The sequence below is a fragment of the Anticarsia gemmatalis genome, chromosome 5, assembly GCF_050436995.1.
Source record: "Anticarsia gemmatalis isolate Benzon Research Colony breed Stoneville strain chromosome 5, ilAntGemm2 primary, whole genome shotgun sequence".
NCBI classification, from domain to species: Eukaryota; Metazoa; Arthropoda; class Insecta; order Lepidoptera; family Erebidae; genus Anticarsia; species Anticarsia gemmatalis.
The window spans coordinates 9,378,006-9,484,191 of record NC_134749.1 but is presented as its reverse complement, the minus strand read 5'-3'; the positions used below and the strand labels follow the sequence as shown (position 1 = coordinate 9,484,191).

The 106,186-nt window shown below is 34.8% G+C and overlaps 10 protein-coding genes across 12 annotated transcripts; 3 read left to right on the top strand and 7 right to left on the bottom strand.

The window, feature by feature from the left end:
* Nucleotides 1-25,763: 25,763 nt before the first annotated feature.
* Nucleotides 25,764-27,214, bottom strand: LOC142973290 (endocuticle structural glycoprotein SgAbd-8-like; the record flags this gene model as incomplete). The annotated part of the gene is made up of 2 exons (XM_076114928.1): nucleotides 25,764-25,985; nucleotides 27,088-27,214. Coding segments are annotated over 2 exons (318 nt in total), but the record flags the coding sequence as incomplete, so codon positions are not given.
* Nucleotides 27,215-38,317: 11,103 nt separating this feature from the next.
* On the top strand, nucleotides 38,318-39,365 carry LOC142973386 (protein FAM32A). Its single transcript, XM_076115053.1, has 2 exons — nucleotides 38,318-38,657; nucleotides 39,056-39,365. The coding sequence occupies exons 1-2, from the start codon at nucleotides 38,451-38,453 to the stop codon at nucleotides 39,176-39,178; spliced, it is 330 nt and encodes a 109-aa protein (XP_075971168.1). The 5' UTR covers nucleotides 38,318-38,450; the 3' UTR covers nucleotides 39,179-39,365.
* Nucleotides 39,366-39,479: 114 nt separating this feature from the next.
* On the bottom strand, nucleotides 39,480-47,736 carry udt (protein undicht). The gene is made up of 9 exons (XM_076114698.1): nucleotides 47,570-47,736; nucleotides 47,374-47,488; nucleotides 46,847-47,081; nucleotides 45,863-46,079; nucleotides 45,228-45,421; nucleotides 41,890-42,050; nucleotides 41,610-41,714; nucleotides 41,057-41,530; nucleotides 39,480-40,729 (listed from the first exon to the last, which is right to left on the bottom strand). Exons 1-9 carry the CDS (start codon nucleotides 47,619-47,621, stop codon nucleotides 40,447-40,449), a joined length of 1,836 nt encoding a protein of 611 aa, XP_075970813.1. The 5' UTR covers nucleotides 47,622-47,736; the 3' UTR covers nucleotides 39,480-40,446.
* A 411-nt stretch (nucleotides 47,737-48,147) lies between these two features.
* LOC142973132 (transcription elongation factor 1 homolog) lies at nucleotides 48,148-48,760 on the top strand. The gene is made up of 3 exons (XM_076114701.1): nucleotides 48,148-48,259; nucleotides 48,378-48,495; nucleotides 48,572-48,760. Exons 2-3 carry the CDS (start codon nucleotides 48,380-48,382, stop codon nucleotides 48,702-48,704), a joined length of 249 nt encoding a protein of 82 aa, XP_075970816.1. The 5' UTR covers nucleotides 48,148-48,259; nucleotides 48,378-48,379; the 3' UTR covers nucleotides 48,705-48,760.
* A 166-nt stretch (nucleotides 48,761-48,926) lies between these two features.
* LOC142973131 (uncharacterized) lies at nucleotides 48,927-51,393 on the bottom strand. The gene has a single exon (XM_076114700.1). The coding sequence runs from the start codon at nucleotides 51,344-51,346 to the stop codon at nucleotides 50,576-50,578; it is 771 nt and encodes a 256-aa protein (XP_075970815.1). The 5' UTR covers nucleotides 51,347-51,393; the 3' UTR covers nucleotides 48,927-50,575.
* A 160-nt stretch (nucleotides 51,394-51,553) lies between these two features.
* Nucleotides 51,554-61,698, bottom strand: LOC142973128 (vesicle-fusing ATPase 1-like). The gene is made up of 15 exons (XM_076114697.1): nucleotides 61,517-61,698; nucleotides 60,686-60,774; nucleotides 60,415-60,544; nucleotides 60,088-60,173; nucleotides 57,960-58,105; nucleotides 57,304-57,442; nucleotides 56,940-57,082; nucleotides 56,378-56,577; nucleotides 55,641-55,773; nucleotides 55,038-55,240; nucleotides 54,339-54,660; nucleotides 53,903-54,060; nucleotides 53,402-53,586; nucleotides 52,775-52,933; nucleotides 51,554-51,695 (listed from the first exon to the last, which is right to left on the bottom strand). The coding sequence occupies exons 1-15, from the start codon at nucleotides 61,526-61,528 to the stop codon at nucleotides 51,560-51,562; spliced, it is 2,241 nt and encodes a 746-aa protein (XP_075970812.1). The 5' UTR covers nucleotides 61,529-61,698; the 3' UTR covers nucleotides 51,554-51,559.
* A 270-nt stretch (nucleotides 61,699-61,968) lies between these two features.
* Nucleotides 61,969-67,282, top strand: scaf6 (SR-related CTD associated factor 6). 2 transcript variants are annotated; one of them, XM_076114694.1, is made up of 14 exons: nucleotides 61,969-62,221; nucleotides 62,305-62,475; nucleotides 62,577-62,866; nucleotides 63,286-63,448; nucleotides 63,732-63,879; nucleotides 64,321-64,397; nucleotides 64,573-64,771; nucleotides 64,839-65,400; nucleotides 65,475-65,608; nucleotides 65,828-65,995; nucleotides 66,156-66,286; nucleotides 66,533-66,662; nucleotides 66,780-66,949; nucleotides 67,076-67,282. In XM_076114694.1, exons 1-14 carry the CDS (start codon nucleotides 62,197-62,199, stop codon nucleotides 67,177-67,179), a joined length of 2,472 nt encoding a protein of 823 aa, XP_075970809.1. In that variant the 5' UTR covers nucleotides 61,969-62,196; the 3' UTR covers nucleotides 67,180-67,282. The 2 variants fall into 2 exon arrangements, with proteins under 2 accessions (XP_075970809.1, XP_075970811.1); XM_076114696.1 differs by lacking the exon at nucleotides 61,969-62,221 and having other exon boundaries at nucleotides 62,337-62,475; nucleotides 62,666-62,866.
* A 180-nt stretch (nucleotides 67,283-67,462) lies between these two features.
* On the bottom strand, nucleotides 67,463-69,473 carry mst (misato mitochondrial distribution and morphology regulator). Its single transcript, XM_076114699.1, has 2 exons — nucleotides 68,838-69,473; nucleotides 67,463-68,715 (listed from the first exon to the last, which is right to left on the bottom strand). The coding sequence occupies exons 1-2, from the start codon at nucleotides 69,309-69,311 to the stop codon at nucleotides 67,555-67,557; spliced, it is 1,635 nt and encodes a 544-aa protein (XP_075970814.1). The 5' UTR covers nucleotides 69,312-69,473; the 3' UTR covers nucleotides 67,463-67,554.
* A 471-nt stretch (nucleotides 69,474-69,944) lies between these two features.
* jumu (Forkhead box protein N4 jumeau) lies at nucleotides 69,945-85,914 on the bottom strand. Its single transcript, XM_076114693.1, has 9 exons — nucleotides 85,754-85,914; nucleotides 76,140-76,247; nucleotides 74,801-75,711; nucleotides 74,595-74,719; nucleotides 74,374-74,481; nucleotides 74,124-74,293; nucleotides 73,386-73,535; nucleotides 73,066-73,150; nucleotides 69,945-72,872 (listed from the first exon to the last, which is right to left on the bottom strand). Exons 1-9 carry the CDS (start codon nucleotides 85,811-85,813, stop codon nucleotides 72,763-72,765), a joined length of 1,827 nt encoding a protein of 608 aa, XP_075970808.1. The 5' UTR covers nucleotides 85,814-85,914; the 3' UTR covers nucleotides 69,945-72,762.
* Nucleotides 85,915-86,267: 353 nt separating this feature from the next.
* Nucleotides 86,268-98,473, bottom strand: LOC142973125 (uncharacterized). 2 transcript variants are annotated; one of them, XM_076114691.1, is made up of 15 exons: nucleotides 98,315-98,473; nucleotides 97,414-97,545; nucleotides 95,606-95,884; nucleotides 95,106-95,189; nucleotides 91,171-94,980; nucleotides 90,760-90,861; nucleotides 90,180-90,338; nucleotides 89,640-89,843; nucleotides 89,294-89,404; nucleotides 89,026-89,136; nucleotides 88,670-88,759; nucleotides 88,452-88,562; nucleotides 88,163-88,273; nucleotides 87,700-87,764; nucleotides 86,268-87,613 (listed from the first exon to the last, which is right to left on the bottom strand). In XM_076114691.1, the coding sequence occupies exons 1-15, from the start codon at nucleotides 98,337-98,339 to the stop codon at nucleotides 87,155-87,157; spliced, it is 5,853 nt and encodes a 1,950-aa protein (XP_075970806.1). In that variant the 5' UTR covers nucleotides 98,340-98,473; the 3' UTR covers nucleotides 86,268-87,154. The 2 variants fall into 2 exon arrangements, with proteins under 2 accessions (XP_075970806.1, XP_075970807.1); XM_076114692.1 differs by having other exon boundaries at nucleotides 88,163-88,270.
* Nucleotides 98,474-106,186: the final 7,713 nt, after the last annotated feature.

Genomic DNA, 106,186 nt, shown 5'->3' with positions numbered 1-106,186 from the left:
CACGTCTATCTCTTGGCCATATTAAGGCCTATTTATCAATACCTATATAACTATGTTCTGAACTGAGGTGTTTAATCAATATCCGATGTGAGCTGCACAATCACTGAGGTAATCTGCTCGTATAATAATATTATATGTATGTATTTATGTTGAACGTCGAGCTTGTCAATTATATTACTACTAACCCTCGGTTTCTGAGGTACATTTAGCGGTAGTTTATCTATTCGAACTGTCATTTTTATGTGAGCTTAGACGCTATTGAATAGATAAACTACCGCTAAATGTACTTCAGAAACTGGGTGTGAATTGAACAATGTTAAATGATTTAAACCACTTTTACTTCCAGAGTTCAATATCCACAAATAGTCGTTTCGTGTCTGGATATACCTTGTATCCATTGTTTTCATTTTTGTTAAAGTCCCCGCGGCACAAGAGTAGTAAAAAATATAAATATTTTATTAAATTACAAAAAAATCAACCATTACCTGAATGAGGTAGAGCTCAGACATGGAGTCTACCGCTCTGGCCAAATGTGAATTAAGGACTTAAATCGCGTAAAAAAACTGATCACAAAATGTAACTATAATACAAAATAGTGGGTTTTAATTCGTCAAAGCCCTCCTTAGCCGTTCGCGTAAAAAAAACAAATACATAATTACGCTAATCGAAAATTATAAATGACTTGCAGACTCGACACAACTGCTTGTGTATTTAACCTTATGTTACTATACTAGCAGATAACATAGCAACGAGTCCCAATCATCAGTTTACATAGATCTGTTTCCAAAGAAACTAACGAGATGAATTTCAAGAAATAGCCTAAACTCGATTTCAAATCCAGATCAGAAGTAGTACTTTTTAAAATAGCCAATCTAATCACGAATTGATTTGATTTCTATTCCTATAATTGATTTCCTTTTTTATAATTTCTTGTGCACGACAGCGTTGATAGTATCTGTATAATTAATTAAAGAAAAAAATCTATTTCGTTTTAAATCTATTTTTGTCTTGACGAATTCAAGTCAAAACAAAAGAACGACAAATACAGAGTGAAATCGTAATGTTTGAATCCGAGATAAACCCTCCAAATGTTTATGTTGTGTTATGTTTATGCTGTAATACCTAGTTAGGTACGCCCAAACAGTACAGAGCCGTTTCCAAGGCCCCACGACACCCACACATTTTCTAAGCGGGCAGCCAGTCTGAATAACATTTAACCCCTTTGAAATGTAAAAGCATTACGGAATGAAAAAACAGCACTTATGTACCCCGCGACTCAGATAAACCATCTCCCGTACAAAGAGCACAAAGATACAATGCCTCTGAAAGGGTTCAAGAACGCACTTTTAAATTAACCGCTATGAATTCGAAAATGACTTAAATCATTCCCGAACTACAAGCCATTTTCCTCCTTAATGACAACGTCAGACCAACATCATAAATCATAATCGAATGCACACAAAATACGATATAAAATATTAGTCGTCGCAATACGCCTATTTTAAATAGGTCCGTTTACATTTTTCCTTTTCATGTCATTGTCTCTGGTTGGAGAGCGCTTGCAACCGTCACGTTCCAATTTTGAAAAGTGTCGGAACAAAATGGTAGTCGCTTTGTGTAGTGCCCCCGCTTCTGACTCGAGTTTGGTAATTTAGCAGATGTTCTGTGCCCCGACTACCTTTGAAGTCGACTACAGTTGGCATCTAACTAAAGAAAATGGACTTTCAACGTTTATTTATCCGAATGTAGAGTTGGTCTGTAGGTGTTTCTGAGAAATTACATCGGCAAGCCGGTGTTTTGGAACATTCGAAACATGATTCGTAATTATTCAGACCGCATACCGTCGTCAAAAATATCATGCGATACACACGAGGAGTCATAGATCCAAGCACCCATCAGTGAAGTCTGGTAACCAAATTGGAACATCACCGTGCCGTGTTTACAACTCGACAAAAAAATAATAATAACAAAGGAGCCGAATTTAAATTCCAATCGAACTTTGACACATGTCTGCCACCATAAACAATGGAAATTCAAATCATCGTTGCATCGGGCCGGGCGGCGCGGCGGCGGCGCGCGGGCTAATGCGATTGTGGCGTGAGCGAGTCTATTGCTCTTCATCTATAAATAGGAGCCTTTTCTCTCGCTTTTTCTTCACAGAATCTGAGTCGAGATCGGCCGATAAGCTATCTCGTGTGAGACGGTCTCAATATCCACAGATGGCCTTGCTCTCTAGTAATCTCTGCTCTCGACGTGGATATTTTTGACATTTTTTGCTTGTGATTCTTTGAAAAATCTCGCTTTGTACTCTAATAGGGACATTATTTTGACGTGGAGCACGCCGCTGTAATATTGTAAACACTGATTGAGTACAGATAAGTAAGACAATCCGAGTTTTGTCCTCGGTTGTTAGGTTTTTTGTGACGCGAATTTAAGCCTTAGATTGAGTGGTGGCTTGATGTTACCGAGAAATGTTTAGCAGCTGCGCTCTGCGGGTACATGTAGCAAGTTTCATGTAAATAACAATATTATAATAATTATTATGCCAACCAGATATTACATGCAAGTCACGTGTACCTACTCCTTATTCAAATATTTTTTTTTACCAGATACTACATGTCAATATATAATAAGTACCAAAGTAACATAAGCCAACAAAAAAAATAAGTGGTTTAAAACAATTACCGGACATTATTCAGTGTAAACGGTAAAAAACAAGATAAGCTATAGGTACTTACATAAAACTGAAAAGAAACAAAACAGTATCGAATAAAAACATTTTTTATTCCAATTACATGCACCTGCACATGAATAATCGCGAACATGAAAGTGAATCCGGTCATAATTTCAATTAAAATTTCTTCTAAGTTGGCAATGAATAAAATATCGCGGTTGAACACTTTACAACACTTAGTAGCCGGGGAATTGTTGTTAAACAAGTTATTTTACACAAAGTCAACGACAGACGCAATGTTATCGAGTAGGGGTATAAACTGTAGTGTTTATGAAAATGTCCATCGTAAGGCTCGGACGGAGTAAATCCAGACACGCCGTAGTCTCGGTCACGATTCGTTCACAGTTCGCACGCGTTTTCTAAATAATAATACAGATTTTTCATAGCAAACTTTTAAGTTTAATTCCTTTTTTATAATTAAGTATATGAAGTGTATAAACGTAATTGGTCCCGAAGTCAGACCAAAAAATAGGTGATTTTTCAAAGCTGAAACTCTACATTCCAGTATTGTGTGAAGTTTAAGGCCTATAACATTTTTAGTTTTTATATTTGTCAAATTAAAGTATACAGGTCCGATCTCTAGAATAGAAAGTTCTTTTAAGCATATTAGCTATACAATAATAACAAAAGTTTGTAATTCCATTGTAATTAATTTGCAATATTTATTAAGAATCGTGTCCCGTTAACTTCACTACCGATCTTTAGATCTTTATAATAAAATGGCCAGTATCCTGGCAATTTTTTAACAGCCCTATGTTTGACCAGACAGGAATGCCGAACTCTAAAAAACATACCAATTTCCTTTTAGAATATATATTATGTATTTGTATTAAATAATAATAACTTAATAATATGAGTATTGATTCTGAGGTTTCGCAGGAGGTGAAACGGGCCATAAGTTATATCAAGTACAGGAAAAATCCAATTATTTTGTTATAAAGTCTCGGTTACTTGATGGACTCAAAGACTTGTTCAATACGCCTTGTTTATGAATCCGCTCCGTGTTAATCTGATAACTTTTTAATTTTCACGTCAAAGTTCGTTAGCTTACTCAAATATTTGGACTTAATCGCGTACCTATTTCACTTCTTTTCTTATTACATTTCTGTACAAATAGCATTTTTTCTACATACAAAAATAAATTATTGTGACCAAACTAAAATACTCCACATTCTCAACTCGTATTTCTTTGTCGTCCAACTTGCATTTAATAAGTTTGAACGTAAGACATTCGGATTAAATACCAACGAGTACATAAATCTCAGGTACTTAAATCAACATAGAAAAAAGAACATTGCATGAAGCGGTGTTAAGTGAAAGTGCGATAACCGTCTGACTGGTAGGTAATGCTAGGTTCTGTTCCACGGCTGGTCATTTAAACAGTTTCATGACTTTCCTCACGTGCGCGAACTCACCCCGTGATGGATTGTTTATAAATGAATAATTAATTTTATTTCTTTCAGTCGACACAAAGCCCTAGCACGTAATAAAACAATGACGAATCAGAATAAAACGAGTAGGTACTTGACAAAAATACGGTGGCGTGGCTCACGTCGTCCGGCCGAGCAGACAATCTCCGTACCTATCCCTTATCTGTGCAACTTAGCAAACAAAACATCGCAACCGGCAATAAGCATAAAACAAAATCGTTTCGACCCCACACACGCCGTCGCCCGAACACTTGGAAAAATCCCTATGGATTTTCCGCGCGGGGTGACGAGGGCGAGCGGCGGCGCGCGGGCGGCAGGGGGAAGGAACGTAAAAGAGAAAAGCTGCGAGTTTTTATCTCGGCGCCATAAATTTTATTCGTAGCGTGATTTAGTGCGCAGATTGCCCCCCGCGCGTCGCCCGCCCCGCGCCTACGCCTCGCCCGGGTAAGGCTGCTAGTCATTGTCAAAATTATTGCACCCCTATCTACTGAAGCTTTAAATATATGTCCCCGACACGTAGTTATGCCTACAACCCGTTCCTACGTTGAATACGACGCTTTGATGTAAATTTTATAAGATGTTCCACATAAAGAATTGCTTTTACGCGATTATGTACCTAACAGTTTCAGCAAAAGTGAAAATAAAGAAAGTGTATGATCGAACAAAGGAAACACACTCGCTAACAATGCAAATATATCGTTAAGTACAAAATCCATTTGAATTAAGCCTATTCTTTGCTATTGTATCAAGTTTGTTTATTCTACTGAATAGTTACGCAAACTTCGCTTTCCTTAGCTCTCAATTGCATCGAAGTTTCCACTTGATTTGTTTAGAATATTGCTGCCAACACTGCATAAGCATCGAACCGGCTGTAGAATAATGCAATATTGGACCAAGCAATGGCGCCATGGATTTCGAGAGAAAGCATTGGAAAAAAATAGTGCGCCGTCCTAATCCTTCATTCTTGCTTTAAGAGTAAATCTTACTTATTTGTCAATACCGAGCCACAAAGGCGTCCAAATACCCTTACACTGGATGAAAAGCATAATACACGCCTCATAATAGTGTAGCAATTCAGAAACTGTTAAAATCATAATGCGCTTTTGTTGCCCTCTTGACAGCTTGGTTTTTTCAATCGGTGGTTTCGTGTTGCCGGCCAGTGCGTCGCGAAAGTGACGTTCACGATTTCTAGCGAATCGATCGCTATCGGGGGCGTATTTTATGTAAACACGACAAATTTCGTGATGTAAAATCGTAGGTGCAGATGCGGCCGCGTTATTTTTATTGTCTGCGCGAGTGGTTGCGGGCTGCGGGATCGGAGGCTCGCATTTGATCCGGGACGCTCACTCCACACTGTGTCTTATCTCGGATCTGGTTTTATGAAACCCTAAATTTACGACTGCGGCGAGGGGTGGGGGCTGTATTAAGCCGACTCTCGACGCTCGCTGCGACAGACACTTTTGTCACCAGCAATTCATGGCCGAAGCACGTTCGGCAAAAATTTTGCGTGTCAAATTACAGCGCAGCCAACAGTCGATTGATGATGAGATTAGGCAATACGAGTGTCGTTATGGAACGTACTTCTGTGTTTACGATTATTACTTATGTAAATGATGGCATAAAAGTTTCTTTTGTCGCGGATAAATAGACGTTTGCTTAAGTAATTTTATTGTTCTGCTTAGATCGATGTGATGCTAGATTACAATTGTATTCACGCAAACAACTGAACTTGATTTTGATGAATTGTTAACATCTTATGCGAATGTAACTTTAGCATTACCTTAATCATAAAAGTACTTACAGCGTACCTGGGTCTTCTTCATTTTAGAATCTTGCTATAGAGATGTTTCGGTCCTTATTATGCCAGCGTTTCATACTGTTTAGTTAAGGACTTTATCGCCGCAGCTATTTCAGATTCATGTGACGTTATAACAACTGTCATTACTAACATTTTGCATATAATTCAAAATCTATCGATCGCACAATAAATGATTAACAAACTTACGAGTGACCTCACACCGTAGTACTGTTAAATTATTATATTATAGATTATTTTAGCGTCTTAATTAGAGAAGGAGGTTAGTCTTAATTACGGCCGGTTGGCCGGGGCGGTGGGTTAGCCCAGATACAGGCCGATCCTCTATAAATTACGGGAATAAATCCCGGGGAAGAAAAATTGCCCTCTGGAGCACATAATTCTTGCCTTGTCACAAGCCCTCCTTATCTATAGCCAATACCGGATTACAATGCGATTTTTATTTCATGCTATATTCGTTGTTACTTCCAACCTACTTTACGTCTTCCTTTATGTTAACTTATTTATTTTACCTATGTATTGTGGAAGTACCTATTTATTTACTTTCACAATAAAATACCCATATAGGTACCTTTTATTTACTTGCTCATTGCACTTTCGTGTAGTGTGTCAGTCACAATATAGGTCTATTCTGTTGTTCTTTGCACTTACAAGCGTTTAATGCAACACCATTTATTTGCAATGAAAACGCATAATATGAATAGCTGTAGCTTTACCTAACTTCTACAATTTTATATACTGCTGTAAAAACATTTTAGGTACAAACAGCCCATAAGCCCTTCCTAACTAACAAATTGCATATAACGCAGCATTCCAGTGTTAATTAAGACGCAGTTCAAATTTCATATCATCCTTGTACCAAATAAGTAGTTTTAAAGTAAATTCTCATGTAACTATCAGAACGTAACTACTGTCTTCAAAAAGGTAGTTTACAGATTTAACCAAAAGTGACAATATTATACAAGTGACGATAACTACCTCTTCACAAAACGACGTACTTACTTGGAAAATAAAGACACTCGGATTTCCAATAACATAAATACGTATGAAATTATGATTGGGTCAAAAACAGCCGCACCGTAATATTTTTTGCAACTTCATCGGTTCCCAACAAATGGTGTGAGTGAAGTTCCGTAATCGATGGAGACGACATTATATTATATTTTGTCTGAAATTATAATGTGCCATAAAATTTACAAATTTCTGTAAGACCTGAAAAAAGTCATAGAACAGAGATAAACAGATTATACAAAAGGATTATCATTTGACGTTGTATGTAGGAAACTGTGCAAGACTTTCATAAAAAAATGATATATTAATCGCGATTTTCTACAATATATTTTTTTACTTTCCAAAGACATCCCTTAGGCCAATAAAGCAAAACACTCAAAGAAAGCAATTCAACTCAAAATTTGTATCGAAAGTGTAAACATACAAACGCAATAGAATCAAAATAAACAGGAGAGCCAACATAGCTAAGTACAATACTTGAGCTAATATTTTATAATGTTGGCCAACAATATCTTCTAATGGACAATGACAAATGATTCCCTTTGTCAAGAATTGAGATGTCACGGTGGTGCCATTGTAAACTAACAAACGGGCGAATTCACGAAATATAAAGAAAAAAAAATCTCAAAATTTCAACGAAATATTTTGACAAGATAATGTATGGGCAGGTACGAGGGAATGACGGGCTAATGATCTTTTAATAGTGATCTAAATGTGGGCGAATTTTGTGGATTGTGGCTTTTTGCTGGTTGCATATTTGTCTCACCTTCGATGACATAAATATGTTAATTGAAACTTTGAAGTCAACATTCAATTGATATGTAATAATATGCAAAGAACCCGGTTCGATAGACTACACATTTCATTATATTAGTTTTAAGATGACCTTATTCCCGTGGATCTAAAAAAATCTTAACACAATATAATTTTACCACATTAAAAAGTGAATGCATAATACATGTTCTAAAACATGCAAAGAATTCCCATAAAATAACAAGATCACGAGACTGTTGAGCATTGAGCAACTACGCGATCCATCTTCCACAATCACTACACAGAACAAGAAAGCTTATTAAAAAAACATCGTACATAAACAACGAATTCGAACAATTTTTTCAAGTTGGTAATTATTTCACATATTACGTATGTATTATAACAGCAAAAAAACATTCGTTAGTAAATTCTTACCGTATCATCTCGTTCGATCTCCAAAATCAAGCGTTTTGATCTCAAACAGTGCTCTCGCTCGCAGCTACTTATTCCTAACTCGTTTTTAACATTACTATTTTAATATTAATTAATGTAAACATTTCTACGTAATAACAAGTCTTGTTTGTTTTTGTAATTCTGTTTTATGAAAGTAGGTTGATATAATAATTATTATTAATAGATCATTTGAATTTAATTAGTTTCATATTTTGTCGCTTAATAACTGATTTATTTTTCCGCTAGGATACTTGGTATTTCTATAAAGGTCAGTTTTATAACTAAAATAAGTATTATTTCAAAGCTAAAACGGGCAAAGTCCTACATGCTTTCTAACAGGTCTTATCCTCAGCAATAGTAAACGATACCTCGCTGTTTTCGGTTTAATCCTGAATTCCTACAATTTGTTGTTAGAACCGAACTTATTATCTCTCAATCAGCAGTTACCAGGATGTGTACAGACTAACGTAGAATATTTTTTATCCAAACATATATTGCAAAACATAATAAGGCAGTAACATTTAACAGATCAATATTCAATCACGAACTCATCACGCCTATTCACATACATACCCGCTCAATAATTGCATAACAAATGCGGTGACACAGCATTGTATTAGAATTTATTATTTTCTTTTGTTAGCAACACCAAGCCCAGTGGGTCGCGGTTGGCAACACAGACCGATAATGGCGATATTTATTTGTGTAGAGGAGATTATTTATTTATTTTGTTCGTACATTGTTGATGTTTTGTTGTCGCTTCAGTGGCTCCACAAATGATTTCCATTGCTCCTGTATTCAATAAACATATAATAAACACTTCGAGTGCTTTTTGTTGGCTGAAGTCTATAGCATTAAATAAATTGTGTTTGCGTAGAGAGAGTCGTTCCCAAGGTATTTTGGGATATTGTAGAGTTAATTACAGTTTAATGGCAAACTGTCAAGGTTTTATTGACCAAATAGAAGACAGCAATTTAACATTACAACGAATAAATTAAATTATTATTAAAATCTAAAGAGATCATTATTTAGTTTTAAGATAACTTTTTGATGCCCAGACACACGCAGAAGACTAACTGTTACTCCATTCTTTTTCTGAAGATAAAATTGGCCGAAATATTTAAAAAACTTACTATATATGCTAACATTGTTTGAGAAAAATCTTACGTTTTACTTTCAAAAACTGCAACGATCCATACAGATTTGTTAATTACGTGCAAATTTTTTCTGCTTCTTTTTTCTTTGAGCTCAACCACTATTATTTGTTACTTTTACAATCCATCAATACTATTTAATAAACAAAACTTTAGCTACCATAACAATTCGCGCCACAACTTTGTCCAATAGTATCATCGATCCCATTTTTTCTCAATGTACTATAGGACAAAGGACAAAAAACAAACAGCCATCGTTTATCTGGCGCGTGGTTTGATGCCTTTGTCTCGGTACTTCAGACTGAGCTAAATGCTCTGTTAAGCACCACACAACAAAGGATTTACAGATTATACCACTGTTTTTATATACGAGTCCATGTAAAAGCTACTGTAACCAGGTTTTACGTAGCGCCCTTGTTTTTAACTACGTGCAATTGAATGTAAAGATAGATTAAAAGTTTAGCAGGGATGGTTAGACTACTAACTAAGATAGTACAGATATTTTAATCAGATATTAGATGTATCGGATTTATTATAACGTTTATCAAGTAAGAAAGATTTGTATATATTAGGTATTTTGAAAGTGATGATAATAATGAAGAACTTTACTATAATTATTTTGTGTTTCGGTTTCACTTTTTCTACCTATGGTTTTCTAACTAAACAATATTTTTTTCGATTTACCATTCATCATAACATTTTAGTACAGAACAATTTTCTGTTTTGTTTCACAACACGGAAGGTATCATTGCAAAAATCGGACAATTCAATCATGCAGTGACAAGGCAATTTCGCATCCCAAATATTTGCACGAACAATTTTACACTTACAACTAAACAATAAATCAAGTAGGAACAAGGTTGAAATTACGCAAAAAACAACGACCACCGGGACTGACGGCTTCGGACCAAACCCCACGATTGCACGGTCTATTACTTCTAATACAATTCGGTACGGCCCGCCTTGTTTCCAAACATTCCAGACATATTTATTGCAATATTAGAATTAACGATGTGAATACAACATATCCCCCTAAATAAGAAGATAATTCGGTCAGACTTTAATTCGTTGACAAAGATCGGCCAAGTTCGTAATCGTTCGGGCGTGTTGTCGAAGCCCAGATTTCAATTTAATGTCTCGTTTAATTGTGAGAAAGTTCGCGATGTACGATGAATTTGCAGTTAAATTAATGAAGGAGAAAACGTGGCAGCCTCGTGACAGGAAAAAAATAACTGTAAAAGATCTAGAGATAAAGTTATAGATAAGGCTTATTCTAAATCGATTTGTCTATCCAGGAACTAAAACTTGAAAAACAGCTTAACAATAATATAATTAGAAACGTGCATTTGTATGTTTACAAGAAGTAATATAGGCTTCTGAGAAAGAACTGGCAACTCGTGTGCTAACAAGAGCTTGTTTGCCATAAGTGCCTCAACGGGAATGCCCACATACCTACATGTACTTTTGAAAGATATTAAGATTATATAGATAAAATTGTGTTGGTCGTCAGCTGCTGGTGGACCACCCCTATCTAGTCCCCCGGGTGTTGTATGATGGTACAAGATATGAGGTGTATGGATCGCTTCGTCCACCTGCTTGCCAAAAGACAATCAATTTGCCAATGATGATTTTATCCTGTCATATTCACATAACATCCTTTATTATACCTATTATATTATACACGAGCGAAGCGGGTCTTTAGTCTACTCTACTAGTTAGCGATAAAATTATAAAATACAGAATATCTTAAACCACATCCACCGGATACGATCCATTTCCTCAAATATTTTTCCCTAAACTGGCTCTATTTATCTATATTCCCAAATACATCGGTAAAACATCAAATAAAATCTAATAGTTTTAGGTAAAATGAAAGAAAAATGTAGTAAATAATATGAATAATCTACATATAGAATCAGTATAGCGACTCGTATCTTACACCTACACGATTTATCAAAACATGTTATCGGCTCGTCGGTGCTTTGATATCAGATATTTTATGGCGCCTATCACGTTTCTCTTCTCCCTGATTCATATAAAATACTGATGGTCATGTATTTTTGTTGACTGGGATTTGCATGCTTTATAAATGTACTAAGATTTTCTGAATAAAGCTCCTAACTTTAGTGAAGGATTTAATTAATGTACTTCTAAAAAGATGCAAAATTTTTTTCGTAACAATGTTTGTCTCATAAATATCAATACTCTCTGCCAGTACTTAGCCTTCTCACGATCCCTAAATTTCTAAGTAAATCCTGTCGTACCATTCCCTCCAGCATTGAAATAAATATCAGTCTTGTTGAAGTATTACATAATATAAATTTTCAAGTTACGCCGAGACGCTCCCCGGAAACCAATAAGATATAAACTTTTAAGGTAACCCTCTTCTTTGAGGTAAAGTAACTAGAAAATACACCCTTTTCATTACATTAAAAGGTTCTCCGTAGAACGCAGTGATATTTCTATTTTACGTTATTTAATACATTATATAAGCGTTTATTTTAACTATACAAACAGTGCGTATAGGCTGATTTATTATTAAGGAAACTAAACGTAGATCAACAAATGCTATTTAGAAAAAGTTGTATGTTAAATAATAGTTTTCTTCTTGATTAGTCATCAACACAATAAGATCTCCAACGTCATAATAGAGACAGGATGAAAAGTAGAGAACGCCCATTAGGCCACAGGGTCACAAGCTCCTACATTCTTAACGCAAACCTTCCCGAGAATTGGATGACCATCCCATTAATGTACAACACTATTATCCCATACCTGATACCCTCGCTTGCTTTCTGGGAACCTTTCAACCTTTTCAAAAAGTTCCATGACATTTATATTATTCCCACATAACTTATGAACTTAATCAGAGGAAGAAATAAAACATTGCAACTGTATTGATCTTTTATTTTAATGGCCACATAACACCATATACGCTTTATTTAATCGCGCAAACTAATAAATTCAAACAATTTAGCAAACACGGCAAGGTCGAGTACCACCGGTACAGTTTAAAATCGGTTTGCTCAACTTAATTTTGCATAATACCCCATATTTCTGGTTGTAAAATACGTAACGGCAATAAAACGCGAATTACGACTATGTTTAGGGTCCGTGATTAGGCACGGTCCATCAGCGATTTGGCATGGCGGTGATAAACGCAGGGGTGGTCCGCGTAAGCAAATTATCTATTTTGTATACCAACCGCGGATGATGATCAAATTAGACACAATATCCAACGAACACATCATAAAGTGACAGTTATTAAAACCGATATTATCGCTAACAACGTGTCACTTTAATTATATTGGCTAAGACAAATTAATTATCGCGTTAAAACCAGGTTTTTATGCCAACTAGTCTCTGAGGAAATGACATCATAAAGATAAAGACAAACATGCGAAGTGCTATAAAATATTTCTTATATCTCAACTGCGTATAAAAGTATCAACATTAACTCAATTATCTAATGGGGTGTATTACAAAATATTATCAATAATATTAAGTTCTTACGATCGTGTCGATTCTTATTGACTTTAAAAAGTTATTGCAATAGCCGTCTTGTTTCCTAATTTCATCGTCGAACATAATGTTAAACAGGTTTCGACGTCATTACATGTCTATTATTTAATGACAATGTCTACTAATTAGTTAGCCGGCAAGTGAGTAGCATAAGTTACCTTACGAATTATTAATATTCATATTTTATTGCCACGTAATCCTTGCTCAGAAGGCAATTGAGATAAGGATCGACTTCCGAACGCATCTCGATTTCTTTCATTATATCTAATTAGTCTAATTATATTTTTCTCTGAGAAGGCCGGTAGCCGGGTTGTAAATTAATGTAACGATTGGGCAATGTAATATAAAATTCACATTTCGAAGCCGTTATGACAAGGTTAGGTCGAGTTTGTACATTCCGGATGTGAAAATGAGTGGTCGGCCATCTCACCGTCGCCATAAGTTATATTTACATCATAAATATGGTTTAAAACTCTTAAATGTATATTTTTGTCAGGTTTTGAATTAATTTTGTTTATTTACTTGAAGCACTCTGCGAAATTTATAGGTTCGTGAGCTTTTTTATGTAAATGTGTGCTCCACTGAACGCGGTAGGATGATCTCTAAATGCAGTACTTAGTGCCGCTATCTTTGCCTGTTACTGTTTAAATTATGCGTTAGTAGAAGTTTCTGCTCGAATAAAACACACATTACTGTACTTTAGAGTTTAAGAACTGTTTTTTTTTTGATAATATAAAGGTAGGAAAAAGTTTCAAAATAGAAATAGAAGCTTGCAAAAGCCAAGGTGTTTCTGTTTTTGCAAATGATTCCGTCAGATTATGGTTGTTTTCTTAAAAATATATTTAGGATATTTGACCGTGCATCCGAGTCCATAGTAAAATGCTACTGGTCCAGTCACCCTCTCACATGCTTCAATCAATTCAATCAAAATTCAAGGAATTCTGTTTAAAAAACAGTGTAACATAACAATAGAGCAGATTTTTACCATGTCCAGAAAATGACAATATACTCACCTCTAATACATTACATAGCTTATTTAACCCACCCCGGGCATCCCTTAACACTTCGCTAGCAGATCTATACTTACATTACAAATAGGCATACGATGCTTACACCAGATCTAATAATCCCTTAGAGTCAAAAAATACTTCTTAGACTGAAAATTACAAAATTTTACGAAAATAGGTCCTGGCATAACTAGTATAGGACCTAAAGGGGCTAAAATAAAGGCTAGCGAGTCCTCCGCCACGTGGACCACATACCCATACGGCACAGAGTCAATGCAGGTAAATGCATTAAAATTAATTAAGGGGGAGCGGACCGCCCGCGCGCTACCGTCCCGACGGGGCGCCCGCGTGACGACTTCATGCAGCTTCCAAGAAGGGATTTAGAGGAACTAGTACCTGAACGTGACACGAATACAACTTGTTACGTCATAGGTCACTAGTTTAAACTCTCCTTTTAGTTTTTGAATGCTGGAATTTTGAGCTCATGGGAATGTGGTCTTAAAGGAACGATACTGTTTTCAACGGTCACTCAATTACGGATTTGGTTTACTTTATCACGTTCCATGTTTTTCATCAATTTCGTTTATTGTTATGAGCAGTTATATATTTTATGTACCTATTCAAATGTAACGTTCTAAATTGTTGCTGATTGTGCACTCAAATAGGAAAATAGTATTTTTTCTACAAAATGAGCAACTTGCATTTTTTCATGAACTGTTTTTAGTTCGAAATAATGTTTTTTAATGTATACCTTAAAACTTAAAATTATACTTAGTTGCTAACGCGATTATAAAAGGCACGAATATATAAAATAATGGTCATATGACTGTCATTTAATGCCATTTTTTCAGAAGTCAACAAAATATAAATTAATTACTAGTTACCTGCTCTATTCTGTAAATAAATTATAATTTCACAAGGACCGACTACTTATACACAACCGGCTACTTTACGATAATAATATTACACTATGTTCTAGATTACATTTATTTAATGTATTAAATAATCAGGATCAATATTTTCAGAGATATCTCATATTGGTGACGTATATTTCGGGACTTCTAGAAACCCCATATTTTTTAATATTGGATGCATTAGTCGCACATCTCAACTGATGGTTAGTGACCATGAAGAATTGTATGTTACATGTCTCTTTCTCAATATTACATTAATTTAATAAATGAACAATTTAAAAAAGTAAATAAATAAAATAAAAAATAATGATTTTATAATAATAATGCTTTATGATTAAAGGCGAAAATTACTAACCGAATAAATAATTTACTATGAAACTGTGACTTTCCGTCGGCTATAAAGTATGTATAGACAACTGAATACTGTAAATTACCCTTAGCTATTTACTTTTAATAAATCCCACACCACTATCGAAAACATTGTAAACAAACACTTGTACCCATAATTCTGAAACGGTATCCACGTAGTCATTTGTATGCTAATCAAACAATTAAAATTTCACAAGTACAGGGATGTCATGAATCTCAGGAGTTGTGTTATCGGCTGCCCACTGCGCGGCTACCTGTGCTAACACTGTCACAATAGGTGCTGGCCCTTAACTCGCCCACTATGAGTTATTGCGACTGCCCCTTAAATATTTCATCGATTTTATTGTGGCTCCAATGTCAACCCCGTCTCGACGATAGCTATAAAGACTGTCGTTAATTTTTTGCGCAATAACGCAAATCGTGTTTCACGCCGAAATTTTATGTTAATCAAAACTTTGTTCAAGATTTATAACGACGGATAGATAACGGACTGTCATCTAAACTACTTCGGAGAAACTACGGAGATTAGCTCACTTACTCTAGTTTGCTGATTTTTTTCATCAGAAATTGGAATCGGAACGGCTACTGTTTAAACCGACCTACAAACTTTTCAGTACCCTGATACGTAGAAGAGTAATGAGCGAAGAACCTTAAAGGTGAGGTCTATCAAATATGAAATATAAGGCCCACCTATGGACATTATACATGTGAACTAACAACAATGCTTCTAACACAGAAATATAATAGGATGTATAGAAGAAGGCTGTATGGAGTTAACCCGTGCTCACCTGGCGTCACCCGCACTCGCTCTCCCACAGATAAAAAACTCTTATAAAGAGATAAATTATTGCGTTATGGCTTTTTGAAAGAGTCCACTGCTGCTGAGAAATGACAATATTATTAAAAAGTACGCGTCTTTGTCACAATATCTTTTTGTGTTCGATATATTGTCGCCATAATAAATGCTGCCCCTTTATGGGTCGAGCATTGTGCTCCGTACCTTTGTGGACATTATTAAATATATTTTAAAGAGTTTTATTAATGGTGGGCGTCGTAAAGAGAATGTATGATTTATTTTTTCGACGCGTGTGCTCGATGTTAGTTTGATATCCTTCAATCACGAGAATAAATTGTAGAAGAAACGAGCGTTTCTAGCGGGATAATGTCGTGTGCATATTGCAGAGAAATTATACGCAAGATGTCCGCAAGTTGTATCGATGTTCGATAAACTAAAGTAACGTCCAATCGCTTCATTTTATTGCAAGTACACCGATAATGCAATAGCCATAATATAACCTCAAAAAAGTTTCCCGCGCTGTCAATAAACATAAAGCTTGCAAAAAAATCGTCATATCAAATTCGTTGTTTTGAAATACGATTCTTACCTCCTTCGAGTAACTTCACGCCTTCAAAGCTTTTATAAAAACATTTTATTGAGTTGATTCTGTTTATCTGTTTGTATTTTGTATAGACGAGATCTTGAGAACAGGTATGTGACCACAATTAAAGTTTTTGCCTCAACTTGTAATAAGATAAGGCGGGGTTGTATGCATTATTATGATGTGCGTAACACCTGCGACCTATGGGACAGAAAAAGCTTATAATACAATATTTTGATATGCAAATGTTCTTATTAAATAATGGTTTTGTATCATTTTTCAGAGGAATTCTTATCGTTGCGTAGTATTTACGATCTGCGGGGGTCTATGGAAGTTATTTATTTTTTTAATAAAATGAGTAATGCTTTAGCCATTTAAAAGATGTTCTATAAGTTATATAAAGATTCGCAATAATGTATGTTTAACTGTAAACCATTTCTCTTGTATTAATCACTGTCTCATTATGAACTTAAGTTCCGATGTGCTACAATCCTTGTAATATTACCCACCTGCGTAACAATCGGCCCTGTCATTATGAAGGATCACCTGCCGTTAAATACACTACAGAAATTACTTAAGTACAATGTAAAAAATCATGTTTTATGCAACACTTATAATAACTCAATACTTAGGTACTTGAAATGCTAAGGTTAAAGGTTGTAGTGGATGGTCGAAATATAAAACAATAGGAATACAGAATAGAGCAAAGCGATTAGATATACAGGGTGTGGCGTAAATAATGGATAATCCTTTACCAGCGGATGGGCGACCACCCAACTGATCTAAATATCAAAATTTACCTCTGGCACAAGTATCATAGTTTTTGAGATTTTGGCCATTTTGTGTGTTTTTTAAAAAAGCGATTTACGCTCGTTCTTTTTATTGCTGTGATCACAATTTAAGGTTTTTTTTAAATCCGTTTTTTGCAAATAAATCCTGAATAGATGTGCTATTGAATCTACAATCTTTTTTTGCTTTAACTACTTGTTTTTTATTTATATTATGCATTCAAAGTTAAATTTTATAATCTTTCACAACTTTTGTGCAACTTTGAGCACTTGTGGTGAGAAAAAAATGTATGGTGGCTTTACTGCCCACGCCATAAATAATTTCTAAATTTTATTAGAATTCTAAATTGGTATAAAATTTAGCATTAATACCGATTATTGTCAAAATATTACAAAGAACTTAAATTATTAACACTTTTGCCGGTCGACTAATTTTATTTTTGCACGCTAAGCGCGTTCTAGATTCAATAGCATATCTATTCAGGTTTTAATTGCAAAAAACGGATTTAAAAAAAGTCTTAATTTGTGATCGCAGCATCAAAAAGTACGAGCGTAAATCGCTTTTCTTAAACACACATAATGGCCAAATTTATTTGCAAATAAATCCTGAATTGATGTGCTATTGAACCTAATATCTTGTTTTGTTATTACTACTTGTCTTTTATTTAAACTATGCATTCAAAGTTAAATTTTATAATTTTTCAACACTTTTTTGCAACTTTGAGCACACTTGTGTGCAGTGTTGAAAAGAAAGAAAAAAAAAGAAATAAAAAACATAAATAATATTCAACATGCAGCATTAATACTGATTATTGTCAAAATATTACAAAGAACTTAAATTATTAACACTTTTGCCGGTCGACTAATTTTATTTTATCAGCGCGTTTAAGCTAAGTTTGCTTTCAAATATTCATGTTTATAGGGTTATTACACTATTAAAGATTATTTACATGATAAAAAAGCTTGGAACTGTGCTGCTTCTACCAAGTCTATTTCAAAGTAATGTATTACAATTTGATGAAAAATTATTTTTTTGTCAACAGAGTAGTTTTCTTTAGATTTCTAATTATCTTTATTATTTGAATAGTATTTATGTTTTGTATTTCTTTTTTTTTTCAACACTGCACACAAGTGCTCATGATTGCACAAAAGTGTTGAAAAATTATAAAATTTAACTTTGAATGCATAGTTTAAATAAAAAACAAGTAGTAATAACAAAACAAGATATTAGGTTCAATAGCACATCAATTTAGGATTTATTTGCAAAAAAAATTGACCATTATGTGTGTTTAAGAAAGCGATTTACGCTCGTACTTTTTGGTGCTGTGATCACAAATTAAGACTTTTTTTAAATCCGTGTTTTGCAATTAAATCCTGAATAGATGTGCTATTGAATCTAGAACGCGCTTAGCGTGAAAAAATTAAATTAGTCGACCGGCAAAAGTGTTAATAATTTAAGTTCTTTGTAATATTTTGACAATAATCGGTATTAATGCTGCATGTTATACCAATTTAGAATTCTAATAAAATTTAGAAATTATTTATGGCGTGGGCAGTAAAGCCACCATACATTTTTTTTTCACCACAAGTGCTCAAAGTTGCACAAATGTTGTGAAAGATTATAAAATTCAACTTTGAATGCATAATTTAAATAAAAAACAAGTAGTAATAACAAAACAAGATTCTAGATTCAATAGCACATCTATTCAGGATTTATTTGCAAAAAACGGATTTAAAAAAAGCCTTAAATTGTGATCACAGCATTAAAAAGAACGAGCTTAAATCGCTTTCTTAAAAAACACACAAAATGGCCAAAATCTCAAAAACTATGATACTTGTGCCAGAGGTAAATATTGATATTTAGATCAGTTGGGTTGTCGCCCATCCGCTGGTAAAGGATTATCCATTATTTACGCCACACCCTGTATATGACTTGAGTTTTTTTTAGGATTTCATTCTGAATAAAAAAGCTACTTTTATAAAATGCATCTCATTCTCATGGAATACCAACGCCAAACAATGCATTTTAAACTTTTATAGATATAATTTTGTTTACATATCTAGATTGTAGTTTAGCACCTTTTCTACCATGAGCAAAGATATTTATTTTTTAACTTATTTTGTACAAACAAACATTACAGTTAGTGTTCATTGCAAGTAAATCGAAATCAAAATGTTTTGGTGCTGGCCGAAAATTGACTCCATTACAACCGCTCGTGTAATCTTTGCCGAAATATCAAGTAAAAAACTGTATAATTACTCGCATACAATGTCATCAATAGACGTACACCGCGAAAGTTTATAATGAATAATAGAATACGGGAATTAACGGGAACACAGATTTTACATTAAAATGCCTAATTTTAAGGTAAAAGGCGTATTCGCGTTAAATTCCATATTCTATTATACATAAAACATGCAAAGCGAGAGTTGAAAAGTTATGAAAGTTTATAAGCCACAAAAAAGTAAATATTAAATGCTAGAAATATTTCACAATAAAATACCAGATAGTCAAGTAATTGTAGTAATGTATCCTTGAGTGTGGATGTAGTAATGTCGCAGAGAACTGCCCATACCGCATCGGAAGTCGTGAAGGTTAATAAATAATGTTCTACTATCACGTGGCGCTTAACAAATGGCCGATTCGTGCTTTGCCACTGGTGCACTTGACTCTATATTAAGATTATGTAACTAACAGAATCGTCATTGAGTTTTTACCCTATTTCCATACGACAGACTAATGTATAACATAATGTGTAACAATAGTATTGATACACGACTTTTTAACTCTTGTTCAATCCATTACAAGATCAATCTTAAAGTAGATCAACATTTTCTAATTAGACAAGTTTTGAGAACATAGAGCCTACTATGAAAAATACACTTCTGGACAAGGATCTTCACATTTTGAAGAAGAGTGATCATATGAATCACATACCACACCATCATTAACCAATTTAATGATCGGCAGACTTAACATAATTTTATTATTAGAAACCTTTAAAAGGCTTACTTCGCTTTTAGACGCAAGATTCTCTCTCATTCTAATACAGTTTTTGCTCACGCATTCTAATATTAGAGAACTTCAAAAACTCAACTTAAAGAATGATACAACTAGGCACGAACCTAATTTATCAAATCACCTTCTACACAAATATGTGTTCTTAGTAAGGACCCCCGGGAGCCAACGGCAGCTGGTGCGTCTCGCCTGCTCAATACTATCATTAATATCGTCCATACTAACATTAAATTGATTTTAAAATACATTCCCCTTTCCCATAAGTATTCGTTGTTATTATAAACGCAACTTTGTATGTGATTCTTGTATTTTGTAATTTCTCATGTCGTAAAAATTTTAAACGGACGTGTGTACATTATAAACTAATATGATTTGCAAAAACTTCTTGAGATTTCATCTACAGACTTCGCAATATCTTACTAGTTCTTGAGGGTTTTTCAAATCTGATGAAAAGATTTAATGGCTACGGAAACTGCAGTTCTATATATTTAATGAAGCATACGATCAACAGAAAATCACATGAAGGAAGGACCCGAATTCGTAAGAAAATATGTTGTAAAAAATATGTACCATATTAACGTATTGCAATGTCTACATGAATAGATCTCCGTAAAATTATTCTAGTACAAACTTACAAGATAATAGAAACAAACGTTGGCAGTAACAATATCGTCTAAGCACCAAGAACGGTTAGACAATTTCAAACAAGAACTCATAATTAGATTACGATATGACGACGCAATTTTGTCCTCCAACACGATCGCCGCTAACATATAAAAACCGTCTCTAGAATTCCCACGGCTCTCCAATAAGATTTTAAAGTCTATTTGGGGCTGTTATCTTTACTGTTATGTGCTATATAAACGTTATAGACTCGTTATATTTTAGACAAAAGATGCAACGACCCTAGATCTAGTATTAGAAATAAGGAGATATTTTGCAGATCGAAATCTTTATTATGTGTCAAATTTATTAAAAGCTGTTCGTATCTTTTGTTCTAAATTGGTGTATAGTGTCGTCTGTGGTAAGCACTATTGCCTGTGCTCTACAAACTTTAATATTGTTTATATACTTTTCCTTTTAGGGGGAGTTATGTCTGGTTTCTGACGCACATTTAGCAGTAGTTTACCTATCCAAACTGACAAGTTTATATGAGCTTAAACGCTATTAATTAGATACACTACCGCTAAATGTACCTCAGAAACCGGGGGTAAGTGGTATAACGATATTAGAAACTAAACTAGGTAGAGTTGCGTATACAAGATTTTAATAACTATAGCTACATAGTTTTCAAGGTGCACTAAAAGGTGAAATTGTATTATGCACCTTGCTTATTTTCTCCAGCAAGGTTCACCTTATAAATGGTTTAAAAATAAACTGTTATTGATATCCGTATTCTGTAGTGTCAATGTACAACATCCCTCATATCGGCCGGTGGTCGGCCACCGCGCGAGCACGTGCCACAGTTTGCACACTCCACGATATTACACTTTAGAACAATGAGGACTTTATATGAGGGACCCATTTAGTTAATACTAATACTGGAGTATTGTGTTTGATACTTAGTGCATCCGCAATAAATGTATTTATATTTTGATTTCATCTTACGCAACTAATAACAACTTGAGACAATGATCCATCACTGAAAAATACATATATTTGGAATAGTGAGTATGAGACAACAGTAAACCTATATTATAGCCAGAAGATACATATCTAAATGAAAAACATACTTAAGGCCTAAACCTGTTCCTATAATATAATTTGGAACATAGACTGCGGAAGTACACATTCAATACCTACTTGGTTGATTAAAATGTTTTTTGTTAATTTGGGGTGAAAATTCTGGTCTCCGTCGGTGGTCCGGCCACCGGGTGACAGCGCGTGTCTCTGTTTGCCCACTTCACAGAACTTCCGGAACAATAGATGAAGGGGTTGGGTTCTGCCAGCGGCTTCCCCCGCAAATAATTCGGTTTCCCTCTAAATTACTCCTTTAGCACTGTACAAAACTGCAAAATCGATAATAGGTACCACGGCTTGGTGATCTTTTGATCCCATTATCGGGAATACTTGCAATCGCCAGTAGATTTCTGATAAATTACCAATCGCCACATAATCTACCAACCATATTATTAACCGAACTGTCATCGAGAAATTTTGTATGAAAATCTGATCAGCGCCTCTGACGGGTGTCGTAGGAAACATTGGCAGTACATTCTAAATGTCAAATGTCGATAGCTAGCCGGTTGTCGGTAGTCGATAGTGGTAGAGAATCGAGGTACTGTTCCTCAACACCAATTAGAAGCCAAGAAAGAAAAAGCCACCTTTTACCACAAATCCTCTCTTGGAAGGAAATAAGTAACCCCCGGGTTTCTGAGGTACATTTAGCGGTAGTTTATCTATTCAATAGCGTTTAAACTCATATGAAAAAAACGCTATTGAACAGATAAACTACCGCTAAATGTACTCAGAAACCGGGGGTAAGAGATTTTAAGTAGTCATCTCTCTTTCTTCCGACAAGCACCCATTAGTTCCGTTCATCACCGGTGGTCTGGCCACCGTCAGCGCGTGCCGCAGTGTACCCACTCTTAGCCACTCGAACAAAACTGCCGCAACAATAGCAAGTGTTAAACACCGCCACTACCAGCTGCGCACGCGCACAATGACGTCATTGTTTACTGTCAAGTGTTTGCCAATACGGTGGTCTTGTACTAACATGTTGATTGCCACTTCATGATTTCCCTGTACCCAATTGAATTTTGGCTTGCTTTTTAGCTAGTTTATAACGGGAGATTAAGTCGAAAATCTATAGAGTCCAATATTTGAGACCTATAGTCTAACAACTTAGTAGAGAGTCTTGTATGCAAAGTTCGCTGCTGGCGGAGGTTAACAAAATATAGGAGGAGACAGAGGACAGAACATCAATGCCTCACATGCGCATGCAGCTGACGATGACCTGTATGAACACGCTGTTTTAATTTGAAAATAAAATAATTATTCATTTTGAATCTGGATAAATCGTGCAGGCCAAGGCTATCTACTAAGTTGTCGGACTATAGGAACAATTTTTATTAGAATTTATATAAATGCAATGAGAATCATGTTTCTTTTTCTAAGCTGCGTTTAAAAAAACTTTGTCGATTTGTCACAACTTTTTTACTCATTCAGACACTCTCAAGTCATGTGAACATTATAAAAACCGCTTTCAGATTATGAAGTAGTTCTACAAATCTATTTGTTAACAATTCATTTATCAGAGCTCGTCTTAATTACTGAAATATAAACTTCAGATTACTTTACCAGTTATTCCAATTGGAATGTCGTCCACGAATTCTCGGATCACATTCTAATACAACCCCTAAACTGCAAACGGCAGTTGAACATGTTGATAAGTTAAAATAAAATTTTGCCCGTTATGTCTTTGTAAATAAGCAAGGGCGGATCGTTTGAAGCGGGTACAAAAGGGACCGGGGGTGGTTGAGATCCTATCGGCGTGTCCAAACTGCCACAGACAGATAACTGCGCATGTGAGGGTTGAATTTTAATACACCTTATATTAGTTGCGGTACAAATGCTTAATTGAAACTTATTTAATGTTATGACGGGTCTCTACCGTATGATGGTACGTTTGTTTTAAGCACTTACGAGGGTTTCAGAGATCTAACTTTCGTATGCAAATGTTTTGTGTCCTAGAAGGGTTTTGTTTGTCAAATTATATTGTGGACTTCTGTGAATTAATTTCAATCATGTTTTATAATTTTTCGTTGGGATAGCGTCAACTGGCATTTGCAGATTTATTACTATCCCAGCTTTGAGGCGATGATTCCTCTTAAGTTTACAAACATAGAGATAAGAGGAACTGCAAGGGACATCTCACTTAATTTATACCAAATATTCAAAGTATAACATCTAGAGTAATAATTATAATTTTACTACCTTACTACTACTAAGACCTCTCGCTTTCTTGATCTATATGGGGTTTCCTTCAGCGTGCTGGTAACGAGCCTTGCTCCACAGTGCCTTTTCGTACAAATATTTGACATATACATTATTATTTCTAAGTCAAAAGTGTAAAAATAAAAATAGGTACTTAATAATATAAGCATGAAAAAATCAACTAAACATTTTCAAGTTTACCCTGAAAAATGTGCAGGGACGGCATCGGGTCGATACTGAAGCCCCCGCGCCCCGCAGGTGCGACGAGATAATCCAAGATGGCCGCCGAGATAGGACGTGACGTCACAGCGCAGCCCGCGTCCGCCCCCCGCGCGCCGCCCGCCCCCGGCGCATCCTCGAAGCCTCTCGCCACCCTCCTTAGATCCTTTCAGAAATCCGCCGAGTACCGTCACCATACAAACTTTCATGCGTAATGTTTTCTTCAGTTCAAATAAATTGAAATACGATGCTTTGTAAAAGATAATTTAAAGAATATTTTAAATCAGACACATAAGATTATGTGATAAAAATATATGAATAAAACCTATTGCTGCTAATATAAGTCGGTAACATAATATTTTTCAAATAAGGATTTACTTTTACTTTCTACGGCCATTTAATTTTTGCGATACGAGCCATAATAGTTGATTGCGGAAATCAGTCATAATTATATTGCTCTAACAATTAATTAAATAAACGTTTAATATTAATTACAAACTTGAAAGCATTCAGAAAACGTTAATGAGAACATAATTGACTAGATTCTATTTTTTTAGAATTATATGAGAGGTTTACTAAGTTATAGCGGATATCGTTGAATAACATGACCAAACTAGAATAAAACAGGTTTGTTATTCTAGACAAACATATCCGAAAACCATTATCTAAAGTATATACTTAAAACACAGGTTTAAATTGTGATTTTAAGTTATCTAAAAATTATAATAGTATTGCATATTCAGCAGTGCGTATCGTGTGAAGAAGTTAAAATGTCAAATCTTAATTAGTTTTAGATCAGACAGTTAGTTAACATATTATTGTTTTAATTTTATCTTAACAATCTTCTGCGATAAGATTCTTATCTTATATTGCGTCGCGGAAGATTTGACTAACACATATGCATTCATTAACTGGTGGTTATCTAAAACGCAAAAGACATCTCTAACAAGGTGCTTTTTATTTCATCAAGTTGTTCTCTAGTTGGAAAGGTTAACAGAACGGTGTACACTAGCAGCGACTGTGTAAATTATCATTTAATTTTTATTCACAAAGTTTCGTTCCCATGGTAATCTATTTATTTCTGACTCTTCACTAACAAAACATATCTACACATAATAAGACTTTAAAATTGCCTAAACAAAGTTATACTAGACCCAAAAGTACAAAGTCCAATGGATCACACAAACGTTATTTTATAAAGTGGAGAAGAGAATTTGTTTGCTTGCTAGTAGTAAAAGAACAACCAAAAATGAGAAAGATTCAATCAAAGATACATTTTTAGGTCTTTATTTAAACAGCAGGTATGGGTACAGGCGATGGTAAATGGTTGGCAAGAACATGGAACCCGTCAGGTCCTCCCCTGTACTCCGTCACGTAGAGCACGCCATCGTCCCCAATGAACTGGTATTTGCCTTCGATCTCCATCACGTAGCCACCGTTAGGACTTGGGACGAGACGACCTCGCTCTGATACTACTGTATCTGAAAGAAATAAAGATATTTTATTATAAACTAGCTGACTCGCGCAACTTCGCTTGCGCCACATCAGAGAGAATGGGTAAAAATCTTCCCCGTTTTTGTAACATTTTTTATTGGTTCTCTGCTCCTATTGGTCGTAGCGTGATGATATATAGCCTTCGCTAGCTAGCTAGCCTATATAACCTTCCTCGATAAATAGACTATCTTACACTGAATTTTTATATCGGACCTGTAGTTCCTGAGATTAGCGCGTTCAAACAAACTCTTCAGCATTGTAATATTAGTATAGATGAAAAGGAGACTGCTTTAATAAATAAATGCGTGTAGTGTGCAGTAGTTAGACAAATATTGTCTTATAGGATGAGTATGAAATGTGTGAAGTATGAAAATTCTGGAATGCGGAATTACTTATTCGCCGAGCTGGTGGTTTCCATAAAATTAAGTTTTAATAAGCCTTATTATGATTCTAATAAATTCATACATCAAAGATTCTAGTTAACTGTTTGTGATTTTTATCTTTTTAGATTATGTAAAGACTTAAGATTTAAGATAAGATCAAGCAGATCGAATTAGCAAAACATACAACTTTGACGTCAACGAGGTAACGCATACATGGTTTGACGTCTACGGATGCGGATGCAAGTGCTTTTCTAATTAACATGTTTTTATGCTGCTGAATTAAGGAAATGAGGTCTAACTAGAAATATCAGTATCGTCCCAGATGTAGAAAACATCTTTGTTTTATAACCCTAGCTCGGTAGCCTGATTTTCTACTACTATCGCCTACCGACAACCGACTATCTATTGAGTAATTTTACAGGAAAATCTGTTTAGCTCCTCTAGCGGGCTCCGTAAGAACTATTTTGGCAGTACTTTTTAGTACTCGACAGTACAGCCTGTACATAATTGTGCTGCATTAACCCGATTCTCTACTACTATCGATCACCGGCACAAAAATCTAATCAACGCCTCTAGCGGGCTCCGTAAGATCTATTTTGGCAGTACAAGTACAGTTTTAAACATCAAACTCTCGATACTCGACAGTACCGATGGTAGAGGATTGCAATACAGCTGAAGGATTAATTAATTTGAAGATACCACTTACTTTCAGCTGTAACGAACCGCAGAGCATATTGTCCATATTCATCATGTACTTCCTCATGTCTTAATGCTGGCAGTTTTCGTAATTCTATAGGCAGAAGTCCAAGCTCTGGTGGGTAGACTGGTTCAGGTTGAGGAACAACAGGGTCTTCGTCTTTGGCAATTTCTGGTTGCTGTGTTTCTTCTTTAAGAATGCTTGGTTCCTTATTGTGAGTCAGTTCTTTGTCAGCTGGCGCTACAGTTGTGTGGTGTGGATGTCGCCTGATGTGATGTCTGCGATGTGTGTCGTGTGCCAGTGGTATCCCTGCTGCTAAGGCTGCTATGCAACTTAGAAGTATGAACTGGAAAAGTAGAAAAAAAATGCGTTTCAATTATAAGTTGTGTAGTCTGATCTTGTTAGATGGTGAGCGGTTTGGCTAGCAGATACTAAGTCCAACTTTCTTGAAGAAAACAGTTTGTCATACAAAATTTTATTATGTATGTATTTAACAAGTAATTTGTTATCTTGTATGATATAAATAAGTGATATTTATGAAAGTTTATACTAAGCTACTAAATTATTACAATGAATTAAGACTTACCGCTCTCATAGTGAAGTATAAAATTTCACTCACAAAACTCGAGTAATAAATACTTTCGTAAGGTCACAAGTTTATATATGAAGTACGTCGTCGACAAACAAGCTTATTAATTACTTATACTGGTGTAATTAATAACTAGATATTTTTGCACTAGACGCCATTTAAAGAAACCAATGTATTATGCAATTTTAATTTTATTGCTTGTTTTATAATAAACATTTATGAATTCGTGTCTAATTACGTGTAAAATATTTTAGCAAATGATGGTTTTAAATAATGATGTAGCCTATTTAACAAAACTTTGTGTGCAATTAAACTTAACTTATTTTTATTCCTTGCAAGAACTTTGTTTTAGAAAGTAGAAAAATCTCAAATCTTTTATAACCCATCCTCCTAAAACATATTTTAAAGACAAGTAATAATAATATCGTGGATAACCCAAATTAAGTTTGTTTTGATTGTTTTTAAGTGACGTTTTCTCCACTTCAGAACCTCTAGTCTCTAAACGATTCAAAGATTAAAATAAAAAAAAAACAATTCGTCTTAAATATATTTGCTTCTCAAAATTTATTTTTGCTCCTAGCTAAAAGTTCAAAAATGCAGTGTTAAACACAGACGAGTGTATTTGTTATCGTGTCAACGGTACACCGGGGTGGGCAGGCGCTATGTGCTCTGAGCTATGTAAGGGGTTATCTCCGCAGCCGGCGTTCTATCTAAATCTGTATTATCGCAACACGCCGCCGAATAATTATTACTAACTACATGTACAACAAGTATACTTGTGGAATACATTAACCGATGAAACTCCATAGAATGTCTCTCTATTCAACTTTGATGAATTGCTATGAAGTTTTTGAAGGACTTACATGACTTTTGTGGTGGATGCTGAACTGGCGTTAGTATAGCAATGACTCTACTAATAGTATGGGATCATAAATAATCTTACTATAAAGCCGTAAGAGTTCTAGAACTATCAAACAATTTTCATTGAAACCTAAACTGACTACAGATATCTTCATAAAGGAAAGAATCCACATATACTAGTACCAAATTGTCAACACTCTTGAAAGCAATAATATTCTTAGGCATGTTAAGATTCTCTCAATGTATTAAACTAATGGAAAATTTTTGTCACTACGATTAACATTTTCGAGGACAGTATGCATCGGATACTATTATTTTAAACATTTTATTACCATTAAAGAAACTAAGTTAATAATCCAGCTAAATCAATCAGTCGTATACGCCTATACTGTCCCTGCACATATAAACAATAATTTACGGCCTAAATCACCAAAATTTTAGGCGACACTTAGTCTATAGACAGGCACGTACCCGTACATTATATACTTACTGCTCAAACTCAAACGGGTCCCGTAAGCATACTCACGGACAGACACCTCCAATACCTCTCGATCCGCACTCAGACTGAAAAATCACATAAAAGCTTAATCCTCCGAGAACAATCCTGTTTCCCTCTCGAGGAACAAAGAGGGGCGAAGAGGGGCAAAGAGTAACAAAGGAGGGACCATGGGCCGAAGAGTAGAGCTCGTCTGCTTTATCGATGTCATCGGAGTGCGTACTCTACATCGATTTCCATTTGGTATATTAACGAGTTTGATTGATGGCTTTACTTCATAATAATGTTATTACTCGTCGTGTAACGAATTATGGTTCAAACGGGAAGGTTAGGTATTAAATATGGGGTAATGTTAGGTCACGTGTAATTAGGGCGAGCTAATGACATGTCTCTTATAATATTGGGGCTGTTACTAAGTTTATGACTGTATTCTAGTACAAGACATCTCAATTGTTATTTAAATTATTTATTTTAACTTCAATAATATATCATTGTATAGTACATCTTCAAATAAGTATTATATTATTATAACCTATCAAAACTTATGTCCAACGACGAGTTTATTTACAAAATTAAATAGTATAATAAATAAAACAAAAAGACTAATTTGGACTCTACATCTAAATGCAATTTTAGTATTTATAAAGCCTGTGACAAAGGGTTCCTATTGTTTGTTTTGAAAAATGCAGTCTACCTCCAAATTGCAGGTATTTCGTACTTCATAATGTCATATCTGCAATGAACTAACAGTTCGCTGTCGGCTGTAAGTTCAGAGCTAAATTCTGATGAGTGTTCTCCACAATGTCAGTGAAAAAAAGTGCAATAACAGACCAAGCCATTTTTTTCAGCTCTGCATTTTTTAGGGACTTCAACAGATTTTGTTTCATAGGAGAAGTAAATCTGTCGTAGCAGAAAGTTTGCAATATTGGAATGACTAAAAAGCTACTTGAAGGATAAAAATATACAATACTGTTTGAAATAAATCCAGTTTAGTTCACTTTAACAAATAGTAATTGTATTCTTACCGCTTTTTATTACCAAAAAGCCCTTCAAATAGGCTACCGCTAAACTAACTTGCAAGCATAAACTATTAACATCATCAAATCAACCCATCATGGCAACACCGCTACATTTCAAACTTGAAATCCCAATACCATAAACAGAAGCTCGTTACGTAAATTCCCGAATCACCAATACGAAATCAGAGTATCTATCAGTGAGCGAGGAGGCTAAAGGCATCCACACACGCTCGTCGTCTCGCGGCGGAAATGGCGTCTAACCGGATATTGTATCGCGCCTTCATCTCCGGCGCGCTTCCGGTTCCGGCGCCCACCTCCCACCGGCTCGTGCGTCGCCTAATTACTACCACACATACATGTATAGTCGTAGTGTTATTATATTTACTTTGTAAGAAAATATAGTATTCGTTGGGGGTTGTAGCTAAGGGGTCGACAATTCTTGGTCACTACTTAACTTTAACGATGTTTTAATTCTCACAGATCAATCACTATCTTTGGAGGCACTGCAATGTATAAATACTTTTTTACGATGACATAATCATAGACTTTTTTTTACTAATTTAGGTCAATTTCTTTATTTTATTACTATCTTTAGAGAGCCTCACTGCAACGGTCTGAAAACAAAAGTTAATATTCTACATACCTTCTTCCCTTTAAAAGACTGCTTGACTCTATTCATCCGTACAGTAATGCAATACTTTATACATAAATAAGACAGCTGCAGACAATCAAACCAAAACACAATCAAACAGCATTAAAACGAAATAACAATGGTCGCAACACTTTATTGCTATCCCAAATCATACCCTAGTCGATACCATGTGTGATGCAAGTGCGAACATACCGAACAAATGTCTTAGTACAGCCCTAGCGAAGGGATGGAGCGGTCTAACCGCGGGACAATTAAACCAACACCTTATGTAATGGATGTCAACAGACCCCGTACACCATTAATGGGAGCGTCAATGTGTTGTACAATGTTTTGGGGAGAGTATAGGGTCAATGAACTATAGTACTACATTCATTGTGAAACTATAAAGTACGGTAAAGTTTATAATTCTAGAGCTGGATGAACCAGCTCTAGAATTATAAACCTGTATTATATTTACTTAGCGTGTCAGTACTCTGTAAGCATTTAATATCAGTACATCACAATGATCTGCAATCATTGCAATTATTTTAACTATGACCACGGCAAATACAAAAAAAGAAAAACCTAGGTAGTCTCGATGGAAAAAATGCCTTTACCGAAATATTTTTTCTGTAATCCAAGATCTCTGTAAAAACGACTGTAGGAACAATTTTAATGAAATAGTGAAAAATCAATCAAACATTATATGCTCACTACTTTAATCGGCCTTTTATAAAAGAGCACAGTTTATCTTCATCGTAAACCCCTTCAGAACTCATCATTTGGCGTGCTTTATCTACCATGCTCCAGTGTATCCGTTGTTCAGGAAGTGTGAATTAGCTGTGGTTGCGCCGGCGCCGGGACGCGTGCCTCCTTTTGTCTATGGACGTGCGCAATGCGCGGGAGACAACCATTTCCCCTAACTGTCAAATGTTAAAGTTGTTAGTAACCATTGTTTAAATATTACAATTGGTTTTTATGTGTTTTAAATATTGGACTGTCTCATTTATTTGCTATTTAAAAGTATGGTTGGAAGACCCAATTAGTTTGTTTGGTTAAAGACTGCATATATTGTCGAAATTGTAACCACTATCTTTAATTAAAACTTAAATCAGGCCTCATCAACGTTTGAAGGAAAGGATATTATTTGTCTATTTTAAGAAACACGTGTTCCATAATTTACAATCATCATACAAAACAACAAAAAAAATAGCATCAGTAATTCTCAAATTAAGTAATAAATATTCTTTTGGTATTAATTAAAGCACTATTAATCATGTTGGTAATAAATAATTGATTCACTTAATATAAATAGCAGTCTAATTTCTTAATGTTTTACAATCATAACTCTTCACTATGACAGATGGTTAGTTTTTAAATAGCTTATAGGCATCGAAATAATTTCTTAATGAAGTGCAGATGCAAAACAAACATTGTTCGTCTTTAGTAGATCTTTGATCCTTATCTTGTTTTTAGAAACACTTTTTTAACTTTGCTTGGTTAGACCACTAAAATTCTTAGTGTCGTTCAAGACCAGCTGAACGGCAGACCTCAGTGGTATGCCTCATATAATTTATTGATAAATTCTTTCACTTTAAAGAATGTTTTAATTAATATTCACAACGGTGTCCAATGACTGCTTGCTAAGAATTTCAACAAGTTCTATTTTAGTAAAAAGTACATATTAGTCTTTAAACATAACTTAATATTGAACACCCTAATGACCTATTAATAAATAAGTATTTGCAATTTTAGCTAGTAAGGCTCGTCCCGACTTCGGCCGAGTTAGCCACAGCTAATTTGCACAAACTGGCACAATATGTAGCTTATGCCTACTGATATTTATAATAATTGTAAATGGTGAAAATTTCTTTCAGATACATTAAATAGTTACGAGATTACGAGTTGTCTTGTAGTACAGACGTTTGAAGACTGTCCGAGGAAACGCAAGCAGACCTTTACATTAATAAATCTTCCGTGAAATGTATCTTAGACCGAATAAACAACACTGAAACATGAAATCTCAGTTACCTACCGCCACGGCTACATCAAGCGGGTGGATTGCCCCACAGCGAGTTTGATTTACTGCCGTCTCCCGTTACACCACCCTTTGTCACACCCCGCGGTGTCGAACCGCACTCATACTTCTTTAATAAATAACGCCCTATTGATAACTCCACCAAATCAAATGAGTTTTAACTTAATCTTTACGTAACCTTCTTAATTACTATGTAACTTCTTGCTTATTAATGCAAATTGCTAGTCAATTCACCATCGCCTTAAACTACAAACGAAAAAGATAATTCCTTTATAAACTATGCAGTAGATAAATACACAAGTAAGGAATAAAGTAAAAAAATATTGCAGCAATTTTTAATGACATAAACATATTTTTATCATCTTCAATTTAATTAATAACTTGTTCTTGCATCACATTTTGGAATTTATTTTACAAAATTGCAATTTGCTCATTAGCTATATTAATCCATAAACGTCAAAATTGTTTAATAAAAACGAAGACATGTTTGTAAATAAAATATGAATAATATTTCTCGACATACTTTTCGCTACAACACGATTAAAAAACAAAATTGCGCCGAGCAAAATACTGGCACCTAATGGTGCGGCTCCCACCGCGTTAATTACGTTAACATTCCTTCCACTCGTTCGATTCCGTTCATTCATTCACAATTACATCTGTTAAACTAAACTATCACCGTCACCCTCAATGCTCTGGGGTTCATTTAACCCCTCAAACATAAAGGGAACAATAACTGACTGGTCCGCGGGAGAAACTGATTGCGTGGTATCTGGTGTCAGGCGTTCACATTTTAATTTTCTTTTGGGAGATATTCGGTTGTAATTAATTGTGTCATTTGTTTTATGGAAACAATTTAATTATAGGACTTTTTTATTTTTTATAGTTATAAACGAATTCTTTTGAGTTGGTTTGGCTCAGCTATTATAATTATTGGATGATATTATTATGAAGTTTTAAACAAGTCCCGCTGATCCCATAATCGCGCGAGCAGACAATGAGGATTTCATAAATCAATCTAAGTTTCAAACAAAGATCATAACTCCAACGCAACGACTCTTCTGGAAAACTTAAATTACTCTTTTTTCCGCAATGCGAGTGCGAATAATCTTCTTGACGGGCTGAGAAATTGATGGCGTCGAAAAAACGCCAACTCAAAATCCGACAAACTTTTTACGTCAGCCGAGTTTCACTTAGAGAAGTTTCTACATCCATTTAGAAGTTACTCGTATACGACAAGCTGACAAATTTTAATGAACCCAAGAGGGCTGCTAATGTCTGCGAGTCGCGTAATGGGAAAACTTTGACGCGTTCACCCCAGAGCGACGAGCGCGCCCGACATTTTTACTTCACATATTCTATTGTTTTCAAGACATATTTACCGAAGTCATGACAAAACAGCGATTGCGAGTTCACCAACTCACATTACGAGCGACCCAATTGTTTGATTACTTTATCCGCTAATTTTCGTCCAACAAAACGTGTATGGGAAACTGTAAAAGAGTAACTGTATACCCCTGGGTGCGTTACAATAAAAAGCGCAATCATTTTGACGTGTGCCATTTGAACTCTTTCACTGAACTCCGCCTAGTATAAATTACATTATAAATTTTAACCTAAACAGTCAGTGACCAAGGAAAAATTGTATTAGGGGCGACACGATTGTGATTTAAACGGCTAACCCCCGCTTAAGGGCGGTCCGCGCGTCATCCATCATACGCTTTACATATGTTTGAATAAAGCTCGTGGGAAAAGGATTTCCTCTCAGAAGTCAAAGCGGCATTTTGCGACAAAGTAGGGTGACTAAATGACGGGACTAGTTTGATGGATAGATGTAGAGTCTCTCTTCGGTATTATCTGATTATACATACTGGAAGCAGATAAGCACGTTACAACTATTGGTACCCATGTGTTTTTCAGTCCTAAGGTCATTCCATAAAGTAACCGGCATTTAGCCTGCTATATTTTTTGAGCTGGGTTGTGGATTAGATCTTATACTTTAAAAACACTTAACTAACTGTAGCTTTAAAAAAATTATAGTTTCCAACAAATTTACACTCATTACTGTAAAATAAATCTAGTATTAGTTATTAGTAGTCACTGTCGGGATTTTCCAACAGCTGCCACAATCATGGCAACCGTACCCTACAAATAGCGGATTAGGGCAGTTTGGCAAACAAGGCGTCGCCGGCGTGTGTCGCAGCCCTAAGCTAATGCCGTATTAATGTCTATTAGCTGCCACTATTGTTCTCTTTAGCCTTCACTTCACTATTTGTTTAGTTTTGACGTAAGCCGATGAATTTCGCACGATACCCGTTAATGTGATGATTGTAGAGTCAAGTACGGGATTTCTATGACTGCAAACAGTTGTATTGTGAATGTTTGTTTTGACTTGCACTTTTATTCTACTGGCTTCCATATTCTGCAACGTGTATAAGTTATTAGGACAGTGATAAACGCGATTAGTAGAGTTGTTAAGCAACATTTTTAGCACTAACATTATCTGCTATCTATCTGTTTGCCATAATCTGATGCTGATCCATAATTTAGATGTACTCCTCAAAATCGCCTAAAAGCAAAACCCAAACATTAACTCGCGACAAACACTCGCGAGTATTCATTATTTCTCTACAAGTCCACCATTTTCCAACTGTCTTTTAACTGTACAACAGTCTCTCAGTTAACCGGACGAAATAACAAAATCTCCGTTTCATGTTTATTTAGCTACTAAAAACACAAGACCTTCCATTCTAAATGACCACATCAATTCATCTGACTAATAAACTACATAGTAAAGGAAATGCATAGTCCACGAGGCCTATATAGAGTTAGCACAAACTTAGTGGCAGCAACTTTACAAGGCCAATGCCGCAGATCGATGGCTCACGATAAGCTGGTGAGTAAGAGGGGCGTCTTATCGGAGAAGGAGGCACGTGGCACCAGCGACGCCTATTGCAACTTGAATGTCAAAGAAGACGATTTAGGTCATATTTGTTGGTCATCTACGTCTGTTGGTAGGTTTGATCTTCCGTTTACTTTTGAGCGTGATCTTGTTGGAACAGTGGTCAGTGAAGAACCCATTTTTGGTATTGAAATGGAGTTGATATCTATGTCAAAAAAAAACGATAGGTATACATACTTTTTTTGAATTAATAACATATGGCTATATAGACTAGGTGTACCTACTTAGTAACTTCTTGTAACCGAGAGAGACCTGGCCCAGCAATTATAAGTCTATAGTAATATTTCTCCAAGGTCTTCAGAAATAATATTATTATAGTCGACTGTTTTGCTGGTCTTTACTTACCCAAACTTATTGGTATAAACCCACGTAATAGCCTAGGCTAGGCTATTATAGGTATTTACCCGCCGTTTTAGTAAGACACGTCTTCCAAGATCGAGTTTAGCTGCATTGTTTCGTAGAAACTGCACCGCTCATAAACACCATAACGTTTCCTTCCTACTAACTCCGAATTACAGCGACTAAGATAAGCTTGCAAGTGCACTTGACTCCAAAACTGCAGTTACGAGTCAAGCAAGTGAATTTGGAACTAGAATTTAGACTGTTTTGTGACAGCGTTTAAATACACGAGTGTGGTCTTAGTTTGTGATACAAGACTGTATGTATTGGCTGAACATGGATAAACCTAAAATATAATAAAATACCAAATAGCTTGAAGGATCTAAAATTTACTGTATTTAAAAATAAAATTACTAATGTATTATTGAATAAATGCTATTATAATGTAAAAGACTTCCTTGGTGACAATGATTTATAATATTATGAATAATGTGACATTTCTTCTTTTTTTTTTTTTAATTTGTATTTCAATAATTTAACAATAGCTTCTGTTTCTTTTTTAATATTTGTATGTCTTAACAGACAAAACATGTTGAAACTGTACCTATTTTAACCACCTATGTACCTACACGTGTTTTTCACAAATAAAATTATCTTATCTTATCTTATCTTATCTTAAACGTATAGGTACCGCTGTACATATTATGAAATTAAAGTGCTATCCGTTCCTGAAAGTCTGTCGGAATATCAAAATATTTCGCTAATTATTCTCGTAGATGCATACTAAGGTATTTAATACAGCTGCTTTTGCTGCACATTCCATCGTAATTTTTTAGTTTCAGGTTATAGGAAATATAGGTATTTATCCAACTAATTCCAGGTCGCTTTTGACAAAATTTTAACAAAAAATCTTAATCCGTACCCGACTTGGAAATCAAACCCATCAAACTTTGTCATATTCAGTTACATACTCTACCAACGGCCAACTTATACTACAATAACATTTATTTCCTATCTGATTACGCTGGTCCTTCCACAATGAGTTCTCATTACCGGCGTTTCACTTTACACTTCCTGCTCATTCGTGTGCAATCTGTAGTGTGCAAATCCGTTAATCTTATTTGGTGGGTAGTCAGGGCGCACGTGGCGCCACGTGCCGCGAAATCGAACTAATCTCCAGGCCGTACGCGTCGGCGGGCAGCGCGCGTGCGCCGCCCCGATAACGCCAAGAAACGCCATTCATTCCCGCTCTTTTGTCGCGAACAATCACTTATTTATTTATGATATTTGCTACTAGTCAACCTGCCACCCTCGTGAGTTAATGTGTACTTAACTCGGCTAAAGCTCCGCGTCGTTCAGATAGGGTGTCTTAAAAGGGGCTGTTGTATTATGGAAGTCTTATAGCACTGATTTTCATAGTTACGTACGCTTTTTCAAACAGAATTCTATAGTTTAGTCTTGTACACCGAAGCGGTTGCACTTACTGAATCTTTCCCTGTTCTAAATACTTAAGTTAAGTTACTCTAAATCCATAAAATAAGATTATTTTTTTATAAATTTCTCTAGAGTTCTGCATACAGCAGGGGCGTAGCTACCGCCGTATATGCCGTATCAATTATACGGGGCCCCCGGGCCACGGGGGCCCCCAAAAGTGTGTAAGGAAAAAGAAATAATAATAATAATTATATTTTTTATTATTATTTAAGATAATTTTCTTTTGTGAAAAATCTTTACCCCCAAACAATATAAGGGCCCCCAATTTTTTTTTTATACGGGGTCCCGCCAATGCACCCTATGCCACTGGCATACAGAAACATCTTTTGATGGTGCAGGCGTTGTTGTATGCATCAGTTCGATTCCAGGATCTCTAAAAGTGCTAAATATTTTCTTCCTTTCCCACGCCGGAGGTGTGAGTGTTTGAGTATAGTATTTTTCTACGACCTTTATATTATTGTACACATAGATAGTCATGTATGCATTCACTATTAATTGATACAAAGTCGTTTTTATATCTGTGGTTAGTGGCGGAAAATTGCGATACAGGTCTGCATTGTTATATAAGAAACTAAGAAGCTATTATTGAGTCCTTACCTTGTAGAAAGAAAAAAGTAGCACCTACACCAATCAAATATTATAATCATTCGTTCAAGTAAAAACAATGTATCACTTCAATCCAAATGACAATGAAATTAATACTTAGTTCCTCAGTTTATAACGATGAGATTAAAAGCCTACTACCCATTTCATAAAAATAATAAACACGCTTGACAGTTGACGTCAACTGCTAGCTACTGTCACGACTGTCACTTACCTACGGCATTCATGGTGTTATTGTGTGTCACAGAAGTTGGTAAACAATTTTCCAGAAAAGATTTACGAATTCATAGATAAATCCTTAATAAATTGTTGTAATAGTAGCAGATTTTCTGTTTCTAAAATGGGGGAAGAGGACGAGTATGCATGTGTGAATAGATCACAACTTAAAATTAAGGACAACTCTGGCATCAAAAAGAAAAAGAAGAAGAAGGCCAACAAGGAAAAGGAGAAAATGATTGAAAGCGAAGTTCAACAACAAGTAAAACAAACAAATGTTAGTACGAAAACAAAAGCTGAGATGGCGTTTCAAAAAATGCAGGAGAAAATGGTATGTAATAGATTGCACCATGTGTCACTACAGCAATGTAGAAATATTATAAGAACAATGCTATCAATTAGGCTACGATCCCGCTATACAACGACCTTCACTGAGCTGGTTAATGTTTTATCAAATTGAATATGTGAATAAATGTCGCGAATGGATTGGCTAAAAACTTTCAGTTGGTTGTTGTATAGTGGGATATACTAAATGTTTTCAACAAATAACAGATGAACTCCTGGTACAATATGATTCTGTCTAATTTGCTAAGAAAATATATATATGTATCACAATCAAATAGTTTCCTATGTTTCAAATAAGACTTGTTCTGGTTACTGAACAATTTTGGTAGATTGTTCACTTCTGTAGGTCTCCTTGGATTGATTGACTTGACTTTTCTTTTCCAGCAAAAGCAAAGAATACAGCAGAAAGCAGAGATGACTCACAAACAGAGAGTGGAGAAGTTCAACCAACACCTGGACAGTTTGACTGAGCACTTTGATATTCCCAAAGTGTCTTGGACTAAGTAAACTTGTGTTCATATTTGTGTGCAATTAATGAACTAAATATTATGGTTAAGATATTATCTATATGTGAACAATAAATTGATACTGAACTATTTATACTTACGATAGTTATGGATTCACAAACAGTTTCTTTTTGTGGTCATTTAATTTGAATTAAGAATAAGCTAGTTTTAAATAAAATAATCTGACATAACAATTGTGTATATTTTTCCTACCTTTGTAGTTAACTTTCAGACATTATCCTGGATGCTAATTTTCTACATCATTTCATTAATAGTATTAATGAAAAATAAAACATGATTAGTGATTTAAACATTACATTTTATTTAGTTACAACAAATATAAAACATAGTGTTAAAGTGACCATTAGATAATGGGCAGATGAGATTATTTGAAAATAAAAAGGGCATAGAGATAGAATTATGTATGTATAAAAGAGCATTTACAAAACTTTTTATATTGCACTTAAAATTAATTTTAGACTAAATAAAATATTGACACGATAACTGCAACTCAATATTACAATAATAGAGAATATAACTAAAAAAATATTGTAAAACATAATCATAGAATGAAAATATCTATAAAATTAGAGTTTTAAGTAAATAAGTAAGTCAGATGTAAAGTTACAGAAACACAGATAAAAAAATGCACAGCATCAGATCAAATTAAAAAAGTATAAAAATAGCTGCTTGTGATTTAATCTAAGAAAACTATAGGTACACATTGTACACATGAAATAAGTGAATAACTTACAACCTGGTCATACTTTAAACTTATTATCATACATTTAAAATAAGTACAACTACAATATTAGACTCTACATGAAATGACAACACATATACATCATGATTTGCAATCAGGTATGTTTTAAGGCACATACATTACATATTGAGATTCCACAGACTACCTATTTTCTATTAAGGCCCAGTTTCAACACTTTCCATATTATGTATCAAGTAGTTGAACAATGAATATATAGAACTTTGTCAATTGTTTCATACACTTTACCTAGCAGATAGGCTGTTTCATATTTATTCACAAACTGAGAAATTAGCCCTAAGTCAATAAGATTCAGTAACTAACCCTATAGTATGGACTGGGTTGCACCAACAAGAGCACAGCTCTTTGAACATAACTAAACTATTAAGTATTGTAACATAATATTACACTGCCAAAACTGGACGGAGTTTCGTAATCGAAATATCACTAACTTAAAAATTAATCAGATTTTTAGTATCAGATATTACACATAAAGTATCAGTCTACATTTAACGTAATAAAGTTGCTAGAGCTACCAAAATTAGCGATCCAATATTAAATGCAGTAATATTTGTGGACCCACTGCTCCAGTATGAGAAGGAGAATACTTTAACATAATTTTCCTTTGTGGACCAGGGATCGCTGCCATCGTCAAAGTGCATAGGACACTGGTCTCGCTCTCTCTCGTACTCCTCCATTTCGACGGCGACTGCTGCGCCTTCGGTGTAGTTCCATGACGTCACATCTTGCTTCAAGTCACAGTAAGGGCCTAATGCTTGAGACATGAGTATTCTGTTGAAGTAAAAAAATGAATGTTTTATTTTTTCTTGCTATCTCTGAATTAAACTAAATATACAGTTACAGTACAGGTCTCCGTGGTGCAGTGGTTAAGGTGGTCGCCAAGCCACTACCAGTGCAACGGGAGATCGTGGGTTCGATTCCTACACGGAACAAATTATATTATTTGTGCGAGCCACAAATGGTTGTTTCGGCTCTGATTGTACTGTGCGTCCGTTGTTTGTATGTTTGTAAAAATTCCCGCGACACAAGAGCAATTCTTAGTGCGGTAGTTGTCTTTTTAAAAGAAGAAAAAGAACTTAATGTAATAAACAGACATACCTGTTAAGATCAGCGCGCTGATACACCCAACACCTATACTTAGAGAAGGGATCCAACTCATCATAAGTAATCAGGTAAGACTTCAAATTCTCCTTCCAAAAACCGATGCATTTCATCCTGTAATCTGGATCACTGTAGATATCTACTGGCCGACCCAAATAGTCCACAGACAAACAGTAATTTTCCTTTATCTGTATAGTTTTCTGATCAATATCACAGACTGAGAAATCACTGATATTCAATTTGCAGTACAGATTTGGTCGAGGGCTAAGAGTGACACCTCCTAAAATTCTAGTTTCGAATCGTACATCGCCTTTCTGTGTGAAGTTAAATTTACCGGCGACAGGGCACCTAATTGGTGTTGGATCTTTTTTCAAGAAGATATCGTATCGCCATTCTTGTTTGTTAGGGAACTGTACCCAGGAACATACTGTGTGGAAGTTGCTTTGAATCATCGCGAGGCCTTTACGGTATCTGAAGCAAGGACATACCATAAAAATGTGATTAACAGAAACATAATCAATAGAGAAGGTGGTTGAAGGGAAAGATTTACCTGATAACATTATGATGTTGTGGTACGAAGTCGAAGCATACGTAATCTTTCTGACAACCGTCAACAGTAAGTCTAGCCATCATGACTCTGCTATCACGTTGTTCTCTGTAAACAAAACAAAAAGTAATCAAGCAGTTCATACAGTCCATAGGTATAGTCTTATATTTGATTATTATTTAGGTATAACTATGAAACTACTATATTATTCTGTTTAGTTATGTACTAAATACATAGTAATAATGGCACTAACATAATGATTTCTGTCTGTAATATAAGTTACCTGCAAACATAAATCGTCCGTCGGTATCTGCCTTCATCTGGGTAATAGGTTTCAATAATGTGCGTTTCGTTGATAAACACGTCGGCGTCTATGTTAGCCGTGTTGATCCAGTCACCGGAGAAATTTTGAGGTAGCCGACAGCCTGGCTCTACTACTTCAGCCTATAAAAATAATATCAATTGGATTGAGTTCAAATTTTATCTTGTTATTCGACGAGTCCATCTAAGAATTAATTTCTTCCCACGCTGGTGTCGGTCGAGCATAATGGACCAAGATCCCAGAGCTGCCAGACCTACGTGATTTTAGCAAAGCTGAAATTTTGAGGATTGTTAGTATAAAGGGTCTGTTAAGAGGTATGCACATCCACTACCTTGAAAGCGGGGCCGTTTCTGAGGTAGCGCGGAGTGAAGGTGCGTAAAAAACGACCCAACCCACGTTATAGTAGCAAAGTTGGTTTTCAGATATGTTATTAATGATATTATGTAGAATTAAAATTGACTATTGCCAGACCGTTTCCCGGGGCCATTACTTCTGCCAGACGCCTTAAATGTTATAAAAAAATGAGGTCAACTACGTCATAGTAGCAAGCCTAAATTTTATATATGTTATTAAAGGTACAATTTTAAGACCCCCTGTATGCGGACAGACCATTATTTCCGCAGGGCCCTTCGTCCTCTAGACGCCATTAAACTTTCCCTATGAGTGCGAGAGTAAGAGCATTATTCATATGCATAAATGAAAAACAATTGAATTAAAAAAATAAAAATTGAAAAATTATTGAATACTAACTGACCCGCGCATCTTTGCTTGCGTCACTTAAGAGAGATAGGTCAAAATGTTACATAAACGGGTTATTTAACATTTTTCACTGGTACTCTGCTCCTATTGGTCGTAGCGTGATGATATATCGCTTATAGCTTTTCTCAATAAATAGGCTATCCAACAGTAAAATATTTTTTTATTCGCACCAGTAGTTCCTGAGATTAGCGCGTTCACACAAACAAACAAACTTCTCAGCTTTATAAAATTAGTATAGATTAAAAGTACTTGGAATGTTTAGGAAGATAAGTAACATTATTTTAAAAATAGATATGGTTTACACTATCCACAAAAATTATGAAAAAAAAATTGTAGTCATTCATCATCATCATCATTATCTGAGCTCTTACTTCCCTCATCAAATTGAATATTTAAATCATCTCCACCATCGTCTTCATTGTTACTTGAATTCTCTGTAAAAAAAAATGTAGGTAATGATGTTGAAAACAGTTACAAGTAGGTATATTGAAATAATTTATAGTTAAAATAAAATACCTAATTCGTTTTCAAGTGATTCGCTTACGAAACTTGGCAATTGGTCACCATCAAACCACTTAAAATGATAATGGTTATCCTTTAGAACCCACCCTTTATTTGCTGGGCTTAAAATGCTAGGACGCTTTATATGAGCATTACTCCAGACACCCGCAATATAATTTGCTCGTCGAAATTGTTCAAGCAATTCAGATTTACAAGGAGGTAAATTACTTGCGTCGAATTTTTTAACATTTTGCCGGTGGAATTTCTCATTCAAATCGCCGACTGTATACGTGTTAATGAAAAGTTGTAGCCGTGCAGCATCTACATCAATTCAGCTCAGACCATTTAAAATTTTAAAGAAATCGCCAGAATATCAAGAAGCTTTTGTTCAATTCGGAGAAGTTGAATTATCTATTGATTAAGCGAAGGAACAAAATATATTTGATGTAATTCAAAAATTTATCTGCGAGTTATATAATGTTCCCGGATTAATTGATGTAGATGCTGCACGGCTACAACTTTTCATTAACACGTATACAGTCGGCGATGTGAATGAGAAATTCCACCGGCAAAATGTTAAAAAATTCGACGCAAGTAATTTACCTCCTTGTAAATCTGAATTGCTTGAACAATTTCGACGAGCAAATTATATTGCGGGTGTCTGGAGTAATGCTCATATAAAGCGTCCTAGCATTTTAAGCCCAGCAAATAAAGGGTGGGTTCTAAAGGATAACCATTATCATTTTAAGTGGTTTGATGGTGACCAATTGCCAAGTTTCGTAAGCGAATCACTTGAAAACGAATTAGGTATTTTATTTTAACTATAAATTATTTCAATATACCTACTTGTAACTGTTTTCAACATCATTACCTACATTTTTTTTTACAGAGAATTCAAGTAACAATGAAGACGATGGTGGAGATGATTTAAATATTCAATTTGATGAGGGAAGTAAGAGCTCAGATAATGATGATGATGATGAATGACTACAATTTTTTTTTCATAATTTTTGTGGATAGTGTAAACCATATCTATTTTTAAAATAATGTTACTTATCTTCCTAAACATTCCAAGTACTTTTAATCTATACTAATTTTATAAAGCTGAGAAGTTTGTTTGTTTGTGTGAACGCGCTAATCTCAGGAACTACTGGTGCGAATAAAAAAATATTTTACTGTTGGATAGCCTATTTATTGAGAAAAGCTATAAGCGATATATCATCAGGCTACGACCAATAGGAGCAGAGTACCAGTGAAAAATGTTAAATAACCCGTTTATGTAACATTTTGACCTATCTCTCTTAAGTGACGCAAGCAAAGATGCGCGGGTCAGTTAGTATTCAATAATTTTTCAATTTTTATTTTTTTAATTCAATTGTTTTTCATTTATGCATATGAATAATGCTCTTACTCTCGCACTCATAGGGAAAGTTTAATGGCGTCTAGAGGACGAAGGGCCCTGCGGAAATAATGGTCTGTCCGCATACAGGGGGTCTTAAAATTGTACCTTTAATAACATATATAAAATTTAGGCTTGCTACTATGACGTAGTTGACCTCATTTTTTTATAACATTTAAGGCGTCTGGCAGAAGTAATGGCCCCGGGAAACGGTCTGGCAATAGTCAATTTTAATTCTACATAATATCATTAATAACATATCTGAAAACCAACTTTGCTACTATAACGTGGGTTGGGTCGTTTTTTACGCACCTTCACTCCGCGCTACCTCAGAAACGGCCCCGCTTTCAAGGTAGTGGATGTGCATACCTCTTAACAGACCCTTTATACTAACAATCCTCAAAGTTTCAGCTTTGCTAAAATGACGTAGGTCTGGCAGCTCTGGGATCTTACTCTATAAGTAAATAAGTACGATGCTTTATGAGATAGCGCTCAGCAACGCTGACGTGCGCGGTAGATTTTTTTACGTAATACGCAACCGATGGTGCACCCGACCAATTGAATGTACGCGACCAATTCAGCTTATGAGGAAAGGAACCTAAAGTTTATAGGTAAGTATGCTTAGGCAGGCTCTGCTTACTTTGACAGGAGTAACACGATATCTCTCAGGAGATTTCTCAACAGTCTTCAATGTATTACATTCTGGAGTAATGGAAGCTCCAATGAAAAGATCGTCGTCTCTGTTTTTCAAGAAACAACGATAACGTTCGTCTTTTCGAGATTCTTTCGTATTCGCAACAGCAAAGAAGTGGTTTTTATTAACGAACCAATGACCTGAAATAATACATTGCATTAATATTTATTGCATAAGATATTTATTTTTTTTGTAATGTATAGATTTGGATAAATACCTAATCAGACTTATAATTTTTTTTTTGCAATAGGTGACTATCAGTACTACTAGTATGGAGCTTATCTAAGTTCAGGGGTCACATAATGTTTATTTGGAGATAAGCAAAACACCCCATATCAAAAGGTCATGAATCCAAAAATTATATAACCCATTAAAAACAAAACCTATTCCTTTTAAGACATTGAATGAAAGACTTTTTTAAATTTTTACAAGAAGAGACAAGGTCTTAATGAATATGGAATAAAAGTAAATTTGGGTATAGTAAATAGGTATTAGAGATTAAGGGAAAGTTAAGAAGTATCATAAAAAGACACTGAAATCTTTTAACAATGTAAATTATTTCTATATTAAATAACTCTTACCTAAGCAACTGTACTCAACCACACCATCAAAAGTGTTTGACATTCCCTGACATTTCCTATAAGTGATGTTGAACTTCTGATTGGTGATCAAGAACTGAGTACCAGCTGTCTGACATGACTTAATCTGGGCATCAGGGTGATTACATTCTCCTGTAAATCTGAATCTATTTTGGTAAGCAAATTGCCATACACCTTCAAGAGATGAACGACAATTAACCTGAAAGAGAAAAAACAGATATTATAGCTTGGATATTTAGCTAAGGCAGCCAGTTTCATTGAAACTCAACTGTGTCATTTTGATTTAAAATTCAATTCAAAACTATTTTATTGAACCCCATGTACTAGTGCAATGAGATACAAGTACTCTCTCCATTCCATCACTTTTATAGCACAATGAGACTTATAACGAAAGAGGACTTGCAAATGAATGAATACAACCACCTATTTTCTATCACAGCATTGTCAAATATTTTTTCCAATAACAAATAGTACCTATATATAGTATAATAACAAATATATGAGTCATAAACTCATAATGCCAACTAGTATAATATTTGGCTTTGAATTCATGTCACAAAGAGTTAACATGAACAATACATCATTTAATTTCTAATAGAGTGATCACAATTCTTTGTTGTACTGAATTAGGATTCTCTAATGTCTCAAATATATGCACTTACTACACTTAACATATACAGCATTAAATAATTGATTGTTTATGTGAAGTCATGATTGAAAGCATGGACAGATTCATAATAGAACAGCTCACTTGTATTGGGTAATTATTGAAACCAAAAAGCAAGTTCATAGGACAAAATATACAGACACTTAAACTGTAATATTCAGAAGCCTATTTTAGGCAAATCCTACAGACAATCCTATTGATGATTTTTTTTTGTTCTATTTAACAGACCAGCATTATGTCCAAATACTCCAAAAAGTAGCCTTATTGGTATAAAAAAAACAATCTACTAAGAAACTTACAGGCACATAGTTTTCTGAGAACAATGTAATAAGATTCTGATCAGGATTGAGACCACGGCACACCCTGTCCACAGTAGGCTCCTCATCAGGAGCCAGGTCAACACAAGGAGTCTCAATCTTCTCTATCACATTCACGGTACGTACTATGAGTTTAACACAATAATAACAATTTGTGTACTTGAACACCATTGTGTAGTTCACTCTGTAGTCAGCCTTTATATTTACACATGTTCCTCTGTTAAAAAAAAAGAAGTGAACAAAAAAAAGATTACTAATTTATGGTTTTGCTTCATGTTCCACTCCAATATTTTTTTAAGAATTAGATTAAAATAAGAATACATGACTAAATAGTTAATGCTAGAAGGAATATAAAGCAGGCACCAGTTGAGATTATTAGCCGAAGGTAACTAGTTTTTAGATATTTACAAATTAGATTTATTTTACTTATTAGTAAAGAATATCAAGAGTGAGATCGTCTTCAGTTTGATATTTCGGTTGTTGATAATTTTGATATAGAAAAAACGTACCTTCCAGTCATTTCACTTGCATTGATGTCTGTTATTGTCTGCTTGCCGGTTTCGAAAGAAAACCATGTGTTTCTTAGTACCAATGGTATTGAACATTCTGAGACAACACTTGCAACTACAACAATAAAAATACGTTAGGCACTGGGCGTTTCCATTAACGATGAATTAAAATTTTAATACAAATGCAAGTACTTACTGCCTAAAGCTAATAATGATATCACAGAAATTATAATTAAGTTTCGAGCCATTGTAATGCTATTTATATTATGTAGACATTGAATTTATTTCTCCCAAACTTCGGCAAGCATCTATAAGACAGACATGAGACAAACTTTTTGACATAACAATATTTTACAACGAATTGAATTTATTGAATGAATGAGTCTAATTCAGTGTTGCCCTTGTCAGACATTTTATCCAATCGCCTTAACCTAATGTCGGCTATAGACGCTTAATTTAAAGATGTTTTCCCCGTTAAAGATGTTTTCCCCGTGTATTTTCCAATGCCGCAAACCCCGTAGCACCTAAATGAATATGCGTTACCTTCACCAAAGTTTTATTATAGGTCATTGATGTAAAACTTCTCGAAGAATAGGTACATAAATGGATGACTGTGAGTTTTTAAAGTCATGTCAAACTCATAAAACACTTTCTAATTAGCTGATAGGCACCTTTGAACTAAAATTATGATTCGATAAACTATAGAAAACATTAATGTTTTATTCGGATAAAAAGTGATATGTTCAAAGAACTATTGACATTATTGATTTGGCTGTCAAAATTACAAAGTGTCAAAACGTGCGTGTTGTGTTTTGGAGCAGGCAAGAAAAATCAACATCAAATTAATAACGTTGTTCACATTACTGAACTTATTTTTACTATTTGAGTAAGTATTGGCGTAATAGTTTTATTGATTCAACTAAATATAATATGTTAATCAATAATTACTGTGTAGTATTCGAACACGTAGACAAAGATGTATATCCTTAATTAAAAATTTACAGGAATGGGTCGCCGGAAATCAAAACGAAAGCCTCCGCCAAAACGTAAAGCTATTGAGCCTCTGGATCAGCAATTTAACTGCCCATTTTGTAATCACGAGAAGTCTTGCGAAGTTAAAATGTAAGAATTGATACAGTTATATTGTATTTCGGTACTTTGTGGATCTGTTTATTCAAACAGAGCTTGCTTATTTCAGGGATCGAGCGAGGAATACAGCACGAATACAATGTCGAGTATGTTTAGAAGACTTTCAGACCACAACTAATGTGTTGTCTGAACCCATAGATGTTTACAATGACTGGGTGGATGCATGTGAGAGTGCTAATTAGGGTTAATGTACTACTTACTGGTTACTCTTAAGTTATAATATATACTTTTATCTCAACTGTAGTTTGTCTAATATAATGAACCAAATTGCATTTTCAATTATTATATTGGACTGATAAGTGGTAATGTAAAACTACTTATTTCCTTGTATTGATATAATTTACTTATGGATGAATTTGTATAATGATGTAACAAGAAGGGTATTGAAATAAATTCTTAAAGAATAAGTTTATCAATCACTTTATTTGACCAACAATAAAGCTTACAGGTTAATGTGACACAGCCACTGTAAGCAATCTCTCACATTCACTGCTATGCAAATTATAAGTAATTGTAACGAATCATACACTATATCTGCGAAAGTAGTGATTCACATATTACTTTATTTGCAAATCACAAGCAGGCAAACAAAACAAGGATCTGACATCAGTAAACAAACAATTTATTCAACTCGAAATGTTAAAATTCCATCTATCATATATAATTTCTTGCCTTATACATTCTTTATTAAAAATTATGCATCTATTCTCTATACAATATAAATAATGATTTGCTATGGCAGCCATGCCTCATGATCATTCATTAATAATTTCACCATAATTCATGCACTGTTACACATTCACAGAAGTAAATATATGACAACAGTCACTATAATATAGAAGCATCACTAGTTCATTTCCTAAAAGCATCAAGATATAAGAAAAATTCCACAAAAGTCTATTGATATTATGTATTTTAAACATCAGACTACACTGACGGCATTGAATGTGCAATGGAATGTTTCATACTACAATATAACAATGCGTCTAACCAGGTAATTGTAACAATTAATACCTAATGTATAGCAACAAGTATAGCTTAGATTGATAAACATTATATTATTGATAATTTTAAAAACGATATAGTATGCAACATTAGTTCGTTTTGTGTACGCTCTACATAATTTTATATGTATTAAATATTTGAATCTACATAACATTTATGTAGAAGTTTAGAATACTCCGGGACAATAATCATGTTAACAATCCGATTAGTAAGACATTCTTATTAGTGTTCATTAATTGACCTTTAAATTTTCTACAAGTGCAAGTAAGTACTTAAACTTTAATTGTACTAAACGCCCCAAGTCAAAGCTTCGAGTCCTACTGAATTATAACAACAATATTTCTCAGATATTTTATAATACTACATATTTTTATTATATTGACAATATCATTCCCTTACAGCTATAGATATTACACATTGATCAAAATATCCCTATTAAGTATTAACATAATAGACAGCATCAAGCTGCATCACATTTTAATAACAAATTCAAATAAATAAAATCACTCTATAAAAATAATATAATACATTGTAGATAAATTGAGCTATTGCCTAGACTTACAACCCAGGGATATCTGTAACCATGTCATCGTTCACATTTAACAGTATACATACTAAAATTGCACGCGCTATGGAAACATTAAGTAATATTTACAAAAATTGTCTAGTGAGTTCATCTATAACAAGTACTAGAGACATTGACATGGTTACCAGAGCCGCATACCACCGAGCCCCTCTGTGCACAAGCAGTGTAAAGAAGGTATATAAGGTGTCAGAATAGCTCACACTTAAACATTAACCACACACTGGCGTATAAAAACAGGACCTACATTAATCAAATCCTTCAAAATTCAATTGGAATGTGTTCGTTAGACAAACTATAACAGAAACTCAATAATCATCCAAAATATATAAACGAGTTCAAAAACCACAATTTGGCGTTACGCATGTTTAAATCCATATAACATTAACAGTTAGAAACATCCAGAAGCAAATATGTTTATGCGAAAGTTATATTATTTAAACATGTTAAATATAGATACGAATATTAAAACTTGCCCATGTCTATGAAAGAGTCGTACTGTAGATCGTAACTGTCGCACAGAGTATGATCGTCAGGAGAACCGATACTGGTCAAGAGTTGGGGCGGAGCGTCGGCCTCGCACGTGGCCGTGTTGTCGCTGTCTGAATCGTCACTGTTGCTATCGATGTACTCGTACAACCTCGCTGTACATGTACTACTCTCAGCAGATATACTGCATACATCGGACATTTCATACGAGCTTAACAATGTCGATGTTTTCTCGATGTTGATCGCATCAAATGTATTGGAGAGCAATGCATCCTCGATGGGAACGGTCTCAAAGTGGGATGAACAAGCTTCTTCGGTAAAACGACCCGAGTCCCCAAATTCTGATACGTTTGGCGACAGAGTGACATCGATGGCTAAAGTTACGCTTTCGCTTTGCACATGAGAAGGTTCGTCGACGTCTTGAAAACCTATTTGGGGAGTTTCTATTTTGGGAATGTCTTCAACAATGTCTTCTTTTGTAAGTGAAACGGAGTTATCATCTGATAAATCACCGTCAGCGTTCAGCGTCACCGAGTCGTATTCCCTCTCGATTTGCAAATGTTCTAAATCATCCACGCATTTGGTGGAATCGTCACTGCTGTCTGATACTATAAGTTCTCCTATACTTCTATCTAAAATGCCGGTGTCGGTGCATGTGGACATTTCGTCCTCAAAGACTATTTCGACACTTCTGATCCTCATTAGGGGCATTTTAGAAGGGGACATTTCGTTGCCTTTGGCCGTCATACCTCTTTTGTGGTGACTGACATCGATTAACGACTCGGTGCATTCGCTTATTTCGTCGTAATCGATTTCGTAGCTCCTAAGGTCGGAGTTACAGGGTGTGCACTCGGTTATTTTGGAGTTATGGTTTTTTGATGTACAGATATGTGCGTTAGTGTGATCTGGTGAGGGCGATAGTGTGGTATGCGCATGTAATCCCTAAGGTTGCAATGATTCTTATTGTACGTTAGTGCCTAGATCTAGACCACCCTCCTCTTGCATCTTCGTGAGGAACTTGAACACTCTGTATTCTTCTTCCGTCTGTTTCACCATGTCGATAAGTGCTAACAGCTTCTTGATTCCAATGAAGATCCTGTGGACAACAATGTTGCGTTAGCAAGGATTTGATGCAAGTACAAAGGGACAGCTGTAATTTCAAGGTATCAAAGAACAGATTCACTACAAAATACGGGCTTAAACGAACTCGCTGAGTTAAACCAAGCTCAGATGTCAGTATCGCTTTTCAGGTGATGTTTCTTGCGTGCCCTAAACGAACACTTTGCATCGTAAATATCTATACTGTACGTTGTAAGTAATAGTACCTGTATTTACGGGAATTTCTCGGAGGACAAAGAAGTTTTTGTTCATACAATATAACTTTAAAGTAAAATAAGGATCCAACATACTTGGCCTTTCGTATCTCATGACGGATCTTCTTAAGGTCTTGTTTAGAGAATGTATTTGTTTTGGGTACCGGCTCAAGGATGGTGCCACGCACAGGCTGCCGTTCGCCATATTGTCGTGAACTATCGCTCGTGAAACTGATGGCTCGCCAGGCGCGCCATAGTTTCTGCCTAAATACGAAATTAATAGAACGCTTGAAGATTCGGTTTTTTATTTGAAATTAAATTAAAAAAGAATAATGGAATGTAGAAAATAATAAAAAAATGTATCAAGCGGTCGTATTTCTTTCGTATTTAGTGCAGTCATATATTTTGTTGCCAGTACGTAGTTGGTTAACATAAGAAAATGCTGTATGTTCATAAACAACAATAAATGTCCTTTCACTTGTGACTTAACTTTGACTACTCACCTATAAGAGGTGAAGTGGTAATCTCCAAAATAAAGTTTAAGCCCTGTAAAATTTATTGTTACGTCGAAATTAGTCGAAATTCTCATCGACTTTTAGTTCAATTATTTCGATTAGTTCCTTTCATCAGTCTAGTACTTACGATTACGCAGTGATTCTGCCAGATCTCGGAAAGTATTTAAACATCCACGACATTAAAACAAACATACAGACATGCACATGCAATCTAAGAATCCCTTTGGAGCTTGTAACGCATACAAGTCTTTAAAAACGTATTTCTTAGGAACTAATTCCAGCTACTCCCGGTCTACTCTAAATGGTAAACGCATACTACTGAGATAAAATTATAATGTTCAACTTACTTAGCTCCTCGGATGTCATGTTGTATCTTCTGAAGGTCCCTCTTGGAGAAGGCATCACTTTCCTCCAAGACCGCCATCACGTGATCAGGCGACGATAGGTTTGGCACGTGCAGTACACCCGTGAACGCGGACAGCATTTCCATGTCTTCTAGGACTTGTCTGAAATTAAATGTACATTTAATGTCGACATTCTAACGATAAATCAACAATCTAGAACCAGCTTAAGAAAAAAAAGAAATCGGATCTAACAAGAAGTCGCTCGGAGCTTACGCAATACTATAGTGACTTGTAACAAGGACGACGACTATCCGTTCCGTCACCTATGCTCCTCTAATAGATCTTTGACTTTCTCACAGCGGCTTAAGAATATAGGCAATATTCAAGGAACCAAAGGTCTTTACGTACAGTAATACAAAAATGACAATTTATAAGATGTAAAAAAAGTAGGAGCCAATCCGAAACCGAATGTCCTGAGGCTGGGAGAAAGATATTAGAAACTGCGCGGCATGCCAAGATAAGATTGGCACAAATCGGGAAAAGTAATCGTCAAAGGGAGGCTAATACTAAGCAGTCTATAGAATTTTGCTGTAGATGAAAATGAAAATAAAACTTTAAAGTTCTAATTACCTCCTGCTGCTAGTGCAAAGAATAAGCAGTTTCCTGCCCTTAGGCGGCTGTTTCTTCAACAACACGAGGAGCGCTTGCAACGTCAAGTTGGAGTACCGAGGACCAATGGGACCGTAGTCCAGGAGACGCTCGATGTTGTCCACCAGGATACAGGACAAGCTTGAACGGTACGCGTCGTCGAAGTACTGTGAAATAGAGGAATTATTTTTACTGCTTGTTTTATCAAGTCAGGATAAGTGTTGGCTTGCTTAAATGTTTATCAGCTTTCGGCTACTTTTTTAACAGATAGTTTATATTTTTAACATCTTAGTCCTAGTCGTCCAGTCTCAATAAGCTCTTTTTATTTTTCCTCTAGTATTTTGCCTAAAAAAGCGTAACGATAACATTTTAACAGACAGTTTATTTTTAGTTTTACGTAACAAATTGACAATGTCAGCTAAGTTTTTGGTGAATATTAATCCTCATATAAGTAACATAGTCTACCTGTGTACATTATCTTACCTTCCTGATCTGCAGACACTTAGCGGTCTCGGTGAAGCCGACCATATCCTCCGGCGAGCACACCTTGACGAACGGGAAGTCTGACAACTTGGCCAGCTCGGCCGCCAACGCTGTCTTACCACTGTTGGGTGGACCTTCCAGAAGTACTGATACCAAACCTGACGAATTAGGGAATAGTTTAATATACATACATGTCTTGGTTACGGTAGTTCGAGTCTAATGACTTGTGAAATTGAAGCAATGAAAACGTCCTGAATCCCTTAACTACCCTGTTCAATTGTCTGAATAACTTTAACGCAAAAAAAAAATGTTTTCGCATAAACAACAAACGTTACCATTACATTGATTTTTCACAAAAGATCCGTAGATCAAGTAACATAAAAATAGGCAGTAAGCGTTATTTTACACTTGTAAACAATCGTTAATGGATTCTTACCACTAGCTTCAGTAGCGCGTGCCTGCTGAATATACAGCTGTCCATCTTCAAGCAGCGAGGACACCGGCGTGCCCCAGTTGACGATACCCCTCGACAAGAAGTGTTCTAGCGCCTCAGCAGCGGTACCGAAAGCTGGTTTGATATCGTTCTCCAAAGCGTGGAGGAAGTCCCCTCGTTCTACCATGAGTTTCTCCATAGCTTCAGGATCGACTTCTACCTTGCTTGAAGCCTTGATCAGACGGTTCATGGCAGTGGATTGTGCTGCACGGACCAAACCTTCCAGTTCCGCGCCTGAGAAGTTCTTTGTAAGGGCTGCGAGTTCCTAGACAACACACAAAATATTAGGTCATTTTGTAGTACAGGATTAGTCAGTTATCCCGGCAGATAAATCTTCCTTGGTGTTAAAGGAGGTTTTAAATGGTTTAATGGTGTATGCTCATTCGATCTCATTTATCGGTTGTGAAATGTTTTCTCTCGTGGACTTAAGATTTAATCGGCAATTAGACACTTTCCACCAATTGTTTTGTACCACTTTGGAACGAGTAGAAGACTTGAAAAGTTAACTGGAATAATCCAGATAGAAAATGCTTGATCAAACTCTGACGAACGAAAAGTCTTATAAGAAGAAAACGACAGATAAAACATCCCATACGAAACGTCTAACAAGATCTAAATTTCCATCTACATTTAAGAACTTACCTTAGCATCAACATCTTCAGCAATCTTCTTATACTCTCGCATACGTTTGGTGTGAATGTTCAAGATCTGTACACGGCCCTTCTCATCTGGCAGGCCGATTTCCATCTGGACCTCGAGACGACCGGGACGCATCAACGCCTCGTCAATCATGTCACGACGGTTAGTCATGCCGATTACCAAGATGTTGTTCAGTTGATCCACACCTAGAATTGTACTGATGTTAGTACAGAGCCTCCAATATAAGTACCTATTCAGGTGGTTTCTGGACGATATAACAGAATAACAAAAGTCAACACCAGAGGATACGTTTTAGCGAAGAAATGTACGTCTGAATGTAAAAAGTGCTAAATACTTTTGCAGGAAAAGAATATCATTTGTCGTGAATGCATATTTAGTGATAGTTTCCAGTAACTGCTTGCTTGAAAGTAAAAGAATCTTATCCTATTTATTTTAACCCATGACGGTCCCGCTGCTGGGTAAGGGTCTCATCTATATCGTAATTAGCGTGTATTAAAGTTCAATAAAAATATGTATTTGCTTCCATATTTTAATCTAGACACGCGAAATAATGTCGAATCAAAGGTTCATCTAATAGGTACTCACCGTCGATCTTAGAAAGCAGTTGGTTAACAACAGTGTCATGGACACCGGTGTTTCCTCCCACGGAGCCTCTAGCCTTGCAGATAGCGTCGATCTCGTCAAAGATGATAATATGGAGACCACTGTTCGCTCCAGCCTGTAGCAAACAAATGTAATGATATATAATCTTCACTCAATTAATTGTGCTAATACAAATAAGCAAGCGTTCTGTAAGTAATCCCTGTCATCGATACCTCCTAAGTAGAGTCATCTAACAAATTTAGGTATTTTATTATTTTTATACAAACGTACATAATAAACCATGATCTTAATCTAAGTGTTAATTTTTTTTAAATTACTATAATGTCAGTTAACTCATTAGGTATATTTAGGAGGTATCGTCATTATCGAAACAATTTTAGAGGCGGACCATACAAGATATGGAAGAATGGTGTGAAAAACATATGAACAAGAAAGGGGTGAACATATGGTTGACGGCCAAAAGGGATGAGTGGAAGACAACAGTGTTTTGTTGAATTCTCTTAGCGAAGGAGAATGTTCAAGAACATATATTTATGTAGTGCCCGCAAAATATTTTTATATCTGATAAACATGAACATAGTCTACGGCTTCGGAAAATTACATTCAAATAAAAATATTTTATGTACTTAATTGGGAATTCTTCCAAACGCTTCTTTGTAAGTGAAGGAACTTTGCCAAATAATACAAGTACTTATAAATAACCTTATCAGTTATCTTACCCTTTTTTCTTCTTCTTCGGCATCGGCAAACAATCGTCGAATGTTGGCCTCACTCTCGCCAACGTATTTGTCCAATATTTGTGGACCATTTACGATCTTTGGCTCGCGAGCGTTCAACATCTTGCCGATCTGACGGGCCATGAGAGTCTTACCGGTACCGGGTGGACCGTACAATAGGATACCCTTTACGTGCTTGCAACCTATAGATGAAATGAGAATATAAGTAAATATCGATATGTACTTGTAAAGTATAGAACAGTATTAGGTATGGAAAATGGAGACCTAAACATTGAAAATATTAGGGCGTAGTTAGGACCGTTTCAAACATTGCATTTTTAATATTAGAAAGTTGCATTAATGCTTGATTGATTGCTTTTCTATCCAAGACATAAAGGAGAAATAGAGGAGACTTCCTCTAATTTACTATAGCGGGCAATATCGCCGGTAAAAGTTATTAATAAATTAACACAATGCTAGGTAATGAATATACGTACGTGCACATTTGAAATGGCAGATGAAACAATATATTTGATATAAATAAAAAATAATGAATTATAGTTACCTAATTGTTCAACGACCTCTGGTGGGAAGACACGCGAAGCGAAAGCTCGTCGGAAGATGGCATTGAACTCGTTATCCAGACCACCGATTCCCATCTTGCCGAAGTCCCAGTCAGGATTGATGATTGACTGACGTGGCTGTTTGCTGGTAGACGAAGATTCAGTTTCAAGGTGATGACGTCATAGACATACACTCAGTGAATATTAAATTAACAGTAGTGTCTTTAAATACAATGTACAGGGTGTTGCTTCTTCCACATAACAACTATTTGATGTTAAATCTTACTAATCTGAATAATTATTGGGCATGTTTTGACTAAAATGTAACATACTATAGCTAAAGTTATATGCTTATAAATAACTTACCCTTTAGCCTTTCCAACGAGATTCAGCGAGGAGCTTTCAGCTTTATCGAATTGGATGCAAGCATCGGGAAGGAGGCGACCCAGTCTCACTCGTCGTGGTACCGGATTGGCACCGGCCGCTAAAGCTTGCACATCGACCGCTAAAAAGAAAAAAAAATGTATAACTATGATGGTTTAAACGAAAACGGAATAAACGAAACTTATATTGACCACCGGGGTGGTAAACGCCACTTATTAGTGCCAACTACCACCCCGGTGGCAAGCTCAAATGTGGCAGGTGGGAATAAACCACTATGATAACCCCACTAGGCGCAGCCTCTATCGCAAGGCAAACATTAAGATTTTGTTTTGGGTCATTCTTATTAGAACTGCAAGATTGTCGAGTTATGTGTATAGTTGACTAATGCCCGGTTTCTAAGGCACATTTAGCGGTAGTTTATCTATTCACACTTTTTTATATGAGTTTTCTTGTTTTTTAACCCATTACTGCCCCACTACAGGGCAAGGGGTTCCTCCCAAACGAGGGGAGGGGTTGGACCTTGAGTCCACCACGCTGGCCAAGTGCGGATTGAGGACTGAGTATATGAGTTTACGCTATTGAATAGATAAACAACCGATAAATGTACCTTAGAAACCAGGGGTAAGTGTCAAAATTACCTTCCAAATTCTTCACGATCAGTGAAAGAACCTTCCTATCTTGGAACGAGAAGGCCAACTGCTGGCCAACGGTGAATACTTGGTTGGAGAACTGGATAAGGAAGTCGCGAGCCATCTGTTCGGAGTCGTAGGGTTCCGTTGAAGTACTAGACAAAAATAAATTAAAAGTTAGACTAATAAAGCCAGAAGTTCAATATGTATACTTTCTAATCTATTAGGTCGGTGAAAAAGTCTTTTCGCAAGAATCACAAATGAGTACACGGTTCATTAGGTTTCTTTCAGTGAGCTCGAGCTTTTTTTGTGTAGAGAAAAGATTTTATTACAAGTACTATAATGTGAAAAAACTTTTTCCCCGACCTAATAATAATCTGTAAAAGAGTACAATAATACCACAGACTTACACCATAGGAGGTTAAGATAAGTATCAAAAGCTTTCTTTACTGCTGCGCTGAATAATTCACGTATGTCAGATACGGATTACATAGAAAAGTCTGCCGCGCACGTAGAACATCGTGTAGGTATACAAAGTGGAAAAAAAATATGGACCATAAAAGAAATCTACTTGAAATATTGAAGTTATCTTAATTCTCTGAAAGAAATATAATTTCAGAAAATAAACGGGAGCTCGATTACCTGTTTCTGCGTAAATTATCAAAGAAAAAATGCTTTTATTTCTAAAATTAAATGTGAGTTGGATTAATGGTTTCTGTGCAACTTTACCGAAGATCTTGGAATGCATTTATACTTATTGTCAAAAATGAAAGTTTGTTTCCTTTTAGTGAATTAAGGTATCTTCAATATTTAAAGTAGTTTGCCTACATGGGCCATAATTTATTTCAACCCTATATATACACTCGACCGACGTCAGCGTCGAAAGAAAGCTTTAGTGGAATTCTCGTAAAGGGCGTAAGTCGGAATATTATAGTGTGAGGCTGAATATCCAATATGTTCGCAAATATATCTCTACATCGAGTATTAACAAAAGCTCTTATATTGGAAACTTCAGTAGGCACTTATAGAGCAGCATTGCGTCATCGCGCTATGCAACGCGGAACAAAGCCGGTATGCGAACTATTGCGAACTAAGTAGATACTCAATACATGTAGCGCATTTTTTATAGTACGAGTTCTTCTTCACTGTGTAGTATAATAAAATTATTTGTCTCAAAAGAAGATATAGGAATCAGTTAACTTCATTTGTTTCTTTTTAAATAAACTATTTATAATGTAAAATTAGCAATATTGTTTTTTTCGATACATGAGTTGCCAGAATTCAATGTCATCAGTTATTCAATGTGTAGTACAAACTTGTTGGTTTATATGTCAGAAATTATTGAAATATCTCGCTAATGTAAAAGTAAATACCGTATAATACTACAACTGAAAATATTTCATAAAAAGGAATAAAATCTTAATTACCTATGTGTAATAAAAATACCGTGAACATCAGAAATATTTAAATGTTAAAACAAGCAAATATTTCTGCTGCTAAATACCGAAATATCACGCGAATGTAGAAAATTTGCGAGACTGCGTGTAATTAGTGATTCCATTAATTTTACAACTCACCTCCCTCTATTTGAGACATAAAAAACAACAAGGAGAAACATTGAAACAATTTAGAGATGAGAGCTTAATGCGAGTTACACACTAATATCCTTTTGACAGAACTATAAAAACTACCTAGAAGTTTCAAATACCTATAAACCCTATACAAAGATTCAAGTGAGTCTAACCTTAAGAAAACCTTTTTGTATCCTATATTTCCTATGCAGAGATATTTGATTCATATTCCAAAAAATGTTTCAACCAACTTTTTTAGTAAGAACTCTTCTATTTACTTCAAACAATTCCTTAAAAATTGTAAGAGCTTAAGCAAAAATATTTCATAAGTATTACTACCATAAGTAAACACATTTTTATACATACCACCTAAATTACAGTATTATAGCAATTCAGGATATTGTAATACATTACAATGCCCATGCAAATGGCCAGTCAAATAGGTTGTATTACGCAGCGTCATAAAAACCCAGTAAGCCATAGAAGGCTCATGTTCTCTTTACATGATGACATCACTATCACATTTACTGATGACACAATCTAATTAGATTACTAGCAACACTTACGTTTTCTTCAGCATAAAATCTGCCTCTAAGGTCACACTGCACAGGCATTCTGCACTCTGTGGCTTGAAGATCTTTACATCAATAGTCTGTGGAAAAAAACTTTTGTTTAAATTTATGTACTTGGCTATGTAGTGAACTCAAAGGATATATTAGGCACAAGTTTTGCTGCTGAAAAATATAACAATATCAGATTTATCCTGAATCATTATGATTCCATTAAATTATAATGAAATACAATGGAAGAAGGAAACCAATCTATTATTAAGGAAACTCTGCTTATTTATTGTAACTTTGAAAATAGTTATATTTTGGTCATGGTTGCCTTACCTGACCGATAGAAAGAGTGGCCCATTTCCTCTGAGGGGCTGAAAAGCCTACTGTCCCACGGTCTACGCCATTGTAGAACCGAATGCTAAATACAAAATGCTGCGATGGCCCTGTAGCTACTTCAATGTGCCTGAAAATCGCAATATATATTAGCCTCTTGAGAGCTCAATTTTGTGACCATTAATGTCAATGTCTCTATTTAACTCTATGAGTTTTGTAACGAACTATAGTCACAACAAAAATGTATTGTGTTCGATCTTTTGGCACTTACTTGACATCACTGGGGAAGTCATCAGGGTTGATGAGAGCACAGTTTGTTATGGCAAGTTCGTCCGATGGACATTTTGCCGCCTTCATGCGCTGTAAAATATAAAAAAAATTTATACTATTTTATTAAAAAACTTATTAAATTTGTCCACTAAACCTTTGAGGTGTAGTTGAGGGCTCACTTGATCTTCATTCTTAGAAATTCCCTAGAAGACCTAAACCTGGCAGTATTGTGTTTTATATAATTGTTAAAGTAAAAAGTATATTTTAAATAGGTTTTGTTTCATGGCTCACATCAGTTCAACAATCTACGATGAGTGCACTGAGTCATATTTTGATAGTCAATTATCACTTTTCAAACAAATCTAGTGGTTAATAAGAGAACAACCCATTTTCATGAAGGGTGCATATTCATTATGATAAGGATTATTAAGGATAAACATATCAATTACTTCTTCATTTACTCGGCCATTCGAATTTTATTTTATTTATAAGTTACAAGTAGTATTTGAATTATAATCCAGTTATAATAGAAAGTAATTTGTTGTTGTTGTTATACTAGCCTATAATATGACTAAAACCTCACAAAACTAAGTAAAGTACCCAATAAATCTGTAATTGTTCTAAAATCATGCTTCGTTATATCATAATAAAAGTGTATAATTAACTATAATGAACCTTATGTGGGTGTTTTATCCCAACTTACTGATTTCAATACTATGATATGGGTTGGCTTATCGCAATTACTGGGATGATTATTATAAATATGGGAATTCTGTCTGTGGGAAATCATAAGCTAGACATCATTAACATTATAATAGAAAATTTTACTTACCATTGAAGACATTTTTATGTTTATTCCTTTATTTCTAAAGTACTATTTTGAGTTGTTCGATGATTTTGACAAATGATTCACGTCGACTGATTTGACATCAGAGCTCTGAGCCGTCACCTAAACAACGAATGACTGCATTGAATTTATTTTGCCTGAAAATCCATTGGTCAAGCGATCAATACGGCAAAATCTGCGTTATAGTGTTACCATGTCATAAATATGGAAAGTAGAAATAGTGATGCATCTATAGTTAACGCATTCTAAAAATGGAAATGGTTTAAGTAATTTCAGTAACAAAAAGTAATTCTGTTTTTTTTATAAGCGATATATCACACGTATTGCCTTCTTTTTAACTTGTATCGCAATAACAACTCTGTGACCCCCCAAAAAATCTGACCCCAATTGTATATTTGCACCCCATTTACGTTTCCGTTTAATTCTCCAATTGCTTCCCTGCTCTACAATTACAAATGGCCGAAAAAGTAAGGTCGTCGTCGTTTAATGTTATTTTCGTGACGAGAAATAGAGCTACTTAGATTTGATACGTGTGTTATGCTACGATTATATTGGGGAAACTAAAGTTTTAGTGATGAATGAAATAAGAAGAAGACTTAAAGACCAGTAGAGTGGATAGAAGTTGTAGATTTGTACTAACATAACCTTATTTTAGACTTAAAAAAATGGAGCTTCCGCAGCCACCACAAGGTAGGTCTACTAACACAAAAATGACATAAAAATATCTTTGTTTTATGAATGCATCGAAAGCTAAAAATATATCTATCTTCTAGATCAAGATCTACGCAACATAATAGACAAACTCGCCCAGTTTGTCGCTAGAAATGGACCGGAGTTTGAGAAAATGACCAAGAATAAGCAAAAAAACAATCCAAAATTCAGCTTCCTGTACGGCGGAGAGTACTTCAACTACTACCAGTATAAAGTGACGACAGAGCAAGCAAGTAAGCATAATAGAGTGACGATGGAAGACATTTGAGTGTTACAATACTCGCTGATTGCGTGTTCTTATAACAGAATTTAAGTGACCCTCCGCTGTTTATAGTTCTAAAGCAATCGGCCGGTGGCCAGGCGGCACCCGCTCCCGCCGGGGCTTATATGGCACAGAACAGGCAATATGTAATGCCCCAACAGGCCGGCGCGACGCCAGCTCAGCTGGGCCTCGCGGCATCGATGGCGGTGGCGCCCGCGCTTCAGCAGTGGCTGGCGGCCAACTCGGCACCGCCCGGCGCGGCGCAGCACTCACAACATGACCTCGACAACATCTCTGCACAGATCAACATGCTCAAAGAGCAAATTACTCAGTCTGAAAATAATTTAAGCGCTCAACACACGGTTAGTATTCTATATCTTCTATTTTATCTGATAAGCTGTAGGACTTTTATCAATTAATTCTGAATTAATACTTGATGAAACTTACTAACTGAACTATGTAGATTATTAATTTTTCAAAACATTATATTTAAAAGTGATAAACAATGCATGATTTATATTTTTGAATAATTTGTTTGATATTTAATTGTTAACTCATGTGACATGCTGTATAAACTTCTACATTTATTTACAGGCTGTTTCATTAGGAAGGCAACAACTTGTGTATATAAATAACCAACTTATTATCTTATTTTGCTATAAATGTTAGAATCTGTGTAAAATATTATGCATTATGCTATTTGTCTTGTATGTTTTCTTTATATTGAATGTTATTATTTTTTTTGGAGAGTTTCGTCTCTGTAATTTTTGTATATTTTTAGGTGTTGATCCAACAACAACAAGCGAAGATCAACGAGTTGGTGAGCAAGGCTCAAGTGGAGACAATCCAGTTGATGGCAGAAGAGAACAATATCAGCCTCAGTGAACTGGACACCATTCTGCAGCCTATCATTGACACATGCACCAAAGACAGTATATCATCTGGTAAATATAATATGCAGTCAAGAAGTTAATTCTCTTTTTAATATGCACAATTAGTAATGCAAAATAGCAGCTGTGCAACTTGGGTAGAACTCACCAATTGAATGGTAAGGGTTTGAGTAATTGAAAAAGTAATTTTATCTTTTGTGGAGACACTATTGCTTTATGCTGTTTACTAGAGTATAAAATGATCAGCATTTACAGAATTAAAGTTACATGGCATATTGTCGCATGCAATATGTTAAAGAATTCAAAGATATTCTCACACTTTTTGATATTGTTGTAGGCAAGGGCTGGATATTACAGCATGCGACTTCACACGACGCGGGGAAAGTCATATCGCAGCATTTGCTTCGAAAAGTGACACAGCCGGGCGCCGCGTTCACGCAGAAACTACACATCATTTATCTCGTCAATGATGTCCTACACCATTGGTTAGTACCTACAACAAATTACCCTATACATCTAAGATCATTTAATCATATTCAGGGTTTTCTCAGTATTAGTTGCTAACCTTAGTATTACTTTATTTTTGTAACTATCCTTCATTATTGTTCATGTTTTCTTGTTGGTTTCTTGGCGTAAACTTTGCGCATTGTAATATCGGGAATTGTTATCTGTCCAGATTCAGTCACTTTAATGGGTTTTTAATTTCTATAAAAACTAACTTAAATAGTATGTCATAATGGGTTAATGTTATAGTTAATTCACTGTTTATACTTTTTAATTTAAAGAAAAAAAGGTGGTATATAACTTGGTTGTTTTTGTGTAAAATAAAATGTATCTGTTGCCCTCTTAATGAAAACATTTTTGCCTCCCTTTACTTCGTGTCATTATCAATCCGGTGTCTATGATGCTATTATTCCTAATTACAGTGCACGCAAAAACGCAGAAGATCTCAAGAAAAATTTGGAAAATGTGGTGGTACCCATGTTTTGCAATGCCAGTATAGGTAACATATTTATAATAATGCCCTCAAGATTTAGGTCTCTCTTGTCGATTGTGCATTCTCATCTTCAATTAAAAGCATTTTTAGTCATCATCGCCTGAGGTTTGCGCCAGTCAGGTAACTTGCTTAGTGTAACTCAGGCTCATACGACAACTCTTTAAACATTTTGCTGTTTCAGCCGTTACGGAAGAGCAGGAAGCTAAACTTAACAAGTTGCTGCGCCTCTGGGAATCCAAGTCCAACTATTTCGAAACTGCTGTCATTGAGAAAATGAAGAGTCCCACCAGCTCCTACCAGGAGTACCAGAACAATCTTATCTCACAACACTCTAATGCTATTGCACATTTATCACAACAAACTAAGTCCACATTCGAAAAGTAAGTTTTACATTTATGTTAACTTTTAACTGATGTATAATGACTACTGACCTGAATCTGTTTTCAGTTATCAAAGCCAACACCAAGCATTTGTCACACACACAATGCAACAAATTCAGCAATTGGAAATGCAGAAACATGCAATAGAGATGCAAAATAGTCATGATCAGAATAAGGACACCATGCAACAGCAAAATAATATGCAAAATAATTTTCCAAACAACAATTTCAATGATCAGAACTTTCCTCCGATGGGTGGCTATGATCAAAGTTTTCCAAACAATCAACACTTTGGCAGCGAGAGTGGGGATAACTACGCATCAAATAACAGCATGAGTGGGAACGATAATAGTTACGACAGTCAAACATTTGATCAGATAACAAATCAGAAGAAGAATGAAATCATGGAAGAACCTGATTTGTCTAATCTGCCAAATGTAAATTTCTCCCTACCTCCCCCTGGGTTCAAGCCAAATGAGTCCCCGCTGCTAGCATTCCAAAATGGTCTTCCAGATCTCAGTAAACCCCCACCAGGTTTCCCACCATTCCCTGAAATAAATAATGAAGATTTGATGCCTTCTGTACCATACTTTGAATTGCCGGCAGGATTGATGGTTCCCCTCATAATGGTATGTAAAACAAACAATGAAAATAATTAATCTTTTACTTAAGGATTGGCATATTATACTGTATGATGTTTTAGTTGGAAGACGACAGATACAAACCATTGGACCCAGCTAAGATTCGTTTACCACCGCCAGCACCGCCAAACGAGAGATTGCTAGCAGCTGTTGACGCATTTTACGCTTCGCCTAACCATGAACGTCCTAGAGACAAGTAAGTGTAAATATTATACAAATGACTTGTTAATTCTTGCTACACAACACTTTTGAGCAGTACTCATCTTGTGTTAGATTTTTTTAGTTATGCAAATGTATGTGTTCACATTGCTTTGCATAATTAAAAACTGTTAAGAATAGGCAGATATTCTCTGCTGCAAATTTCCATATACTTTGTTCACGTAACAACTTGTTCATAATCCTTTTGTATTCACAGTGAGGGTTGGGAAAAACTGGGTCTTTACGAGTACTACAAAGCGAAGAACGCGGCAAGAAAGATGAAGGAAGAGGCTATATCACAAGGGTTTAGAGAGAAGTCTAAATCACCTAGTCCTATACCGAAAGACTTACAGAAACAGCCCACCCCACCAGGCAGAAGATACAGGTATATCAGACTATAGAACAAGATATTTTTTCTAAAGTATTGCTTATGTTGGTATCATCTGTCACTGCTTAGTTTGTTTAGTCATTATTTATAAAATATGTACCAGGCAGGGTTCATTTATAGTAGTTTCTGTGCGAGTAATAATAGTATTTTATCTCAGATCTAAAAGTAAAACGCCAGAGAAGCCATCACCAGCAAGATCACGATCCAGGTCGGCGTCACCGCGGCGGAAGGCAGCGTCATCGTCGTCGACATCGTGGAGAAGAGAGAGGGACAGAGACAGTCGCGACAGTAAATATTACCTTCATTCATTTAGTGTAATATTTTTAACGTGCTTTCTTCGACAAACACCATAATACGTACTGATATCTAGCACTTATTTGTTTCATTATTGTGCTCGTAAAGATGCAAGTTAAAACTAAGTGCCGGTAAACAGTTGTTGCAATGTTAATGCTTATCTATTTTATGTGAAAATCAATAATACTTCTTGCAATGTTACTCAGAAACATAGTAAACAATATCATTTTTATTTTCAAGGTCGGCGACGATCCAGGTCGAGGTCGAAGTCGAGGTCACGCAGCAGATCCAGGGAGCGCGATAGACACAGGGAGTCGCCGAGGTCACGACGCGTCGAACGTTCTCGATCACCCACACCGCCCAGTTTTCTGTTAGTATCTATTCCGTTAAGTAAATAATAGTTTTAAGCCGAGTTCCATATGTAGAGGCTATATCTATCTGCTACTTTTATGTAAGGCATTCTTTTTCACTTTCTTTTTTTTTATAGTGGAGGAGCATACCCCAGCACGTCAACATCAGGTTTGGACCCAAGCAACAAAGGTCACCAGCTGCTTCAGAAGATGGGATGGCAGGCGGGCGGGTTAGGCGCCTCCGGTCAGGGCATTGCGGAACCAATCAGTGGTGGAATTGTCAGAGACAGACAAGATCAATATAAAGGTAACAAAACACATTATCCTCATTGTATCTTAAAATGTTGCATGAAATAGAATATCTTATTTACTAAATCATTTTATTTCATTTATACTTAGAAACTGTTGCTCATGATAATTCATTATCTTATAGGCGTTGGCGTAAACCTCAACGATCCTTATGAAAACTTCAGAAAAAACAAGGGAGCTGCATTTATAACTAGGATGAAGGAAAGAGCATTGGAGCGTTCGTCGTGATTGTTACGATATTTGTAAATGTGTATGTATGTTCGAACGAGTGGATGGGATATGATTTATTTTATCTAAATCATCTTGAATAAAGTTATATGAATTTTAGAAATTTACTTGTTTCAATCTTCCTTCTTAATACGTACATAAAATCACGCCATTTTCCGATAAGCAGGCAGAGACCAGAGAATTATATTTTAGAACAGAACCTCATCTATCATGATAGCCACATTTCCATATGTAGGAGTGAAGTGGAAAAAATTAAAAGATAGTACATAATAAAAGTAAAACACAGAGTACAAAATTATTTATTTAAAGCTCATTAGTTGATTATTTTAGGAGTGCTAGCCAAGCTAAGTGCCAAATTTGGCAGTGTACTTATTATTACAACTCAAAATCATCTTCATAGTTATCCTTAAATTCTGCAAGTCTATCTAAGCTTTCACTATACTCAGAAGCTTCCAAACCTTCCTCTTTGAACTTATGCAGCTTAGCAAACTTTATTCTACTAACTTCTCTGTGCAATTTTTCAATCATGTCAGACAAGAAATTGCCATTATGATATCCTGCAATAACTGCACAGTTTTCAACCTTCTGTTGAACATCCTCATTTCTCACAAAGCCATATTTATTTAATTCATTAGAGAAAATCCTTGGATAAGGCGTCTTTACTTCCAAAGGTTTCTCACATATAGTTACATTAGTTGCTGATAGGAAATTATTTGCTTGGAAATATAATTCAAACATTTCTTTTACATTACTACATCTATATGCAGGCAGATTCATTTGTTCTTTGGCTTCTTTCATGGGAGCCTTCAAGTAGCTCTCTGGCATTCCTCTTACTGTAATCAACTGGAATATTTTATCAGTAGCTATTTTACAACTTGGTGTAATACATGTATAAATTGGCTTGGTCATATTATTTAGATAGTCTATTAAATATTGTGATTCATTTAATGCTAATGGAATGCCCAAAGAAGCTGCAGCCATTTTTCTGCCATAACCAGTTAAGTCTGCACAAATATCAGATAAAGTGTATATGTTGCTTTTGTTTCTGTACTTTTGACTGAGTGTGTCCATTGCTGAAGCTAGGATAGCTGAACTATGATAGTACAGTTCAGGATTATATTCAAGATAATCAAACTTTCGTGGAGTGCCTGGTTTTCTCCATCCTTTGTCACCAGTGCAAAGAGGTACAAATAATGTTGCATGCTCTGATAATTCTTGTATAGCAAGAGCAGTGTTAACAAGTCTAGTAGAATCCTTTATATTGGCTTTATCCCTGTCTTCTTGTGTAGTAGTGTTATTGTCAGGAAAATAAGATGGTATTATTGGATGGGCTAGTATAGGCTTGGTGTATTCATCTGCTAGATATTCAAGGCAGCCCACAGCTAATCCAGAAAATCCATTGGTGCAATCAAAGTTAACCTGGAATCCTTGCATGCTGTCACATTCTTCTACATACTTCCTAATGTTATCACTAAATGCATCTCCAAAGTCACCTTTCCACAGACCTTTGCCGCTAACATTGATGTCAAAGCTTTCCTGCAATAAGAAAATTACAACTACTTTATAACTTGCTGCAATATTCTAATAAACATTTGTTAGTAGTACATAGCATTCCTTTGCATATAAGAAGAAAGATAAGCAATCCGCTACAAACTTACCGATTCATTGCCGTGAACATATTCTCTTACAATATTTACTGATCGAGCGTGAAGTCTAGGGTACAGGTAATCTGTCCAAGTGTTTACATCATTCTCTAGATTATATTGTTTTGTTTCCACAGTTGATGGCCCTTCGCCATCTATGTCCGCAAGATATTCATTTTTAGCCGGTGCTGGATCTTCTATTTTCTCTACGGCGTTCCATTGGAATTCATTTTCTTGTGGTTCTTCGGGTAAACCACCACTTTCGGGCAAAGTTTTTAAAGATCCTTTTAAATCGGCCAAAAGCAATCGTGGTGTGTATGTTACTTCACCCGTAGCTGTTTTGCCTTCTCGATACAAAATATCATGATTGACTTCTGTTTTAACAGTTCCAGTATAGTCAAAACTAAGTTCTTGTAAGTTCCAAAAGTGCGCACCGATATAATTTGCGTAGTGACCAAATTGTAAAGTTAAAATTTCGCGAGTAGACATTTCGATAAGTACACAGAATAAAGTCTTAGTAACAGGTCATCTTTTACTATTTAACAGTATATTGAAAAATCTTACAAGTATCAATAAGCACAATAATGAATAACACAAACAAAAACACTTTTAGGTTAGAATTAGAAAAGGGACAGTGTCAAATATGATAATATCAGGAATGTAGTTTTCGGAATGTTTCGGTTATTGTTTAGTTTAGTCAACTAGTCATCGGACCTAATGACTATTGTTACTATTGCGTTACAGTATGGCAACCCAATGCAACAGGCGATTGGCGTGGCGCGAAGCAATTACGAGGTTTGAAATTGAGATTTATTATAGGTAGGTATATCAATTTGTTTAAAAAAAAATGACCGTTATAGGCATCCGATATTTAATTTTGATAAGTCTTATATTTATTTCATTGAAAATGTATTTGTAAGCATATTTATTTACTTAGCCTACATCTTTATAATTTTCATCTGAATTTATTTAAAATTACTTATAATTGTAAATATTTTCATTTTTGATAATTATTTTAATATAATAGCATAATAATATATTATGAATGTTAAAAATTCAATATTAGTTGTACTCATATTTAAAATTTTCTGGGGTTGGGGATGTAAATAAAAATACATAATATAGGTACTGAATGAATTTTATTACAAAAATGTTATTAAAAATCGTTCACTAAGTTTCCTTACTTATTAATATACTAAGAACTAAACTAATCACTACACTTATGTTCTAAATGTTTATTACTTGGATGTTGAAATACTGGCAGTGGAAAAATACATTAAACTATTTTATTGTACAAAATTACAACTAACACTTGGTTAGCGACAACTGTCAATTTATTTTTAAGTTTGTATTATACATATAAATTGGATATCTTTATAGCTCATTATTGATTCATCATCCCTAGAAGCATTACGGTTCTATAGGGGTTTTTATATAATTATAATTTTCATACTTCATTAACTACATTATTGTTGAGAATGGCATCTAAAAATACAATTAATAAACACGATTGATTTAATATAATGTAGGTATATACCTAACACGCACATTACAATGTCAAATACAGGTTGTTACTCAAATTCTCTATACTCTCTAAAATATTTACACAATTGCACTGTTGTGTCTAAGTATACAAAGAGCACCTAATTTAATGTTATCGTTAATATTGAGGTTCAATTTCTGGTGTTTCAGTTTCAGAATGCAAGTTCAAATCACTTTGAATTAATGGTACAATATTTGCCTATAACTATAATAATTTCAAGTCTATTATAAGGTACACTGGAATCATTCGCATTAGGTTGCCACCTGCACGATAGCTTATTTCTTATCAGCTAACATTATAGTTAAACTTATTTCCTGAACACAATACAAATTGATGTGTAAAATCTGGATACAAAGTGCATTCATTATCACAAGAGGCAAATCGTTTTAAACAAATACCTTTATATGCACTTATTAGTTTAAATCCAATTAGCTTTGAGTAACCTGCGATGTTTATAATATTTTTACTATCTAACTTTGTTGCTCAATGTGCCAAAATTGACCACTGGTTTTTAAAGTAGTGAAATGAACTCACTTACGCCTTAACAAAGTAGCAACCATGTGCATAAAATTTATCCACTCATTCTTGTGTGTATCGGTCATATTCTCATTATATGTATATTAATACAAATAGCAAAGCAGATAAGTCTACAAACATAAAATATACGATTATATAAAAATTATCTAAGCATTTTAAGTTTTAACAGATTGATTGATTTATTTTAATTTACTATTGGAGCCATGTCTTGACTAATTTCATATCACAGTATCGTCTAATCTAAGTTGATGTATGAGTGTGACTTGTATTTAAAGAGCTAACTATTCCGATACGTAAATCTACACGCTATTTCGGTCTGTAAATCTATCTGCTTGAAAAAGTTATACGACAACCAAAACAAAAACGCTTTCTTTTTAAATTCATCAAATGAAAATCAAGTTTCGTGTGACACATTCCAATCTTAAATTACTTATACCTAAAACTCACAATCCAATTTAGTACATTCGAGAGATCCACTAACACAACCAATACTACAAAGATGAAATCCTTTCCTTGCCATCAATCTTTGCAACTCTTAACCCTATTCAAAGTAAGTCGTTATGTATTAATATATTTATGTTCTATCGGCCGCGATTTAACAGCTGTAAAAAAGATGTCAAATCACAGTTAAGACAACATAAATTATTTATTAGAGAATGAAAATAACATAATTTCACTACCAAATCTCTGTTCTTTGAATGGGTGTCACTGTATCATGATATCAATCATGTTATTTGAAGAAAATCATGATCAACTGACACGAAAAGAAGAACTGAAATTGCACATAAAACAAATAATATGGTATGCGTAGTTACACATAACAGATAATTATGTAGGTATCTTAAACAGGTACATCGTAAAGTTAACTTAAGTATAACAAACAATCAGTTAAGTATAGCAAGATTATTGACCTAAAAACAAAAGATTCTTTCACTTTCAAACTATACTCTGTTACTGCGTATTCGTAGTAAAATTAACAAAATCTAAAAAAAAACATTTTTTTCTTTGAATCAAACCTCGAAAGAGTGTCTTGATAATTAGGTCAATTATTCATTAGAACCAAAATAACGGCACCATCGCGTCAATTTATTCTGAAAAAGTTGCCAGTAAACAACAAAAATAATGCAAGTAAAGTACAATAACAGACATTATTATTTACATATAAACCAGCGGTGGGAACTTCACATACCCGCTATCGTCTTTGCTGTTACACCGAGACATTATTATACACACGATTATGTACTTTCATCCATATAAACCAACTAACGAATTAAAAAATAAACTTATATTTTCTGTAACATAAACTAAAAAAAAATCAGTCTATGGTTAATTTGTTTATATGAAATGGTTCATGTACCTTGTTCATTTTTTTACAAGTATTCTTGTAACTATCAAATGTTGTAACAATGTGTCTGAGTATCAGCATTACATATTTGTACTGATGGTTGACAAACCATTTCAGAAAATCTGTTCTATGCAGCGTTCAAACGTAACCATACTCATTATCGGCAAAAATATCTAAACGATACTGACTACTGTCATAATCGGAGCGCATCCAGGTTATCGCTTAACAAATAAAACTATTATACAGTGTAAGATATGTAACAAGTGTCCAGTTTTCGTAAAAACATGTAAATACACTTATCTGGTACAGACTATCACGATCGAATTTGATACAATATAAACATTCAACACTGTTCACAATTCACAGCTAATTATTACAAATAATTCGAATTATTAACGTATTCTAATTTACCTAATGGATTTTTTGAAGAGACTACATTATGTACTACGATGATACATATTATTATGATCACAATTTTCTAGAATACAAGTCTTTTTGTTGTTTAGGAATACATTTTAGATTAATGCGACCCTGTTGACGAGTGGCGTTTTCCGTCTGCTGGTATGTGTTTGGGTCGTAACTGGCTGGTATATAAAGCTTGTTTTTGCTCGTTTCGCTGGGTGAACTATAAAAAAAAAGTTTGTTACTAAAGCATTTCAAACGGTTAAGCTGTTTATTTAAGAACGTGTAGCATTATAATGAGATGTTAAATAAAATGAGTAAATAATCATACAGAAATACATTATATAATTGCATAAAGTCAGTTTTAAAATTGTGGAAACAGAAGACTACGAAATATTAATAATATGAATACTTACTGGTATAATTTTCTGTCATAGACAAGTCCAATTTCACAGGTTTTGTAACATCAATGTCAATTTCTTCATATGACTGGTCCAGTACCTAGAAAAATAAGTTACAAGCATAAGTTTCATATAAATAAGTATTTTTTTAAATTCGTTTTAATTTAGGAAGCTTTTATCAGTTCTAACCGTGCATGTTTTATGGATCTATGTTACGAAAGAAATATTTTGATCTGGTTGTAAAGACACTTCAATTTGATGCTTAATGCTTGCGCTATTCCTTTCTCAAAACAAAATTTTGAGCTCTATAGTATTTAGTTAACAATGTCACTTACTTCAATATCACTAACTTCGTCGCAGGATTCCGCGTCAGTTATATAAGATGTTAGTGACGAAGGTCCCGTAGCTAGTAGCCGATATGTTCCGCCGACCATGCCCGTACCTTCTACCACTTCTTCCACTTCTAACTCTTGGTCTGACACCTCCTAAACAAAAGATGAGTAAGTTTATAACTACAAAAAGATCAACAAGACAAACATACAAGTTATGAATCATCAGTAATTTGGACGTACGAATTTTATTAGGCCACAGCTGCCTATTTTTCTATTTTGGTCACATGACCGATTACTAAAGAAGTAACTACCATTCAGTTGCGTAATGGCTATATTATTATTTACTATATAATACTGTAACGCTGAAGATATTGCTCTTTTGGTTAAACTGACTTATCCCAAGAAAAGGCCGATTTGATCATTCGAGCTGCTATTATGATAAGCTACATTTTACCCAAAAATCCTAGAACACAAGTTATCAAAAGTCATTCATCGCATTTGGTTGTTGGCATCATATATTTAGGCCAATTAAGCAATAACTTAGAACCGTTAACTGTGATCTAGATGGGACAACATACCTTTGTATTTAAAAACTATAGAAATCCCTAGACTAACTACTAATATATGGGGCAAAAATTAATTCTGAATGGCTTTCAAATATTTTGGAATTGGCTATCTTGGATTGCTTTATTCAATTCAAGGGGACTAACTATGAGAACTTATAGTAATAAAAATATTTACGTGTTCTATAGTAGCCTCTTCTTCTTCAACCTCTTCCTTGACTTCAGGGTCTATCTCGACGTCCGCGTCCAATTCCACGTCAGCATCAACGTCGGCGTCATCGTCCGCATCAGCGTCGCCGCCTAAACCACTGTATTTCATCTCACCCCGCTCCAAAGCCTCTAAATTTTCTGTAAAAAAAATTGGATCTTAGACACCCGTGATCGATATTAAAATCAGTTGTTAACGTCCTTAACAGCAAGAACTTTACCTGGATAAACCATTGCCTTTTTTATTGCTTGTGGATCTTTCCGTGACCATTTTTGTACTTCTTCGTCCATTTTTTCTACTTTAGCGGGATTCATTGCCCATAAGCATCCTGAAATACGTAAAAAAAATAAACTTTTATTAAAATTTACTATTTCGATTAAATACGGCTCTTTAATAATGAAATGAAATAAGAATGGTTTTGAATTTTAATGAAATTAGTACCTTTTCTTTGACTTCCATTTGTTGACGGCTTCTCAATTTTCTCAAAACATTTGTTTAAACTAAGATTATGTCTCACTGAGTTTTTCCAGCCGTTCGGCGCAGTTTTGAAATAAGGGAAATGTTGACTGTAACAAAAAATATATTATGAGATTAAAGTAGAATTAGCAATACGCGGTAATTCGGTATTTTGATAGAATTAAACTTACCACATAAAATTATAAATCTCTGAAACAGGCAAACTACCTGTTCTTGAATTTTTTAAAGCCATCGCTATTAAACACGAATAGGAATATGCGGGTTTTGGAAATTCGCCTCCACTATTTTTGCTAGAATTCATATATTTTGTTTGGCTATTATCAACAGTAAATGCCCCGCTTACTGAAGTTTTAATTATATGCCTATTGCTATTTAACGATGAATTATCGATTAATATTGTCGCCTGGTTCTTGTTACCATTAGCTAAAATTGTTCTAGACTGACTTATTTGTTGAGCATCCAATATGTGTATATTACCGGATATTATTGTTTTCGTTCCTAATGACTGCGCGACTTTTTGGTTTGTATTTAGGATCGAGCAGCTTTTATTATTTACTTTAATTATTTCCGACTGACTTTTTATTCTCAATGTGTTTGGTGATGACATAGTTGATAGTTTAGATTTGTCCAAATCTTTTAATAAATCCTTAACGACGTTTTTCTCATGTTTTCTAACATAAATAACCATCTGTGTTGCTTCTTCTAGATCTGAATTTTTCTTTGTCGGTGGTTCTTCTGGCTCTTGCACTTTTGACACTTTTATTGCGTTAGGAGAAAATGTTAAGTGACTTTTTTCTTCTTTGGGACTTGGAAGTGATATACTATTACTTAAATCATCGTCTGCGGCAGCGGAGGTTAATAATAAGTTAGACGCTTCTTCCTTTACAATACTCTTGACTGGAGTTTCAACGAAAGAAGACGGCATTACAGAATTGGGATTAACCATTACCGCGTTTGCCTCTGAGCCATATAAATCCAGATTATGAACAAAACTAGAACTATTATTAAGCCATGAAGCGGAGTTATCGGTGTCCATATCCAATAAAGGAGGTAATTCCGAAAAATGTGCTCCTAGGGAGTCCTGTAAACAAAAATGCTATTATAATTAAGTGCACACTCTAGACTCTTTGAAAACCGTGAATGGAAAAGTGTTGGTTAAAAAAATAGAGTTAGGTATATTGTATTTAGTTGTGGTACATAGAGCGATCATTCAGAAGAAGAAAATGATATTCGTATAACATAAACTATTTTCAGTGCCGTTAGCGCAAGAAGAAGTTAGAAGAAAAAATGTTATAGCAGGTAAATGTATTATAACAGTCTAAACAATGGCGTCAGGCACCTACATTAGTACACAGTACACAATAACTCAATTAATTTAAGTATTAAACAAGTTGAACAGTAACCTTTAAATTTTAATCAGCATTGTATTTTAACCCAACAAGAAAAAGCGAGTTATTTTAGAAAGTTTCGGTTTAAAGTATGAAAATAAAAAATAACAAATTGACTAACTTGAAAGTCTGTCATACTGCTTAGATCCGTTGCGATTTCATTTTTGATATCCATATCCAGCATATCCTGGAGCGAATCAGTGATATATAAATCCATGTCTGAGCACCACTGAAACAAAAGAAAAACTCGTTACATTGTTATTTAGCTTAAATAGTATATGCAGGCACTGTGGTAAATATTTTTTTAAACTACCGACATAGGCAGTTTCTTAGAAAACATGTTATAGTTTCGCGCCATTTTCGTATTTCTTGGTAAAATTACTGTTTGAATCTACAGGGCCGAGATAGTGGGAGGGAAGGGGCGATACAATGAAACCACTACGTGTAGTACAGAAACCTGTTTTTGTCTTAAGGTATGCGCTACCCCAACAGCGACAGAGTACAACTGTCTTGTTTACACTCATTGAAACCAAGTTTTAAAGAATAGCTATACATCGTTTAATTTCTTGCTAAGTACCAATGTGTTTAATATTTTCTATCTGTTAAGATTTCTGATCTTTATTAAGCAAGTTATGGGCTAAATAATTCAACTAAGAATATATTTAAACTAACCACGCCATCTTTTTTTTATGAAGACCTACACCAACCCACTATCTGTTATACGAGGGCTCGGAACAGCCCGGACTGGGTCGTTTATAAGTGAAGTTTACAAAAAACTAACGAACGGAACCATTCGGAAGGCTTCCAACATTCGGGACGATAGTTTTTTGTCCGTACTTTTACTCGTCTCTATAAATAAACTCGTTCTGGTATGCCGTGAAGTCCGTGGTCCAATAAATTGGATACAAGCATGTTGTGTGTGTAATAGTTACGATACATCACAACTTACTTTCATCTTCTTCGGATTAATTATTATGAATGAAATATTCAGTCAAGCGTTTTTCTTCATTTGTGTTCACGGGTTTAAATAAATATGAACGTAAAGTTCAGTAACTTAGTTCTCCGAATACGGCCAGTCAATCTAAGACCTCTGACAACTAAATAGGTACATAAAGACCTTGGATATAAACAAGTCTTACTACTAACTCACGTCTAAACCTACGAACTGATTTTGAATAAAGGTTTGGAATATTTTATCCTTAGATTATACTATAGTTACCTACCTAAATAAATCGTATTTTGATAAATTAAAATAATTTAATAAGGCACCCCACCATCCAAAACTTTAAAAGGCTTCGTTACTCGTATTACAGTACATTCGTAGACGCCGTCCAGTCCTTTCACCTTTATACCTGGTCTAGTTGCAGGTAACCTATTTTAAAGGAAGTATATAAAGCTAAGTAAGATTGATATACCTAAATATATGAATTTCGGGCATCTTAGTTATTAAATTAAATATCTTCCTACACACCTACGCTGTTTCATCACTAACACTCTCATCACCATCAAAATGTTAAACTAACTGATTCTTATCTAAAGCTAATGAAACATATGAATATTTTTAAGTGTGTTTCTTCATTCATGCTTCTTATCACATTAGTTTTAATACAGCAACATGCCAATTTCAATCCATTCGAACGAGTGCAGTGACAGATAAGCATACGTTCTATATCAACCAAAACAAACCGGGGCTCTATAGATAATTTTCAGTTATTTTAATATTTTATACAATACCTAGTTATTACGTCCCTAAATAACAGTATAGGGTCATTTCGCCTGTTCGCGTCCATTTAGTGCAGTTGGCAAGTTTGAAGGAGAAAATAAAAATGTTGCAGCACTATTTTCAATGAAAAAATGTATGTAATGTGGTGACTATATAGTCTAATTTAGTATTAGCTTTCAGTTTCGTTTGTAATATCATGAGTTTTTTTTAAGAAAAGGCAAACCACAGAATTAGGCTTTTCACCTACTTTGCGTCCACAAAATCCAAATTGCGTCCACCCTGAGACTATTTCGCGTCCACCAGCTTAGAAAAGGTATGAGGGGGTGATATTATTAAGGAAATATAAAGAAACACTAGATCTTATTAATTTATTTATTTAAGAATAATATAATTGTTAAAAAAATCTCTTGGACCTAAAACTTTTCCTGTTTTTGGACAGAAAGCCAAACCGCTTTCGTCTCCATTGAAAATTATTTTTGGATCACTTAAAATATCTTTCTGATTCATACTTTCAATATTATTCAAGTTCTCTAAATCACAATCTGATTGATTCTTCTGTTTCTAGGGCTCTAGCTTTATTAATGCCTCCGCATTCTTAAGAGATATTTCTTTATTTCTGGCCAAAAAAAATTCAATCCACTTTAACCTGGGCGGTCATCTTTGAATTTATTTTTAATCTCCCCGTCTCAAATGATTTTCTGAACAGTAATTCCTGTTTTTTCACTGGGAATCCACATTTGTATATGTTGAGAAGCCATTCAACTACCTTTTTTCACCATCTACACTTAGCGTTGGTTCTGGTCCCAGTTTCTTTACTCCATCTGGTCAGCGCCCACTGATTTTATCCAATATTGTGGTCTTGGGAATTCCATAATCTTTACATATTTGTCTTACAGATTTCTTTTTCTCTCGAATCTCGCTTAGCGCTTTCTTCAAATCTTCTTCTGTATAAGTTTTCTTTTCCTTCTTCTTGTTTGACTCTAAAGAACTCATCTTAAACAGAAAAAAGAATCACAGAAAACATTTTATTGGACCTACTAGATTTAAAATACTGAATAAAATAAAATATTTATATTCATCCTATTGCCAGTATTTTACAAAAAATAGAGCGATTATTTAATAAAAACGGACGCGATTTGTTACAAGACTATATAGCCTATAGGAATAGTTTGCGTCCACGTGTTCGATCTATCATTACTTTTTCTACAATCTTAATTATGTGGACGCAAATTGGGTATTACAATTGTGTAATTTTAATTACAAAATGAACGAAAACCCAATTTATTTTAATATTTTAATCACTTAAAAATAAACAACTAACTAAAACGTAAATGGACGAGTTCGCGTCCATTGTGGACGCAAAGTGGTAGTTTAATAAATTCAGTGTAGCATTTCGCGTCCACCATGTTTTAACTATTTAATGGATAAAAAAACGCAAATTAGTTATTAATATAATTAGTTTTTGTTATGATTCATGTCTCGGAACATCTATGTATCCTCAATTTCACATAAAACATAAAGAGACTTACCGTCAAACGCGCCGCTGCACACTATTTTTTTACTAAAATCCCACACGTCCGCACTCCGTTGTTGAACAACCAAAATTAATCTTTTTTTTTACACAGATTAAATAGGCGCTCGGAACTTTTGTCTATATCTGCGTGCTTCGTACAAATTGAGCTATTGACAGTTATAACATTCACGTTCATCAGTGTGATATTATATTTATTTGCAAGTATTTTTATAGGCAGGTGCGAAAAATGGACGCGATTTAGGTGATGGACGCGATAGGGCGAACTTACCCTAGTAGTACTATAATTTTTGTTTCTTTGTAATCTTATTTGACTTTTGTGTGATTCAATGGCTCTTAGCGTATTTTCATACAATTTACAATGGAATCTGCAGGTTTAAAACTTCGAAATAAATAAACGCAAAATATTCCCGCTTAAACAGGATAACGGGATCGAAATTGAGGGCACCTTACTTCACACGTGTGAAAGAGAAAGGTACGAGAGGGGTGAGAGAAAGAGACAGCTACATAACATGGGAAGAGGGGTGAATCAACCCCTAATGATATTGCAGCCACGCCGCCGCTCCCTTTGGAGTTTACGCGAGCATATTTGCATCGTGAGCAAAAACAAAAACGCTGATGCGAAAAAACCTACGCAGGTATATTTTAACAATTAATAATGGCGTCTAATTTAATTTTAAGGTCATTCAATTCCATTTCATAAAACGAGACAAATATGCAACGTGCGGTCAAAAAAATGTTCGAAAAAGGCTCACGGTCGTGCCATTGAGGACCATGAACTCGAGACTAATATTTTTCGAGTTCATTTTACAAAGTGGTATATGAACGAGAATAAATATTTTCCACGTGTCTTACATTATTGTGGTACGTACTATGTAGTAGGCAGTCTTTTTGTAGCAGGCAAATGTCTAAATTACATTCTATCACAGAGTATATCAGAGTCTAAATTACATACTATCACAGAGTTGCTATGTGAACGAATTTGAGCAGTGATAATATCTTCATACCTAGTTCGTTAGTCGTTACCAAAAATAGGGAGGTAGGTAGGTAGGTTTATTCAGAAATAAGTCGTTCGCTTGCGAGCTCAAGTTGTTCCAAGACGACATTGCTGCTACAGTGGCTTCTAGGCTATCGAAAAAGTATCTGTCTGGTGATGTACCTACCTAACAATGATGTGACAGCTTTTACTAGCGATGATTATTTTGCTCTTATATTAAAATAATGTGTAAAGATTATATTCTGTCAAAATGAGGTATACTCGCTACGAATTGACCCATCGTCGTCGTCAGCCCCTACAAGTTTCAGCGATGTGGTTGGTTGGATGGTGGGTATAGGTATAGTGGGGAGATGTGGAGGCGCCGCGAGGGGCCCGCCGCCGCCGCCGTCGTGTCCTCGAACCTGACCGCGCGCGCTCGCCTTGAACTCATCGTGGTCGGCTCTTGCGCCGATGGTCGACGCTTGCGTGAGAGCCGCGAAAAATCGGCGTCTCGGAAAAATTGTTTAAATAAATGAGTACTACCTATAATAGATAAGCGCTTGAAGCCCCAAAATCAGATGTGTCTATGTACCTATTTAAAACTTCAAATCTTATTGAGGTAATAGAAGGTTTATTTTCTTCCACTCAAAGAGGGGGGCAATGCATAGTCCTCAATACAAATAGGTAGGTACTACAAAATTTCAAGCCCCTACAAACTTATTTGGCGCGAAAAATATGTAAAGTTTTCCTATTGCGCGCGCAGGAGACGTAACATCAGGGTGGGGTTCTGTATTGATTACGTGCGCGAGGTTCCCCTCGCCTACTCGGCTTTCTCAAACTTCCCGGTTTTAAACGAAGGGAGGGAAACTGGAATATTTTACGCAACGTTTACGTATAGAGTTCCGAATAAGATCTCCAAGGCTCTAGTCTAGACGGGTAAGACGCGCTGTAAATGACGTATGTATGTAAAGAAATCTATTTCTTTAGCTAACATATATTTTAGAAATTAATTCAATCAAATATCTACGATTAACGATATATGAACGAATGAGTATTGATAACGTACTACCGATAAGTTTGCACTACGTGATGCGGTAGGAAGACAGATGGCGTGGAGGTCAATGGCCTCACAGTAAATTACTGACTCAACAATCTATGAATAGAAGTCCGACTAGGTACCTACGTTATTTCACGTTTTCCTGTTTTATAAAAAAAATAAATTAAATACGTTTATTAATAATCATCGTGATTAAATAAATAATAATGACTTCCTACCTGAACATAAAATTCCCATTAAAGGCACAGGAATTTAAGACAAAGGATATTGAATACAAAGTATTTTCATTCATCATCATCCAACATCAAAATCAGGTTTGCATTCAACCGGTAGTAATGTGTATTTTTTATATACCTACCTACCTATTTGCAAAATATAAATTTTACGAGTTAATAAACTTGTGATGTAACAGGTAGGTAGGTAGGTATTTGACCGTGGGAATAATTAGGTATGTATCATGGATTTGGAAAGGAAATTATGCAGGTACATGTAGAAGTCAGGTACCTACCTACCTACATTAAAATCAGATATCGTTAGGTAGGTACCTACAACCTAGGTGTATCCATTATAATAAAGGTTGAAATCGTAGAAAAATAAGGTAGCAATTAGGATATCAAGTTAGATGTTTCCGGTAGGCACGCACGCACATAGGGTAAAGCACCCAGTAGTCAGCCCCCAACCAGTAGTCAGCCTTTACAGGCTTTATATCCATATAATTAGTGTAGAAAATAGTAAAGACCAATAAAATAATCATTAATCGAATCTGTATAATCTTATTGACTAATATGTACAATTACGATTCGATAGCATGGCAGGTTGACGTGTTACACTCATTCTTATAAACTGCCATCAAAGACATGGCCAAAAACGTCGCCATTGCTATTTTTTTGTTAAGGATTCGTGTTTTAGTTTTTGGCATGTTTTTAAATGAATTTGATGCAATATGGAACGAATTGATATTTTATGCTAGTATTTAATAGTTTATCTTCGATAAAATCATGCATTGCAGGCGTTTTATTTGTCTTTTGTATTATAAATTAACGTGGCCGACTATTGGGTTTGCAAAATATGAGGTTGATCCAGTAGTCGGCCATGGGTGGCTGACTACTGGTTTTTTTGCAATTCTCATATATGTGGTTGAAATTAACAGGGCGAATACTTCTCAACATAACTATTGCGTTGAGCTAAACTCTTCTAAGACAAAAATAGTATTTTACCAGTAGTCGGCCGCATATAAAGTCAGTGAATTTCATGAGGCCGACCATTGGACCTACATATCCCATAGTCGGCCGTCAGTTTTGCTAAATTAAATTGGGTCTTAAATCCTTTCTTTAAGGTTCAAATTTGTGGACGGCTATGTTGGCACAAAACTTAGTTACTTGTTTTCGAATAGTATCATATCAAAAAGACCAAAAGATCTGTTTAAAGAGGAATAATTGTCATGTGCTATGGCGGTGATCAAAAATGTTATGAAAATCATGGAAACGAGTCGAGTACTTGGCATTTCACACATTATTATGACACTACAAGTCCGAAATCGTTTAATAGTCTCACAAATGCCTCGTACCATTAAGCTAGACTAAGTGCACTCCCAAAAACAAATGACTGCCCTAAGAAACTGGTCACGATATGCTGGAATCAGCTTCCAGTTTCACCGGATGCAGCTGAATACCAGTGTTTTACATGGAGCCACTGCCTATATGACCTCCACAACCCAGTTACCTGGGCTATACCACGACTACCATAAGACTGGTTATCAGATTTTCAAGCTTCTGACTAATGGCAACGATTGCCAGAGATCCTTGAATGCCCGCCGGGACCTACAATTTACCATGCCTTCCGAAACACGAAGGAATTTTGGGAAATGAGAAAAGAAAGGAATGATACCAGTTACTTCTATCATCTACCTTCTATTTCCTAGCCTACCATTGACTTATGTTTCAACACATCAAGAAAGCTCAAATAGTTTTATAGAAGAAGAGAGCATCTTTTGTAGATTGGGGAGAGTTGAGAAACAGAAGGAATAAAGGAACAGAAAATAAACTTTTATCGCTGTGAACCGTGTGAAGAAAGATTGACTAGAAAACATTTAGAAATCAATTACCTAAGTGCTTATAACTATAAATTAAAATCTTGAAAACCCCCGATTTCACAATATATTTTTTGATTTCATACTTTTTATAGGTTGGTGGTTAGGTTAAGCCATTCTGACTTTCCCACCACCAGCTTTCTCAGCATGCGAAGCCATTTGAGACCCCGTCCGAGTAAATTTGCAGACATTCGGTTAATCTCCCCACTTTAACCCACTACAACTTTTAAACGGCTCCACCGATTTTCATCAAACATGTCTAAAAACACTCGCACATATGTCACCTTTAATTAAAAAAAAACTAAATTGAAATCACTGCATCCTTTCGGGAGTTATGATGCCATAGATAGACAGACACGCAGACAGACACGTCGAACCTTATAACACCCCTCTTTTTGCGTCGGGGGTTAAAAATTAATGGATGTATAAATTGTACTGCATGGTATTATTGCAAATGTGCTTTATTTCCTGGAGATTTCAATAAAAATATTTTTAAAATAGAACATTTGTATTGAGTAAGTAAGAGGCTGACTACTGGGTAAGATATGGCTGACTACTGGCGAAATGGGGCTGACTACTGGTAAAAAGTGCCATATTTTGTTTAATGTGGATTTTTTCCATAATAATCTTATGAATATGATATTTTGTTATTTTTTTCTTAAAGTTTAATAAATTACCTTTCATACAATGACTAATGATTTTACATTTAGTTGTAAATGTTAAAAATATGGCTAAATCAAATTGACATTTTCACTAAAAGGCTGACTACTGGGTGGTTTACCCTACCTAACTAGATGATCGAATTGCTGTTGGGTCATTATTGACCCAATGAACCTGCGTGTATGTAAGGCGAATTAGCCTAATTTATGGGCCAGTAATACCTATCTAATTATTCTTTGAGTTCAAAATAATATTTTTTTGGTAACATGGAAACGTTCGAATATTGTTTCGATTTTACACAATGTTTACAACAGTAATATCATAACATTCGATAGTATAGGTATTTGTGTTTATAGAAATAAATTACATTGATAAACTCGTTGCATTGATAGGTTGCAGGCAAACGTCACCACCCGGCCCGTCTCGCTGAGTGCACTACGATACGCACACATGCACACAATGCAATACCACACCGTCCGTGCATTCACTACTACAACAACAGCACGTTGCACTCATTGTTGTTCAACGTTTTGAAATTCTCGCTCGCTCAAAACCGGCCGTGGGAACAAATCGCTTCGTGGATTTCTGTACCCATTATACGACAAAAAACGTTTTATTATATTTCTCAGTTGATTTATTGATATTAACACTACCTGCTCTGATAAGACACGTTTTTTTGACTTTGTAAAAATCAATAATAGGTAACATTAGGTAAAAGTTATATTCACATTCACAGTACCAAAAAAGTATTAAAATAAAGTTTTTTATTATCCTATCCCCACTTGTTTGTTTTCCAGTCCATGATAAGTAATCATGAGTATTTAACAATATTAGTTACCTACTATAACTTGAAGTAGGTATCTACCAATCTAGGCATGAATTTGCATAATTCCAAGATTTTGTCGTACTAATGTGGGTACCCTATTTATACCCGAAATAACTATAACCACGTTTACCTATAGCTAGTTTACAACTGCCGTGTTTCTCGTTTGTAAATTCATTCAAGACTAATTGCCGCCGTTTTTTAACGGTTACCTGGGTATTGTTAAAATTAAGTTTAATATCTTAATTTAAATGCTGGTGTATCATCAAACCTCAAATAATAACTAATAACAATAAAAACATAATAACATTAGCCAGTACACCAAACAAACAATATTTTAAAAATACGAGCAAGTAATAATAATTTTGTTGCTATCCTTATCAACACGACATTGAAGAATCGTGCTGGAAAGAGACAGCGAGAACATAAAATAATGAAACGTCCGTTATCCACACTAGGGTCAGAATGAGTTGAATAGTAAATTTCGTTGATTACGAATGGTATTTTATAAATAAAACCTAAACATAATTTGGTTTAGGACGAGTTGAATAGATAATATAATTACCTAATCAAGTAGGTATTTGGTAGGCACTCTCTTTTATTGCATGAGAGAAAGAGGTGGCAAGATTTCCCGCCACTTTGGCAAAGTGAATTTATCTAAAAACATTTTTATCGGGTGAAATAAACAATATTATTAAGCCACATGAAGTACTTGTACGTAAATTAAATGTATTTTAGATTAACGACAAACTAATTGATAAATGACATTAAAAAGAGCGGGACATGTTAACTGGTTGGACTCTCCCATAACAAATTCCTTGTTTTTCTATTACAAACAAATAATTTAATAAAATGAATGTTTGAAACATTACTTACCGAATATTTATTGGCATAAATATCCTTAAGCTCGACAGAGTAATCCTGAATTTCACACATTTACGTTTTTAACGTCATAAGATTGACAGATATACACCACTCACTCCATATAAAAACCACAATCTGTTTTACTATTCTGTGAAAAGGTACACAAAGAATGGTCTCCTTTGCTATTGGCCGACTCAACCCACGTGACCAGCCGCCGGGGGATCCTATTGGTTCTCAGCAAGATATGAATTGACGTCATGAATCAAGCGAGTTACTTTCAATATTTATCTTAATGTTTATTATTCATAAGTGACTTTCTAAGGTTTGATAATTTTTTATGAAAATATTTAAGGTGTTATTAAAAAAATAATTTACTATTTGCGATACTTACTACTTCACTTACCGGTTACATGGCTCGTCCATTCACAACAACATGGCGGTTTGTTTACACCGGCATGATAAGGCGGGAAGTACTTTTGCCGTGTGTGAACATCTATACCAATGGATATTAATGTTAAAATAATGATTTCTTTCGAAAGAACATTTTTATTGAAGTAAATAATTATAATTCCGAATGTAATTCATAATAACTAGAAAATGAAGGCACATGGGCGATACCACTTTTTTTGCACGCCAGCGCACTCTAGTGGTCAATTTAATCAACTTTTGTTTTATGCGGGAAATTTAAAATAATATACGCCTGTCGTGTATTTCAAACTTGCAAAGGTTAGAATAATACAAATTCTATGATAATGATGATAATAAAGAATGTCATAGAACACGACATTTACAACATTTTATGAATTTACCCGCAGCATTTGTAATGTTACCTAATTTTTAATTGCTAGGCTGTCCTTTTCTAGACACTACGATATGACATTGAAAAGCTAAAATTGGTTACAAATGTATAAATAAAGTAATAATAAACGAAGTCAATCATGCTAACAAAACAAAAACCTTACAACAATTAACATGCTATACATAATAAGTCATCCCATAGTAACACAAATTAACAAGTTTGGTTTTTTATAGTAGGCCTCTACCCTAAAATTATTAAATTAAGCTGGGCGAAAATTTGAAACCGCGTGTATAAACTCATGATTCTCTTTCATTCAAAAAGACTGGGATAATGAAATTGCCTTTTACATACATTTACGGACAATGTTGCGATAAGTAAATTAATGCTCTTATCTTGTCCGTTTTCCGACCAAAATGTTTTTTTTTTCGATTTCCTTACAGCAATAACATTAACATTCAATGAATACACCTTTTCTATAAAAAACCATACAATTGAGAATAAAAGTCAAATACAACATCATTTAAACCATACCTACATACTAAATCAATTTTAGATAATAATATCAGGCGGTATCAAGTTATTTTGGTTTGAATATACTACCTACTTAGCAAATATTAAAATTTAGATATTTTAATACTTCTGTGTCTTTTATACTTTTCAAATGTACCCAGTTTCTTAATTCTATTCTTCTGAAGATAATCTGTTTTGAAATTGGTTACATCACTTGACTGGGCTACAAATTGAGTTTCTTGGGCGATAACATTAACTTTAAAGTTAGTGGTAAATCCAAAGCCTGACGTCGAAGCAGTTGGTATAAAAGGCAGAACTTTTGGCTTTTTAATTGATGTCTTTTTAGTTGTTTCTTCGACTGAGTCGTTCAAGTACACGCTTTGTTCTAAATAATTTGAAGGCTTGTTCCTCCTCTTTCTTGTTTGTTCTACTTTGAATGAAGACGTAGCAACGACTTTAGCTTTTGTTTCAGGACCAGCCTTTGGTTGATCATCCAATTGTTTTAACACATTAACAGGTAAACGGGGTACATGTATTTTGTCAAGGGAGTTCTGTTTGACCACCTGCAATCATTATTAAACAATTAGTAACTGTAGTATAGTAGTTATTTAATAGCATAACCAGTGTTTAAAACAAATGTTTAACAAACCTTTGATAGCGTTTCGCTGTCGTCGTCATCTCTTTCTTTCCTCTTCTTATTTTTCTTTGTAGATTCTGAAATGAGATAATATTATTTAATGATATTTAAGAAGGTAGACATTATTGTATTGTTACATTATTTAGTCGTTTTTAGACATTTAGGTAGACATTACTGTATTGTTATTTTTTGTCAGCAATATTTGTTAGAAAGTCACATAGATAATAACGAAAAATTTAATTACTTCCTTCCAAAAAACATTTGACCTTGAAGCTAAAACAAACTTTCAATTCTTATAGCCGGTTAAACGAAATAGACGGTTTTGATATTTTATTACAAGTGGTTTATTTGATTAATTTTCATTAGTAGATAATTCGATGCTTGAACGAGGTCATCAGATTAAAAACTACTATAATACTACTGTAAGAATTTATAAATATGAAGTTACATAACCATACTTTAATAGCAATTATACCTGTATCAATCTCTAAAGGTGTTTGTTCAATCACTGCCTTATTCTTCTTTTTAGATTTTTTACCACTAGGCTTGTCTTGTTCCTCCGTATTTTGTTCATCGGGAACAACTTCTGAAATATTAAAGACATTAAAGAAATGTTCTAAAAAAAACACGTTTTTAAATTATATTTGTTAGTTGATTCTAATATTCCAAGACATTTATTTTTATTCACAACTATGGGGTAAACCAAATAAAAGTAATTGTTAAAAGTAATTGTTAAAAGTAATCTACGTTCGTATTCTTATTACCTTGTGTTTCAGTAGTCTCTTCGTGACTGCGTGAAATTTTAAGCTTCTTCTTTTTATTAGTGCTTATTATAGAATCATTTGCTTTCGACGTATTCAGAACCTTTGCGTCATCTGAAAACATTGTTTTAAGTAAATAAACATAACTCTATCAAACTGTTTGAATATCATAAATCGGAAATTAGTTTTTTCTCATCATTTAAACAAGATATAGTACACACCTTTTTCAATAACTTCTTCAACCGACGGGTTAGCAGATGGCTTACGTTTGCGCTTTTTAGTTGTTTCTTCGCTTGAAATGCTTATAACTTCTGTAAAATAAAATCATTCATTTGGATTTTTTTAACCTATACTATCCCATTGTCGGGCAAAGGGCTACCCAAACTCCTCCATCCATACGATTATAGTCCAAGAAAAATGGTTATAGCTCTATTCAATAAAGCCTGTTTTTAAGTTAATTAATTCATTCTGCACAAACAGCATTATTTAAATGAACACTTACGTTGCTATATAACGTGCCATACACTTAATAAAAAAAATATAAAATCATATTTAAATCGAAAGTAAAATAAATTACCTTCAACAACAGCCTTTTCGGCAGAAGAACTTTCTGAAACAGTCTTTTGTTCTTTCTTTTTGGCACTGCCTACTGACACGTTATGGGCAGCTTCTACAGGTACCTCCTCAACTAAAAGAAAATATTTTGATTAGTTAAGCTTTCTTAATTCGTTCCATTGCCTACCTATAGTTAAAGATATTGTGTGTAAGTTTATAGAGGTAAACAAACAAGATAAAGTAAATCCATGATCATTGAATGATAATTTATAGTAAGACTAAGAACATACCTGGCTCTGGTTCAATTTGTGATTCAGATGACTTCTTCTTTTTCTTTTTGTTGCTGCCAGAAACATTCAGTGCTGATGAATTTAGGGATTTGTCTGCTGCATTTTCTTCAACTGGAAAAAGGAAATTCAAATATGTAATAACAGTAAAAATATAATCCTTTTTACATGCATGAAAATGGCGTGATCATTTGCCACAGCTATCTTTAAACTCTTCGGGGCGTGATATTTAAGGATTTCGGGTTTTAATATTTTAATTTATGTTGTGTCATGTTACGTTTTTAAGACGTAATAAAGATATCCATCTCAAGATACGATATGAACAGAGAGTAAGCATAGAGTTACAAACCTGTATCTTCAACAACAATTTGTGAACTGTCCAAGTTTTTCTTATTTTTCTTCTTCTTCTTTCCACTTTGAGTTAGTGTTTCATTTGCCGTAGTATTTATGTTCGTCTCTTCGCTCTGAGTAACGTTCAAGTCTTGTATGGACTTATTCTTATTCTTTTCACTGTGATACGACACTTCAAGAGGTGCATCATTTGAGTTTTCATCTGAAAGTAAATGAATACAATTATTTAAATGAGGCCCTTTCTGTATACATTTTTAAATAAGATAGACATATTTTTCAATTTATGGGGTAATAATGTTATAAATTATGACTTAATAACATTGGTAAAATATCATTCTGATAATTAAAGTACAGCCTGTGTAAGAAGAAACTACCTACTGAAATATAGGTACTAACTAGTACTAAACTTATAGCATTCTAAGGGTATTTTATGTTTAAATAGTCCAGTAATTTTTAAGTTCTCCCATAACAAAACTACAAATCTTTCCTCTTTATAACATTAATATAGATTGACATAATATAGAATAATTATACATACCATCTTTTTCTTCTTCAATATTAACGAAAGACACATTGTTCTTCTGTTTATTCTTTTTCGCGCTACCCTTGATTGAAGTATTAGTTACACTCTGGTTCATATCCGTGTGGGTGCCAGTAGTGTCTATGAAGAAGCTTAAATTCTCTCCTTCTTGGTCATCTGTAAAGATAAATTACGAAAATAATAGATGGTTATTTAGCTGTAATTGTTTGATCGCCATGATTGCACATGACTTTGTGAGTGAAGGTGGATTTGGAGATTCGTTTGATAATATTAGCCAAATTTTTTTTTCGTTTAGTGTATTTTTTTTTACCAAAAATATCGTGAAAGCATATTTGCCGAGAGTTTTGCTACATCACAATATGTTTTAGCTGACGACCATAAACAAAAAACAGTTAAAACAATATGCAGGGTTGGTGATGGACTAAGCGCCTTACGTATTGATAGTACACAATTATATCAAAGTCTGAATCGTAAGCCACAACTTTTTTTGAGCTCGTTTAAACAAACAAAATATTTTACGATAATAATAATGTAATTTGAGGTGAATGTAATAGTAAAAACAATTAATTTGACTCACTCATGGCAACAGGTTCTTCGGTTTCAGGCTGAGAAGACTTGCGTTTATTCTTCTTTGATTTGCTCACATTAAGAATGGACTCGTCTTTCGCACCATCTGAAACTATTTTCCAAAACTATTACACAACTGTGCAAACATTTCGCGACTTTATTTTAGGTCTTTTGTGTATTTGTAAATCTTTGTGCATTGCAAATTTCATTGACCTCTTTACAAAGTTTGCTTACATAAACCGGATTCATAATAGTAGCAGTTTGCAATCAGTTTCCTGTTGTGAAGTGCTAACAATTGTTAATATAAAAGTATTTATATATAAGTGAAACCAAAATGGATTATATAAAACAAGAAACTACATGATAAGAGGTAAATTCTATATTAATTTATCCGAATTATTATAAGGAAAACTACACTTACCACTATTTTCTAAGATATTGGTCTTGCCCTCAGTTCTCTTCAAAGGAATAAAGTCTTCAATAACTTCTTTAGCTTCACTCTGTTTAGAGGTTTCTTTCATTTCACTATCTGTGCTATCTTCATTGAACAACAATTTCATGTCAATAGAATCTGAAGACCCTTCGTCTTGAATGATTATTGATTTATTTACTTTCTCCACCACTTTATTAGTAACTGAACTCTCTTTGTCCTTAGGCTCCGATGTTTCGGAATCAGCCTTTTTCTTCTTAGATTTCTTGACTTGAGTAAGGTTCAGTTGGTCAACAATAGGCTCATTAGCTTTTTGCTTAGCCTTTTTGTTTAGGTTCAAGGAAATGTCTATAGATTTCACCTTTTTCGACTTTTTATTCAAGTCGTTGAGAACAGACTCGTAGTTTTGTGTTATTTCCTCGTTTTCGCTGATGGAATCCTCATCCTCATCGTCTTCCATTGCTTCCTCTTGTGCCATCGTGGCTTGTAGTGGATCAGATGTTTGATCAGACTTCATAATTGATACATTCTCATCGACTTGTACCTCTTCAACGTCGTCTACATTCGTAATAGCCACAGTAGAGATGTTAAGATCTTTTTGTAGAGTTTTAGGCTCCTGTTTGACTACATTTTGAAGGGACAAGGGATCCGCTTTCTCTTCGATGTTTTCGCGAATTGAAATCTCTTTTTCATTGGTTGCGTTATCCTCACATATGGATTCCGACAGTCGCTTGACCTTCTTTTTCTGCTTGACTACAGACGTATCAACATCGTCTTGACTAGAATCGATTCTTGCGCGCCTATTCTTTTTCGACTGAGCACCAACTTCTTCCTCGGATTCTGAATCAGAAGATTCCAATCGTCGTCTAGTCGATTTCTTCGACTTAGGCTTATCAGATTTAGAACTTTTATCAGATTCATTCAATTTGTGTCTAGCTTCATACATTTCCCGAGATGCTTTCTTTTGTTCTTTGTTTTTACGTTCATTGAACTTTATCTTAGATTTCGAACTCATGGTTAGCTCATCTGCGCTCATAGATAGATCGTCACCGGAGCCGCTGAGCAATTCATTATCTTCTTCATCCGAATCGACAATGAACGAGTCCCGCTCGTATTCAGAGTCGTCAGAGAAGTCTTCTTCGTCAGAATCTAAAGTTTCACCTTTCTCTACAATTTGATTCTGTTCCTCGTACTCTCTTTCATCTTCATCGCGGCTGTCACCAGACTCATAGTCATCACTAGCTTCCTCGGCCTCATCATCAATCATGTTACTTTTACCAACACTCTCATCTTCTTCCGATTCCTCCTCTTCTTCTCCAGAACCATCCTCATCTTCTTCATCAGAAGGCTCTGATTCCTCATCCTTCTGTGAAAGAATGGAAGCATCTTTCTTCGATTTATTCAAAGCACTCTTTTCAGTCTTACTTGCACTATTTGGAGCGATAATAGAAGTGTTGATCTGCATACCAAGCTTTTTCAACGATTTCTGTTGAAGAGGTGTACTTGTTGAGTAAGTTAATGAAAGGTTTTTCTTATCAGTCTCCTTGTCTTTATTAGTATTTGGCACATTAACTGATTTTGACATTGGTTCACTGGAATCATTCGATTCGTTGAACTCGTAAATGTCTTTTGGCACATTGGAATCTACATTTGCTTCCGACGTATCTTTAAGTTGGGATAAAACTAGAGTACTCTTATTCTCATTGCTGTCAAAAGTTTGGGAGATAGAGGACTTTCTCTTAGATTTGTTAGAACTTTTATTAAGATTATCATCAGCATCTACGTTTGAGATCGATGATGTCCTCTTAGACTTATCTGCACTCTTATCAATAGTATCATCTTTACCAACATTAGATTTCCTTGAAGATTTATTAGAACTGGTATCTAGATTATCCTCACTAACTACGTTTGATATCGACGATTTCCTCTTAGACTTATTCAAACTTTTATTCATTTCGTCATCAACATTACCAACGGAAGATTTTCGCTTAGATTTGTTTGAAGAACTATCTACTTCATCAACATCGATATTCGAAATTGAAGATTTTCTGTTAGACTTATTTATGTCTTTGACTACACTATCATTACTGTCCGTGCCTGTAGACTTCCTTTTAGATTTATTCGAGCTACTGTCAACATTGTCATCATTTTCAACACCACTGTCTGAAGATTTGTTTGTGTCCTCAATTTTATCCTCAATGACCGACTTTCTTTTAGATTTATTAGTGCTTTTGTTCAAATCTTCTTTGTCAATAACATCAGAAGAATCTTTATCAATACCATCATCACCAGTGTTCGAAATTGAGGATTTCCTTTTAGGCTTATTCAAGCTTTTATCGGCTATATCTATTTCGACATCAGCAATAGCTGACTTACGCTTAGATTTGTTAGAACTTTTATTCATACTGTCGTCTTTCTCAGTCATAGAAATATCGTTTTCCACATCCTCATTTTGAATAACAGATTTGCGATTGGATTTATTCAAACTCTTGTTTACATTTTCAGTGGCTGATTGTATTTCAGGCTGGTTGCTATCATCGTCCATTTTTTCATTAGTGTCTACAGCTGAAATCGAAGACTTTCTTTTCGATTTGTTCACACTTTTGTCAAGAGTCTCATTAATGGCACCTGATATTGATGATTTCCTCTTAGATTTGTTAAGAAACATATCATCATAATTTTCCAAAACTACAACTGCAGTTTTTCTTGAGGACTTATTCATACTATTGTCAATACTAACGTTATTAACTTGAGATACATTAAGCAGTGACTTTCGCTTTGTATCGTCCAATCTTATAGACGCATTTTTGTCCGTGAAAACCGATAGCGAGACATTTTCTGGCATAGTCTCGTCAATATCCATTGGTTCGTAACTAAGGTCATCTTTAGATTCTTTAGATTTTTCGTCCTCCAATGGATGTTCTACAACCGGTACGCATTGATCTTCACTATCTATTTCTTTAGCAATATTGACTTTATCAGCAATTCCCGTATTAGAATCCGAATCTTCAATGTATACTAAAGATTCAACAGTTTCAGGTGGTGCTTCGCCAAAGAATTTTTCTGTTAAATTGGACTCATTACCAACTTTTTCATTCGTAGATTTATCTAATTTTGCAGATTTATTTACAATAGAAACATTAGTGATTGATTCATTATCTTCAATCATAGATTTGTTAGTACTTTTTCTTTTCTTTTTGTCCGACATGTTAGAAGAATTCAGAGATTCGTTTTTGATATCTTCTTGTTCCTGAGTATTTTTGTTACTTGTATTAAGCACACCATCTCCTGCACCAGAGTTAATAGAAGTATCTTGAACTTGGCTCTTTCTTTTATTTTTCTTTATAGTTTCAGTGTCACTTAAAAATACAGTATCATTTGTAGGACTGGATGAAATAGTTGTCCATGATTTAGTTCTGTGTCGTTTAGATTTAGATTCCGGTTCTTCTACTGCAGATGCTGTTTTGTTTAAATTTGCTTTTCCCTTCTTAGGTTCATCCTCTATGTCTTTGATTAACTTAGAACTTGTGGCAGAGAGGTTGCTTTCTTCTGTGATTTCATTATTTTCAACCTCTTTTGTTGTTGATACAGCAGAACCATCAACAGTTTCAGTTTTCTCTTCATTGCTAGGTTCCTTGGCACTCTTGGGTTCACTTTCTAGATTATCTATCGAAGTACTCTTCCTGCCAGTCTTGGCTATCAGTCTAGGACTCCTCCTGGTGGAAGGCGAATCACTTTTGCCATTTTCAGTCTCTTCAACAATTACTTCTTTGACTGGTGCTACTTTGCCAGCCGGTTCAACTGAAACAACCAAACATAACAATTTAAGTAATTGACTATAATAAGTGAAACTATCTGTTTCAAGTATTTCATTAGTTAGTATAATATTTCACTTTTATTCCGTAAAGATCAAGTAAAATAAATACCTGGTTTGTCAATGCTTGATGTAGAGTCCTTTCTGGTCCTTCTTGTCTGTCTTGCAGGTGTAAGTACAGTCTCATTATCACTACCTGTAATCAACATTAACAAAATACTGAAAACATTGGTAAACTATTTATGCAGAAGTCACAACAAAAGATTCTTTTGAATTTTTATGCTGCTATAATTAAATTACAAACATTTTATTCTCAGAAGTCAGAAAATAAAGGGACTAAGTAACATTTATCAAAGCATGTGTACCTATTCTTAATATTACCCTATATTTATACTTGTCTCATTTGTATAACCTTCCTAATTACTATGTAGCACTCACAAAAGATCGACTGATACATATATTTAAAGTATATTTCTATCAGTTACAAGTTACATCTATAAGTCTAGACACGCGGCATCGTGTCAAGCCAAGTTCAAGCAAAGGAACCGGCTAGGGAAGGAAAGGAACTTATATCTATCAGTTACAAGTAGGTAATGTTTGTATTAGACTTACCAGCTTGAGATAACCGCCTAGCAGCCCTCTTAGCTCTAGGTGACTCAGAGTACTGTACAGTTTCTGACACAATACTAGTATTAGACTTGATCCTAGTGCTGCGTCTCGAAGGTGTACCCTTATCTTCTGCTTCCGCTGGAGGTTCAGACACTATGCTGGTGTTAGACCTCATTCTAGTACTACGTCTAGCTGGTGTCACTACTTTCTCAACTTCAGGCTCAGCGTCCCTTGCGGTTGATTTTCTTGTACGTTTTGGCTTCTCTTGTTCTGTTGCTGTCGCTGGAAATAATTATATAGTAATGTGATATGTCATACAATGTTATTGGTCCAAAATGAGTAATAAACAACATAAAGATTTAGAGATTCAACTGCATCACTATTCCTTAGCTATACATAGGTGAATTCATGTGGATGCATAGCTCTACTACTACTTTTACAATAGCAAAAAGAAAACAGTTAACACATAAACAGTCCCCATACAAAGGCCTGAAAACACTGGTAAGTCCAGAACTCTTTATATCGACTTCTTTTTCTGTTATGTATAAGGTTATGAGAACTGTATTGACTTTCACGAAAAATTCCTTGGTTTTCAATCACATGTCTAGTAAGTAAGATGAATGCCACATTCACATGCCCACTTCAAATAACTACTTAATGTTTATATGTATAGGTAATGGCGGTTTACATGGGCCTACTGTGGCCTTACAAACATGCAAACTAACTCAGCTATGTTAAAAGCATGGACTGTTGTCTAAAATAGACTCCTAAGTTCACAATCTAAAAACACTCTTCAGAATGTATTTAATCAATAATATTTTGCTGTAATTGTAATTTATAATATTGTCAGATATCACTGCTCATGTGCTACAATACAACTGATAATTAAATTAGTAAATGGACCAAGTATTGACATACCATTACACTACATAACTTTACAGCAGTAAAAAGAGTTGCAAGTATTTATGCAAACAAAATTATTGAAATGTATTATAATACTGGTACTTAGTCAGCATGGTGGAATCAAGACTTAACCCGTCCCTCAGAGGAGGAGACCCTAAACCAGCAGTGGGACAGTAACAGGTTAAAAAAAATTAACTACTATATTTATATGGAATACACAATTTGCTAGAGCAACGTACTAACACAGCAGTTATAATACCTTACTTTGATATATGCAAGCAACTTAAGACAAATAGTATTATATCTTTCTTAATAAAATTTTAAGATAATAAACTAGGCAAAGCAGTATATTTAAGAATTATAAAAAAATAAAAAAAGTGTTTCCTTAATTGAAAAGTATACCTTTTCATTAACCTTGATTCAGAGTCATTTATCAATTAACTTGGTAATTAGTAGGAACAAATATCATTGTTTGTTTTGTCTCAAAAGGTCAAGTGTCAGTAACTGATCTTTTATTGTTATGTTATGTTATTAAGACTCTTTATGTTTTACTTAGAAAATTATAAGGATCATACTTATAGTGTTCTTTGGTCTCTGCTTACCCATATGGGAAAAAGGCATGATATTATGTGTCTGTATGTAACTATAAAATTCTTTTGCATTGAATGATTTGATATTTGAGTAATAACTATCAATACTTAGTCCATTTGATACACAACAGCCTAATAACCTAACGTTATACATATTATTGTCATACATATAGACATGATACAAAAAGAAAATAACATATCCAGCTAAAATTAAAAATGTTTGAAACTCTGCTTTGAAGTATACTCAATTCATAAAACAATTACAACCTATTGTTGGGATAAAAAGGAAATATTGTTAAGTAGAGCATGTTCTCTTACCATTTTCATCAATTAGCTCCAGCTGTGGCTTGGCTGCTAGTCTACCCCCTCTCTTCTTAGTGGGGGTAGACTGTGTGGAGGGTGATTTAACATCTTCAGCCTCTATGGACAGCCTTCGCCTCAGTCTTGTCACTGTAAAAGTAATTATTTATTTTATAGACTCTCTATTGCCTAGAATAATTTTAATTTTATAGTTGGACAATGGATTTTACTATGAAAACTTACTAAAAATCTAGCTGTCTACAGATAAGTGAGAAGGTAAATATATGACAGGTTTTGGTTCCTGGAAAAATAGTATGCTATGCTAGGTATACCCTGTATATTGGACTACTATAATGCTGTACAATTCTATGAAACATTTGAAGGAAACTAATGTATGAATTTGCATGTATTCAATTGTTTTACATAAGGAATATCATAATGCATTAGTTAGTTAATCATAAAAGCGAATTGTTGGCTTTGTATTTTATTTATTGCACAATTAGAGTAAGCATCTTCGGCAAGCTTTTGTGCCTAGTTGGCGTGCGCGTCGTCATTGTATTGCAGCATGTTTATTGATTTTTACATGTTCAGCCCATTTATATATGTAAAATGCTTTAAATAAAGGGCTCGAGACAAGGTTGCGATCTATATAAATTCTCAAAACCGACTGAAAAGCGAAACTGCGTCGCTTTGTTTCATGCTACCCAGGTGGAATTCACAGGGCGTGTATAGCTTAAATACAAGATTTAGACGGAGATAATATACGAAAAATTACGATAGTATCGTGCAACCACTATAAAGACAAATCACTGCTTCTAGAATGCTTGAGATTCCACCGGCAGCGTGACACTCTTATCACGATACCTAACGCACCACGCTTCCACATCTCATTTATAAGATATAAAGCTTTATAAATCACCTTTTATGCCGACTTCTTCTTCCATTGTAAACACTTAACGAACATGCACGAGATTTTTCAAATTAGCTCACAGACACGTGCAAACAGCTCAACCGATTTTTAAAATCGTGCTTTTTCGAGGCAATTGGTTAAACAGCTGTTAGGACGCGGCGAACTGTCAAATCAAATTCGACGCGTGCTCGAATAGTGGCAACACAGCTGTTTCCGCCGAATAAGGAAGTGACTAATGTTACGGTTTTTAACGAAGTTTCTTTTTACTATTACTAAAGATTTAATGGTTTCTTTATTATTAATCTAGATTGATACAATCTAAGATAAACTTACAAACAATAAAATATGGTTCGCTCTAAAGAAGTTTCAAAATAAACAGTAAAATATAAATTCAAATGAATCCAGCTTAGCTGTTTAGTAAACGTTTTATTTATTACATATTATTCACTTTATTTCTAATAAATGTCAAATAAAATAGGTGGGTATGCTAATAAAGTAACTAGAAATTGTAATTAGGGTACAAATGGATTGGTGGATTCCTATATATAGTAGGTACAGATTATTTAACTTTGTCTGGAGGCGTGTGGGTACTTTGCTGACAACTGTCCATTGTGTGACAATCGTTTGAGCTTTTGAGGTACCTATTTATGCTCCAACCAAGATAAGCTTTATACTGAAGATTATTGAATAATAAAATTGCTAGTAAACTCGTTTTTCTTACTTTATAAATAAGTGGAAAAACCACACTTGTACTGTTCTGTAGTGAAGATCGGTAATTCAGGTTAATTCGAATTATTAGTGCCCATCTGATAATAGCAATAGTTACGTGTTAAAGGGTCATAAACAAATTAACAATTGTATAAAATATCTGAAAATAGAATTTAGTGATCGAATTCCGCCCTATATAATTTACAATACAGCGCGTTGACACGAGGAACATAATGCCCATCTACAATTGAAAATATTAAAAGCTTCGTGAATTCCATTAGTTTTTCTGAGTTGACAGCGAATAGCAGCAAACTCCGCCCCGCGTTAGGGTTAAGTGGGTCCGCACTTAAAAAGACATCAAGGGTACAGAAATGGCATTATATCTTCCTGATGACCCTCTTCAGAAATTACGTTCAACGATGTTAACCCCATTTCTCTCCAGGGACGTCCGTCTCGAACACCCTTAAAGGAAAATTCTGGTAAATGCGTCACGACTGATATGACTTTGATTGTGCAAAATTAAACAGGTCGGGCTACCTGTGCGTATAAAAAAGACTTGGTATAAAATAAGTTGCATTGGATCAATTTATTAATACCTATTGTTACGGTTATCTACATTAACGGATTTCGAAAGCACGGTAGGTAAAGTGATTAAAAATAATATATCTTCATCTTGGTGTGAACTTCCACAACTCACTGATTATAATGACAGCAAAAAAAATGGTCACTGATATTGCTCAAGAGACTAGTTGTTCCAAGAGTGACCCTACAAGTTCTTTACGGCTGAAGGGTAACGACTTACTAACTTCTGTTGAGGCCGTGGAGGGCTTTCCATTGAAAGTCTAAAGTAGGCAGTCTAAACTTTAGTGACAAAATATTTCTTACTGTACGGTCCAAAACTCAGCTACGACGAATTATTGTGCTGTTCCGATATTGAATATAAATGGGATATTTACTTTTTGTCCCTGAGCATTTTTTGAGATATGTTTTATATATTATGAATTTTATTCGACCAAAAATATCATAATACATTTAAATGAACCACTTTTATCTCTGTTAGAATTTGATAAAACTGATTCACAATTTCTTTTAACAATTATGCTGGCATCTGCAGGCGCCCAACTAAATGCGAAGTAGCCTATAAATGGTCCTACTTTTTTATCTTTGCGGTGAAAAACAGAACTTTTTCATAGACAAAGCGAAGGGGCACAATAGAGGGTGGTACGGTGGTACCGAGATCAGCCATTTTCATAGAACAAAACCAGTTTTGTAGTCTCGGCCGCGGTCGGACTTTATTGCACCAACGGATTTTACTGTTCGCAGTTGCTGGATAATTTCAGTCCTGATTAAAGAGCTTCCTTACAAACTTGACAAATGCACGAAAACACCATTGGCCGTATTAAATGGAATGAAGGAACGAACTTTTATCCATTGTTTAACGACTTCGCTTATATTTTCTTATACCTAAGTATACCTACCCCTTTTTCTTTGGTCCCCTTTTTTTTGGTTGGTGGTATTTAGACTGGATGCAGAAAAGGCAGAGAGAAAAAAGTGCTACTGTGATATTTCATAACTTAACTTAATGCCTCATTAATGATTTACACCTGATAAAAAAAGTATTTCGATTATTCAAACATAAGGTAACAGTCAGAGCATACAACCGCATACAATATTATCCATATGGGACTAATCTTTAAACAATGCTAACCATTATTACCATTCACTCTGCCTGGTACATAAAAGCCTAATCTCAACATTATGTGACTACATAATGGATTGAGCACAATAGTCAGATGAAAGAAATTCCTTGATTCAGCCAACATGACCTTTTGGCTGCCCGTCAATACAAATAAACCAAAGCCAATTGGAATTAGGGCACGGCCCCGAATGGCAAACACTTTGTGGCGAACTGATTACAGACTGAGTGTTGGTATCGAATGTTGTTTAAATTACATGGTCCAACTGTACATACGATACGCGGTTAGCGGCTAATTAGCTGGCTGGTCCCATTCGGACAGTAGCATGACCGACCATGAATTGTACATTGACCAAGTAGATAGACATGAGAGCTTACTTCCTCCATTTTTTTGGTTAAATCACAGTAACTAGAAATAGTTAGGAAATATAAAAAAATATCTTAATTCTTAAGTAGGTATGTAAAGATGTAAGTACAATATTCCTTGAAAAGGCAGGCTTACTTGACTGAAAACCCAATATGATGATTCTAAAATCCCATAAGTAAGTAGCGGTGGTCGATACTATTCACTATATTAAAAAATGCGTTAAAACACAGTGAAAATAAAATGAACACAAATTGTTCATTACAACTTTTGAAATGTACCTAAACCTACTCGCAAACTTGTATATAAAAAGCGTGTATCACGATACAAACCTTATATTCTAAGTATACCTACTATACTAACGTTTTCCATCAGTTTTATCAAAGTGATTTTATTGCGATGTGTCTATTGATAGGATCGGTTAATGTTCGATATAAAATATTTCTGCGTAGTGTTACCCTTTACTTTGATTTATTCGATAGGAACCTGACGATATCCATTACCTGATTACATAATCCGTTTTATGCCACGAAACGTCCAATAAATTGGATTAAAAATATTTTTGTTTATGTTGACGTTTCGATATTTGTTCTCCAAATATGTATGATAAATTGTAGTTATTTGCTTCTGTTATTTATCGGTAAATACAGAATATTTATTCAACGTTTATAAAATAAATATTACATTTAAACGAAACAGCGTATCTGTCCCTTGATGAACATAGCACGTAACTCTCGTGTGGACTACTATTACATTGATGAATGTTTTTATTCTGTTCAGCTATGCCGAAAAGATGCATTTCTGATATGCTATGCTAACTTCTATGATAAGTATATTTACTCGCATGGGTCTGACATATTTATGAAAGCAGCGATTTAGTTATATGGACCTCTAAGCTGTTGAAAAACTCATGTTGTCATTGTGTCTTCTATGACATAGGTATAATGTAAGTAAAATATGTTTAAAAACTCATTTCTTTGGAATATTGCCCGACTAAATATGGGGTAATTCTATTGTTTTAGCAATTTGATATGTTCAAAGACTCTAACCTCAGCAGCCAGTAAGACGAAATACAATAGAACCATTATAATTACCCTACCAAAGATTATTGTGTATCTGTCTTTAGGTAGGTATCATAGGTAGGTATTGATTGCACGTATTTGTCTTCGTATTGAATAGAACCTGCTGATAATAATCTGACCGAGAGCTATTACATTCTGCCCCTATGTGTGTGGAACTCGTTAATCGGCTAATTGGATTATACTACTGGTTAACAGGTTACAGGAAGACTTCTTTGTAATATAATTCACCACGTCTTTAACAGATGTATTTATTTCCTTTTAATACTATAATCGCAATCAGCAATGGTTGTCGACATTTCGGTTTGATCGTCATTTTATTAAAATCAGAGTTCATCAAAAATAATTTCATTTGTTTATTTGAATTAAAAAAATAATTTTGGTAAGTTTCAGCATGATTACATTGAGGGGTCGTTTAATGTCGGAAGCAAGCGGGCTGAGAGCCCCGCAGTGGGACCGAGCTCGCGTAGTTCGCTCGACCATGAAATTGCACCGCCGAGTCTCGCTTAAATGACGTGATAATTTACAAGTGTGTTCATCCACACTTCTGTCGTCCCGGTAAAAGCGAAACTTTCATATTCATTTTAGCCGTTGAAAACTGGGAGCGCTGTGATTCCCTCTATGTGCTTGGACTAAAATATATCTCGTTCTCTTTATCATTTGTAACACGGAGTTGGTGGGAATTTGTAACTGTACTGAATGGATCACGCATAGCCAACTCAAAAGTGTTGTAAAGCGGAATTCGTGTTGTGCTTCTATTGATAATTGACCACGAAGCGGACTGGCACTTTTTAATTGGCACGCCGCATTGTGGTTAATTTGAAGGAACTAACGAACCACCGCGAGCAGTGAATGTACCTCTAGGTAAAGGACTCATTAGCGTTCACTAACCATTTTCTTCGTTTTGTATTTCCAGGTGAAATTAGATTAGCATGTCTGGTCGACACATTGTGCTCGTACAGACAGGCACGAAGTTGTTATAAATAGTCTGCACAAAGGCTTGTAATTTTAGCATAACATGTGACGCTGGCTTAAAGTTCAATTTTATCCTTCGGTTCATTATATTAAAAATAAGTATCTAATGAATTTTCGCAGTATTTTACCTTTCATGTTAAAAGATTATTCCACGAACTGAAATTAATTTACACACCTTATAAGTTCTTAATTACGTTGTAAATTTGATAAAAAGAGACCGGGCTTTGCACACGTGTTACTCATAAAAGGAACGAGAGAATATCAAAAATTCGTTTTTAGACAAGATGTTTTTTTCGGTGTATCTATTGATTTTATTTAATGAGCATCTAAAGCCTTTACTACTTTCTTAACTTTTTAAGAAGTCAGTTAATGATAAATTTTTACGTGTATGTACTTAATTCCTAGTACTATAATAGAACAAGCTAAAGGTCGGTAAATAGACTTGCAGATTCAATACTTGAAACGTAAGTACTAATGATACCAACACTGTACGTCGATACAGTCTCACATTCCATTGGGATTAGATGCACAAGTCGGGGGAAGTTACCGTTAGTATTGTAAGGGGCTGTAGGTAACTTTTATACGTACTTTCGGTTACCTTATCCGAGCGGGGCGGAAGGAAACTTGCGCCGCGGCGCTACACTGATTTGATAGTTATGTGCGCGCCATAAGCTTGGTGTAAAGGTTTTTTTGGCCATGGTGTTAATATTATATGAAACTATTATACAAATATTGCCTTTATTGACGTCGCATCGAAAAAGTGTTTACTAAATATTTTTTTAACACAAAATATCGCAAATAGATAATAGTTTTGTATTTTAAGAATATCTAGGTGTGTACATAAGTGATATATTATATTAATTTGAACTTATTATTAACATTATTTTAGTCACCTAAAATGTGAAAAGCATGTGTGATGTGACAAATCTTTATCTAAACATAGCTAGAGCGTAACATTCTTGGTATTCTTGTAAAATATTGAAGTGTATATTTGAAACGTAGCTTAGATACTTAACTGAAAAATAAGTCCAGGTATTCCGAGTTTTCGAGATCATTTAACAAAGGAAGAAGTAACGAGATAACTCAATGTTTGTGCACAAACGACGTCGGGATAAGGGCGCGTAGTGATACGCTGCATCCATTGAGTGCCGTGTGCTTATTCCGCTTTGATAAAAGTAATGGTTACACATAAATCAGGTCGGCGCGGTGTGTACGTTGTCTCTGAAGAATATGCCGACGACGCGAGCAAATACAAAGCCTTATTTATTTATAAATATTTGTTTACTTTCCGAAAGAGAGCCTAAGTACTGAGCCTGTAATTTTTTTGGCTTAGTTTGAAAGTAATGGGACAGAAGTTTCGTGTAAGTTTTTATACTAAGGAATTGCGTGAGCCGAGTGGTGGCGATATAATTCCTTTGGGAACGGGATGTATCAAGATCTGTAACACACGTAGGTTATTCAAGTGTCTGTACCCGCCTGAATCACTTTGAATGTCACCAGTTCATCACCTTTATTTCTTTTGTTGGCTTAGTTACTAGTGCCGTACAAAAGTTTTTTTTATTAATAAATTATCCACTAAGTACCTAGTACTAATAAATCGGATAATTATTCCGAAACGGTGGTAGATAAAAAATATTTTTACGACTTCAAATACTTGTTAAAGTTTATGAAATAAAGAATATTTGACTTTGACTTTGACTATTATACTATTAGCCTGCATCGTCCCACTGCTGGACAACGGCCTCAAAGGCGTATATATATACGAACTAGAAGCGTCTTATTTAATGTATGATGTCTTATTTAATGTTTCAATGATGATCATTTAATGGTCGTTGTCTATTGAAACTAGAAACCTATCGGGAGCTGGGAGTAAATAACCCAATACCATATGCATTTGACATAAAACTTTTCAAACTACCCATTATTGCGAAGACCAATAATATCCAACAGTAAATAATCGCTCAAAGCTGTTCTATTTAGTAACTAAAACTAGTTGAATCATTAAATATTAATAGAGTCAGTGCATAAACAAATATTAGTTGGAAATGAACCTCAAATTAGAGTAAGTTAAATACATGTTTAATGTATGAATTTGGTTTAGGAATAACTAATATTATGTACACGTGAAATTGTTAAATCCATCAACTGTTGATACTGGTTGTCATAAACATAATAGTATCTAACAGTTTAATGAACTCTGGAATTAGAAAGGATAATTTTTTGATGTTAGCAGTTTTGAAAATTATGATCTGACCTCGATCACGCATCGTTTGTTTGAACGTTTGTACGAATTTCTAATTATTTTCTTATAATTATGCTTCGTTTACTGGTCAAATGTACCTTGGTACCTACTTACATAAGTGAGCAGTATTCGTACGAATGTTGACGACTGGTGTTAGAATAACAAATTACTAAATGCTACATATAATTATATATTCTTATGGTAGAGCGGTTCGTAAACTGTTATAAAATATCATCAGTAGTAATTCGTTACGGTCTATCATCTTGTGGTTTCGCGATAGCTTTAGATTTTAGAATACTAAAGTTATAATACGTAACTACATGTTCTTAGTCAAGAAAAGTTACTTTATAATATAAGTACTTCAACATAATAGCTAAGAAGAAAACTGCCAAGTCTATAATATCGATTTTACTTCGAGGAACTATATAAAATGAAAGTTTGAGACTAACATGTTATGTTCAACGGAGACATGGAACCGTAGGTGTTTACCAATGTAAATCTAATAAAGGTGTAGGTCTGAGATCGTGGGACGATCAAAGTTCAAATAGAATGTTGCGGGCTTCAACATTCATGATGAAACAACTTTATATTGCGAGTAAAAATTGGTTCAAGTTAAAACCCACTCGCTATCTTCATTTTCTTTGAAACTGATAGGTAACTTGTCCTGGCAGAATAGGTTTATAATTTTTTTAGGATCGGTCACGAATTCGTAATATAATATTGTGTCATGTTACACACTTAGTGGTTGTAAAACATTTTTCTTCCATTTTTATTAAATAAGCTATGTAGTCAAAAATTAAGGTATTTTTTCATCTAC

What these genes read in the sequence shown, in the direction of transcription:
- LOC142973386 (XM_076115053.1), top strand. Translation starts at nt 38,451, where the DNA reads ATGGGGGAAGAGGACGAGTATGCATGTGTGAATAGATCACAACTTAAA. An exon ending in AAAAAATGCAGGAGAAAATG is followed by an intron (nt 38,658 to 39,055) that starts GTATGTAATAGA and finishes TTTCTTTTCCAG; the next exon opens with CAAAAGCAAAGAATACAGCA.
- udt (XM_076114698.1), bottom strand. Translation starts at nt 47,621, where the DNA reads ATGGCTCGAAACTTAATTATAATTTCTGTGATATCATTATTAGCTTTA. An exon ending in TCTCAGAAAACTATGTGCCT is followed by an intron (nt 46,080 to 46,846) that starts GTAAGTTTCTTA and finishes TTTCTCTTTCAG; the next exon opens with GTTAATTGTCGTTCATCTCT. An exon ending in CAACATCATAATGTTATCAG is followed by an intron (nt 41,531 to 41,609) that starts GTAAATCTTTCC and finishes TCCTTGCTTCAG; the next exon opens with ATACCGTAAAGGCCTCGCGA.
- LOC142973132 (XM_076114701.1), top strand. Translation starts at nt 48,380, where the DNA reads ATGGGTCGCCGGAAATCAAAACGAAAGCCTCCGCCAAAACGTAAAGCT. An exon ending in AAGTCTTGCGAAGTTAAAAT is followed by an intron (nt 48,496 to 48,571) that starts GTAAGAATTGAT and finishes TGCTTATTTCAG; the next exon opens with GGATCGAGCGAGGAATACAG.
- LOC142973131 (XM_076114700.1), bottom strand. Translation starts at nt 51,346, where the DNA reads ATGACGGCCAAAGGCAACGAAATGTCCCCTTCTAAAATGCCCCTAATG.
- LOC142973128 (XM_076114697.1), bottom strand. An exon ending in CTCGTTGGAAAGGCTAAAGG is followed by an intron (nt 57,083 to 57,303) that starts GTAAGTTATTTA and finishes TTCGTCTACCAG; the next exon opens with CAAACAGCCACGTCAGTCAA. An exon ending in AGTGTCTGCAGATCAGGAAG is followed by an intron (nt 53,587 to 53,902) that starts GTAAGATAATGT and finishes TCTATTTCACAG; the next exon opens with TACTTCGACGACGCGTACCG.
- scaf6 (XM_076114694.1), top strand. Translation starts at nt 62,197, where the DNA reads ATGGAGCTTCCGCAGCCACCACAAG. An exon ending in CAAAGACAGTATATCATCTG is followed by an intron (nt 63,449 to 63,731) that starts GTAAATATAATA and finishes ATATTGTTGTAG; the next exon opens with GCAAGGGCTGGATATTACAG. An exon ending in GGACAGAGACAGTCGCGACA is followed by an intron (nt 66,287 to 66,532) that starts GTAAATATTACC and finishes TTTATTTTCAAG; the next exon opens with GTCGGCGACGATCCAGGTCG.
- mst (XM_076114699.1), bottom strand. Translation starts at nt 69,311, where the DNA reads ATGTCTACTCGCGAAATTTTAACTTTACAATTTGGTCACTACGCAAAT. An exon ending in ATGTTCACGGCAATGAATCG is followed by an intron (nt 68,716 to 68,837) that starts GTAAGTTTGTAG and finishes TTCTTATTGCAG; the next exon opens with GAAAGCTTTGACATCAATGT.
- jumu (XM_076114693.1), bottom strand. Translation starts at nt 85,813, where the DNA reads ATGTGTGAAATTCAGGATTACTCTGTCGAGCTTAAGGATATTTATGCC. An exon ending in GCAGTATGACAGACTTTCAA is followed by an intron (nt 75,712 to 76,139) that starts GTTAGTCAATTT and finishes TTTTGTTTACAG; the next exon opens with GACTCCCTAGGAGCACATTT. An exon ending in GAGATTTATAATTTTATGTG is followed by an intron (nt 74,720 to 74,800) that starts GTAAGTTTAATT and finishes TTTTTGTTACAG; the next exon opens with TCAACATTTCCCTTATTTCA.
- LOC142973125 (XM_076114691.1), bottom strand. Translation starts at nt 98,339, where the DNA reads ATGGAAGAAGAAGTCGGCATAAAAG. An exon ending in CGAAGAACCTGTTGCCATGA is followed by an intron (nt 90,339 to 90,759) that starts GTGAGTCAAATT and finishes TTATCTTTACAG; the next exon opens with ATGACCAAGAAGGAGAGAAT. An exon ending in TGAAGAAGTTATTGAAAAAG is followed by an intron (nt 88,563 to 88,669) that starts GTGTGTACTATA and finishes CAATGTTTTCAG; the next exon opens with ATGACGCAAAGGTTCTGAAT.